Consider the following 144,179-nt stretch of genomic DNA (forward strand, 5'->3'; position numbering starts at 1 on the left):
TATGAAGCAAGAGTTCGAGAGAAAGAACTTAGAGCTTGAGAAAAGGATAGCAAAGCTTGAAGAAGAAAAGATATACTTGAGCTTAGACGTCGACGTTCAAAAGATGGAGGTCGAGAAAGAGAGGAAAAAAAAGACAAAGATCGAGATGATTTGAAAGAGCATTACAAAAAGGCACAAGTATCCTTGAAGAGAGTGAGAATAGGGGGTCTTCAGATCAGTTGCAGAAAGAGGTCCAAGAGGAAAAAGCTAAAGCCGAGTATTGAGAGAGGAAGTTCCAAGAGATACAGTCGCATAATTTAGCATTAGAGGAAGAAAATAAAGGGTTGAAGACCAAGGTAACTAAGCTTGGAAGATCCCTTCGTTGGCATCAAAATCATGATCCTACGGTCGAGTTAAAAGAGCTAAAAAGTAAGGTGGAAGATTTGGAAGTGGCATTGCATGATGGTGAACTTTGGATTGAGCAGCTCGAAGTGTGAGAAGATTATCTAAAAGGAGAGCTTCATCAGTCTAGAGGACAGGTTAGAGAAAGGGATCACGTCATTGGTGAAGCCGTAGCCCAGATTCGAGAGGTTGTTGAATATGTATAAGATTTGGCAATATGAGCTGATGTATTGAGTCTAATGTACGGATCGTCGTCGGATATAGGAGGAGAGTTAGCCCTTTTATTAGATAGAGTTAAAACTTTGGGCATTAGGGCGAAAGCGTATTTGTAATCTGTTTATATGTAAAGATATTCTTTTTCTAAATAAAGTTTTCTAAATGAGATTGAATCGAGATCGATACCTTTTGCATTCATTTGCATCTTATAGCATTTCATTGCATCATTTGCATTCAAAATTATAAAAAGACCCTAATTAGTTAAAGTTATTAAAAAGAGAAAAAAGAGAGAGAGAGAGAGAAGAGGGTCACGGCTGAGTGAAAAAGAAGTTGAATGGGAATTAACGACGTTCCCTTACATATCCCCGACTTTTGTGTCAGGAGGGATAGCTTACCCGGAGAAGGGGGTGTTTGGAAATGAAAACCATCCCATCAATGTCATACATGAGGAAGGAACTGAATAAAGAAACCTTGAGAGCATTCGCCCTTACGAACAGGGAAGTTCTTTAAACAATTGGACTGCAGAAGAACTTCCTGTAATCTTTAGGAATTTTACGGAGTAATATTCAGAATACTCTTGTTGCTCTAAAGCCTAGGAGTAATGAGATTTCTTTTGAGAAGTGGGCTCATGTTCAGACATTTTTATTTTCAATAAAACATATTTTTATTATTTATCTAAGTAAATATTATTTCATTCTGATTCTTTTGACCTTTGACATTCTTTATAAATTTTCATTTTATATAAATAGTCATTCTTGAATTCCTTGTATATTCTTTTGTGTGCCTATCATAGATCCCTAGATATCAATGACACGGGCAACAATACTACAGATTCAGAGTTCCTTTTGAGTGCGATATGTGTTTATAGGAATCTCAGTACTTTGAAGGTGACAAAAATTGTGACTTGTTTCTGAATTTGTTGAAAATGGCTTTTACCCCATGAAGTGGTGGTAGGAAATATAGCCTTAGAGGAAGGAAAGATTGCGAAATTGGAATTAGCTGAGGAGACAAAATAAGACCTTGTTAAGACTATTATGGGAATTCAAAAATGTGGTCCAACGATGCATGCAGGAGGATTTGCAATTGCCAGGATAAACATGAGGTTTTGGGGCACTATTGGTCCACCATGGAAAGGGATTGCATCAGTTGTACAATGAATGCCAAATTTAAAGGAGTCAAGACTTATGGGGCATGTATGTTATGGGCCCAAGCTTATCAAAAGTTTCAAGCTGAAAATGACTCATCTTTGTGGACGTCAACTACTCCATTAAGAGGGGGAGATAGCTTCATATGCCAATATTACAAAGTCAAAAGTCATCCATTTCCAAAAAAAAAAAAGATTATATATAACTGCACAATACCAAAAGTTTGCAGTCTTTTCAAAGATAATGCAACATACCACAGTACAACAAAGGTTGCCAAAAGAAAAGAAAAAGAAGAAAAAACAAATTACAGAAGATGACCGAGACTGGTAAAAATTGGCATAAGAAATTACCGTCCACTCTCTATGCTTACGCTGGGGCAAACACCTTCAATTCCAGTTGTTTCAAAGGTTCCAACCATCATCCTTAGAATGGGTGCATTGTTTGGCTTTCCTGAGCAGTCTGATGTGCCATCAACAGCTGTGATGATTAGCTCCAAGCGGTGGCCATTGATTTCCAGCTATGGGGCATCAGGCCGTACACAGTCCCTGAAGCTTAAAATGATAGATTCTTTCTTCAAAATTAGTTTCTGACAAAGTGGATGACGGTATCATGAAGGAAGCTCTCTTAGACTTCTATACAAGTTCAGGGAAGAGGAAACCTGATCAAATCATTATTTTCAGGGATGGAGTTAGCGAGTCTTAATTCAAACAAGTTTTGATCAAGTTATTGAGGCTTGCAAGTTCCTTGACGAGAAGTGGAACCCTAAAGATTGTGGTTATTATTGTACGAAAAACCATCATACCAAGTTTTTTCAGCAAGGATCTCCTGACAATGTGCTACATGGTACTATCATTGACAACAAAGTATGTCATCCAAAGAACAATGATTTTTACCTTGGTACCCATGCTGGAATGATTAAAATCACAAGACAGACCCACTATCATGTTCTCTTAGACCAGGCTGGGTTTTCGGCTGATGATCTGCAAGAGTTTGTTCATTCTCTATCCTATATGTATCAAAGGAGCACCACAGCCATATTTGTTGTGGCTCCTATTTGCTACGCTAATTTGGCAGCTTCACAGTTGGGGGCAATTTATGAAAATTAGGGATGCTTCAGAAACATCATCGAGTCATGGTGGGATGTATGTTCCGGAGTAATCCTGCACCTCGACTTTCGAGTTGAAGGATAAAGTCAAGAACTTCATTCTTATCTGCGAGAATCATTGAACCATCTTTTGTAGGGTTTGACAAACAACAGCCAGGATTGCTGCTGGGGCAATCCCTTTCTCATGGGTTTATGAATCAAGATTTTTCCTCCAAGCTTTGATGGAGTCAATAATTGAATACCTCCAGTAAACTTAACTTGAAAGTATTCATCCTAAGCAAATGTACCAAGAATGGATGACACAGACTTATGACAAAGAAGGTTCGTCCAAAAGAATTTCATAAAGGAAACCTTGTGCTGAAAGAGATCCTTCCCATGCAAAAGGATGCTGAATTAGGAAGGGCCATATGTTGCGAAGAGGGCTTTCTCTAGAGGTGCACTGATTTTGACAAGAAATGAATAGGAAGAATTTATCTGATCTAGTGAATTCGGACTCAGTCAAGGAGTACTTTGTCTGAAGGAAAAGGGAAGCCAAGGTGAAAACCCGCAAAGGGCACTTTGAGACTTCTATTTCAAAAAAAAAGGAACAAAGAAAAGAAAAAGAAAAAATAATAATAAAAATAAAAAAGAGAAAAAAGAAAAATGGAGAGGCCAAGGTGAGGGTTTTGAGTTGAAATCCCGAAAGGGCAGCTCAAATTTGGAAAGTCATGCAGTGACCTTGCTATACCAGATTCGAAGAGAAGTGAAGTATATCGAGGCATCAACGAATTACTTTGGATCTTTTAAACACATGTTGAACTTAAGAAAGTCTTCATGGAGCTGGTGTATAGACGCTCAAGCGGCGATATCTGGGGCATTTGATTTCTGTCCTATTTACTATCTTTGGATTCTTTTTCTTCGCAAAGATATGTTCTCAAGTTAATCTTTTTGTATTCCTTCCAATAATTTGTCCAAATCTAATTATCCTCAGGATCAATTTATTTGTCTCCCATTATTCATAAAGCATGTTGCATTGAAATAATGATAGATGAACTAAAATATCTTCACAAATGAAGTTTTGCATATTACTCTGGAAATTTCTAGATAATACAAGAAACTGAAACAAGACAATTGTTTAAGGAATTCCCATATGTGAGGGTCGGATGTACTCGGGGAAACTGAAATTTCTTCTTCAGTCTAAATGATGATTGAACAAATCAAACGATTCGATCCTAGGAGAGGATCATCTTACAGACATTTTCAGCGGGTCATAGCATTTGAAGAATGGTACAAACCCACAAGTTGAGTTGGAATGAGTGATAAACTTCGATGAAGGAATGAGTGATCCGAAATAGGAATCATTTTCATAACGTTTTACATTATAACATGTCTAATTAGGAGAATTTGACTCACTTCAATCATAGCATCCTAATTATTAGGCATGAACTCATATGCATTCTACAGGTTATGTCTTTTATGGGACAATGTAGATCAAAGAAACAAGATTTGGCACCCCTGTGTTTATAGGGAACAGATCGAAGATAGCAGATCTGACATTCCTGTGCTTACAGCGAAGCAGATCGAAGATTTCAGCATGGCATCCTTGTGTTTATAGGGAACAAGTTGAAGATAGCAGATTTGGCATCCCTGTGTTTATAAGGAACAGATCGAAGATAATAGATCTGACACTCCTATGCTTACAGCAAAGCTGATCGAGGATTTCAGCATGGCATCCCTGTGTTTATAGGGAACAAGTTGAAGATAGTAGATTTGGCATCTCTGTGCTTATAGGGAACAGATCGAAGATAACAGATCTGACACTCCTATGCTTACAGCGAAGCAGATCGAGGATTTCAGCATGGCATCCTTGTGTTTATAGGGAACAAGTTGAAGATAGCAGATTTGGCATCTCTGTATTGTCAGAGAGCAGATCGAAGATACCAGATTTGGCATCTCTGTATTGGCGGAGAGCAGATCGAAGACATAGCTGATTTGGCTTTCACGTGTTTACGTTGAAGCAAATCTAAGATGATTTGGCATCTTTGTATTGTCAGAGAACAAATCGAAGTCTGCCATCTCCACTTCGACGGAGGGCAGACACATAGCAGATCCAACCTTCAGATGTTTATACTGAAGTAGATCTAAGATGGTTTGGCATCCTTGTGCTTACAAGGAGCAAATCGAAGACATAGCTGATTTGGCTTTCATGTGCTTACGTTGAAACAAATCTAAGATGATTTGGCATCTCTGTATTGTCAGAGAACAAATCGAAGTCTGGCATCTCTTTGACGGAGTGCAGACACATAGCAGATCCAAACTTCAAATGTTTATACTGAAGTAGATCCAAGATGGTTTGGCATCCTTGTGCTTACAAGGAGCAAATCGAAGACATAGCTGATTTGGCTTTCACGTGCGTACGTTGAAGCAAATCTAAGATGATTTGGCATCTCTGTATTGTCAGAGAACAAATCGAAGTCTGGCATCTCCACTTCGACGGAGGGCAGACACATAGCAGATCCAACCTTCAGATGTTTATACTGAAGCAGATCCAAGATAATTTGGCATCCTTGTGCTTACAAGGAGCAAATCGAAGACATAGCTGATTTGGCTTTCACGTGCTTACGTTAAAGCAAATCTATGATGATTTGGCATCTCTGTATTGCCAGGGAACAAATCGAAAAAGCAGATTTGGCGTCTTTGTGTTCGACGGAGAGCAGATCGAAGATATCAACATGACAGTTATGAGTTTGCAAGGAGTAGATTGAAGAAGCAAATTTAGCGTCCCTGTATTAGACGGGGAGCAGATAAAAGATAACAGATTTGACGTCTCTGTATTAGACGGGGAGCAGATCAAAGATAGCAGATATCGCCTTCCTGAGTTGCATTGAAGCAGATTGAAGCCGTCAAGAGGCCATTTAAAGAAGATCAAGGATCAAGAACTCAAGACTTCGGCGAGCCCGGCAAAATTGGTCTTTATAGTCTTTGCTCTATTCTGTTACAACAATGAGCAAAGAGGGCAAATATGAGACACTCAATTTTGCCCGGCCCATTTCAATATTTAAAATAATAAACCCCAAAAAAATAAAAATAAAACAAAGTCCAAGTCCAGTACAAAATTACAAACATATAATTTGGCCCAATCGGAATGGCCCATTACTTGAAAAGATTTAAGGTCCATCTGTAAGCTTGACTCATATGGAAATATAATCTTTAAGGATATGCAATCTTAGATATGATTTGTAATCTTAGATATGATATGATATGATATGCAATCTTGAAGATATGATTTTGTAATCTTGGAGGTTTAAGTTGTAGATATCCTTTAATCTTAACCGTTGATGTAATTGATTTGTACCGTTGGATTTGGGGAGGCTCAACTATAAATAGAGGCCTCTCCCTTCATTGTAAATCACTTGAGTTTTGGGAAGCAATAAGAATTCTTGAGAGCATTCACTCAAATTTCTCTCCCTCTTGCGTTCTTACTCTCTGTGGTTTGTTCTTATTTTATTCTTCGTCTATCATAGTTTTTCAACCTTTTTTATATTTTAATTTCTTCATTTTTCAAATATGTATATTTATTCCTATCTTTTATACATTTGATTATGTATTTTATATATTATAATATTTAACCTTTTTATATAGTTTATTTTCAAATATATATTTTCTATGCATGTATATATATTATATTATCATTTCATGTATTTTGAACTATTGCATTATATTTTTATAATTTGTAAATATTATATTTATTCATTTTTTAGTGTATGTCATTTATCTTATTTGTGCATAGTTTCATTTTTTTATATGCTATGTTTAATTATTTCTTTTATGTGCTATTTTATGATATATATATTGTTGTATAATTTTTGCATGTATTATGTTTTTCTTTTAGTTTACTCATGTTTTTATTTGTTTATTATCTTATATTTACCCTAGTATTTTTTTCCCATTAAACGTATGTTCATGTTATTTAGTTTTGTCTTAATGATATTATTTATGTTTGTATGGAAATGTTAGAATATTTTGTACATCTATGCTTCATGATGCATTAATATGTCATCCTAAAACGTCATTTAAAATAATATTCCAAGGTTTTTTTTAAAAAAATAAAAAATAAAAGGCAATGCTTGATGTTTGGAAACTTCGAGAAAGGAAGTGCCCTAACTTACTGGGTTGCGACTTTTCTCGTTGGATTTGAATAGTCAAGCACCCTTCTAAGTGATTGTTAGTTTTCAAAACTTAAACAATTATTTCGAGATTTCAAAACATAGTGTCCTAACTTACTGGATATGGCGTTTTGTTGTTTCGAGATAAAAATTTTCGAAAGATGAGCTTAGTTTCGAAGGTTTTAAAATGTTGCGTCCTAACTTACTGGATGTGATGATTTGACTCGTTTGAAATAAGTGAGCCTTAATTTTCAAAATTGAGACATTCTAATTAAAAGAGGTTTGCATATTAAAACTTTCAAATTTTCGACATTAAAGACACTTGATAATCAATTAGGTACCAATTTTTGGGCGTTACGAGGGTGCTAACCCTTCCTCGTACGTAACCGACTCCCGAATCCGTTTTCTCGACTTTCGTAGACCAAAATTAATGTTTTAAAACAAAACATTTTATAAGGTGATCCAGTCACACCTAAAAAGATTGGTGGCAACTCTCGTTTTTGTTTTTCTTAAAGTCGATTCCCATTGTCTAAAACTCGATTTAAAAATGGTCTCGACATGAACATGAGTAGGACCTAAACTGGAGCCTAGGTCATGCAATCGAGGTATTGATGTTGTGAGTCCAAGGCCTTTTGTTAGAAAAAATATGGTTCGAAAATAGTTTTCTTGCACAACGGAAATTTAAAAATTTGAAAACCGAGCCGATTTGTGATATTTATATCAAAAAATGTTTTACCGAAATCGCACTTGTGTTTTTTCTAGACGAATTCTTGTCATTCTCGACTTTCAATCGAATGACCTTCTTCGTTATTCCCATACCACGAACTGCTTCGAGTGTGGGCTTGAACGGATTCGAATCAAACATAAAATAGAAAATAATTTTCTTACATCAGTAGGAAAGTAAATCTCTCTCTATTATAGAAATCGGTAGAATTGTTATTCCGAAAAATAAAATTTATACTTAAAAATAAATTCTCACTATTTTCGGATAGAATAACAATATCTCAATATAGTGAAAAACTTATTGTGTTTTTAGCCTTACCGATGCCATCTATTTATAAGGAGAAGAAGTGAAACTCTTATTGAATTAGTAGAAGTTTATTTAATAGAAAAATAACTTCCTATTTGAACTAGGAGAGAGAGGAGCTAATAGGGTGTGCTTCATATCATATGTATTATGATAGGGAATCGAACCTCACTTGTATTGGGTCCAATTATATGTGTTTTCTAGACTTGTAACTTAATACTTTATAATTTAATTCAACCCAATACATGTTTCTCTATTTTCTAAATTTAACATAATTAATTAATTTTAATTAATTAATTAATTTTTAATTAAATAATTTTCTCAACCCGATTCTAATTTTGTTAAAATCATGACAACTTTATCGTAAAAAATCTAGAAGAAAATATATTTATTTTTTTATATTCGACGGATTCATTATGACCAATTAATTTAATTCTATTTTTGAACTTCAATTAATTAATTAATTAATTAATAATTCAAAAACCATAAATTAATTAATTAATAATTCAAAAACCATAAATTAATTCTCAAGTCATTACCATACTTAGTGAGAAATCACATTCATTTCCGAATGTTACCCTTTTCATTAACTTTATCATTTCTATTCATTTCTGTTCATTTGATTCAACATGCAATTCATTTTTGCTTTCAACAAGCTAGCGAAAGGATCGATTGGACATATGTAATTCGGGCTCAAATGATTTATAATTAAGCTCTAACTTTTCGCCTATTAATTATAAACTCGTTTAGTTACGAAGTCATTTCACTATAGTATCGTGACTGAGCGCTCCTTAAAGACATGCCATTACGAAAGCAACTCGACCAATGCTTGTCCAATGGCATTGTCATAAGTGTTTAACCCTCATAAGATATCCTTAACCTCTTTGAGATACATCCGTTCTCTCAATATGAACTTATTTTATCTTATAATAACCATTACATCTTATATTTCATGGAAAGTCAATTACTATCAGATAGAAATCAAGTCATTCATCACAAAGACGAATGACCCGTGACAACATTTACTTTTCATTTATCATGTAATGCCAATAAGAGGATATAATTTACCCATATCTCGGGCTATGACTTCCATTATTGTGAATGACGTTGTATACTGCAAAAGTCATATACCCAACGCACCAGCTTTTGGTTCCTTATTTATTTGAATTTAGGCTTTTACGTACATCAAAATATACGAATTATGCAAACATATTCCATCATCCACTCAAGATTAAGGTATGCCACACTATGAATGTCATAAGTGGATAAATTCATAAACGGATTCAGGATCTATTCTCTTTGGATCCAATTCGATGTACTGTCAGTCCAGTCAGTTACTTCTATGTCTCTATCTTCTGAGAGTCATCCGCTCCGATGTCCAAGATAAGACATCTCCTTGATTGAACTTGATATACGACATATTAGTCTTTCAATCAATTTTCTGATTTCCTATTAAACTAAGAATATATTTAAATTCATCTATTAGTATTTTGTTCATTAATTAGGGATATCCATCATTCGTTTGACCACTAGAAAAGTGACAAGTGTTATACATGCACGGTGGGCTTTTATAGAAAATGAAAATCTTCAATTTTGAGTGAAAAAAATCAATTTTATTTAGGTCGCAACACTAAATTTGCTAAATTCATTTAAATTCTTTTCTATAAGAAATAGTAATACAATGTCTTTTTTAAATGATAATTCTTTTTTTAACAAACATGTAAATCTTTTATCGGTATTTTATAAAATAAATTTTCATATTAAAATTTAATTTTTTAAAAATCATAATAAAAGATCATTTTATAAACATTGATAATTCCTCTTTACAAATTCATAAACCTTTTTCCATTTTATAAAATAACACTTTAATTGATCCATAAGAAACCCATAAATTAGTATATATACATTATATATGTTTAATTGAGTTTAGGTTAAGTAACACCGAAAATTTTATAAAATTAAATATATTATTAATAATAAATATAAAATTCAAAATATATTCATATTTTATAATTTTAATAAAATATATTTGTAAAATTCATGATAAAAATAAGGGTAAACTACATGGATAGTCACCAAATTATAATTTTTATTTTATTTTAGGCACTCGAAATAAAAATTTGCAATTTAAACACCCACGTTACATAGCTCAATTGTTGGGGTCATTTATGTTAAAATAAAATTTGACAAGCAGACATGGCAATTTAAAAGTCTATATAATAAAAATTCTTCAACTTTTACATATTATATCAATTTAATCAAAATTTTAAAATTAACCTCAAAATTTACAAACGATCTCAATTTGATTCTAATTCTAAAAAATATAAAATACATAAATATTTTCAAAAATATAATAATGAATTTGAGAAATATATAAAACAAAATTATTTAAAAAACATAATAAAAATTTAAATTTAAATTTAAATAATATTAAATAAAATAAAACTCCATCTCCTCTAACAAAGATTTCTTGTCCTCAAATTCTGTTTTGAAGGTTTTGAACGTTGAAGTTAATTCTCGTGTCTTAAGTTGGTTGGTGATATCATATGGGAAATTGAAAATGTCCCAAGATGCTTTACAAGTTTTTGAGTCGACGAGAGTTCATGGCAGTGTCCCAAAAATCTACAAGATTTGGGAATTTACATGTTCATCCAAACAGAGGGACAATGGTGGGGAGAAGAGCAACGGGAGAGAGGGAGAGGGAGACCATTTTTTATTTTATTTACTATTAATATAAATATTAAATTTATTATTATGTTTTTTAAAATGAGAGCGATTGATTTACATTAGTGAACCACTTAAGGTATTTTATACTTTTTCCTAATGTTTTTATGATTAATAGTTTAATAATTTAATCATCATATTTCATGATTTATTCATATAGATCATGCATGTTTATTTTGGCACAAACTAAAAATTTTAATATTTCATTTTGTGTAAAAAATTTCAACCGTTAAATATATATTAATACATACAATATTTTAGATCAATATAATATTCGATCGAATAAAAATTTTCATGCATGGCAAGTGCGACTATCTTGATAAATTCGACAATTGAATTATTAAAATATTAATCGTATAAAAAGTTAAGAGAGTTGGTTTTACACCGATATAAGTGAGTCCTTCCTTTTTGAAAACATTTATTTATTTTTAATTTTATATATTATTATTTTTAGTCAACAATATTTTTTTATTTTTATATATTTTAAATTTATTATTATATATATTTGAAAATATTTATGTATTGTTATATATTTCTTTGAATTTTTAGAATTAAGATCAAATTGAGATCATTTATAAGTTTTGAGGATTAATTTTTAAAATTATGACTAAATTGATATAATATGTAAAAGTTGAGGGCTAAATTTATTATTATATCAATTTTTTTAACTGCCACGTCAATTTAGTATTTGTGATTTTAATGGGAGTGACCAAAATGACCAAACAATATAACATGAGTGTTTAAATTGATTTTTTATTTTAACTGATTTTTAATAATTAATAAATAATAACATTTCATAACCCAGCTGCATATTTTTGTGTATGGGATTAAAGGCTCCTCTATATAGGGTTTTGGGCTAATTTGTGAACCGAAACGGTTGGGCTTTCGCTTTTCCAAGAACTTCAACAGCTCAAGTATAAAAATAAAACATTAATATATTTTTTATTTCAATAGTAAACTATTCAAATTCATATAAACATTCAAAAATTTATTTTGGGTTTTTCTGAAAAAATAATTTTAATTAATAAAATAAATAAATGTTTATTATTCTACCAATTGAACTAATTTAAACGGATTGTTAACATGTATACTGCGTTTGGTGGAAATATTATTTTTCTCGTGTTTTAGAACATGAGTTAATAATAAATTAATTATAATTTGTGATATTTAATTACTCATATAACTTATTTGTGATATCTTTATTATTCTTTCTTAATAATGAGAAATAACTTGAAAGAAGCATACGGGTGTTTTAGTCAAAAATTAGATAATTAAATTTGTCGCGTCGTAATAAAAAAATAAATAAATAAATAAAATGATTTTAACATGTGACATCAAAATCTATAAATTTATTGTGAAATTTATTTTGATGAGTTAGTTTAATTAGTGTTGATTAGGGTGGTTAATGAATTATAAATTGATTAGGGACGTAGAGAAAGTTAAAATTTTGAGACGAGAATGGTGCATGCCTTTGTGTTTAATTTAAGGCTAAACAAAAGTTTACTCATTTTATATTTTCTTATTCTGATGATTGAATTTTTATAAATTATAATATCATCATTGATTACTAAGTTATTAACTATAATTAATAGTGTGATTATAAGTTGACGTCACACTTTAATATCTTTATTTTCGACTTAAATTTTAGGTTAAATTGTAATATTAATCTCCTTATATTTTTAACAATTTAATTCTTTTTATTTTATTTTATTTCAAGTTTCATTTTTCTTTTTTTTTGAGCTGTTAATTATCGATAGAGGTCGTAAATATGTATATATATATATATATATATATTATAATGTGTTTAATTGAATTGATGTCGTCCATTAATTAGGTTCAAACACAATTATAAAATTATCAAAACTCATTCTTCTATAGAGCAATAAATATGTTTTTCTTTTTATAATCTTGATAAATTAATGCATTCACAAAATAGAAATAGTGGGATTTAAATCCAAAACATCATAATTTCACTAGGGATAATGTACCATTTAGTTCTTAAACTTGATAACTTGTCTCATTTTATTCCTTACAATTTTTTGGTCCAAATTAGTCCTTAAAATTGGCAACATTTCCTAATTTTGGTTTATGTGATAATTTGATATTGTGTCACATTATTAGCTAATTTTTTATAAAAAAAAATCATAATTTTTTAAATGTTGACGTGACACAATCACTGTTATCCAAACTAGGCAATTAGAGGTGACGTACTGGTACCGACACAGTTTGATATGGATTTCGATACTAAACACAGATCATAATATTCTACAAAAATCAACGGACACGCTGATGAGTAAATTGAGAAGAAAAAACTAATAGGAAGAGAGAAAAAAGAGAGGAGGAGGATACATGGCGGAGGGTGCAATCATTGACGACTTCAGACAAAGTGAATGCTGGTGGAGAAAAAGGAAATGAAATCTGATAGGCAACATAGAGAAGAAGAGAATGTTGTGAGTTTTAGTTGATAGGGTTCTTTTAATTAGTTTTTTCTTTGGTCTAGACCAGCCCATTACTTTATAAATTCACAAAAAAAGCACCTTTAAAAATCGAAACCAATGGTTGAAACACCTCATAAATTAGGTTATAATATAAATTTATAGAATTGATGCTTCATTCCTTTCGCGGTCCAATATATAAATAATGCACTTGAAAAGTGTGAGACGTGGCGTCCCATTATCGTGTCCGGTTTTTAGAAACTGTCCAATTGCTCGTGTCCAAATTTAGACAATGTCCTGTGTTCAAAATTTTGAGTATTACTGTAGGTCTAATTCATTTGGATGAAATATAGTTGTAATAGAATAATTATTTTCTAAGAATGAAATAAGATGGTAATGAAATTGAATAAATAAAATAGTGATTTAGTTAGATGGAACAGAATGAGTATTGTTATAGTACTTATGCATGAATTTAGTTGACACGAATGTAAAAAAAAAAAATTGAAATGATGAATATGCCCATTAATAAATTAAATTATGTTTTTATTTTGTGCAAATCATTAAAAGAAACCAGAAGCGTTAAATGTTGAAATAATAAATATACTCTTTAAATTTTTTTAACATCTAATTCAATTATATTTTGGGATACTTTATTGTATACTATTATTTTTGTATTTGCACACAACCTTATGTTTTGTAAATTGAAGATCCAATTATACCACTTAAATACGTTTACCAAATATCCAACATTATATTCCATTATAGTAACATTATATTTTTTTCTTAAAAACATCGCTAGTTTTGTTAAAGAGTGTTACTATCAAAATAAAAATATTGTTAAAGAAGTAGCACCAACATAATCCAACAATCATTTTAGCATCCATCTTAACATAACAAACCATGATTAGCTTTTAAGAGTTCATGTTGGATGTATTAAGTGGAGAATATAGATCCAAAGACAATATTGAATTAAACAGTGGATTTTGAAGCACGGGTGATGCTTTCCAAAGAGAAATATTTGCTCCCATATAAAGTTGCTAGAGGGTTAAGACAAAAGTCCTCCTAGGATACAACGAAACTTTTGAATTTCCTTTGATTAGCAAAATCGAGGAATTCCCTAACTCTTACTCTATTTTCTGAAAATAACATTGATTGTAATAAGTTTTGTGAGTACCATAGACCCTTTATTTATATGCACTCAATGGATCTTATTTTGAAGAGTCACAACCCTTCATGTTGGATATGCTTCTTAGAAGAAATATGTCTCATGGAAATGTATCTATTGAATGATAAATCATCACTTTTTAAATTTGAATAAGTGCTCATCAATAAATAAATTTGCAATCTACAATTTCCAACAATCCCCCACTAGCTAATTCCAGAAAATAAGTACACAACAATTATGCATAAAGAAGGGTGTCCTCAGATTGAATCTTTCTTTAGTGGAAACTCTCAAAGTATCAACCAAGTGAATGGTGGCTAGTTGCTTGAACCATCACTCTTAATGTAACAGCCCATTTTTCAATGAAATCGGAACAGTAGTTTCGGGACCACAAATATGACCCAAAAATAAGGTTTATTTTTATTTCATTATATGGTCCATATTATAATAGACATGTCGTGTGAAAATTTTGAAACAAAAATTTTATCGATTTAGTGCTTAATTACGAGGACTAAATCGCATAAAATGTGAAAGTTGAATTCTAGTAGCTATAAGGATTAAATAGCTATGGAATTTAAAACTTAAGGTCCTTATATGGTAATTAGACCATTAAGAAAAGTATGTAGGTTTTTCTTGATGACTCATCCATGGAAATATAGAAAAAGGGCAAAGATTAAATTGGAAATAGCAAAATACTTAATTAATTAAAAAGATGATAAAAGAAATCATCTTATTTTATGTCATCTTCAACCTAAAAACACATGGAAACCATAGGTGAGAGAAGAGAAACTTTCAAGGCCTAATTGGGTAAGTTTCCTTGTCCCGTTTTTAGTAATTTTGGTATTTTTGAAATCGAGATAGCTTAATCTCTCTATTTGAGGGATTAATTTGAAAAGTTATCAAAGTATGAATATAGCACCCAAAACCCGGCCCAGACGTTATGGCCGAATCCGACATGCCACATCGAAGCATTCAAAACATTTCCAATCTAGAAAGAAAACTTACTGAGTGTTTTAAAACATGATTTCATTATAGGTTAAAGTGAATGGAAGCTGTGCACCAGGTAGGAAACCGGAAAAGAGGAGGTGAGTCCATCGGACTGCTTAAGTACCAAACTCCCTTCGGATCCAATCCTAGACATGTAAACCGCCATTGCCATACCTTAACGTCATGTATATTTCTAGGAAACCGATTTGATTAAGTCCTTTTTAGGAAAAGTGATTAATTTTGGAAAATATCTTCATTGCGGAAGCTTTGCTTGTTTTCATGTTATTTTGAAATCAATTACTGTTTTTGAAAACGCGTCTTAAAGCTATCCAATTTCAACAGTTAAATATAAATATTACCTATCTTAATAAAATATATAAAAACCATCAAAAATAAATAAGCGACCTTATTACATTTAAAAGCCCAAAACCTCAAACGTAATTAAAAGGATGTCCAGTTCACCAGAAGAAAATCAAACTTTTAGAATGGGTGGCCACTCCGAATTCCCTCACAGCTCCAAGCCCACTATGGTTGGGGATTTCCTGCGTGGATGAAAATAAAAGGGGTGAGTTTGGGGAAACTCAGTGTGTAAGGAAAACCCATTCAAAGCCCAAGTCAGCTCAAGCCTATTGGGCCTAAGCCCATTCAGGTAACAATGGTACTGGACCAGAGCCCTTTTCAGATTACAATAAACTGGGCCTTAGCCCCTTATTCAGATAACAGTATGGCCCATAGGCCCATTTCAAAATATATGCAACATCAATAACATATGCAAACCCATTTGGGGAGACTACTCAACCCACCAACCACTACACTCCACCCGTACCAGCCCTACACTCCATGTGGGGAATAGCTCAACCCACCCAAATTTAACACTCCACAGATTGCGGCCTTGTCGCTCAGCTTATCAAATAACTTGAGGCAAAGCCTCCAAGACGTGGACAAGCCACTTTCAGTACTTCCTCCGTCAATATCCCAATCCCATGCATTAGATAATAACAACATGGCATGCAGTAAATAACAACAGTCAAACATGCATTTAGGTCAATTTAACCCTAGGGGTATTTCGGTAATTTATCTACTAGGGGTAAAACTGTAAATTTTCCACTTTTAAAGGTATTTCAGTAATTTATCTATTTTAGGATTTTTCATGCAAATTCCTACTTTTCACGTACTAACAGAATCACGTACCGAGGGTTCTTACCGAATTGGGCCCGTTGGCCCATCATTCCAATTTTGGCCCATTAAGCCTAAAAATATCTAGGGCACAGAAATCATGCACTTTGCAGTCCAAATTTTGCAGCTTACCAAAAACATTAATCGATTTATCTCACGAGCATTGCACACTCGCAACAAAATACCGATTTTTGGCATTTCGGCTTTTCGACTTTTGCCGATTCAGACTAAGAAAGAGGGTGTTAGTTACACACTTGCTTGCGATTTATATCGTGATGAGATCCACACACTAACGCCTACAATTGGATTACTAACACGTTAATCTAACTATTCAAATATGAACTACGTATTAACCCCTTACAATATTCGGCCAACCACACCTACAGATCATAGCAAGCTTATAAGAAATCAATAAGCAACTCATTAACAATTTTTTTGTCAATGTTTACCACATAATCAAAATTTCACTGCAAGCTATCTTCCTGAACAACAGTCACTAAATCATTTATAACTGGAGCTACAAAACTCCAAATCAACTGCCGTTAATTTTACCTGAAAATAGACTCATATATCTTCTATCCATAAAATTTTCAGAATTTTTGGTTTAGCCAATCAATACCAGATTTTTCTTAAAGTTTCCCATGTTTCACTGTCTGACTAATCTGACCACTCTTCATTACGAATCAAATTTCTCATTGTACAGAATTCAAAATATGTTCTCGTTTATTTCATTTGAAAATAGACTCATTAATTAAATTATTTATTCAGCTTCTAATTCATCTCCCACAATTTATGGTGATTTTCCAAATTCACGTTCTATCTTCTTTGTCCCAAGTAGATTTATTACCAAATCACTCTTTCACACATAACTTGCATGCATGTTTTTTTTTAAACATGTATATCACCAATCAATCATCACATATCTATGATTTTACCTAAGTATAATCTCCATTTCATCATTTTAAAGCACAACATATTAGCCGATATTTCCCCTTAGCATCTAAGCACATGCATGCTCATTTGTTTGGCTCAACTTCACATATCTTCCATTTTTCATCAAAAGAACATGAAACAACAACCATTTCCTTCATTTTAATTCATGACCAAATGGTCACAACACAACCAAAAACCAAAATATGCTTCAAGAGTTAAGGTAGAATCAAGAAGAACTCATGAACATCAAGATAGAAGCAAACTACCATGAACTTACCTTCAATTTTCTTCCCCAAGTGACCGAACATTCAAGAGCTTTCTCCTCTCCTTTCTCTTCTCTAACTTTCGGCTATGATGAACAAAGATGGACAAAAATTTGTTCTTTTCACCTCTTTTTTTTTTAATAAAATTTCATATTTCATCCATTTAATTCTTTAATACAAAAGACATAAAATTCCCATCATGGAACATTTACCTAACCCATTATCATGGAACATTTACCTAACCCATTATTATGGAACATTTACCTAACCCATTATCAATTTGTATCAATTTGTACCATAAATTATGGATATCAAGTGCACATTTTGTCTACAACAACATGATGGCTGGCCACTTCATGTAAAATGGGAGGTTTGTCATGCAAATCCTCCTATTTTGCACTCCTATTTATTTGGCCACTTCAATTTAGCCTATAGCATTTTCAAACATTTTCATATAGGTCCTATTTCATAATTTCACCCCCTTTTTCTTATGGAACAAAAAAATTAACTAAAATTGCCGGGTTCTATCTTAAGCTTGGGCCTTCTAGAGGCCCACTAACATAATTAAACCTATGCCAACATTCACAGAATTCCCGAAAATTGGGGCGTTACAATGAAAATGGGTCATGGATGTATATGTTGTAAATTAGAAATTTATGGTATAAAATAAAAAGATAATGATAGATAAACAACTTTTACAAAGTGATTTTTGATGAAAACATGATTTAAGGACTAAAATGAAAAGTTGTAAAATTTGATCAAAAAATCCTAAAATTTTATGAATACATGTGCTGGAAAATTTGTAATGGGGCTTTGGTTAGGCTTGGAATAGGGAGTAATTTACACAAGTTTCATTTTCTGAGCCTAGAGACAAAATCGGAATTTATGGAAAAGTTAGGGGCAAAATGTTAATTTTACCTAGGATGTAAATTGAGTCCATTTGAATATGAAATGTGTGAAATTGATGGTTAAATTCATTTATATAGATCCAGAAAACACTAATTCGAGGTTAGATCAAGGAAAATAAAAGGTTACAGATTAGTAGACTTTTTACGCGAACAAGTGTCAAGGTAAGTTCGTGTAACTTAATCGGGTATGTAAATGTGTTTAATTGAATGTTGTGTTGTATGGAATGTGATTTATATTGATGTACATTACTTGAATGTTATCATGAGAAATTTAATACATGCTTGAAATGATGAAAAAGGGGTTAAGTTCCGATTGAATATTGAATTTCGATGATTATATACGCTTTTCGAAACTAATGGGGTCTTGCATTTGTTGCGAAAGGGATTTAACTCGGATGAGTAATCCTAACGTCCTTGTTATAGAAAATATTTAGCCCGGGCGGGTAATCCCAATATAATACCTCTCGAGCAATTAGGGTTTAGCCTGGACTGGTAATCCTAATCGAGCTATTCTGAGGTTACATTATATAAAGGATTTAGCCTGGACTGGTAATCCTGTTATACAATATGTGACTCAAGAGAGTGTTTCTTGGTTAAGTGCCCTAATGGGTACCCTTGAATAAGAAATTGACGGATTATTGAATCGTACACTTTGAGTGTACTACTTAAGTATCCATCGGAATTCAATGATTCAATGGATGTATAACTCTTGACATGACATGAAAATCTTGAGATGATGTGATAATGACTTGAAAGAATATTGTTTGATGAGCTCATCTATGTACTTGATTGATATGAAGATTTTGTGACTAACATGTTTGCTTGAATGTATGTGATTAGGCAATTTAGCCAAATGGATGGAAACATAACATTGTATGCCTAGATTTAATAAGCAAGATTGGTAAGTTTAGTTCCGTTATACGAACTTACTAAGCATGTAATGCTTACTCCTTTTTATTTTCCCCTGTTTTATAGTGCCCGGAAGCTCGCGGGGTTCGGAGATCACTAGTGCATCGTCACACTATCAACTAGTCCTTTTGGGTATACTTAGTAAAATTATTTTGGTATAATGGCATGTGTAGGACAATTTGGGCAATAGTGGCTTGGAATGTTATTTTGTAACCTAGCCATTGGAATGACTAGTAATGGTTCATTTTGGTATGACAAATTAGATTATTATGATATATATTTGTACATGTGTTATGTTAAGTATATGTGGTCAATGTTGTGAATGCCTAAGTTATTCTAAGGTAAGTTTATAAACACATATGCATGTAGTGATATGCCTTGTTGAATGATGGAAATATCCCAATTTGAATGCTTGAATTGGTTGGTTTTGGATGAGTGTTTCAAGTGCAGGTCTTAAGTGAAATTTTGGGTGAGAAATGAAGCTAGAAATGGCTTCATTTTGTCCACACGGACAGACACACGGGTGTGTGTCTAGACCATGTGTGACAGATTGCCTGGTAACATGGGCATGTGGTTAGGCCGTGTGTCCCCTGCACCTTAATTTTGAGAAACAAAATGCTTAGAATTGGGTACACGGACAGAGACACGGGCATGTCTCAGCCGTGTGTGCCACACGACCTAGAACACAGGCGTATGTCCTGGCCGTGTGAAACCTATACCTAATTTTGAATTGGATTAATTAAACATACGGCGTAGCACACGGGGCTGTGGCATGGCTGTGTGTGCAAGTTAGAGAGTTACACGGGGTTAAACATGGCCTCCAACACGGGCGTGTGAGCCCTGTACCTTAGAAAAATTTTGTAATTTCGTGAAAAATTCTTAGAGGTCCCAATTAAGTCCTGATTCGATTCTAATATTCGTATTGGGCCTCGAGGGCCCGATCAAGGGACGTTTTGGATGATTTCGGTAAATGAATAATAATTTACATAAGTTATTTATAAATGTTTCTAAATGTTTTGGTAATACTCTGAAATCCTGTTTCGACAACGAATACGGGTTAAGGGTGTTACATTTAGTGGTATCAGAGCTACGGTTTAGCCGATTCTCAGATTTGACGTAGCAAACATGAGTTTAGCAAAATCGAGGAATTCCCTAACTGTTACTCTAATTTCTGAAAATAAGACTGATTGTAATAATTTTTGTGAGCACCATAGACCTTCTATTTATATGCACTCATTAGATCCTATTTTGAAGAGTCACAACCCTTCATGTTAGAATATTTCTTAGAAGAAATATGTCTCATGGAAATCTATCCATTGAATGATAAATCATCACTTTCTAAATTTGAATAAGTGGTCATCAATAATTAAAATTGCAATCTACAATATCCAACAATTTAATTATAGTAGAAAACTCATTTACAGATGCAAAAGGTGACAATAATTACTAAAACCAGAAAGTTGAAACAATTTTCTTACTAAAAAGATAAAGAGTAGCAAAGATGCCACTATAATCGAGTAGAAACAACCACAATGCTAAAAGCTTCCAAAGCAAACCAATAATAAAGATGAAACAAATTTTAATCGATTGAAGCAGATTTAAATCGATAGCAGTATATTCTAATCGAATGAAACAGTTGTTGATATTTTTCATAGTTCTTGTTGCATTTTTCTATTTTTTTTATGTTCTATGTTCTTTTTGGCTTAAAAACGCCAATATTTTACCTTTAACTAGACAAATGAATCATGAATGTAGGTGTTATTAGTTAAGATTTTAAAATTATATAAGTGATATCCACTGGAATCAAATTCCACTATAAGCAGAGAGAAATGTAAAAAAGATAATAATGTTAAAAATAACTGTTAAACTTAGCCTGAAAGAAACAATTTTAAAGCTAGAGAATGGAAATTTTTTCTCGCAGGAGCTAAAAAGCCTAGATCTAAATACCTAATACTTTTTAAATACTAATCATTTAAAACATATAAAAAAATTGGGGATGGTTCTGAGTGGATGAATAAACTAGTTTAAGCAAAAGAGAAAATTGGGAGAATTTAAAGAGAAATTTACAAAGAGGGAACCAAGAGGGAGAATTGAGATTTTACTTTCTAAGATTTACTTGTAAATTTGTAAATCGAATAAGATTTTCTTGGTTGCCTTTTTAGATTTTGCTTATAAATTCTCTTTTTCCCTTACTAGTAATTAAAAGAACTACCACAATAGGAAAGTAAATTAAACAATGAGAAAGAAATCAAAACATACATAAACTTTCAAAGTTGAATGATAAAGATATCTACAACCTCCAAACCAAGACTGGAATTGAATGAGATTGATGGGTTTGAGATTTGCTAGTTAGGGAAGAAGCTCGTGAATAAATGAAGGGATAGATGGAATAAAATATTTTTTCTCTATTCATTATAGTATTGAATTAAGATTCAAAAGGGGACTAAGGAATGGCTATTCAGGTCCCAACTATAATATAGTGTTAAACAACCTCGCTTGTAATTCATAATTCATCCAAACCAAATATTTGTTTTGGAGCATTTTAATGTAGAAATTAGAATCAAGCCCGGATGGAATAGCCATTCAGCTAACCAAACATACTGTTATTGTGGCTAGCGTTTGGATCCTTACTCTCTCTGGCACTTATGTCCTATTAATATAGGGCATAATATACAAGGACTATATTATCAATGAATCAAAATTAAGAAAAATGTTATGTTTCAAAATTAAGGTAGATAAAAAAATTAAAAATTAAATTGGACAAATTTACTAAGGTCAACGATTAAATGTTGCTTTTTTTTTTCAGTTAACTTAACAATATAAATCATTAATCGCTTCAAGATGGTATGTAATATTTAAATGTATTATATGGTGTTTATTATATTATTTCGATTTTTTAAAAACTAATCCTTTTTCGAGTTTGTGATTGTCCCTCTTACCATATTGTGTCAAAGGTTTGAATCCGAGTATTTTTTTTAGGAATGCAATATGTTTTACCATTGCACCAAACACTTGTTAGTATTGTATTATTATCGCTGAAAGCAATGTATTAATATCAAATTTTTTCTTGATACCAAGAAGTATTAGATGCAATGGTAAGACATATTATACTCTTAAAGGAGAACATAAGTTAAAACCTTAAAATAACATTATTAGAAAGAACAACCTCCAACCTCAAATATAGACATGAAACGAACATGAAAAATATTAATTTATATATATATATATATATATATTAATCACCTTTAAATTTAGAATTGAAACCATCATTTATTAAAACTGCCTATATGAATCAAATAGATAAATTAAGTAGAGGGTGGATAAATTTTACAATCTTATATTAATTCAAAGATGGTCTCAGTGTCACTAATAAAATATTGATGGTAAGTTCAACCCGCATGAAGCATTAGGAGAGGAGATGAGGTAGGTGGCATCATCAACTCCCAAATTAACGTGTATTTCAAATTTAAAAGGTTTTTAATAAACTGATTAATCAACGCATGCTGTTTCTTATTATAGTCCATAGAACGAAAGGCATAGCATATTTAAGTCGAATGAATGAATATTCCGGTGTTGGAACTTGGAATTTGGAATCTTATCGACTCCATTCAAAATCATTAATATAAAAATCCTGGGAATTTTCCCATTAAATTATTTATAAAAATTATTCAATAAAAATATTTTTTCTAGTATTGATTTTCAAATCATGTTTTTAGAAAATAACCTCGATTTTCATATAAAATTTTACTTCAATATTTAAAATATGAATAGTATAAAATAAATAAATATTTAAAATTATATTTTATAATATAAAATATGAATAGTTTAATAATATAAATATGAGTACTTTTTAAATCATACTTAGTTTCTTTTACCCCATTCTACTCTAATATGTCACTATTTATTCTTATGTATATAAAATATTTAACTTCAAATTAAGTTTTGATTAAGCATAAGTTACTATTAATTATTACAAAATATTATCCTATTATAAAATCAATTTCAATTATAAAAAAATGCTTCTATAATTTTTTCTAAAAAATATAATTATATTGTGTTTGTTTAATTGAAAACAATTTTTAAAAATATTTCAAGAAAATTATCAAATAATATAAAATATTTTACGTAAAATCATCCGAACACTAGAAAGTATTAATTTTTCAAAACAATAATTAATCTTCCAAAAATCATTTTTGAGAATTATTTTGATGAAACACATACACAACCTAATTTTTATATTCTTTTATACTTCTCTGAATTTTCAAGCACACAAAAGTCTTTGATAAAATTTTGAATAAAGTAGTTTTATGTGATTGAATTCGATCAGATCCACATATATAAATATTAACTGTTAAAACCATAAAATAAGATCTGGTATAAAACTTAACAAACTCGGATTTGTTATGTTAGGTCATTAAGAACAAAACTGTATGCAAAAGCATACCTGAATTTGTTGTTGAAGACTACACAAAAGGTTTTGATCTTCCAAGAAAATAGTTTTTCTCTTTGTATAACTTTCTGATGGGGATGAAAAAGATATACGAGATAACTTTATTTCTTGGGGATCACTACCTCTTTAAATAATTGATTCTTAAATCAGTTTTTGGTATTTATAATTTGGGCCCTCATTATAAATACAACTTATGGTATGTACATGCTATTTTCGTGAAACTTTAATTCCTATGACACTTATAACATAATTGGCCATTTAATTTTGTATCACACTTTATAATAGCATTATGCATTATACATTATACATTAAACATATGTGCCTATAATTGAGGATTTTAATCCAACAATCTCCCACTTGGGCAACATATGTTTCTTGATAAACATACAAACTTATAAGCTCAAAATTTGCAATCATATAACAGGTATTCTATAACAATCTCGTCCATCAACTATATCCATAAAGGATCAAAGCAATCTTTGTCATATTAATCATGACTAAACTCATCAATGGTCACATATACAAATATGGTCAAATGACATAGATCAATCATGGATGATTACCATGGAAATTACATGCAATGTGAACTAAAACATGCCTATTTCCAACTGGTCCTCCTTAAACTTAAGTTAGGTCAGTATCAAAATAACAAAACAGAATGAATAAACTAAATACTTCATTTATGATAAGAAAATAACCAAATACATAAATGTTTGAAAATAGACATAAAGGAAATAAAATACAAGCTCCCACTAAACCATGATTTCCTCAAATAATATAACATCTATATGAGTTGTGTGCTCATGAAAAACCTTAGGTGGTAAACCTTTTGTAAATGGATCCGTTATCATGGAGTTTGTCCCAATGTGCTTTATGGATATTTTTCCACATTGCACTCTTTTTTTCACGACTAGGAACTTTATGTCAATATGCTTTGACTTAAATGACCTCCTGTTGTTGTTGGAATATAGCACCGTTAATTTGAGTAGTCTTTCTACATTTTCCAAAATGCGCAGCCTAGTGACAAAGTTCTGCAACCATATTCCATGGTTTGATGCCTCATAGCATGCTACAAACTCTGTTGCCATACTGGAAAAAGCTACAAGTGCCTGTTTGACACTTTTCTAGGATATAGCTATTCCAACTAAAAGGTAAATATAGCCTGATGTAAATCTCCTAATATCTTGGCACCTAATGAAATCAGAATCAGAATACCCTACAACCTCCAAATGATTTAATCTCTTGCTAGTGATCATGTAATCTATTGTTCTCTAAAGATACCTTATAACCCTCTTGCCTGCTATCAATGGTCCATACCAAGGATGCTTAAACATCTTCCTAACATCCTAACAATGCACATAATATCTGGACGCGTGCATACTTGAGCATATATTAGACTCTCAACATCCGATGCATAGGGAATCTTTTGCATTTCCTAAATTTCAAGGTTACTTTTAGGGCATTGAGCAAGATTAAATTTTTCTCCTTTAGCAAAATGGGTGTCATCTAGTCTATAGCCTTGAATGTCAAACCTTTTAAGTATTGTATCGGTATAGCTCTTTTGTGAAAATACAAGAATACCTCGAGATCGATCTCGATGTATCGAAATTCTTAAAACAAAAGAGGCATATCCAAGATCTTTCATCTCAAAATGCTTAGATAAAAACCTCTTGTTTCGTGCAATAAGCTTATATCATTAGTGGAAAGCAAAATGTCATTGAAATATAGAACCAGGAATATATACTTACTCCCACTAAATTTGTGATACACACAATCATCGACAATATTCATCTCAAAATCGAACAAGACAATTACTTGATGAAACTTGTGGTACCATTGACGGGAAGCTTGTTTGAGTCCATAGATGCATTTAGTTAATTTGCAAACCATATTTTTTGGGTCTCTCGACTCAGCTTTCTAGTTTCACCATATAAATTATTTTTTCAATGTTGCCATTGAGAAACACAGTCTTAACATCCATCTGATGTAGCTCAAGATCAAAATGAGCAACAAGTGCCATGATTGTCCTGAAAGAGTCTTTCGATGAAATTGGAAAGAAAGTCTCTATAAATCAATGTCTTCTTTCTGAGTATATCCTTTAGCTACAATACATACCTTATACCTCTCCACATTACCATTTGCATCCTTCTTGGTTTTAAATATCCATTTATAACCAATTGGTTACGCCTTTAGGTAATGGAACAAATTCCCAAACTTTATTGTCTTACATAGACTTGTACTCTTCTTACATGACATTAATCCACTTTTGAGAATTAGAACTTTTCATAGCCTGAGGAAAGTTGACTGGATCATCTTTCATCATTCCATTGGCATCCTCATGTTTTTGGAGAAATACAAAATAATCATTTGAAATAGCGTTTCTCCCCGCTCTCATAAACCTCCTTAATAGCACTTGTTTTTTTGAGGTTGTTGATTTGTTCTTCTAGAATAATTACCTTATCTTGAATAGGGAATTGTTCCACAATATCTTGTTGAATGTCTGGATTCATTTCTTGATCAATGATAAATACGATAACATAAACATAGTTAAAAGTGATAGCAAGAACTAAGTTAGAATCCAATTCCTCCTCAAAATAATTTTCTCTTAACTTATTTCTCCCTCCAAACTCAACATCCTCAAAAAATGTTGCAGTTCCCGTATAAAAACTATTCCTAATTGTGGGGTCATAAAGTTATAGCCCCTAAATCGCTCAGAAGAACTAATAAAGCAGCTGCTCGCTGTTTTGGAATCCAATTTCTTTTCATGTGGTCTATAAAACCTTACCTTAGTTAGACATCCCCAAATGTGAAAGTACTTTAGAATAGGCTTTCGACCTGACATGGTGTACTGTTGGACAATACCGCATTCCTCTAGGAATTTCACAAATGGTCCTAGATGTTGTTCACTTAAGCCGTTATATCTACCGTAGTACTCATCACCATGATCAGATTTAACGTTCTTAATCATTTTGTGGAGTTAGTTCTCAACTTTAGCTTTATAAGCTATGAACATGTCCAGAGACTGAGATTTCCCATAAATGAGATATAGGTACCCATAACGTGAGTAGTCATCTATGAATGTTATGAAATATTGTTGACCATTCCAGGATTTCGTAAGGAATGACCCATAAATATCAGTATGAATTAATTCTAAGACATCTGAAGATATATTGGCGCCCAATCTATTTGTTTTGATATGTTTTCTTTCGATACAATCGACATAGACATCAAAGTCTGTGAAGTCAGGGGACTCTAAAATGCCATTAGACACAAGGCGCTCAACTTTACCTTTTGAGATATGACCTAAGCGTTTATTCCATAATGATGCCAAATTTTCCTTATTTAACTTGCGTTTAATACCACATGATTTACATACAAGGTTTAATTATAGGATGCAACTATTTCTAGCAAATAAAGGTTGTCATAAGAATTGAAATAACTAGTTCCAACAATATTTGAATTAAAATACAAACTAAACTGATTTTTTCTAAATGAAAAAAAATATCCACATTTATCTAACAAAGAAACATAAACTAAATTCCATCTAAAAGATGGTAGAACAAAAGTGTCTTTTAAATCCAAATAAAAACTAGTTCCTAATAACAACCTAAAATTCCCAATTACTTCCACTTTCATTGATTTTCCGTCACCCACGAAGATATATCTTTCTGTAGCACCCCAAACCCGGCCCAGACGTTAAGGCCGAATCCGACATGCCACTTTGAAGTCAAAAACCCATGTTCCCTTTTTAGTGTTTTAAAAAAGCCGAATTTTGTCAAACTAACCAAGTGAATGGAAGCGGGCACCGGTAGGTATCCATAACAGAGGAGGTGAGCCATAAAGGTCGCTAAGTACCAAGCTCTCGATTGGATCCAATCCTAGACATGTCCACATCCATTGCCACACTTGGTTATAATAAGTTGAAATTTCTTTGAGTGGTTATCTTTGGTAAATTGAATATTCGTGTCATCGTGTTATTTAAAAAATATCGTTTTGAAATCGTGCCCTAAGTCTAGCCCATTTGAATTATTATTATCCATCAATTTAAAGTTGTTTAAAATAATATAATCTCAGAAAATCAAAGAAGAAAATAAAGTTAAAATGGCCTTATTACAACCCAAAACTTAAATAGTAATTAAAAATAACTTAAGAAAACCAGTCTCTTTTTCAAACCCAAAAGTGTTCACAATGGCCACTCTGAATCCCCTCCGGCTCCAAGTCACCCACATCAAGACTCACCTGCAAGGTTAAAGAAGGGTGAGTTTGGGAAACTCAGTGTGTAAGGAAAACCCATTCAAAGCCCAAGTCACTCAAGCCCATTGGGCCTAAGCCCATTCAAGTAATGAGTGGTACTGGCTAGAGCCCTTTTCATTACAATAAACCGGGCCTTAGCCCTTATTCAGATAATGAAGATGGCCCATAGGCCCATTTCAAAATACATGCAACATCAAGAAACATATGCAAGCCCATTTGGGGAGACTATTCAACCCACCAACCACTACACTCCACCCGTACCAGCCATACACTCCATGTGGGAATAGCTCAACCCACCCACCCAACACTCCACATTCTTGCCTTGTTTGCTCGCTTAACAATAATTGAGGCAAACCCTCCAAGACGTGGACAAGCCACTTTCAAGACTTCCTCCGTCAATATCCCAGGTCCATGCATCGATAATAACAATATGGCATGCAAGAAATAACAACAATCAAACATGCATTTAGGTCAATTTAACCCTAGGGGTATTTCGGTAATTTATCTCCTAGGGTAAAACGTAAAATTTCCACTTTTAAAGGTATTTCAGTAATTTATCTATTTTAGGGTTTTCATCCATATTCCTACCTTTCACGTATAATGTAATCACTATCGAGGGTTCTTATCGAATTGGGCTGCTGGCCCATCATTCCAATTTTGGCCCATTAAGCCCAAAAATATCGAGGGCACGTAAATCATGCACTTTGCGGTCCAAACATTGCAGCTTACCAAAAACATTAATCGATTTACCTCACGACATTCGCACATCAAGAATCTACAAAATACCGATTTTCGATTTCGCTTTTCGCTTTTGCCAATCTAGACTAAGAAAGAGGGTGTTAGTTACACACTGCTTTGCGACGATATGTTGACGAGATCCACACACGAACCGCCTACAATTGGATTACTAACACGTTAATCTAACTATTCAAATACAAATTACATATTAACCCCTTACAATATTCGGCCAACCACACATACAGATCATAGTGAGCTTATAAGAAATTAATAAGCAACTCATTAACAAATTTTTGTCAATGTTTACCTCATAATCATAATTTCACTGCAAGCTGTCTTCCTGAGCAACAGTCACTAAATCATTTATAACTGGAGCTACAAAACTCCAAATAAAGTTCCGTTAATTTTCCCTGAAAATAGACTCATATATCTTCTATCCATAAAATTTTCAGAATTTTTGGTTTAGCCAATAAATACCAGATTTTTCTCAAAGTTTCCCATGTTTCACTGTTTGACTAATCTGACCACTCTTCATTTCGAATCAAATTTCTCATTGTACAGAATTCAAAATATGTTCTAGTTTATTTCATTTGAAACTAGACTCATTAATCTTTAATTACATAATTTATTCAGCTTCTAATTCATCTCCCACAATTTATGGTGATTTTCCAAAGTCACGTTACTGCTGCTGTCCCAAGCAGATTTATTACCAAATCACTCTTTCACACCTAACTTGCATGCTTGTTATTTAAACATGTATATCACCAATCAATCATCACATATCTATGATTTTACTTAAGTATAATCTCCATTTCATCATTTTAAAGCACAACATGTTAGCCGATTTTTCCTTTAGCATCTAAGGCACATGCATGCTCATTTGTTTGGCTCAACTTCACCTATCTTCCATTTTTCATCAAAAGAACATGAAACAACAACCAAAAACTAAAATATGCTTCATGAGTTAGGGTAGAATCAAGAAGAACTCATGAACATCAAGATAGAAGCAAAGTACCAAGAACTTACCTTCAATTTTTCCTCCTCCTAGTGACCGAATATTCAAGGGTTTCCTCCCCTATTTGCTCTCTCTCAAATTCAGCTATGGAGAACAAAGAATGAACAACAACCTTCCTTTACTTCCTTTTGTTATTCTTATCACTCAACATTTTATGACACATAAATGATATACTAATATTTGTGCCATACTCATGCCATAATTCCAATAAAAATATGCCCATAATGCTTATCATGCCCATCATCCATTAACTATTAAAATGCTAATGCCCATCATTCATTAACTATTAAAATGCTAATGCCCGTCATCCATTAACTATTAAAATGATAAAATGCATACATTATCAACTATCCATCACCTTGGCTGGCCACTACATTAAAAGTGGGGAATTTGACATGCAAATCCTCCTATTTTGCGATCCTATTTATTTGGCCACTACAAATTAGCCTATAGCATTTTCAAACATTTTCACATAGGTCCTATTTCATAATTTCACTCCTTTTTCTTATGGAACAAAAATTAACTAAAATTACGGGTTCTATCTTAAGCTTGGGCCTTCTAGAGGCCCACTAACATAATTAAACCTATGCCAACATTCACGAATTCCGAAAATTGGGCGTTACAACTCTACCCCTTAAAGAAATTTCGCCTCGAAATTTACCCGATCCAAATAGTTGAGGGTATTGTTGACGATAGTCTCTTCGATTCCCAAGTAGCTTCTTCCTCCCATGATTACGCCACAAGATTTTTACCAACGGAACCGACTTCCTTCTTAGAACTTTAACCTCTCGATCTAAAATTTGTATGGGTTCTTCCTTAAAGGTCAAATCGGTCTTTACTTCAATCTCCTCCACGGCACAACATGTGAGGGATCCGATCGATATCGTCTTAACATAGACACATGAAAAACGTCATGGATTCTGTCTAACTCGTGGTAACTCTAATCGATACGCCATCGGCCCTACCCGCTTAAGAACTCGATAAGGCCCTATAAATCTGGGACTCAATTTGCCTTTCTTGCAATCTCAAGATCTTCTTCCAAGGTGAAACCTTTAAGAAAACCATATCCCCAACCGCTAACTCTATCTCTTTGCGCTTTAGGTCCGTGATACGACTTCGCTCATCGATGCCTCTTTAATCGATCTCTTATCAACTTAACCTTACTTTCAAGATCTACCACCAACTCCGGTCCAAGCACTTGTTGTTCACCCAACTCGTCCAACACGTAGGCGCACGACATCTCCGCCCATAAAGTGCCTCATATGGAGCCATCTGAATACTTGCTTGGTAGTCATTATTGTATGCAAACTCCGCCAATGGCAAGTAGTCCTCCCAAATCCCACAAAATCGATGATACAACCCCTTAACATATCCTCCAAAATCAATAACCCTCTCCGATCGTCCATCCATGCAGTAGGTGAAAGGCGATCGAAATCCAAACGTGTAGGCAATGCCTCCTGCAACTTCTTCCAGAACCGAGATGTAAACCTAGGGTCTCGGTCGAAAATAATCGACACTGGCACTCCATGTAGTCGCACTATCTCTGCCACATACAACCTAGCCAACTTTTGCAGGGAGTAATCAGTACGAACTGGTATGAAATGGGCAGATTTTGTTAATCCATCTACCACTACCCACACAGAATCTTTCTTTGTGGGTGTCAAAGGTAGCCCACTCACAAAGTCTATAGTGACTCTCTCCCACTTCCACAATGGAATTTTCACCGGTTGCAGTAATCCAGAAGGAAATTGATGTTCAGCTTTCACTTGCGGCATGTCGACATTTCCCACGAACTCACATTTTCTCGTTTAAGCCTGTGCCACCAAGACAGCTTCTCGCAAGTCGTGATACAACTTATTCCCTCCAGGATGCATGGCACAAAGTCCTCCATGAACTTCCTTCAATATTGACTGTCTCAAGTCAGAGTCTTTCGAAACACAAATTCTTCCTCGGAAGCATAAAACTCCTTCAGTATTCAGTCCAAAATCCTCATTCTCACCCTTCTCAACTTGCTGAAACCGAAGAATCAACGAGTTATCCTTCAACTGTTTTTCTTTAATTTGTTCAGTCTAAATAGGCCTCACTTGTAATTCTGCTAACAGACTTCCATCATCAAACAGACTCAAACGTGCAAACAAGGCTCTCAAATCAGAAACAACCCTTCGACTCAACGCATCAGCGATCACGTTAGCCTTACCTGGGTCGTACTCAATCGAACAGTTGTAATCCTTAAGCAACTCTACCCATCTTCGTTGCCTAAGGTTTAACTCCTTCTGAGTTAACAGATACTTTAGGCTCTTATGGTCCGTGTATATGATACACTTTTCTCTATATAAATAATGTCTCTAGATTTTCAACGCGAATATCACTGCTGCTAGCTCTAAGTCATACGTAGGGTAGTTCGCTTCATGAGACTTAAGCTGTCGGGAAGCATAAGCAATCACCTTACCCTCTTGCATCAGTACACATCCTAACCCCACATGTGACGATCATTGTACACAGTGAAGTCCTTCCTGACTCGGTTGAATCAACACTGGTGCTTCACCAATACCTTTTTCAAATGGTCAAAAGCTTTTTGTCGACTCTCGGTCCAGACAAATGCTACCCTTTCCTTAATGAGTTTATTCAATGGTGCAAAGAATCGAGAAAATCCTTCTACGAACCTTCGGTAATAGCTTTGCCAAACCCGTAAAACTCCGAATTTCCGACATCGATTTTGGTGGCTTCCATCCCAGAACTGCCTCAATTTTTCGAGGATCCACTCTAATTCCTTCAGTAGAAACCACATGACCTAGAAAAGCCACTTCTCGCAATCAAAATTCACACTTACTAAACTTTGCATATAGTTCATTCTCTCTCAGCACTTGCAGCACAATACGTAGATGCTCCTCATGTTTCTCCTCGGTTTCCGAGTATACCAGAATATCATCGATAAAAACTACCACGAATCGGTCCAAGTAAGGTTGGAACACTCGATTCATTAGATCCATGAAAGCGGCAGGTGCATTCGTCAACCCAAACGGCATAATCAGGAACTCGTAATGACCATATCGAGTCTTGAATGCTGTCTTATGAATATCCACTTCCATTACCCTTAACTGATGGTATCCAGATCGAAGGTCAATCTTGGAAAATACCGAAGCTCCTCTAAGTTGGTCAAATAAATCATCAATCCTTGGCAGAGGGTATTTGTTCTTTATCGTCAGTTTGTTCAACTGGCGGTAATCGATGCACATGCGCATTGTCTCGTCCTTTTTCTTCACAAATAGCACTGGTGCTCCCCATGGAGACACGCTTGGCCTAATGAAGCCCCTATCCAACAACTCTTGAATTTGAGCCTTTAACTCCACTAACTCCTTCGGTGCCATCCTATACGGTGCGATGGACATAGGCGCCGTTCCAGGCAACAAATCTATTCCAAACACAACTTCTCGGTTCGGAGGCAATCCTGGAAGCTTCTCCGGAAAAACATCTTGGAACTCCTTTACGGTCCTAACCTTATCCACTATCGGTCCCTCCTCTTCTGACTGACTTACAAATGCCAAATAGACCTCACAACCTTTTCGAATCCACTTTTCGGCTCTTAATATCGACACCATATTGGATAAATAATCCCTTCGCTCACCTATCACCATAACCTCCTCATCCTTTGTGGTCCTTAACACCATTCGTTTAGCGACAATCCGAGTCGCTTTATGCTTAACAAGCCACCCATTCCCAAAATGAGATCAAACTCTCCGAATGGTAACTCCATCAGATCTCCAGGGAAAATCTTACCTTGAGTTTCTAAGGGTACATCCATATACAGTTTGTCTACCCTAATCGAGTGACCCAAAGGACTTAGTACAGATACCCCACTCACAATCTCCTCAAAGTACACACCCAACGACCCAGATATGGCACATGCAACATAGGAATGAGTAGATCCAACATCCACCAAGGCAATATACGGCATGCTAAAAATAAAAAACGTACCAGTTATGAAGTCAGGTGCGTCACCCTCCTCGCAGCGACGAGCAGCATATACCAAAGCTGGCTGACGAGCCTCAGTGTTAATAGTACCCTTGCTAGGTGCCCCACGTCCATGGCCATTGCCACCGCGACCTCGGCCATGACCTCTCAACGGCGACGGTCCACCTCGCGCTGTTTGCACGGGTTGCACAGCCCTTTGTTCAACCACTTGAGCCTGAGCTGGCCTCTTAGGACAATCCCTGATCTTATGTTCCTTTGATCCACAACGAAGACAAGCCCCAGAACATTTCCAACATTCCCTCAGATGCATTCTACCACAATCTCCACAAGCTTGTGGTCTAACAAGATTCACCGGAACCGCCGAATCGGTTCTTCCATCCTAGCTCTCTTAACATTCCGGTTTGCGACCAGTTGGTCCAGCATCTCTCTGAATCAATTTCGATCCTCATCACGGTTCCTCGTTCACTTGCTTCACCTCTTCTACTATCTTAGCCTTTTCTATCAGTCAAGAAAATCGCGTTCTCTTTATGAGCTATGAGCACCCTTAGCTCATCCACGAGGCCATCCTCAAAGCGAACACTGCGCTCGTATTCGGTAGAGACAATACCATTAGCATACCGGCTCAATCACAGAAACTCTACCTCATATTCAGCAACGGCCTTACCACCCTGGGTCAGGTTCAGGAATTTCTTCCTTCGCGCATCCACATAGCTAGCTCCGACATACTTCGCCTTGAAAGAAGGCTTAAACAACTCCCAGGTTACCCTCTCAGCTGGGGTACCCTCTTTCACAGTGATCCACCACTGATACGCCTCATCCCGTAGTAAGGATACTGCTCCTTTTAACTTTTTCTCTCGAAAGGTCCAAGTCATCCATAATCCGCTCCGTGGCTTCCAGCCAGTACTCAGCCACATTTGGGGCTACTCCAGATACACCCCTAAAAACTTTCGCTCCGTTGGCTCAGAGTCGCTCAGAAATGGACCCCCTATTCATGGGCCCGATATTAGCTCCAGCCACCCTTTCCAAAACTCTTAACATGGCCTGGGACAGAGCGTCATCCCCCGCGGCCCGATCATACGGCTCATTCTCATCCACCGGTGGTGGTTGTGCTACTCCAGTGGGTATGTGTTCAGAAGACGAAGATCCGGCTTGAGTACTACCTTGGCCTCGACCATGGCCTCGACCACGGCCTCGACCACGGCCTCTTCCCCGAGTAGCTCTCGTACTCATATCGATTTATCTGATTACGAATTTTATGCAGTTAGTTTACTGTTTCCACTGTTTATTACAGAATATCTTATGAACAGATAAGGTTTCAGGGTTGTTCTCGCGTAACCATAATTTAGCTACTGTCTCAGTTTCCTAGGGCTTAGTTTACCCTACAGTCTCAGTTTCGTAGCCTTTACGCTATATTATCTATAGTACTATCTCTAAGGTTTAGTACTAACTACAAGACAGATTCAAGATATAAAATGCAAATGTACTTACAACCTTGGTGCCGGGATTCAAGTGTGCCACCTCATCGGTTTCAGATAAACTCAAAAGATTTAGACTTTTGAAATCCATTTTCCAAACATTTGTTTTAAAAATAAGTTCGAGATTATCTCCTTTAAATGTAAAATTTTATTTTCAAAAGTCGTTTTTCCAAAATACCTCTATTTTTTTTGGCATAAAGTTTTGAAAACCCTTTTGGACCCGATCCACAGTGAGTTGTTGCAACCTAGGCTCGATACCACTAAATGTAGCACCCCAAACCCGCCCAGACGTTAAGGCCAAATCCGACATGCCACTTTGAAGTCAAAACCCGTGTTCCTTTTTAGTGTTTTAAAAAAAGCGAATTTTGTCAAACTAACCAAGTGAATGGAAGTCGGGCACCGGTAGGTATTCATAACAGAGGAGGTGAGCCATGAAGGTCGCTAAGTACCAAGCTCTCGATTGGATCCAATCTTAGACATGTCCACATCCATTGCCACACTTGGTTATAACAAGTTGAAATTTCTTTGAGTGGTTATCTTTGGTAAATTGAATATTCGTGTCATCGTGTTATTTAAAAAATATCGTTTTGAAATCGTGCCCTAAGTCTAGCCCATTTGAATTATTATTATCCATCAATTTAAAGTTGTTTAAAATAATATAATTTCAGAAAATCAAAGAAGAAAATAAAGTTAAAATGGCCTTATTACAACCCAAAATTTAAATAGTAATTAAAAATAACTTAAGAAAACCAGTCTCTTTTTCAAACCCAAAAGTGTTCACAATGGCCACTCTGAATCCCCTCCGGCTCCAAGTCACCCACATCAAGACTCACCTGCAAGGTTAAAGAAGGGGTGAGTTTGGGGAAACTCAGTGTGTAAGGAAAACCCATTCAAAGCCCAAGTCAGCTCAAGCCCATTGGGCCTAAGCCCATTCAAGTAATGAGTGGTCTTGGGCTAGAGCCCTTTTCAGACATAATAACCGGGCCTTAGCCCTTATTCAGATAATGATGGGCCCATAGGCCCATTTCAAAATACATGCAACATCAAGAAACATATGCAAGCCCATTTGGGAGACTACTCAACCCACCAACCACTACACTCCACCCGTACCACCATACACTCCATGTGGGAATAGCTCAACCCACCCAAATTTAACACTCCACAGATTGCGTACCTTGCTTTGCTCGCTTAACAATAGAATTGAGGCAAAGCCTCCAAGATCGTGGACAAGCCACTTTCAGATTTCCTCCGTCAATATCCCAAATCCCATGCATCGATAATAACAACATGGCATGCAAGAAATAACAACAATCAAACATGCATTTAGGTCAATTTAACCCTAGGGGTATTTCGGTAATTTATCTCCTAGGGGTAAAACTGTAAAATTTCCACTTTTAAAGGTATTTCAGTAATTTATCTATTTTAGGGTTTTCATCCATATTCCTACCTTTCACGTATTAACAGAATCACTATCGAGGGTTCTTATCGAATTGGGCCCATTGGCCCATCATTCCAATTTTGGCCCATTAAGCCCAAAAATATCGAGGGCACAGAAATCATGCACTTTGCAGTCCAAACATTGCAGCTTACCAAAAACATTAATCGATTTACCTCACAGACATTCGCTTTTCATCAAAATCTACAAAATACCGATTTTCGGCATTTTGGCTTTTCGGCTTTTGCCGATCTAGACTAAGAAAGAGGGTGTTAGTTACACACCTGTTTGCGATGATATGTTGACGAGATCCACACACGAACCGCCTACAATTGGATTACTAACACGTTAATCTAACTATTTAAATACAAATTACATATTAACCCCTTACAATATTCGGCCAACCACACCTACAGATCATAGTGAGCTTATAAGAAATTAATAAGCAACTCATTAACAAATTTTTGTCAATGTTTACCACATAATCATAATTTCACTGCCAGCTGTCTTCCTGAGCAACAGTCACTAAATCATTTATAACTGGAGCTACAAAACTCCAAATAAAGTTCCGTTAATTTTCCCTGAAAATAGACTCATATATCTTCTATCCATAAAATTTTCAGAATTTTTGGTTTAGCCAATAAATACCAGATTTTTCTCAAAGTTTCCCATGTTTCACTGTTTGACTAATCTGACCACTTTTCATTTCGAATCAAATTTCTCATTGTACAGAATTCAAAATATGTTCTAGTTTATTTCATTTGAAACTAGACTCATTAATCTTTAATTACATAATTTATTCAGCTTCTAATTCATCTCCCACAATTTATGGTGATTTTCCAAAGTCACGTTACTGCTGCTGTCCCAAGCAGATTTATTACCAAATCACTCTTTCACACCTAACTTGCATGCTTGTTATTTAAACATGTATATCACCAATCAATCATCACATATCTATGATTTTACTTAAGTATAATCTCCATTTCATCATTTTAAAGCACAACATGTTAGCCGATTTTTCCTTTAGCATCTAAGGCACATGCATGCTCATTTGTTTGGCTCAACTTCACCTATCTTCCATTTTTCATCAAAAGAACATGAAACAACAACCAAAAACTAAAATATGCTTCATGAGTTAGGGTAGAATCAAGAAGAACTCATGAACATCAAGATAGAAGCAAAGTACCAAGAACTTACCTTCAATTTTTCCTCCTCCTAGTGACCGAATATTCAAGGGTTTCCTCCCCTATTTGCTCTCTCTCAAATTCAGCTATGGAGAACAAAGAATGAACAACAACCTTCCTTTACTTCCTTTTGTTATTCTTATCACTCAACATTTTATGACACATAAATGATATACTAATATTTGTGCCATACTCATGCCATAATTCCAATAAAAATATGCCCATAATGCTTATCATGCCCATCATCCATTAACTATTAAAATGCTAATGCCCATCATTCATTAACTATTAAAATGCTAATGCCCATCATCCATTAACTATTAAAATGCTAAAATGCATACATTATCCACTATCCATCACCTTGGCTGGCCACTACATTAAAAGTGGGGAATTTGACATGCAAATCATCCTATTTTGCACTCCTATTTATTTGGCCACTACAAATTAGCCTATAGCATTTTCAAACATTTTCACATAGGTCCTATTTCATAATTTCACTCCCTTTTTCTTATGGAACAAAAATTAACTAAAATTACCGGGTTCTATCTTAAGCTTGGGCCTTCTAGAGGCCCACCAACATAATTAAACCTATGCCAACATTCACAGAATTCCCGAAAATTGGGGCGTTACACTTTCACCATCACTTGGCTTTCGGTAGCTCAGGCAACCTTGCATAGAAACACTTATGTGAGTAATAGAACCAGAATCTATCCACTAAATGTTTCTAGGTACTAAAGCTAAATTAACTTTAGACAAACTAAAGTAAGAATTATAACTTTCTTTGCAAGCCAGGCGTGATATTTGACACATTCTTTCTTCACGTGTCCAAACTTGTTACAAAAGAAACATTCCTCTATAACCTAGTTTTGTTTCTTTTGTGTTGGATCCTAAGCAGCTTCATTATGATATTTTCTTTTCTTGCCTTTGTTTTTAGAGACACTAGCCAAATGAACACTTTCAGACTTATCATGTTTCAATCTTTCTTCCTCTTGCATACAATGAGAAATGAGTTCATTTAGAGTCCATTTCTCCTTTTGAAAGTTGTAACTTATTTTAAATGGTTAAACTGTGTAGGAAGTAATACAACAACCATAAAAACAAACAATTTCTCAGAAAGCTTGATCCTAAATGCCTTAAGTCTTGAAGCAACATGGAACATCTCCATAATGTACTCCCTCATGGTTCCTTGACCCTTATACTTCATAGACATCAAAGGAGTCATAAGTGATGTCTTCTCAACCTTATCGTTTTTGACAAAATGTTTCTTAATTTCGTCAAGGAAACTCTTAACCTAAGTAATCTCTTCAAATTTTGTGCCCCTAAAGGCTTCTGGCATGTTGTGTTTCATAATCATTAGACCCATGCGGTTTGAACGATCCCACTTTTCAAAATCTCTTTTAGTTTCAGTGGTGCTTTGTAACAACTCATTTTTCAGTGGTATCCGAAACAGTAGTTTTAGGGCAAAAACTTTGACGAGTAAGTTTGTAAATATTATTATTTAATATTTACGAGTCAAATATGGTATTAAAATAAATTTTGAATTGGCAATTTATAGTATTTGAATGAATAATTAAGTTTAAGTGGTATGACCCTAAAGTTAAGTGGTTTTAAAAAATAAGGTATCGGGACCTCGTTTCCATAAACCAAGGCATAAATATTTAATAAAATATTTATGAAGTGTTATTAAGGTTGTATTAAAATTTGGTTAAGAAATTTGAACGTTTAGATAGTTAATTAAGTAAAAAGGACTAAATCGTAAAAGCTGCAAAAGTTGATCGCTATAGGTTATTTGTATTAAATGGTTATAAAAGTATGAAATGAAGGTTTTAAAATGTGATTAGACCTTAATTATTATAATGGCCGGTTAGTGGATTGAAATATATGAAATTATATTATTAAAATGTTTTGTTTTTAAAATTAAATATATGTTATAATATTATTAAAAGATAAAAGACAAAATAAAGAAACACAAGTATCATCTTCCTCCTTTTCTTTATGTCTTAACCGAAAATCCATAACCAAATAAACAAAACCTTCGGCCAAGCTTTAATCTGGTGCATGCATGTAATTTTATTATTTATTTCTTGTAAATTTTATGTTTTTAAGATCGTTGCAATTAAGTCTAGGGGTTAATTTGTAAAACCGTTAAATGTTTTAGATTATGCCATGAATGGATTAGATATTTTTTGAAGTTTTATGATTTAAGTTTAGTTGTTAAATAGATATGTTTTATTAAGTAAATTTTGATGGTTTTAAAGTATAAGGACTTATTTATGAAAATAGTAGAATTAAAGGAAAATATTGAAAATGGATGATAATTATAGGATGTTATAAAAATAATTAAAATTGGTTTGCATGAATTTTATTTAGAATGATGAAATTGCAAGTTTCGGGTTTAGGGACTAAATTGCAAAAATGGTAAATTTTGAGGGTAATTTTGTAAATTATTATTATTATGAGTTATAAGATAAATTAATTATTCTAAATGCTGGAATGGGATTAATTTCATAAAAATGGTTAATTTGCATGTTTTGAACTTAGGGACTAAATTGTATAAAAAGTAAAATGTCGGGGGCAATTTTGTAAAAATGTCAAAAAGACCTAATTGCATAAAATGAATTGATTTTTATGTTGGAATAATGAATTTAATAGAATTAATAAATTAGATCAAGAACGAGTGGAAAATTGAAGAGAATATAAAATTACCAAATAGCCCCTAAACTTAATTATTATTGCAATTTAGTCAGGTAAGTTCATACGAACTATAACCGCTTTTTATACTAGTTAAATTGAATGATCATTATGTTGATTTGGTATAAACAAACCTATTTATATACATGTATCAAAGCTATGATGAATTGGTGGTTATCGAATCTCGGTTGAACCTTAGGAATTCTTATGATACAAATGACATGTTATTAGAGATTTCATGTTTCGGGTGCTAGTCTTGAATGTCCTACTGATGGCTGAGGTCCTGCATTTGTTGCGGATTCTCCACAACTCATGTGAGCAGCATCATGTAGCTTACATTCCAACCCACAGCTCGTGTGAGCATTCATGTAAAGGTAAGGTTACAATTATATATAAAGGCACACTTTGTGTGAGTTTTCCTGAGTATCTGATGTAATTCTAGATGGTTCAACAGGTAAGAAAAGGAAAAGAAATGGTAAGTTCACAATTGAGATGTAACATGATGTTATAAAAATATTTATGAATTAAATAATGTATTTATATATGAGAAATCTACTTGTGTTGTGGATGGACTCATTTATATTATGGACAAGTGCACTAACTTGTGATTTGATGATGTCGATGTTTAGGCTTATACTAAGCATTTGGAAATAGTAAGTAAGCAAATGGAATGAAACATGATCGTATGGTAACGATGATGAATTGAAGGTTATGTTTATATATATATGGTTGATTTCATATGTATCATGAACAAGTATTCCAACTTGTGAGTTTGATGGTGATATAAAGGCTTTATTAATCTTATGGCATTGGTAAAGGTTTATACTTTTTTTATAAAGTTCATTATAGAAATAGTATATTATGTTTAAAGTTTATATGAGCTTGCTAAGCATCCATTGCTTATGTAGTTATTTTCCTTTACTTTACAGATTATCAGAAGCTCAATCGGTTAGAAGTTCATCGGAGATTTATCACACTATCTAGTGGACAATTTGGTAGTTTTTGAGTAATTTGATTAGGGTTTATAATGACATGTATAGGGTGCTTTGTGATGGTATTATAGTGTATGTGTTAATAGTGTTTTAGCATGTATAAGCTTTGGAAAGCTAGGTTGGTTTGGTACATTTTGATGCCGTACCAAGTTATATGATATTTGTTACTTTGATGTGCTTATTTTTAAGGTTATCTTGGAATGTTGATAATGACTTGAAAATGATTACTTGAGACATGGTTAAGTTCATTTATGAGATAAATTATCATGTACGGAAATGGAAATATTATCATGTATAGGTCTATTGTATTGATGACTCATGGTAGTATTAATGGTCAATGTATAATGCTTGTTAAGTAAAGTCATCTTAACCATTTTTAGTTATTGAAAGGTTTAGACTTTTGATAAGCTTGTAATAGTTGAGAATGGATAAATTGAGTTATGTTTTGGTAAGGAATTAAGTTAGATTATGATACTTGAAATAAGGTAATGTTGACTTATGTTGGCATGTTATGTTTTGGTATGCTTGTGGTGCCTTTGAATGACATATTGGTTAAGTAAATTAGGATGCTTGAAATGGTATGTTATACAAGTTTGAATGGTGATTGAGCCCCTTGATTGTGTGCACAAATGGTTTATATAGTTATGCATGAAATGGTCTTTGAAATGGTTTGATTTTAGGTAAACTTGGGTCCACACGACCTGAGAAACGGGCGTGTGACTTAGCCATGTGAGACACACAACTATGTGCCATCTAATGATTTCTTTAAGGTGCAAGTTAGTGAGCTACATGGCGTGTGACACGGCCATGTGACCCTACTCAGAGAGTTACATGGGTGAGGACACAGGCTAGGACACAGCCGTGTGTCCCTAGTTTGAAGGTTACATAGCTTGAGATACAAGTGTGTGTCTCAGCCGTGTGAGGCACACAGCTTGACCACACGACCGTGTGACCCCTGTTTCAAAATTTTGCAACTTTTCCCTAAACTTTCCAAACTATTTCAAATTAGTCCCGATTTGCTTCTAAGCTATTTTTAAGGACCCGAGGGCTCTATTTAAGGACAGTATGCATGTGTATGAATAATTTATGGTATCATTTAAATTGTTGAATGTTAAAATGTTTAAATGTTTTTTATTGTACGGTAATGCTCTGTTACCCTAATCCGGTGACAAAGACAGGTTAGGGATGTTACATGCTTGCCACAATGAGAGGTATAGGTTGTTCTTCCCTTAGTGAAAAGTCTATGTCCATACAACCAAGTAGTATAAGTAATTGCCTTTTCCATTCCTTTGAATTGGTCCCACTAAGCATAAGTATAGAATTGATATTAGCAAATATTGTGGAAGTAGAAGATGAACTAGCTGAATATAGAACAAAAATAAATAAAAACAAGCTCACATAAATATTCACAAGGAAATAATAAATTCAAAATAATGGCTTATTTCATCTCAAGATACCAAACAGAACATTAATATCAAGTCTCTGGACAATAATATTAACAGTAAGCGATACTCTTGTTGTAGCAATTAAATATTGATAATAAATTATGTCAAACAATAAATTAATTTTTGGACTAACATATTGCTCACATTGAGTATCTTATAATTTTTATACATTTATTACCACAGATGTCGTTGAAATTCTGCCAAATATTAACTTACCTTTGGGTCAGTTAATAAACACATGAATCACAAATACATATAATCATCTTGATAGTTTAAATAAACTAATCTATGGAAAAGAGGTCACTTTGGTGTCATTTTATTTCAAGTAATCTATTTAAAATATTAAACATCCTTAATTAAAACCCAAAGTCAAAATTTGAATTCATTTGTTGCAAAATATTTCTCTTAATTTCATCTTTCAAATTTAAAAATATAATAATATATTCATAAAATAAAAATAAATAATATTCACATTAAACTATTAAATCTAAATCATGCAAATTATCAAAAATATACTAAAAATTCTTGTAAAATTTGCAAGGTAACTTAATGAATAAGAAACATTCAATCTCAAAGAATATTCAACTATATATATTGAATTCAATCAGCTTTGATTGAATGGAAATAAAATGAGTGATTCAATCGCTATATAAAGAATTTAAAAAACAAAAATCAAAGCATCATCTCCTACCTTTAATCTCATAAAAGAATATTAATGGCTAACTTGGCTTGCATTCTTTGTAAAAAAATAGAATGTCAGTAATGACAATATATTACAAAGAAAAGAGAAATAAAAATAAAGAACACATAGATTTTTACGTGGAAACCCTTTCAGGAAAAAACCACGGGCAGAGGAGAAGAAAATTCACTATGTCAAATTCGAATGATTACAAGAGAAGAAGACTATGTCTATTTATAGGCTTGTAAAAACATATTCTAATAAGAGTGTATTGAAACACCTTGTTCTAATCAATATCAAATAGATGAAGTTTAATAAAGTTTAAAAAATCTTATTCTAAAATAAAATAAAAGAAGTGTAGTTCTATATGGATTTTACTTTTATTTTATATTACCATTGTATTTTATTTAAATAAGGATTTGGGTTAATTATAACAATCTCCACCTTGACACGAATTCTCAATGAACAAGTTCTTCATTGCGAAATCTTAACAAATAAGTTCTCCACCTCTTTCATAAAACCCCTTAAGGGTTTAACTTCAACAATGAACACCAACCAAGTCTAAGCAATGCTCAAATTTGGTTATAGGACTTAGTTATCATATTTACTGGATTTTCATGAGTATTAATTTTGCTCATAACAATATCACCGCGAGCAATAATATCACGAACAAAATGATACCGAACATTAATGTATTTTGCTATCTCATGAAACATTTGATCTTTTGTAAGGAAGATGACACTCTGTCTGTCACAAAATACTATATTGATTTGAAGGTCTTCATTGAGTTCACTAAAGAGTCCCTTCAACCAAATGACTTCTTTACAAGCCTCAGTAATCGTCATGTACTCAACTTCAGTGGTAGACAAAGCGACTATAGTTTGCAAAGCGGCTTTCCAACTGATTGCACACCTCCGATTGTAAAGACATAACCTGTGAGAGATCTTCTTCCATCTTTAGTTCTTCCAAATTATAAGCAAACATCAATAGTACCTTGTAAGTATCTTAAAATCCGCTGAACTGCTTTCCAATGTTCTTCACCGGGATTTGACATATATCTGCTAACTGCAGTGACTGTATATGATAAATCTGGATGTGAACAAACCATAGCATACATGAGAGATCCCACTGCACTAGAGTATGAAACATGTGACATGTACTCAATCTTATCATCTGATTGTAGAGACAAAGCCGATGAAAGTCTGAAATGGGTTGCTAAAGGAGTACTAACAGGCTTAGCACTCTGCATATTGAACCTGCAAAGAACTTTCTCAATATACCCCTTCTGACTTAGGTTCAATTTACTTGCTTTTCTATCTCTAAGAATCTCCATACCAAGTATCTTCTTTATTGGTCCCAAATCTTTCATCTCAAATTCTTCATTTAGTTGGGCTTTAACCTTTCTTATCTCTCCTTTATCTTTTGCTGCTATCATCATGTCATCAATATAAAGGAGTAGATACACAAAAGAACCATCACTATTTTTCTTAAAGTAAACACAACTGTCAAAGCTACTTCTTTTGAAATCATGAGACGTCATAAAGGAATCAAACCTCTTGTACCACAATCTTAGTGATTATTTGAAACCATAAAGGGACTTTTTCAGCAAGCAAACATAGTCCCCTTTTTCTGATACTGTAAAACCCTCTGGTTGTTGCATGTAAATATACTCCTCAAGTTCTACACGAAAAAATGTAGTTTTTACATCTAATAGCTTAAGCTCCAAATCATGCATGGCCACAATACCAAGAGAAGCTCGAATTGAACTATGCTTCACAACTGGGGAGAACACATCTGTGAAATCCACTCTTGGAATTTGATTGTAACCCTTTGCAACAAGTCTTGCTTTATATCTGGGTTCTTCAACTCCTAGAGTTCCTTTTTCTTTTTAAACACACATTTACAACGAGCAACCTTTTTACCTTTAGGAAGTTTCACAAGATCTCATGTTTTATTTTTATGGAGTGATTTCATCTCCTCTTGCATAGCAAACATCTATTTTTCTAAGTCTTCATAGCCACCTCAGAATAATTAGATGGCTCTTGGTTTGCATCTATATCTTCAGCCACATTTAAAGCATAAGTTACTAGATTAGCCTTGGCATACTTCTTTGGAGGTTTAATTTCTCTTCTAATTTTGTCTTTGGCGATATAGTAGTGTGGTGAAGAAGCAACTTTATTCTGAATTTTTGTACTGGCTTAAGGAGTCAAATCTGTCATAGATTCTAGATTAATCTGATGCTCCACCTGCTTTTGATTTTCTTTATTAGAAGGGTCTTTAAGAGATAAGTTAGGTAGCATAGTAGTTTCATCAAAATAATATCTATTCTAATCACAACATTTCTATTTTCAGGACAACATAACTTATACCTTTTTACACTAGTTTTATAACCAAGAAAACACATTTAATGGATCTCAGTTCCAATTTTCCATTATCAACATGAGCATACATAGGACACCCAAAGATCTTTAAATTAGAATAGTCAGTAGGATCACTAGACCATACCTCTTATGGAGTTTTTTTCTCAATGGCAACAGATGGAGGTTGGTTGATCAAAAAACATGCAGTAGAGGCTGCTTCGGCCCAAAATACCTTTTGTAAGTTGGAATTTGACAACATACATCGAACCTTCTCCATGATTTTTCTGTTCATTCGTTCTGTAACACCGTTTTGCCGTGGAGTATGACAAACTGTCATGTGTCTCACGATCCTTTCTGACTTGCACAATTTATTAAACTCATCAGAACAGAACTCTAAGCCATTGTCTGTATGGAGGTATTTTATTTGTTTTCCCGTCTATTTTTCAATCATAGTTTTCCAAGACTTAAATGTAGAAAACACATCACTTTTCTGTTTCAAAAAGAACGCCCAAACTTTTTTGGAAAAATTATCAATAAAAGTTAGCACATAATTAGCTCCACCTCTTGAGGGCACTCTGAATATCCGCCACATATTAGAATGAATATACTCTAACATTCCCTTCGTGTTATGAATTCCTCTAGTGAATCGAACTCTCTTTTGTTTCCCAAAAATGCAGTGCTCAAAGAACTTCAGTTTGCAAATTCCTTGCCCTTCAATAAGTCTTCTTTTGTTTAATTCTGCAAGGCCATTCTCACTCATATGCCCTAGGTGCATATGCCAAAGTTTAGTAATATCATCATCTGACAAGTAAGAGGAAGCGACATATGCATCACCAGTAACAGTAGAACACTACAAAACATATAACTTGGTAGTCTTTCTCTGCTCATTCATCACAACGAGGGAACCTTTAGAAATATTCACAACCCCACTTTAGTTGTGTATTTGTACCCTTTTGAATCAAGGGAACTTAACGAAATTAAATTCTCTTCAATTTTGGAACATGTTGTACGTCACTAAGTGTTTTGACAACTCCATCAAACATCTTAACTTTAATTGTTCCAACACCTGCGATTTTACACAAAGCATTATTTCCCATCAAAACAACACCTTCAGACACAGTTTTGTAAGTTGTAAACCAATCCTGATTGGGACTCATGTGGAAGGTGCAGCTCGAATCAAGGATCCACTCCTCGCTCACTTTAGAATTGTTGACAGAAGCGACTAAAAGTTCACCATCGCTATAGCCTTCTACAACATCAGCTTCACCGGAATTCTCTGGTTGTTTTTCCTTTTGATTCACAGACTCTATTTTGATTTTGTTCTGTAGCTTATAGCACTCAGATTTAATATGCCCTTTCTTCTTGTAGAAGTTACAAGTTTTACTTCTATTTTAAGACTTCGATCTACCCTTAGATTTACCGCAAGGATTCTATTCCTGTGTCCTTCCATGATCATCATCAGTATTCTGATCTTGTCTCCCACGAACAATGAGACCCTCTCCCTGAGAGTCGGTTTTAACCACAAGATGCTTCATCTTATCATACGAGGTCAAAGAATCATAAACCTCATCAACTGTGAGAGACTTGCGGCTATATAAGATCGTGTCTTTAAATGTTGAATAAGAAGGGGAAAACGAATAAAGTAGAATCAACCCTAGATCTTCCTTATCATACTAAACCTCTATGGCCACCAACTTTGAGAGAATTTCTTTAAACACTGTTAAGTGTTCATGCGCAGGCACACCTTCCTCCAAACGATGAGCATAAAGACACTGCTTCATATGTAGCTTGCTGGTTAGAGTTTTCGACATACATATTTGTTCCAACCTTTTTCATAATCCAGCGGTGGTCTTCTCCTTCATGACATCCTGCAAAATTTCGTTAGACAAATGTATATATAACTGTGTTAACGCCTTTCGATCCTTGCGCTTCTTCTCTTTCTCCATCAATGTCAAAGGCATCTTATCTACTCCTAGTAGGGCTTCCTCTAAGTCCATCTGTGCAAGAACTGCCTGCATCTTTTTCTACCACAACATGAATCTGGTGTTGCGATCCAACAGTAGAATTTTATACTTCAAAGACGCCATTATCGTGATTGAGATGAACAACCCGGAAGCTCTAATACCAATTTGTAAAAAAAAATAGAATGTTGGCAATGACAATATATCATAAAGAAAAGAGAAATAAAAATAAAGAGTACATAGATTTTTACGTGGAAACCCTTTTGAAAAAAAACCACGGGCAGAGGAGAAGAAAATTTACTATGTCGAATTCGAATGATTACAAGAGAAGAAGACTATGTCTATTTATAGGCTTTTAAAACTATATTCTAATAGGAGTGTAGTAAGATTGAAACACCTTATTCTAATCAATATCAAATAGATGGAGTTTAATAAGGTTTAAAAACCTTATTCTAAAATAAAATAAAAGAAGTGTAGTTCTATATGGATTTTATTTTTAATTTATTTTACCACTGTATTTTATTTAAATAAGGATTGGGTCACTTAATTCTAACATTCTTTAATTTTTTATTGAACATAATCAAGAGCAAATAATAAAAGCATAAACCCATGACCCTTCTTTCTATTTATCAATTAATCAAATAACTTTTTATAACCAACAACAACAACATATATAGTTTAGGTTTTATAACCAAAAGTGAAAAGTCGTAGAAATTAAATTAAAAAATAATCGAAACAAGATTGAATCATAATTAATCAAACCTAAAAAAATTATCAAGAATTTCAAAGATTTAACATGGTATGTAATTAAAATATCAGATTTATAAAATGTGAAAAATGAATTAGTCCAAAAGAATAGAGAATCAATTCATTCCAAAAAGAATAGAAACTTAATCAATTTCCAATGATTTAATATGATGAGGCTCGGATACCATTTATTAAAACCGCAAAATAAAATTTGGTATAAAACTTAACAAACTAGGATCTATCATGTCAGATCATTAAGAACAAAACTATATGCGAAAGCGTACCTGAATCCATTATTGAAGATTACACAAAAGGTTTTGATCTTCCAAGAAAATAATTTTTATCTTTGAATAATTCTCTGGGATGGAGAAAATATACGAGATAACCTTATTTCTTGGGGACAACTACCTCTTTAAATAACTGATTATTAAATCAACTTTGGGTATATACAATTTGGTTCCTCATCAAATTAAAAATACAACTTTAGTATTACTCATGAGATAAACAAAGAAAATGAAAATGAATTTATAAATTTTAGATACTAAATATATGCTAATTTGTTGGGATTTTAATTTTGTTCAAAGTTACGTGAAAAGAAATTAAAGAGAAAAGGAAGTTGTAGCAGTTTTTACATGTTCCGATGGCCAATACAATTAAGTAATGTCACATTAACATGTTCCAAGCACTTAGAAGTTTTCTTTAAGCAAAATCACCATTTAATTTAATTAATTTAGTAAAATCCATTGGAAAACTTGCAACACATTTTAAAATAATTTGAAATCATTTTTTTATTGTTAGGACATGGAAAATAGATAAAATGGATCTTTGGATAACTCAAAACAACTAAAAATTCACATTATGTAAATGTAAAAGGGCATGTATTGAGACATTAGCTTCAAACTTTCAAGTCACAAGAATATGGGCCTCTAGAAAAAGAATTGAACCTTTGAACTTGTTTGTCTCAAGACATAAGTGATGTGTTTCCAGACTTGGGTGCAAGGAACCAAAACTTAGCCCCTAAAACACATTTAAACCATTTCAAAACACACCTAAACATTACCAACATATGACACAACATTTCTAAGGCATTAAAGACCTTTGAAAAATCACCCATTCACTTGAAATACCACATATTCAAGGCTTATAATCAATAATGCCACATCAATGAACCAAAATTATACCAAATAGTTATAGAACATGCATGCATCTCAAAGTTAATTGATCATTCAATCACCACTTCAAGGTCAAAACACATGTAACCATTCAAAATATAGTTTCAAAATCAAGCATCAATAACCTCCAACATCAAGACATTCAAGTAATATGAAACTAACACAAGTACAACTTAAATGAACCCTTAAGTACATGCCACTAGAGGCAACAATACACTACTTTCATACTCTTAGAGTCTCATAATGGTGTGGTGAAGATGTGATCCAAAAGTTGAGTCGACTTTTGATCTGCCACAATTCGTTGTGGCAAGTTAGAATTTTTTCGGCACTTAAGGAGCTTGTTTATGAGTCATTTTGTGTTATTTGGTTATGTTTTCTATTTCTATTATCTTTGGTTTAATTTTAGTAAAATTCGAGTTTTTACACATATTTGTTTTGATGTAATGACCAATTGGGCCAATATGGGCCAAGGAACACTAGGGACGACTCCAACGTTGTAACACCAACATACAACGTCACAACATTGCATTACAAAGCTAAAGAAGTTCTCTGCAAATTTCAGTGTCGCGACACCGGTGTGACGGAAAGTAATTAACCCAAAGGTGTTTTTATCTGCACAATGCAACTTATTCAACCTAATGACTTGTATTTGACCTAATTAGGGTAGAAACGATTGCTATATATATATATATATTAATACTGAGGTTAACTTAATGAGAGTTTTTTAGAGTTGTTTTAGAGTAGATTTTAGGATTTTATTTTAGTTTTAAGTTTATTTCAATTTAGTCTATTTTAAAACACAAAATTTTCTCTATTGTTTAAACTTGGATTCAATTAGACTCCAAGCTTTTATTCCTTTAGTAATTCATAGTTTCTATTTGGTCTTCAATTGCAATTGGTATTATCTTGACAATTGTTAGGAAGTGCGAACTCTTTGTAAGGCGATCCACAATCACCCATATTGCATCTTTCTTTGTTGAAGTTAGGGGTAAGCCAAAAACAAAGCCCATGGTGATCTTTTCCCACTTTCACCCTAGAATTTTGAGTGGTTGTAACAATCCTGAGGGAAATTGATCCTCTGCTTTCACCATTTGTTAGACCAAGCACTTTTCCACAAATTTTGTGACATCTCTCTTCAACCCAGGCCATCAATACAGTTCACGGAGGTCACGATACATCTTATTGCTTCCTAGGTGCATTGTGTAAGGGTTGTTATGAGCTTTAGTAATGATCACCTATCTAAGCTCTTTGTCACAGGGCACACAGAGTTTTCTATGAAAATAGAGAATCCTTGATTGGGCACAGTTAAATATCGAACGAATTATAAGTATAGTATGTTGTACATATAATGAAAAATATGGTTAAATTAATATACTAATTTGATTCTTATAAAATTTAACTAAAAATAATTTATTGAAATCCTTGTTATAATTATTGTAATTATAATTTAGGATCAAATATTATTATAATTATTCTAATTGTAATTTTTGGTCAAACATTATTATAATTATGGTAATTATAATTATTATATTCAATTAATTATTATGATTTGATTTATAAAAAAATATCAATTATTCTTGAATTAGGATATATAGGGTTTTTAAGAAAAACCTAAGATACCCTATGATAAACCGTAATTTATACATATTTTTATCCCATGCTAAGCACATTTATGGATGATTTCTCCTTAAATTTGGTGAATTCGATGCTCCTAATCCTTTAATTTCATGTTTTATACTTAGGTGAGCATAGGAGAGTAAAAAGAGCGAGAAACGGGCCAAAAACGGAGAAAATGGGTCGAGGTGAGAAATCAACACGGCCTGGACTTCCTCACATGGGTAGTTCACACGCCCGTGTATATTTAACAGATTGCAACACGGCCTAAGCCATCTCACACGGGCATGTCCCTGTCGAGCCCAAGTCTAGTCTTATTCGGAAAAGGCCACTCTTGAGGGTTTTGAAGCATTCTAAAGCATATATAAACATTCCAGGAGGTACCTAGACGACACATACGAAGTAGGAGGCAAGGAATTACTCGAAGAAAGCCGATTGATCCATCTCAGAAGCCGAATTCACCTTTAAGACTGAAGATCTGCCTTAATTCCCTTCAAGAGTTCTTAGGTTTTCTTTATGTTTTGTTATCATTATTCTTTTGAGATGTTTTCTTTCATAAATATGAACTAAACCCCCTAAATACCTAAGGGGAATGAAACCTAAGACGAATCTTGTTATTATTATATGAATTACATGATAAATATTTGACTTGTTCTTAATTATGAGTTCTTAATTCTTGCTTTAATATTCCAGGATATTGATTCAAGTATTGATGTGCTTATTCAGAGGAGCAAAGTCCCTGTCTAAGAGTAGATCTAACATAATTAAGTGGAGTTGATTGCACGCCTAGAGATAGGGTGACATAATTTTGCTGGATTAGGGTGAAACCTAATAAGGGAATCTAGAGATCGAGTTAATGCAACACTAGGGGTTTTAATTAGAAAGAGATTTCAATTAATCAACCTAGGGTTAGATGTTGTTAGTCTCGAGAGAGATAATAATATAACTTAGGGATTTCTACGGATTAAGTCAAGTGAATAAATCATCTGATTTAGAGTCAATAACAAGTGAAGTCTAGGTGGACGTTTCCCTTAGGTATTGTCCAAATCATTCAATTTTACCAAAAGTTATTTACCCAATTTACTTTCTGTGCATTCTTAGTTTAGTAATTAGTTTAGATAAAACAAACCCTTTTATTTTTAGGCTAAATAATAAAAAGAAAGTTAATACTAGTACTTTTAGTTCCTTTGGGTTCGACATCCCGGTCTTGCCATAAGCTATACTATTGTTCGATAAGGTGCGCTTGCCTTTGTCGTGATAGTAGTTAGTTTTCAAGAACAAACATTCATAAATTATAAAACTTATCACGATTCACATCATATCACCCTAAATAAGGTGTGTGTGAGCTCTAGCAGTCGTTAAGAGATTTTTCTCTCTCGAAAAAAGTTTTAGAGAGTGCTTATCGTTGGTTGTCACACCGGGTGGATTATGTAGAGATCGAAACGTTTTGTAACTGCTTGGAATCGACATACAATTGTGTAAGCTGTTTCTTTAATTTTTCAGACAATTAAAGGTAATCATTCATACCCTTTTCACCATAATTCATTCCTTGCACATGGATCCCTAGATGTGATTGTCAGACTTAATTTTTTTACTGCGCCATAGAGTGTACCGATGATCCAGCACCCATGTTAATGAGGCAATCAACCTTTTGCCTTTCATGGTGATGTCTACAAATATAAACCATTTTCTCTTACTACCTTTCTTGGTTTCAATAGAACTCAAGATCATACCAAGCTTCATCGTTGCTTTATCTGGCTTATCATCCCATTTGATGGTTGGAAATGCAAATTTTTTTGGACAATCCTTACCATATGCAGACCATCACAAAGGAAGCGCTTCACTGGGCCCTTTTCATTATTCTTCTCCCACTGTTTGTTAGGTTTAACCCTCTAGATAGTCTAGAACTTACCATTATCATTCTTGGTTGGCTTGTCTTTGTCTCCGCCAGTAGTACCTTTGGGTTTGAATTTGGTCTTGAAAGACTCAAAATTATCTGACTTTTTACCCCTAAACTTACAAAATGCCTCAACCTCTACCATGGCTATGGTAAGTTCAATGATGCCCTATTGGCACAACTTTTATTTTTCCCACGTCTTTAACCCATCCTCAAACCAGTAGAATATTTTTTTCTCACTCAAGTTAGAAATTTGAAGCATCAACTCACTAAACTCTAGCACATACTCCCGAATAGTGCTTTGTTGCATAAGACAGTGCAACTTAGCCCAAGCCTCCTTCTTAGCATACTGTGGATAAAACTACTTCTTGAACTCCATTTAGAACTCCTCCCAAGTTCCTATTGCGCTCTCACCTCGTTTCTTAGCTGTGGCCCTACGACACCACCACAAGTGAGCGCTATTAGTAAAATAGATAGCATCAATGTTTACCTTAGTGGCATCATCCTTGATGCCCATTGCACAGAAGTATTGCTCTATCCCCTAAAGAAAATTGTCCATATATCTTGCGGACCTCGTCCTGTTAAACTTTTCTGGCTTGGGGACATCCATTCTAGGATGCTTTAGAGTCGAAGCCAACATTCTATTACCTAGAGCAACTTTACAGATAGTGAGCTCGCCCTTGAGCTCCACAACCTGTTCTTTCAAAGTCGTTACCATGGCTTCAAGAGCATCATTTTTCTCTGTCTGATCACCCTTGGTGCCATTGAGGGCCTCTTTCATAACATCTCAATTGGCACTAAGATCCTCCGTTACATAGTCCCTAAGTTTCTCTTTTATCAAGTCCAACTCATTGGTGCATCTCTTGACTATCTCAAAGGTCTCCCTCACATCCCCTATGGAGCCTTCAAGTTTGGCAACCCTACCTTCCAAAGCTAACATCATATATCTCGAGTTTCTAGCTTTATTGCTCCTCCCACGGGTTTCTATCGTCTCAACTTGTTCTTCTACTCCTTTCAACATCCCAATAAGGTCCTTCAAACACTGGCTCAGATACCAACTATCGTGAAGCTAGAACTTTAGTTTGACAAATCGCATGATCTTAGGAGATTTCTTGGGTTCAAATCTTGCCTAAGTCAGCCTACTCTCGAAAGATGAGAATTCTCTCTAAGGCATCAAAGCAAAGCTAAAGCAAACTCGAAACGGAAAAGCAAATAATGAACAAAAAAGCCAAAGAAAAATATCCATTACAGGAATTTACGGTTTTAGCGGTGTTTTTAGTGGCATTTGAACGGAAAATGCTACAAATATTATACGTTAGTGGCGCTAACAAAAAAATGCCATAATAGGTAAAGCAGTAGTGGCATTTTTCTCATAAACGCCGCAAAAGGTTAAGCATTAGCAGTACTATGAGAAAAATGCCGCAAAAGTTCAAGCATTAGCGGTGCTATAAGTAAAACACCGTAAAATATCATTTTTTTAACAAGGTAAAATATCATTTTATTTTAAATGAAGCGGTGTTGTTTTGGTCTGCTCAATTTTATCCCCAACTCATCCCCAAAATCCCTTATTTTTTTCCCTAAAAATTTTCCCCAAATCAAAATCCCTAAATCTTTCCCCGACCATCTGCTGCATCACCGTCAACTATCCCTTCTGTTGTATCACATTCAACACTCCTCTGTTGTATCGCCCTGTAAGTTTTTACTCTTTGTTTCTCGAGAAAAATCACCAGTTGGAAGAAGTTCAACGGAGTTTGAATTCTAGAATCATCACCGAGGGTTTTACTTTTACCTATATTTCACTTCAGTCTGAACAAGATTAGTCTTCAACCGGACTAGTATCTTTAACTGTAAAACAGACAAAGACATTTTTTATTAAACCAAAAAACGAAATCAAAATTAAAAGATTTTAGAGCATGAAAACTTAAAAAGTCTTTCTATGGTAGAATCTTTGTTTCGAAGTCATTTTTATTTGTGTTAGTTAAAAAGGGTAGGGTGGGTGTTGCTACTTGAATTAGTTTTGCAATTTTTGGTACTTTATTTCACGTGTAAGCCTATGTTTCTTTTCCCAGAAAGTTTGATTTTCCATTATTGTTTTTGAACCATTTGTTTCTTCAATTTTCCCTTTACATGCCTACCAAACACGGCTGAGGTTACTTTGTTATACATTTATTTTCTGTCCAATTTACTGCACTTAACTATATAGGCATGTTTTACCATCATTTTTAATGGTTCTAAAAGCAAAACATATTGACCTATTGGCGTTAATTCACATGCTAAATTTTTCCTTAAAATTTGTAAGATCATCAAGATATTTATATTCTATTGTTGTGGTATTAAACGATAGATCAAGTTTAAGTTGTTATCGTAGCATAAAATTATTTTATTAACATATTAAAGAACATAATTCCTGGATGATTGAATTGTGTGTGTTCTTGTTAAAAAAAGAAGAAACCATATACATTAAAGTTCATAACATGACATGAAAATTAGTGGGTTGCATGCCAAGGTGTCACTAGTTCATTGAGTTCTTTTTTATTTATTTTTATTTATCATAATATGATTTATGGAAAGTGTGATGAGAAATGGGTGCATTTATGATGTTGTTAGGAAACTCTTTCTTTTCTCCATTTTTGGATCTTGCCAGATTAGGAAACTATTGCTTTCTCTTCGCTTGGCTTTTATGTGTTCTGTAAGCTAATGATATGTACTTAGCGATGTCTATTATATTAAGATATTGGATATTTGATGCTTTAAAATATTGCAATATGCTAAATACAACACATTTTCTCTGGTAGATACTTTGAGAATGAAGTTGAATTTCAATAGGCTGTTTAGTTGTAAACCTTTTTGCATGCTTTGTCATTTCATGAAATTATAAAAAAGGATATTGCTTGGCTCATCTCTGTATAGATGATCCCTTTTTTTTGTCCATGAATTTAATTCTTTCCCTTAATGATCATTTGACCCAGTATAATGTTTTTGCAGCCAACTGCATTAGAAAGTAGCCTTTTCGATCATTTGATAAACTGCTGGGAATTCAATCCTGGAGCAATCCCAAGAACTTTCAGCCTTCACTTCCTTATGGACTTTAAGTTCCAGTCACCACTCGGCAGGTAATGTCCCAATAGGCCTTTGTAGGATTGCTCTATTAACAAACTTAGGTACTTACCAAAGATAAAAGAATATCTACTATTAACTATTATCTCTTACAACCTGAAGTTATATAAATTAACAAATTGGTTTATTCTATTTGAACTCGTAATTTTGCTATTTATACTCTTTTATTTTTCATTTATTTTATTATTTTCGCTATTATGGAGTTTCTTTTTATTCTTCTTGTAGCATCTCAAAAGTTTTGGGCGTGTTTTGCTCACCACAATACTAATTGCTGGAATCAACTCTACCATCCAATTTACAATTTCTAAGAGGTGTGTATATTTAATTTGTTAAATTTAAATTGCACACAATATCATTAAATTATTGACCCTTGCTTCCAATAATAATTTAGTTACTTAAAGTTATGTTTCTCTCCATTGCAACTGTTATTGTATATTTTATGTGCAAAAAAGTATGAAAGTGCCTTATGTTTATATGTTAGTTAAGCAGATTATAGATAGAACCTGGCAAATTTCATTTTGTGAAGTTTCCAATAGTGATTTCATTGAAATATCCAGAGTTTGATTGCTACTTTTCAAATTAAGATGAAGGTGCATACATGTGAATGTTCTCTCTTCAAAACTTGGAACCAGAAAATAAAGTAAACTGACTTTATTAATTCTTCCTAATGAAAACTTTAAAGGCATTTTCCATATATAGAGTGATTGGTTTTGACTTTATTCCGATAATTGAATAGTATTTTATATGCATGTTGAAGGTGGACTTTCTATGTTCATCTTGCTCAAAAGTTGCCCAAGTCTGCCTGTAGTAGGATCAACTAGTTAGTTGATAAAAAACTACACCAAGTTTTGTAATCGTCTACTTGCATATTTGCATACTTAATAATAATCTCGTGTCAACTAATTATTCTATTTTTTATTTAATTCTTTTGTTTTCAACATTTTATTTTTATTTGAGTTGAAAGAAGAAAAACACGAACTGAAATTTTGAATTAGAAAAGAGAATATTCATTAGCAGCCCAAATTGATCAATTTAAATAATCGTTTGGTACGTCTCTTCGTTAAGTTTTGATATTAAGTAAAATTGTTTATTCGGTAATATCATTTATATGGTTAATTTTAGTATTGACAAAATAAACAAAATGAAAAGAAGTAAACAAAATAAATAACAAATCTTTAATGTCTTTAATAAAAAACAGAATAATCAATTTAAATAATCAATGTTGATATTTCACATGGGAATGGATATTCAAATCTTATATTTTACATGGTTATGATTTAAGTCCTTAATTCATTTAAGTAACTTTATTATAATATCTTATTTTATTAATATCTTTATATTTAATCCAATTTTATTATTTATTTTAGTTTTAATTCTAAATTTTTATTTTTATTTTAAAATCTAAGATAACTTGAGTTCTAACTTTTGGATTTTAATTGGTTATTAATTTATTATTTTAAATTCTAAATTTAAATTCATTAATTTTTATAATTAGTTTTAAAGTTAAAATTTTCATAGAAAATTTAATTTAAATAATATTTTTATTTATACTTAATTTAAATAATATTTTTTATTTATACTTAAAAGTATATAGTTTAAATTTCAAATTTCAAAATAAAACATAATATAATATTTATCACAGAATAAATATTATTTAATTAAAATAAATTTTTAAAGGAAAATAATATTTATCTTAATGTAAAAATTATTTTAATATTTTTCATAAATATTATCATAAAAATAAATTGATCGATTTTAATGTGTAGTATAAAGTTAAAGAAATCATCGAAATTTAATTTAAATATTAACTCAAAATAGATGAAAATTTAACAAATATTAACTTTATTAACATATGATTATTAATTTGTTAATTTTTGTCTTTTAAGTATAGTAAACATAAAGGTGATAAAAACACAAATTTATAAATTAAAGAGTATAATTAAAGGGTTAAAATTTAAAGTTAAAATTTAAAGATGATAATCATAACTTACATAAACATTTAAAGAATAAAAAAACTTTGGATCATAACTTACATAACTTATATAACTTACATAACTTACATAATACATAAATATATATATCATATCATAACTTACATAAAACTTTGGATCAAAATATATAAAATCATAGAAATTTGGGCAACACTATTGTTTTTCCCTACTCTTAATTATACTTATAAATAAACAGCTTACTTGAATTAGTTTACACCCATTAGATACTTGATACTTGATATTTATTATCTATTTTAGTATAATGGCATGATTTAAATCAATTTAGAACACTTAAGTAACCATAATTTATTGTCAACTTTAGACTCCAAGAACTATGAAATGGATAAGAGTTGGATGAATTTGTCAAGGGTAAGCAATGACTATCGAAATGAAGTACAAACTTTTCTAAGTTTTGCATTTCAAAATGCAAGCCAAGAGAATATGATTCTTTGCTAGTGTAAGAAGTGTGACAACATCAATTGGCATATTCGTCAACTTGTCTACGAATATCTAATTGTTGATGGCTTTATTCGGGGGTATAAAAAATAGATTTTCCATGGAGAGTGTACATCTCGTAGAACCTTTTCAACGATTAATCCAGCTTATCCTCATAATGCTTGTCATCAGTCTGTTAGAGAATATGACATGGAAGGTATGTTGCAGGATGCATTTAATATGCGCAGTCATGGTTTGCAATCGTTTCCACCTAAAATTATTGCATCTGATGATTGTGGTATTGGTGGAAATGCTTTTACCGAAACAGGAAGAAGTGTACCTGATAAAGAGCCAAATGGAGAAGCGGTGAAGTTCTACAAGTTACTTAATGATATAAATGAAGAACTTTATGAGGGATCAAAATTTTCAAAACTATCCTTCTACATTCGTCTTTTTCACTTAAAATGTTTGGGAGGGTGGACCGAAAACTCTTTTACACTGTTGTTAGAGTTTTTGAAAGATATGTTTCCATTTGTAAAAATCTCTCATTCATACAAAGATATGAAGAAACTGATAAAAGATTTAGGCATTGGGTATGACAAAATTCATAGTTGCCCAAATGACTACATGTTGTATTGGGGTGATCAGAAAAACCAACAGTCTTGTCATGTTTGTAGTAAATCTCATTGGATGAATAGGAATACGAAGATGTGAATGAGGATGAAGGTGAGACACAGTCAAGAAAGAAGCCAATAAAGATTTTACGATATTTTCCACTAATACCAAGGCTTCAAAGGCTTTTCATGTCGTCAAAGATAGCTGAGTCCATGAGGTGGCATCACGATCAACGAACCGATGATGGATTATTAAGGCATCCTACGGATTCTTTAGCTTGGAAATCATTTGACACTAAATTTCCAAGCTTTGCAAGCAATCCTCGGAATGTGAGGCTTGGGTTAGCATCTGATGCTTTTAAAATCATGAGTACTTCGTACAGTACTTGGCCTATAGTGCTTGTTCCTTACAATTTGTCTCTATGGATTTGCATGAAACAATCTTCTGTTATTTTATCTATGATTGTCCCTGGAGAGAAAGGTCTTGAAAATGATATTGACATTTATATGCCGCCAGTTATTGAAGAGTTAAAACAGTTATGGCCAGGTGTTGAAACATATGATGTCTTGAGAAAGGAGAACTTTTATTTACGTGTAGCTTTGTTGTGGACTATTAATTATTTCCCAGCTTATGGCAATTTACCTGGTTAGAATACCAAAGGACGTTATGCTTGTCCTTGTTGTGCGACGTAAACATGTTCGAAGTGGATATATAATGGGAAGAAGTTATCTTATATGGGGCATCGTCGGTCGTTAGATAGAAATCATAGATTTAGATTTCAGAGGACTGTATTTGATGGTACTGAAGAATTTAGAGAAGCTCCTGAGTAGACTATTGGATCTGAAATCTTGTTCATATTAAAAGATATCAATTTCAGTTATGGGAAGATGAATTAACCACCCAACACGCAAAAAAAAAGATAATACCGAGGGAGGCGTATGTTGGCGATGTTGACCGGCAGATTGATGATAAATCTGATGAATAGAATGGTCCTAATAAGGCAGACTTGTGGAAAAAAAGAAGAAGTATTTTTTTAGTTTCCTTATTGAGAGCATAGCATTTTGCAACATAATCTTGATGTCATGCATCTTGAAAAGAATGTTTACAAGAACATTATTGGGACAATTCTGAATGTCGATAGAAAATTGAAAGATAATTTTCAGGGTCGACTTGATCTAGTTGACATGGAAATTTGACGTGATCTTCATCCCTAATTACTTCCGAATGGAAAATCTCAAGTGCCGCCTTCTATTTTTGCAATGTCGAAGAAAGAAAAAGAAGTGTTCTGTACGGTGTTGAAGGATATAAAGGTCCCAGATGCATATGCATCAAATATATCTCGATGTGTGAATCTTTGTAACAGTCCGGTTTAGACCCTAGTCGGAATAGTGGTTTCAGGACCACATATTCAAGTCAGAAAAATAGTTAAATATTATTTTCTATGTTTATGATGTGTGAATTAGTATGTGTGTAAGTTTCGTATGAAAATTTAATCGTTTGTGTGCTTAATTTGATAAAAGGACCTAATCGTGAAAATGTAAAAGTTGTTTGCTATATGTTAAAAGTGCCTATTTGATTTGGCTTATTAATTGTGAGGTCCTTATGTGGTTATTTGACCATTAGAAGTTTGAATAGACATTAATAACCATCCATTAGGTGATTTTATAATGGTTATTAAAAAGGTAAATTAGTAAATTGTTTATTAAATGAATTAAAATAAAACAAAGGCATGAAAATATGGTCATTTTGTGTTCATAATCAATCGAAAATCATAGTAAAAGAAAAGAAAAAGAGAGTTAGGGTTTTGAAACACATAAGGCTTAATTCAAGGTTCATTTTTGATTCATTTTCGATAATTTCTACGTTTTTGTGATCGTTGCTTTGTGTTTTACTAAACCCATGCCTCAATTTCTGATTTTTATGATGAATTTGAAATGTACCATGGATAAATTCATGAGTTTTACGTTGTTATATGATGAAATATGAAAGTTTGATGTTGGGTTTATATGTTTTGTCTTTGGATTTTTGATGATTTTGAGTAAAATGGGCTAAATTGTGAAATCTGTAAATTGAGGGACTAAAATGTCAAATAAATGAAATGTTTGGACTTGTATGAGAGCTATGAAAGTTTGGCTAAGCTTGTGTACAAGCAAACTTTGTGTATTTTGTGATTTTGTGAATTAGGGACTAAAGTGTCAAAAATGTGAAAATGTGAAGGCTAGTTTGTAATATGCCTTAATTGTGTGTATATGGATTGGTTTGAATGATTTAGTGAATAAAAGGGTTAATTTTGAATACATATAGATCAAGAAAAGAGGAATTTAGATTTAGACCGAGGGAAGTCGAAGGTTATTGAGTAAACAATCCGAGTCGACAACTCCGAGTACGAGGTAAGTTCGTACGTAAAACATGATGTTATAAGTATGTTTTGATGCTTTGTTTATACATAGATTGTATATACATTTAGTTTGGATGAATGCGATGAGAAATCAATGGTATTTGTCACTAAATGTGCGATTTAAACGAGCTTCGGCTATATGAGGCACTAAGTGTGCGATACCGAGATAGCTTTGGTTTATTGAGAAAGCACTTAGTGTGCGAAATTATTATAGCTTCAGCTAATCTTTAAAGCATTAAGTGTGCAGATGTTTAAAGCATTAGTAATCTTGGGAAAGTCATAAAATCCGAACAAGAGGTGAGAATGAAAATGAATGCATATGGGAATGTTCAAGTAAGTTTAATATCTATGTGGTAGATGGTATTATGCATATAAAGTTTATTGTATTGGTGTAAATATATTGATGATGTTGGCATGAAATTGATAGATGAGTAGAGAATTTATAAGTACTTATGTGTTGTTGTTTCATATTTTATATATTGTTGTTGATTTTGGTACGAACTTACTAAGCTTTTGAAAGCTTACTTTGTGTGTGTGTGTTTGCATTGTTTTATAGATATCGAACTACTGTGAGTTGGGGATCGTCAAGGATCATCACCACACTATCGAACCTCATTTTGGTACTTTGAAAATGTATATATTAAAGTATGGCATGTATAAGCTAGAAGTGTTTAGATTATGTTTTGTGATTGTATATATTTAGCCATGTGATATGGCTTAGTATGAATGTGATTATGATATGGTTTTGGTATATGAATTATGAGGCAATATGATATATTTAGTGTGTTTGAGTATGAATATAAGAAATGGTAAGATATGTAAGCTTTTGGCATGTGTTAGCTATGGTAATTGATAAGGTTTGGTCATGAAGTTGAAACTTATGTTTGGTATGATTTTATTTTAGATTTGTTATGATTTGGTTGATGTATTGAGATGGAAATTTGGTTGGCAATGATATGTCATGAATGGCTTATGTTTTGGTTGTGAATTGGTCATAAAATGTTGTGAAAATATGCTTGGTTTGGTGCTTGTAGGTTTGACCCAATTGGGGTGGAAAGTTGGCTATTCAAATGGCCTATTTTTGTCCAAACGGGCAGGGACACGGGCATGTGTCTCAACCGTATGCTACACACGACTATGTTGCATGGTCGTGTGTCCCCTAGGGTACCCTACAATTATAAGTCAGGCTCAAGGACAGCCAAGGCACACGGGCGTGTGGCTAGCCGTGTGGCCCAAGTCAAATTCGACCATGGCCAAAGCACACGCGTGTGTCTTGTGGCCGTGTGGGCAAGTCAGTATGTATGCCCTGTTTTGTCATGGCCTAGACACACAGGCGTGTCTAATGTCGTGTAAGGCACACGGCCTATTCACACAGGCGTGTGACCTGTACTTGTTTGAAAAATGTTTAAATTTTGGAGAAATTTTGTATGTGTTTGGTTTAGTCCTGACCCCTTTCTAATACATGTTTAAGGTCTCGATGACTTATATAAGAGACTCTATATTGATGACTGATCTTTAATGCTTTGATGCTTATGAAATGAATGTTAATATTCTGATTTTGTCCGGTAATACCTTTAACCCTAGTTTGGCAACAAATACGGGTTAGGGGTGTTACAGTCTTAAAGATCAAAAACTATATTCCCTAGATTACATAATTATCACATCTTGATATAAATTTTACTGTCAGTTGCTTTAAGGTGTTGTATGTCAAAAAAGGTGACGTCTTGTATAATTGAACTAACCAATATAATGAAAGCTATTTGTGGAAAAGTTTCGATTGTTGAAGAACTTGAGAAAGTACAAGATCGAGCCACCTTGACTTTATGCAATTTGGAGAAGATCTTTCCACCTTCCTTCTTCACTATTATGGTGCACTTGCTAATCTATCTCTCTCATGAAGCAAAACTTGGTGGACCGATTTTCTATCAGTGGATGTATCCTATAGAGAAGTGTTAATTTATTTGTAAAGTTTTCATTCATTCATGAATATACCTTTAGTTACAACTTTTGATAATGTTGTATATTATGTTTAGGTTCTTATACAAATTGAAGTTTTATTGTTGTAATAAACATTATCCAGAAGGAGCAATTGCTGAAGGTTACTTGGCAGAGGAGTGTATGACTTTCTGCTTTAGATATTTAGAAGATGATGAATCAAGACTGAATAGACCAAGTAGAAATGCTGGGCTCACTAATTATAACTTAGTTGAAACTTATCTATTTCAAAGTTATGGAGAACCAATCAGTAAAGTTAAAATTGCATACTCAAATGATAGATCTTGGGTACAAGCACATCGATATGTTTTTTTTCACCACGATTCAACTGAACCATTCGCAAGTAAATTTTAGAATTTGATAAATATTCATCTTTTTAATTTGTTTATCTTCGAACCAAGTAATCTACTTTTTAAATAGTGAGTACAAACAAGTCTTGAGATCTCGTTCACTCTCCTGAAGATTACAACATCGAGAGATTCATAAGTTATTCACAGAATCTTTTTTTTTTTGAATAGTTAGGCAAACGGTATGCAACTAAAGCTTTCATTGACAAATAATAATGTTTTTGTATAACATTTATAATTAATCAATTTACTTTCGATTCAATAGGTTTGGAGTGGAAAAGACGTCAATGACGAAGTTAAATGGCTTTCCCAAGGTCTGAAGAGAGTAGTAAAAAGAAATATTGCCTTTCTCATTAACAGATTCAAGTTTCATACAAAATTTCACGAAAGATTGAGGAGGACTCAAAATTGTGGAATAGTTGTTAATTCTTCAATTACAAGTTATGCTAGTGCTAGGGACAGTAATCCTGTTGAGGGAAATGTAGAGTATTACGGACTTCTTACTAACATTATTGAGTTGGATTACTATGGCAAACAGAAGGTTGTCTTATTTTGATATGATTGGGCTGATGTTAATACTGCTCGCGGAATTAAAAAAAGACCAATTTGGTTTTACAATGGTGAACTTCTCTCAATTAATTCACATGGACAACAATTGATAGATGAGCAGTATGTATTTTCTTCTCAAGTCAAACAAGTTTTTTACTCGAAAGATCCAACTGATGAGGGTTGGTACATTGTACTCCGTAACACCCCTAGAGGCTTGTTTGACATGGGTAATGGAAGTAGAGATGCCATCGATGAAAGATCAGAAACTTTGTCTTTTCCAGAACAAAACTTAAATGAAACTATCCCTAGTACTAGTACATAATTTCAATGGGTTCGCCAGGATGTGGACAAAGATATTTACGAATCATGATGTAGTAAGATTTTACGATTTTTTAATTATATTTAATATTATAATTTAAATCTTAATCTTGTTAAATATTTCAACTATTGTATATGTACTATTATTGTTGTAATTAGTTACTAATATTTCAACTATTTTATGTGTATTGCAGATAAAATGCCTAGAAGGAGATTACAAGATCTCAGTATTATTCAAAATCCTCCAAATTCAGAAGAAACAAATAATGAGTAACAGATTGCTATTGAATCTTCGAATGTTCCAAATACAACTGACGAACCTGCAAAAATTCAAAGTAATGTTAACTTTAATTTATATGAATGTTGACTTTTATTATTGATTTTTGTTTCAAATTCTTATATTATAATATACCATTTTTTTAGCTGAAAGTGGTGGGAGGCGCAAAACTCGAGAACGTACTCTATTAAAATATTTATATGGGTTAAATTCTGTTGAGCATGTCAAAGTAGCTAGAAACAATCTTAGTCAGCCTATTGGATCAAAAGCTCGCCTTTTAGCAAGATACTTGGGCATTATAGCACGGAATGTCAATCTGTTGCCTATCAACTACGAGTCCTGGCATCATATGCCTGATAGTAACAAAAATCAAGCTCTCGATAATATTAAGGTAATAACGTGAATGTAATTTATAATACTTTGGTTTAAGTTTTATTTATATTTACTTTCTAAACTTGTGTTATTTGCAGGAGAGATTTGCTTTAAAGATCTCGAATAATTATGTGAAGTAGGCATTAGGAAACAAATGGAGAGACCATAAAAGTGCTTTAAAGAAGAAATATTATAAGAAAAATATAAGCCTCGAACAAAAATTGCGAAATGTCCTACCGGGATTGCTGAGGTACCAATAGGAAGATGCAATTAAATTTTGGAATTCAAAGAAATGTGAGGTATTATGTACTTCCAAACTCTTATAAATATTTTGGTTTATAGTATTTACTATATACGTAATAATAATTTTATAATGTAGGATCGTGAGCGAGTTGGAACTACAAGTAGGCAAAAACAAAAATTCATGCACACAATTGGGTCGAAAAGTTTTGCTTGTGTAGCTGATGAAGAGGTATTTTGAATTTATTAATTATGTCAAATATCAATTACTTTCTACTAAATAATATTTTTCCTACTATATTGTAGGAACTGTCGTCTGGTCAAAAAGTTGGATGCCTTCAGCTTTTTAATATTACATATACAAAGAAAGATATATCTCTTATGACTACTGAAGCTGCAAAAATTATGGTATATTTACTTAATAAAATTTGAATTATTTTAAATATTTATCATGTTTAATTATAATGGTTTAATTCGTCGTTTGTAATGCAAATAACGTTAAGTTATGTTGCATTTATTTTGATTATATATTTCATTTCTAACTCTTTGATTGATTTATTAGAAGAAAATAAAGGATAAAAGGGTGGAGTATGAAGCGATCGCTTCAAGTGGTAGTTCTGTTAATCTTCACGACATTGATAACCGAATTATTACTGAAGTTTTGGGTCCTGAAAGGTATGGTCAGGTTTGATTTCAAGGATCTTTTGTTAACCCAACCCAATATTTTGGATCCAGCTCGCAACAATAAATGCCTTCGGGGAATTAGGCTTAAAGAAAATATGAAAAACTCCAGCTACAACTTAAAGCGGAGGCAGCAGCGAGGGAAGTAGAGGCAAGCAAAAAATATGACAAACTCCAGCTACAGCTTCAAAATATGATGAAGATGTTTCAGTAATAGCAGAATCCGCCATTTTAGACGTCTGTTTTCTTATTGTGAGAGTATTTTAACAATATAACTTTTTAATATAATTTATTTTGTGATTTCATTTATCAATTTAGATCACATACATATTTCTTTCGTTGGATTTGAAGTATCATTTAGATTTGCAATTTTTGGTTGAATTTGATGTTACAGGAAATTATGTTGACAATTCGGGTTCTATATGAATGAAAATGGGTTGGTAAAAATCTGCTAAAGTTAGTGGCGTTCGTGAGGAAAGCACCGATAAAGGTTATGTTCTATAGCAGCGTTTTTCCACATAAATGCCACAAAATTTAGCAGCATTATTTATAGTGGCATTTTTTGCCGCGCTTATCAAAACACCGTAAATTGTTTTAGCGGCGCATACCCAAAAAAATGCTACTAAAAACCTGTTTTGCTGTAGTGATCGTGCACCAAGTATTTAAGTAAATACTCTCAATGTATTATTTAACTCAAGAAAGGAATGATTACAAATGAAAGGGGAAAACTCTATTTATAGTTGAGCTTTCCTAACTCTGACGATATAGATCAAATTATAACAATGATTGAAATTAGTTCTCATCTGCAATAAGAGATTCCTCAAGGATTTAAATTCTATACATTTTTATCCTTTAAGATTTACAATAATTTCCTTGGTAAAATACAATGTTTACTATTTAACCAAGATTGAAGAAGATGGGCCTTGGGTCTCTTCCAACCAATGGGCCAATCTTGTCGGGCCGCATGACCCCTAATCAACAAGAGGGAACATCATAGTGTGCCTTGGTCATGAGCTTCTTTGTGTGGCCTGTGACATTAACACACACAAAAACCTATTTCAACACGATAAGTTAGAATGAATATTTTTTAAAAAAAATTTGGCCTTAACATTTTAACCATAATAACTAAGGTTGTCAATTATTTTGACATATTAATGATATTATGTAGAGGAACTAAATCCTATCAAATTATAGTTTAGATAATAAATCCTAAATTCAAACATAGTAGAGGGACCATTACCATAATTTGATCTAAAATAGTCTATGCCTACTGCAATCATTTGTTATTTGATTTAATAGAAAATTGATTTTTTTCAAAGATTATTTTTAATTTAATCTGTACTATTATAATGTGCTTGGCTAAGTTGCTGACATCCATCAATCAAACTCTAACTCAATTATGAAATTATCAAAAATCCATTCATTTTATAAAGCAACAATTAATATTTTAAGGGTATTTAGAAAAAAGTACCATGAAGGGCCTTGTACTAGGAGTCAGATTGTATTTTTGTCCACTAATAGGCAAATTAGTCATTGTATGTTAAATCAAAAAGCAAATTGGTAATTTTTGTTAATATTTTCATATATTTGTACTGTTAAAAACTGACGTAGTTGACGGAATATTCAGATAGTGACACGTGGCATGTCATATGTACCTCATGCTGATGTAAGGACTAGTCTTTAACAGTTAAATTGGATGAATTTTTTAATAGAAAGATCAATTTGCTCTTTGATCTAATGTGTAGGAACTAATTTACCTATTTTTTTAGTAGAGAGTGCAAAATGCCATTTAGTTTTTAGTATAGTAGCCTCTATGATACTTTTAACAGTATTAATTTTTTAATATTTTGTTAAATTTAAAAAAAATATATATATATATATATATAAATATAAATATTACAAGAATCATGAGATATGAACCTATAAGTACATCATAATTTTTACCATATCAATTTTACTCTTTCAATTAAAGTCATATTTCTTGTTATATTGAAAATTTTATAAATTTATTATATAAAATTTTTAATCATAATCGCTATAATCTAATTTAATTTAATTGATATAAGTAATTATATATTTACTATTAAAAGAAAAAAATACGATGAATGATTTTTATATGTGAGAACCATGGATAACGAAGCAGAAAAAAGAAATCCTTAGGATAATATTTGTTGTTGTAAATAAAATCCAATTATTTATTGTTAAAATGATTTAATTTGCCGACCAACGGACAATAAGCCCATTTATTAACAACTACAAATACCTCCACATAGTTGGCGCCTGTTCTCGCAACTTGTCTGCTTAACACAATTTGTAATTCATCTTTCTGTTTCAATGGATTCCACTTCCAGTTCTGCTTCGCTCATAATTCCCAGCTTCAGGTGCTTCGACGCTACCAATCACCGCCGCTACTACTCCACCTTGCCTTCTTGTTCCCCAACTCCCAGGGGCGGTGCTGGTGGCTCTGCCAGCATCCATGTTATGGGCAATTCAACGACTATCGCCGACCCCAAAATCGTCACCGGCGACTGTGGCTACCTTCTCGATGATGTTCCTCACTTGTCTGATTATATTCAAGACCTCCCTGTAATTATATTATTAAAAAAAATCGTTAAGCATTCAAAAAAGTATGCTATGTTAATGTTTCTCACTTTGTTTTACTTTTTTAACTGGAGCAGACATATTCGAATCCATTGCAAGACAATCCTGCATATTCAGTTGTGAAGTAAGTAGTTTTTTTTTTTAATGGAATTTCTTTTAAACCTCTTTAGAACTTGACAAAAATTGTTCTGTTTCACCAGGCAGTACTTCGTTGATGTTGATGATACTGTTGCCGATAAGGTAAAAACCTCTTGTTATGTTTACTTTTCTGCATTACAATCGGACTCAGCCCGCGGACCGTATCGTGAGAATATAATTCGGAATTGTACTCTTTGAGCCAAGGGGCATGGGTCAGGTTGTGACAAATACTATGATACATAATTTTCATTTTCTGACACTTTTTTTTTTTTTTTAAACATTGATTGATTCATAAAATATAAGATGTTGCTTGTAATAAACATGGGAATCAAGCTATTTGGTAGTCCACAAAATGAACTCAATGTTTCTGAATCTGAATATGGTTTGCTGCTTCATATGCATAGATTGTTGTTTCAAAAGAGAGTCCGAGAGGAACTCATTTTAGGCGAGCAGGGCCCCGCCAGAAGGTTTGCAAATCAAATCCTTGTTTGAGGTTCAATTCATTTCAGAAATTGTAATTGTTCACTGAACAGTGATTTTACGGTTTCAGGTTTACTTTGAATCTGATGAAGTTCGTGCATGTATTGTAACATGTGGGGTCTATGCCCTGGTATAAACACTGTGATTAGGGAAATTGTTTGTGGATTATACCACATGTATGGTGTTACTGGAGTCCTTGGGATCGAAGTAAGTGTATGCAAAACCAGAAACATCATTTTGTTTTCAGATGATTGATTGGTTTGATTAACTGTTGATGCTAATTTGTTATTCCAGGGAGGATACAAAGGTTTTTATGCTCGAAACACAATCCCTTTAACGCCCAAAGTTGTAAATGACATTCATAAACGTGTTGGTACCATCCTCGGAACATCAAGAGGAGGACATGATACTTCAAAGATTGTTGATAGCATTCAAGATCGTGGTATTAATCAGGTATATATATATATACTTCCTTTTCCTTTGCCTATGAATTCCATATGCGGATTTGAGCATTGAAACTCAATATATCTCAGGTATACATAATCGGGGGAGATGGAACTCAGAAAGGGGCTTCTGTGATTTTTGAGGTGATTGATCTGGATTTTGTTATTGAAGATTCAACTTGGAATAAATAGGCTGTGATTCATGCTTATGGAAAATAGTTGTCAGATTTGATTAGTTGGTAAATTCCGACCTTAAATGTAGGAGATTAGAAGGCGTGGCCTGAAGGTTGCAGTCGTGGGAATTCCGAAGACCATCGATAATGATATCCCGGTACATATCTAGCATGCACAATTGGCAGATACCATCATATTTTGATGCATACTCGTACATGATTTTTTATTACAAAAGGAAGTCCTATTCACTAATTGTTCGAGTTCTTTTGTAACAGGTTATAGACAAATCCTTTGGTTTTGACACTGCTGTTGAAGAGGCACAGCGAGCAATTAGTGCAGCGCATGTTGAATCAGAAAGTATTGAGAATGGTATTGGTCTTGTGAAGCTAATGGGCCGCCACAGCGGTAAATTTACACCTCTATGCGAATTATTTCAAGTAGATGATTTGAAAGATTGGTTTTGAAGATTTCCATAAGATTTGATATTGAAGAGTGTTTGTTGAAAAGACAGATGAAGATTGCATTCATTTTGTAGCAAATTGATAACCTAGATTGCATTCCCTGGGATTGTCATTGTTTCTTCAGGTCCTTTATATTGTTTCTATGTTTTACTGATTTGTTAGATTTAGGAATTCGTGTTTCCAGTTTGGAATCATTTCACAACTTAGACTGTTTCTAATAGAATAGTTCTTGCTAAACGATATTAAACATAGGGTTTATAGCAATGTATGCTACTTTGGCAAGCAGAGATGTTGACTGCTGCTTGATCCCCGAGTCACCGTTTTATCTCGAAGGACCTGGTGGACTGTTTGAATACATTGGAAAAAGACTAAATGAAAATGCGCACATGGTTATTGTAGTAGCTGAAGGTGCAGGACAAGAGTTACTTTCCGGAAACACCTGCACCATGGACAACATAGATGCTTCGGGAAACAAGCAGCTTCAAGATGTTGGATTTTGGATATCCCAGAAAATAAAGGTAAAGATGTTCTTGAACAACTTGTTGGCGTTAAACAAGTTTTGCATGTCTTATGTTTAACTCGAGTTGGTTTCAATAAAAAATTCGTTAACTTGGAAGTAAGACCATGTTAGGTTGATCTGGTGTTCATCTTCATTTGCCATTCATCAGCAATCCATCCATTTTTTTTTCTTATCGAAAGGCAGCAGCATATATGGGATGTTTTCATGCTTCAATGTCCATTCGACAAAACATTGATAATTTCTGAAATACTGCTGCTTCATCTATTCTTATTTTTCTCTACTATGTTGCAGGACCACTTCAGTAAGAAGCAAAAGTTGACTATAAATCTCAAATATATAGGTTAGTTTGTTGGTGAATATATGCATAAATACTCACATCCATTGCTCTCTGTTGAGAATTTTCTTTGATCCATTTCAAACAATTAACCAATCATCGCTTTGATTTTCGGAAGATCCTACTTATATGATCTGCGCTGTACCGAGTAATGCTTCTGATAATGTGTACTGCACACTCCTTGCTCACAGTGCAATTCATGGTGCAATGGCTAGGTACACAGGTTTCACAGTTGGCCCTGTTATTGGCAAACATAGTTGCATACCATTCCAAGTAAATTATAAGCCCGCCTTCGTTTTTTTTGGTCTGATCCATACAAACTGCTTAAGGACTCAGTTTTTGTGTATATAATGAATCTTGGGTAACATGCAGCGGATTACTGAAAGACAAAACAAGGTAGTAATCACAGACAGGATGTGGGCAAGGTGCCTGTCATCAACCAATCAACCAAGCTTCTTTAGCGCAAAGCAGCCGTTTGAAAAGATTGGAGACGAAAAACATGGGGATAATCATGTTGAGGACTTAGCAATCAAGTAAAGAAACCTTTTGACTAAATTGTTCATTGTGGTACCGGAGAATTTCAGAGTTTTGATCTTCTGTTTTTCCATAGATCCATACTGGTTGCCTGCAATACGTTTTTCTTTTTCTTTTTTTATTTTATTTATGTAACTTGATTCCGATTGTATTCTATTGAAAAATGGGTTTCTCTTGCAATGCGTTTAAGGACTCCTTTAATAGTAGTAGGGATTCTGTTTCTCTTACAAAATGGGTTATTGGTATTACCTCGTTTCATACTTGTCTTTTTCCTTGTTTTTCGTTATTCTGAGGTAGACCGAATGCTTTTATATTATCCACAAGTGACTAATATTAGCATATCTAAATTATTTTTGCCTTTGCCATTGTATGTATCTAACACCAATTTATCATTTTGTTTTAAAATTTTGAGATTCTATGATCTTGCTTTATCTGGGATTCCTAAATACTATGATAGAAATTAAACGTTGTTAAGCTATGGTGTTAAGAGAAAATATAGATATTAGGCCATTTTTCATGAAATTTGGGGTGGTGGTTGCTCTCTCTTTCGCTGGCTTTCTTTATCATCGACTTAAAACTCGAAAGATCAAACCATATTTGCCTCCTCCGCCATTGCTGCATGTTTGGGGTTTGCATTTTTAGCCTTTCTTTAATTCCTCAATATATATATATATATATTATTAACTAAATGGGTTTTTAAAACTTGGTTGTTATTTTGATTTATATAGATTGTTTGGTTGAGATTGATTCCAGAGGAAATGATCGGCATAAAGAGATATTACCAACATCTGAGCCTGTAAGTTTGCTTGGATGAATGAGATTGTAAAATTATGGTGTTAAGTTTGGTGAACATGATAAAATGGTTTCTCTGACAGGAAGAAATGTCCATGCAACGAACAAGTGTTGATGCGTCGGTTGATCTTTCTCCAAGCAATAAACATGGGGAAGATGTGTTTCTGTTACCAGAGTTTTCAGACAATGTAGGGACATCCCTTAAGCTCCAAACTGAAACAGCAAGGTTAGAGTTAGACACTTCAACAACATCTAGAAGTGCAGAAAAGGATGATTATGAACAAGAAATCAAGTACCTGAGAAACATGGTGAGGATGCTTAGTGAAAGAGAGAGGAATCTTGAGCTCCAGCTGCTGGAATATTATGGGCTTAAAGAACAAGAAGCAGCAGTTTTCGAGCTCCAAAACCAACTGAAGATCAACAAAATGGAGGCTAAGCGTTTTAATCATAAGATTGAGTCATTGCAATCGGAAAACCAGAGATTAGAGGCCCAAGTGGTTGATCATGCAAGAGTCATGGCTGAGCTTGAAACTGCTAAATCCAAAATTAAGCTTTTCAAGAAGAAACTTAAGCAAGAAGCTGAGCAGAATAGAGAGCAGATTTTAAGCCTTCAAAAGAAGGTTGCTAGATTTCAAGAACAAGAACTCAAGGCCTCTGCAAATAATCAGGATGCTGAATCCAACTTGCAAAGGGTAAAAGCTTTGGAAATTGAGGGTGATGAGTTGAGGAAATCTAATATGAGATTGCAGATGGAAAACTCTGAACTCTCTCACAAGTTACAGTCTACCCAAATCCTTGCAAATTCTGTTTTCGATCATTCTGAGGTATCTGCTTCTCCTTGGTTGTAATATTATAGTTGTATTTGGATTTATAATATGTAACTTGTGGTTGCAGGTAGAAGCTTTAAATGAAATGAGCAACCATTTAAGGGAAGAAAACCAGGAATTGACAAAGCACATAGAACAGCTGAGAGCAGAAAAATTTACAGACGTAGAAGAGCTGGTGTATCTGCGTTGGATCAATGCATGCTTGCGATATGAGCTGAAGAATTATCAACCCCTTGCTGGGAGAACTGTGGCCAGAGATTTAAGCAAAGGCCTAAGCCCCCGGTCTGAAGAGAAAGCCAAAAAACTCGTACTCGAATACGCCAAAGCCGATGGAGGAATTGGGGATAAAGGGATCATCAATCACATGGATTTCGATTGCGATCAATGGTTCCACTCCTCCTCCCAAACTTCATTCGCCACCGATGATTCTTCATGCGACAATTCTTCATCCGCTTCCAAACCCACCAATAAAATCAAGTTCTTCAAGAAACTCAGGAGATTACTACGGGGAAAAGACAACACCAGCAAAGCCGAAGAAGACGCCGATTCCCCCACCTCCAATTGTTCATCCGTGGATATCCCCCGATGGAGGAGCTTGAATCTGGATCAAACAAAAGAAGCGGAAAAATTCCGAAGAAACAGTGATTTCAGTTCATACGGATTTAAAAGACTGATATCAGGGAAGGATGATGGTTTGGATTCACCGGTTGAACCCTCAAGATTGTATCAAGATGCCGATTCCGTCCTCAAGTTTGCCGAAGTTTTGAAACAACCAATACCCGCCAAAGGGAAGATTCCCAAGAAAGCCGCAAGCATCATGTAAATTCTTCTTTTTTTTTTTTTTCTTTTTTTTTTATTTACTTTGATGTAAATAACTTGATAAGAAGACACTCTCTATGTTTCAATATTATTGTACTAACGGGTTTTTAGTCTAGTTAGCATTTATGTCAGTAGTGGAGCATCTGGCTTTTTATGTAATAATATAATAAAAAATTATATACCAAATTGGTATATCAGTTAGATTATATATAAAAATGGTATACCAAAGTATATAAGTGACATCATCTTCTTCATTTTTTTAATTATTTCTTTAATGTTAAAAAAATAATTTTATATTAACAATGCCTTATTGGTAGGCGACACAACAAAAAAAAATGTTGGTTTCGAGTTTTAACCTGGTATCAAAGTACGCATAGGACAAAGAGAGAGGTGGTGCCACATTCACTAGTGACACCAGTCACGCCTCCCTGACAGGTGACACTGGTGCCAGCGACCCATCCCGTTCGTCACTGCGCAGTGTACTACAAATGCAGTGTTTAGTCCCGTCGAAGCACAGGAAGAAAGAGAGAGGAGCAGAAGAGGGACCTTATAATCATGGTCCAGGAAATTCTCTATATTAAATTCTGAATTATCTTCAAATTCATCTTCTACAATCCAATTTGAAAATTCTTCAGGATCTTTTTCCTCTTCAATCTTTATAACGGGTATTGAATTTATAAATTCTTTTAGTAATTTCCTAACAACTAATTTATCTATCCATGGCATGTCAAAGACATTTTACTTCCCAGTAAACTTTCGTGAACTTACACTTTTTCTCACTATTTTCCTTACTCCATAAGAGATTATAAACTTCACGAAGTATATAACTATATTCTAATAGGTTCGTGGTACCAATGTCTTCTAAAATTGGTCTAAAATGATTTGATGCTCCCGTTCTATTAATGTCCCTCTAAAGGTCAAGTATTATACTTTATTCTTTCTAATCAGTTCATGACTCCTCCATAACTTATTACATCTTTTTGTTTACGGTAATAAGGTGTTGAATGATGTCATTTTTGTAACGCCCCAAATTTTCGTAGTTTCGCCTTTTGTAAGTGTTGGGCTTGGAAGTGTCTGAATCTGTGTTTCGAGTTATTTTTGGTTATTTTTATTATTATTAGTGAATAAAGCTTGACTTGAGGTTACTGGGCTTAAAATGAATTATGGGTAAAAATTTAACAGAATGGGCCTACTGGTCTAGTGGTTAAGTGGCAAGGGAATACGCTTAGGGTCAGGGGTTCGATTCCTTACAGTGGCGATGGATTATTTTTGCTGCAAGTTGCAATTAAGAGTTGGGTTTTATTAAAATTCTAAGTTGTGAGCTTTAGGGAAGAATTAGGGTTTTCTTATTTTCTTGTGGTTGACAAAATAGTTTCTCTGTCGTTTCTTCCTCTTCCAAACCCTTGCTGCCGAAGTTCTTTTCTTTTCTTTCTTTTTCCTTCTTCTCCGTTTTTCTTCTCCTTTAATTTCCTGTTCTCTTCCGTTTAGCTGTGATATTTGCTAGTGGTTCTGACGATTCGGTAAATAACATTTAAACTAAGTTACGAGATTTCAGTTGGAGATTATTTAAAAGGATTTTGGTTGTTGTTTAGGGATTAATCAAGGTTCGGTAGATCAATAATTGAATTCTTAGCAGTGAGGAAACACCGTTCTTCGTCGAAGGTAAATAGATCTCTCGTTTTGATATTTGTCTATTCTTACGTAAGTTGATTTAAGTGATTGATATGGGCTCGGTATTGTCAATCTTAGGCTTTAGAGTGATAGTGGTTGGATTAGCAGCGAAAACGAATCAGGTGTGTACTCCGATCGCGTAGAAAATGAGTTTCAGCAAAAGCTGAAAAGTGACCTGTCGATGCCACACGGGCGTGTGGTAGCTTGCGACGCGAGACACGAGCGTGTGACTGACTAGCCAGGCCATGCGCGCGCTACACGAGTGTGACAGACACAGGCATGTGAGGCTGGCGAGGCCGTGTGTGAGGCACAGGCTCGACCAATTGGGCCGTGTAGGCCCATGGGCATGTGGGTGAGCCACACGGGCATGTGGGACTTTTGGCCAGGCCGTGTGATCCACACGGGCAAAGCCAAGTTGAGCCATGTGGGCTCACATGGGCAGGGCAAGCGGACGTGTGAGCCCAATTAATTTGAAATGTTCTCTAAGGTTGCACAGGTTGCCTAAGTCAACTGTGACCTGATTGTAGGGGTGGTAAGCATTACTTAGACCCCATACTCTGATTGATTACTGAATTGTGTGCAAAAGCATGTTATTATTAGCATGTGTATCTGTTTGACTCCGTAAATCCGTTCTGCCATGATTTTGATGAAATCTGATATCTGCATATAAGCATGTCATGGTATATAGGTTGCATTGCATTGGGTTGGGATTGTTGTGAAGAGAAGGAAGTCTAAGAGGCGATTAGCCTATTATCTGGCAGTTACGCTGCATATATCCATTATGTACTATTTTACGGTACCTTTTGGTGTGTAGGGTTGGATAGGTTGATTATATCTCCATACTTGGTATGTAGGGTTGGGTGGGTCAATTCTATCCCCACATGGTATGTTGGGTTGGTCGGAGATGGTGTTCAGCGTTGGTGGGCATGTTTTCTGATATCTGATTTGTTATGCATGCGATACCTGTATGGCTAATCTATCTGTATTCTGTTATCTGTTTGTATGCATATTGTTTGTGGGGATGTACACACTGAGTTTGTGAAAACTCACCCCTTTGTTTATTTGTCTATTAGGTAATCCTCAGCAGTAGATGGATCGGTGCGACGGAGGGCTTGATGGTGACTACTGTTGGACATTTATGGATTTTTGAGTAACATTCTATTTGTCTGCTTTATTTTAAATATTTATTTTTGGGATTAAAATGTCTTTAAGCTTAAACTATTTTTAAGTTTATTTTGGGATTTTAAACTATTAAGCTATTGATTAATGAATTAATGATATTTTAGCTTCCGCGATAATGAGATGTGTTCACCTAATAATCAGTTTAGAGATTTCACGACTTAAGTAACGACAATGAACTGAACAATTTTTAACTTGCTAAAATTTTCTAAAAAAACTCTCATGTGACGCTGCCAAATTTGGCCATAACGTATAGGCCAAGTTTGGGGTGTTACATTTAGTGGTATCAGATCCAGGTTTGCAAAAACTTGGCTGTGGATTTGGGCAGTAAAAAGAATGGGTTTGGAAAGTGTAACACCCCAAACCCGGCCCAGAAGTTATGGCCGGATCCGGCATGCCACATCAAAAACGTAAAAAAAAAATTCCATTCTAAGTCCAGAAAATCGTACTTGATGTTCAAAAGATTAATTCATTAAAGGTTAAAGTGAATGGAAGTCATGCACCGGTAAGAAACCGGAAAAGAGGTGGTGAGTCCATCGGATTGCTTAATACCAAGCTCCTTCGGATCCAATCCTAGACATGCATACCGCCATTACCACACCTTAACGTCATGGATATTTCTAGGAAACCGATTTGATTAAGTCATTTTAGGAAAAGTGATTAATTTTGGAAAATACTTTCATTGCGGAAGCTTTGCTTGTTGTCGTGTTATTTTGAAATCAATTGTTGTTTTTGAAAACGCGCCCTAAAGCTATCCAATTTCAATAGTTAAAATAAGTATTACCTATCTTAGTAATACATATTAAAACCATCAAAAATAATTAAGCGGCCTTATTATATTTAAAAGCCCAAAACTTCAAACGTAAATAAAAGGATGTCCAGTTCACGGAAGAAAATCAAACTTTCGAGCGGGTGGCCACTCGAATTCCCTCACGACTCCAAGCCCACTATGGTTGGGGATTTCTGCGTGGATGAAAATAAAAGGGTGAGTTTGGGGAAACTCAGTGTGTAAGGAAAACCCATTCAAAGCCCAAGTCGGTTCAAGCCCATTGGGCCTAAGCCCATTCAGTAATGATGGTCTTGGACCGAGCCCTTTTCAGACACAATAAATTGGGCCTTAGCCCTTATTCAGATAACAAGATGGCCCATAGGCCCATTTGGAAATACATGCAACATCAATAACATATGCAAGCCCATTTGGGAGACTACTCAACCCACCAACCACTACACTCCACCCGTACCAGCCATACACTCCATGTGGGAATAGCTCAACCCACCCAAATTAACACTCCACAGCTCTTGCCCTTGCTGCTCGATTATCAGATAAATTGAGGCAAAGCCTCCAAGATGTGGACAAGCCACTTTCAGTACTTCCTCCGTCAATATCCCAATCCCATGCATCGATAATAACAACATGGCATGCGATAAATAACAACAATCAAACATGCATTTAGGTCAATTTAACCTAGGGGTATTTGGTAATTTATCTACTAGGGTAAAAGCGTAAATTTTCCACTTTTAAAGGTATTTCAGTAATTTATCTATTTTAGGGTTTTTCATGCAAATTCCTACCTTTCACGTACTACAGAATCACGTATCCAGGGTTCTTACCGAATTGGGCCCGTTGGCCCATCATTCCAATTTTGGCCCATTAAGCCTATACATATCAAGGGCACAGAAATCATGCACTTTGCAGTCCAAATTTTGCAGCTTACCAAAAACATTAATCGATTTACCTCACGAGCATTCACACACTCGCAAATCTACAAAATACCGGTTTCGACATTTCGGCTTTTCGGCTTTTGCCGATCTAGACTAAGAAAGAGGGTGTTAGTTACACACCTGTTTGCGACGATATGTTGACGAGATCCACACACGAACTGCCTACAATTGGATTACTAACACATTAATCTAACTATTCAAATACGAACTACGTATTAACCCCTTACAATATTCAGCCAATCACACCTACAGATCATAGTAAGCTTATAAGAAAACAATAAGCAACTCATTAACAATTTTTTTGCCAATGTTTACCACATAATCATAATTTCACTGCAAGCTGTCTTCCTGAGCAAAAGTCACTAAATTATTTATAACTGGAGCTACGAAACTCCAAATCAAGTGCCGTTAATTTTCTCTGAAAATAGACTCATATATCTTCTATCCATAAAATTTTCAGAATTTTTGGTTTGGCCAATAAATACCAGATTTTTTTGAAAGTTTCCCATGTTTTACTGTTTGACTAATCTGACCACTCTTCATTACGAATCAAATTTCTCATTGTACAGAATTCAAAATATGTTCTAGTTTATTTTATTTGAAACTAGACTCATTAAGCTTTAATTACATAGTTTATGCAGCTTCTAACTCATCTCCCACAATTTATGGTGATTTTCCAAAGTCACATTACTGCTGCTGTCCCAAGCAGATTTATTACCAAATCACTCTTTCACACCTAACTTGCATGCTTGTTATTTAAACATGTATATCACCAATCAATCATCACATATCTATGATTTTACTTAAGTATAATCTCCATTTCATCATTTTAAAGCACAACATGTTAGCCGAATTTTCCCCTTAGCATCTAAGGCACATGCATGCTTATTTGTTTGGCTCAACTTCACCTATCTTCCATTTTTCATCAAAAGAACATGAAACAACAACCATTTCCTTCATTTTAATTCATGACTAAATGCTCACAACACAACTAAAAACCAAAATATGCTTCAAGAGTTAAGGTAGAATCAAGAAGAGCTCATGAACATCAAGATAGAAGCAAACTACCATGAACTTACCTTCAATTTTCTTCCCCAAGTGACCGAACATTCAAGAGCTTTCTCCTCTCCTTTCTCTTCTCTAACTTTAGGCTATGATGAACAAAGATGGACAAAACTTTGTTCTTTTCACCCCTTTTTCTTTTAATAAAACTTCATATTTCATCCATTTAATTCTTTAATACAAAAGACATGAAATTCTTATCATGAAATATTTACCTAACCCATTATCATGAAACATTTACCTAACCCATTATCATGGAACATTTACCTAACCTATTATCATGGAACATTTACCTAACCTATTACCAATTTGTATCAATTTGTACCATAAATTATGGATATCAAGTGCACATTTTGTCTACAACAACATGATGGCTGGCCTCTTCATGTAAAATGGGAGGTTTGTCATACAAATCCTCCTATTTTGCACTCCTATTTATTTGGCCACTTCAATTTAGCCTATAGCATTTTCAAACATTTTCACATAGGTCCTATTTCATAATTTCACTCCCTTTTTCTTATGGAACAAAAATTAACTAAAATTACCGGGTTCTATCTTAAGAAGGCCCACTAACATAATTAAACCTATGCCAACATTCACAGGATTCCCGAAAATTGAGGCGTTACAGAAAGTAAGCGGTAAAGTAATTTGAAATATTTTTGATAAATAAGTGGTTCACCGAGTTTTCAGCGCCGATCCTGTAAGTTTTTTGAAACTCTGATATGTACTGTTTGAAAGCATGCTTATACTGAAATTATTTGTCTCTTTTTGAAATATTATGTCTGTATTGTGAGACTCTATAGGTAGTACTTTATTAAAAAACTTTAGGTAGCATAAACTAGAAACCATAGTGAGCCTATTACTCACGATAATTGATTCTGAAACTCTGATACGGCTCTGTATAAAATATCTGCTAATGATTATCGGAATTGTAAATTGATGTGCATAAATTTTTTAAATACAGATTAATTCAATAGCTACAATGAGTATGCGTGGTACTCGTGGACGGGGTACTAGAGGCCGAAGTAGAGGTCGTAGAGGGATTCAAGCTGAGTCATTCTCATCTGATACGATCCCTAATTTTGACACTAGCGTGACGCCGGTGTCACCTGTTACTGAGACTGGTGCTGAGTCTCAAGACCGTGCAGCTAGGGATGACGCACTGTCCCAGGCTATGCTGCAAATTTTGAAGATGGTCTTAGGGCTAATGTTAGATCTGGAGGCCATAGGTCGGTTACGGAACGACTCCGGTCGAATGGGGCTGAGATATTTAGAGGCATCGCTAGAGTTGCTCCGAGTGTGGCCGAGTATTGGATGGAAGCCATAGAGCACATAATGGATGATTTGGATTTTACTGATGAACAGAAGCTCAAGAGGACTGTGTCTTTGCTTCGCGATGAGGCATACCAGTGGTGGTTGACCGTTAAGGAGGGTACTTAGCCTGATAAGTTGACTTGGGATTTGTTTAAGACCACTTATCAGAGTAAGTATGTGGGAGATAGCTGCACTGATGCTAGGCGATGTGAGTTTCTGAATCTTACTTAGGGAGACCGTTCAGTGGCCGAGTATGAGGCTGAATTTCTGAGGCTGAGTCGCTATGCGAGGGGCATGGTGACGAATGAGTACGAGCGTTATGTTCGATTTGAAGATGGTCTTCGTGATAGTCTACGAGTTCTGATAGCTCCTCAGAGGGAGCGAGATTTCTCAGTCTTGGTCGGGAAGGCTAAGATAGCCAAGGAGGTGAAGCGCTCTGAGCGCCAAAACCATGAGAAATGGAAAGTTAAGAGGGATTCTGAGTCTACTGGTTCTGGGATGAGGCCTAAGAAAAAGGCCAAGGCTAACGGGTCCATTAGAGTTAGGCCTACTGTTGCACCTGCTAGGGTGGCGATCTATCAGCTATGTAATAGACGCCATCCAGGCAAGTGTTGAAGATCTACTGGCGCTTGTTTGAGGTGTGGATTGATTGAGCATCGAGTTAAAGATTGTCCACTGAGGGGTAATCAGGTGCAAGCTCTGGTTTTTAAAACTGCACAACCGCCGAGAGGAGTACAACAGCCACCTAGGGGCCGAGGATAGGCTAGGGGTGGTAACGGTATGGGTCAAGGTCAAGGAGCACTTGACAGGGGTGCTGGGCCGACTGAGGCAAGGCATCCTACACTTGTCTATGCTGCACGTCGTCGTGAGGATGGAGATGCTCCAGAAGTCAACACGGGTACGTTTTTTATTCTTAATGTACTTTATGTAGCACTGATAGATGTAGGCTCTACGCATTCTTATGTTGCATGTTTTGTGTCTGAGACCTTGGGGATTTCGCATGAGAGTACTTCTAGTGAGATTTATGTGGTGAGTCCGTTGGGGCAGACCATTAGGGTTAGTAAGCTGTTCAGAGACGTTCCGTTGGAAGTCTAAGGGACAATATTTTTGGCTGATTTAATGGACCTTCTGTTTGGGTAGTTTGACTTAATTCTTGGTATGGATTGGTTGGTGAAGCATCGTGTAAGTTTGGATTATGCTAAAAAGAGGGTGGTTCTGAAGACCGAAGAGGATAATGAGGTTGTCGTGATTGGAGAACGATGGAATTATCTAAGTAATGTGGTATCTATGTTGGCAGAGAAGCTGGTGAGGAAAGGATGTGAGGCATACTTGGCCTACATCAGTGTTTCTGATTCTATGGACTCTTCGGTTAAGGACATCCGTACTGTGAAGGATTTTCTAGATGTTTTTCCAGAGGAATTACCAGGATTGCCTCCGAGTCGTGAGGTAGATTTTGGGATAGAATTGATTTTCGATACAGCTCCGGTGTCAATCACCCCTTATCGAATGGCACCGAAAGAGCTGGCAGAACTGAAGGCTCAAGTTCAGGAGCTGTTAGATCGTGGATTTATTCATCCTAGTATGTCTCTATGGAAAGCACTGATTTTGTTCATAAAGAAGAAGGACGGTACGATGAGGATGTGCATCGACTATCGTCAGTTGAATAAGTTGACAATTAAGAATAAATACCCACTTCCGAGGATAGACGATTTATTCGATTAGTTCAGAGGGGCTTCTGTGTTCTCTAAAATTGATCTACGATTAGGATATCATCAGTTGAGAGTAAAGAAGGTTGATGTGCATAAGACGGCATTAAGGATTCGATATTGACATTACGAGTTCTTAGTTATGCCTTTTGGGTTGACTAATGCACCAGCAGTGTTCATGGATTTGATGAATCGAGTGTTCTAGCCCTACTTAGATCAATTTATGGTAGTGTTCATCGACAACATCTTGGTATACTCTAGGACGGAGGATGAGCACGATAGGCATCTGCGGGTGGTTCTCCAGATTCTTTGGGAGAAACAGCTATGTGAGAAGTTTAGTAAGTGTGAATTCTGGCTTCGAGAGGTGACATTTCTGGGACATATAGTTTCTGCAGATGGGATTAGAGTGGATCTTCGTAAGGTTGAGGTTGTGTTGGATTAGAAACAGACGAAGAGTGTGTCGAAGGTTCGCAGTTTTTTAGGTCTGGCAGGTTATTACTAATGCTTCATAGAAGGGTTCTCGTTGATCGCAGCGCCGTTGACTAAGTTACTGCGTAAGGGAGCTCCCTTTGTTTGGAAGGACGCTTAGCAGGAGAGCTTTGAGAAGCTCAAGACAGTCTTGACTCAGGCTCCAGTTCTGATACAACCTGAGTTTGGCAAGGATTTCGTGGTTTACAATGATGCATCACATATGGGTTTGGGTTGTTTCTTGACGCGGGATGGTAAAGTGGTCGCGTATGCATCTCGTCAACTCAAGACTCACGAGGCTAATTATCCGACGCATGATTTGGAGTTGGCAGCGGTGGTTTTTGCTCTTAATATTTGGAGGCATTACGTGTACGGTGAAAAGTGTATCATCTACACTGATCACAAAAGCTTCAAGCATTTCTTCACTCAGAAGGAGTTAAATCTTAGACAGCATCGCTGAGTGGAGCTACTTAAGGATTATGACTACGTTATCGAGTACCATCCGAGTAAAGCCAATGTGGTGACGGATACGTTAAGTCGTAGGGTGATGACTGACTTGAGGGTGATGTTTGCTCGACCGAGTCTTTATGATGATGGGAGTCTTCTGGCTGAGTTGCAGGTTAAACCGACGTGGTTGGATCAGATTAAGGATAAGCAATTGGGAGATAAGTCTCTTGAGTTGCGATTCTGTCAGGTTGAGGCTGGAACAACCACTGATTTTAGGATTGACAGTGATGGGGTGTTGCATTTCCGAGATAGGATCTGTGCACCTAATGATGAGAATTTGAGGTTGTCGATTCTGAAGAAGGAACATAGTAGCCCTTACGCTATGCATCCTGGGGGCAACAAAATGTATAGGGATCTTCGAGAGTTGTACTGGTGGCCAGGGTTGAAACGTGAGGTGACATACTTTGTTGCTTGTTGTTTGACTTGCTAGCAGGTTAAGGCTGAACATCAGTTACCTTCAGGTTTGCTTCAGCCAGTAAGGACACCAATGTGGAAATGGGAGCGAGTAACGATGGACTTCATTAGTAGGTTGCCTCTAACACCCACTAAGAAGGATTTTGTGTAGGTTGTCGTGGATCGATTGACCAAGTCTGCACATTTTATTCCTGTTAGGTTGGACTTCTCCTTGCAAAAGCTGGCTAAGCTCTATATTTCCAAGATAGCAAGGTTACATAGGGTTCCTGTTTCGATCATCTCTGATAGGGATCCTCGTTTTACATCTTGATTTTGGCAGAAACTTCATGAAGCTCTGGGTTCTCGTCTAGATTTTAGTACTGCTTTTCATCCTCAGACAAATGGTCAGTCAGAGAGGGTGATTCAGATATTGGAGGATATGTTGAGGCTTTGTGTCATGGATTTCTGTGGTAGTTGGGAGGAGTATATGCCCTTGGCAGAGTTTGCTTACAATAACAGCTATCAATCTAGTATTCAGATGGCACCGTACAAGGCACTTTATGGTCGTAAATGTCACACTCCTTTGTACTGGACTAAGTTAGGTGAATGACGTATTCTGGGTCCGGAGTTAGTATCAGAGACTGAGGATAAGGTCCACGTGATTCGTGATCGACTGAAAGCGGCTTTTGATGGACAGAAGTCCTATGCAGATTTGAAAAGAAAGGAAATCGAGTATTCTGTGAGAGAAATGGTTTTTTTTAAGGTCTCGCCATGGAAGAAGGTTCTGAGGTTCAGTCGTAAGGGCAAGTTGAGTCCTCGATTTATTGTGTCGTATCAGATTCTAAAGCAAGTGGGACCAATCGCATATTAGTTGGAGCTTCCTCCAGAGTTGAATCGTATACATGACGTATTTCACATGTCGATGTTGAGATGCTATAGCTCCGATCCTCCTCACATTGTGCTTGTGGAGGAGATTGAGGTTCGACCAGATCTGACATTTGAGGAGGAGCCAGTTTAGATTTTAGATCGCGACGTTAAGATTCTGCGTAGGAAATCTATTCCCTTGGTGAAGGTGTTGTTGTAACGCCCCAATTTTCGGGAATTCTGTGAATGTTGGCAAAATTTCATGCTTTGATTTTGTCATTTGTGAGTGAAATTATGAAATAGGACCTATGTGAAAATGTTTGAAAATGCTATAGGCTAATTTGTAGTGGCCAAATAAATAGTAGTGCAAAATAGGAGGATTTGCATGTCAAACCTCCCATTTTACAAGAAGTGGCCGGCCATCATGTTGTTGAAGACAATATGTGCACTTGATATCCATAATTTATGGTACAAATTGATAAAAAATTGATAATGGGTTAGGTAAATGTTCCATGATGGGCATGATAAGCATTATGGGCATTTTTTTTATTGACATTATGGCATAGGTATGGCACAAATAATATAGGTTATTTTGTGTCATAAAATGTTGGGTAATAAAATAACAAAAGGATGAAAAGAACAAAGTTTTCTCCATCTTTATTCATCATAGCCGAAAGTTAGAAAAGAGAAAGGAAAGGAGAAAGCTCTTGAGTATTCGGTCACTAGGAGGAGGAAAATTGAAGGTAAGTTCTTGGTACCTTGCTTCTATTTTGAGGTTCATGAGTTCTTCTTGATTCTACCTTAACTCTTGAAGCATATTTTGGTTTTTAGTTGTGTTGTGGGCATTTAGTCATGAATTAAAATGAAGGAAATGGTTGTTGTTTCATGTTCTTTTGATGAAAAATGGAAGATAGGTGAAGTTAAGCCAAACAAATGAGCATGCATGTGCCTTAGATGTTAAAGGAAAAAATCGGCTAACTTGTTGTGCTTTAAAATGATGAAATGGAGATTACACTTAAGTAAAATCATAGATATGTGATGATTGATTGGTGATATACATGTTTAAATAACATGCATGCAAGGTATGTGTGAAAGAGTGATTTGGTAATAAATCTGCTTGGGACAGCAGCAGTAACATGACTTTGGAAAATCACCATAAATTGTGGAAGATGAATTAGAAGCTTAATAAATTATGTAATTAAATCTTATTGAGTCTAGTTTCAAATGAAATAAACAAGAACATATTTTGAATTCTGTACAATGAGAAATTTGATTCGTAATGAAGAGTGGTCAGATTAGTCAAACAGTGAAACATGGAAAATTTTGAGAAAAATCTAATATTGATTGGCTAAACCAAAAATTTTGAAAATTTTATGGATAAACGATATATGAGTCTATTTTTAGGGAAAATTAACGGAACTTGATTTGGAGTTTCGTAGCTCCAGTTATAAATGATTTAGTGACTGTTGCTCAGGAAGACAGCTTGCAGTGAAATTATGATTATGTGGTAAACACTGACAAAAATTTGTTAATGAGTTGCTTATTGATTTCTTATAAGCTTACTCTGATCTGTAGGTGTGGTTGGCCGAATATTGTAAGGGGTTAACACGTAGTTCGTATTTGAATAGTTAGATTAACGTGTTAGTAATCCAATTGTAGGCGGTTCGTGTGTGGATCTCGTCAGCTTATCATCGCAAACAGGTGTGTAACTGACACCCTCTTATAGACTAGATTGGCACAAGCCGAAAAGCCCAAATGCCGAAAAGCCAGCATTTTGAGATCTTGCGAGTGTGTGAATGCTCATGAGATTAATAGTTTGATGTATATGGTAAATTAAAGTGATAAGACTGCAGAGTGTGCGATTCTGTGCATTTCGATATTTTTGGGTGTAATGGGCCAAAAACGGGATAATGGGCCAACGGGCCCAAATTGGTAAGAAAACGCGGTAAGTGTTTCTGATCGTACGTAAATGGCTATGTTATGTATGAAAACCTTAAGAATAGTTAAATTACTTGAATACCCCTATGTATGCAAAATTACCATTATACCCCTAGGGTTACTTTTGACTGAAAAGCATGACGACCTGATTCTGTATGATGTATGCCATGATTATATATCTGTTGCATGGGGACTTGGGTTATACTATGGAGGAAGCGTCCTGGTGGCTATGCCACAATTATCTGATCTGGTGGCTCTGCCACATATATCTGTCCTAGTGGCTATGCCACAATTATCTGATCTGGTGGCTCTGCCACATATATCTGTTCTAGTGGCTCTGCTACAATATCTGTATCTGGTGACTTCGTCACAATATCTGGCAGCCTCACTGCGATTTTTGTGGTGTGTAGCGGTTGGGTGGGCCGAGTAGTCTCCCCACATGGTGTAAGGCTGGTACAGGGGTGTTATGGATGAATCTGGGTTGGGTTTCTGCATAAACATGTAATATCTATTCTGTTCTGTTATGGGCCTATGGGCTTTATTCTGAATTCTTTTCTGGGCTAACGCCAACTTATTCTATTTCTGTGGTTTGAGCTGATATAGGCTATGGTTGGGTTAATTTACACATTGAGTTTCCCCAAACTCACCCCTTTTATTTTCATCCACGCAGGTAATCCCCAACCATAGTGGGCTTGGAGCTGTGAGGGAATTCAAGTGGCCACCCGTTCGAAAGTTTGATTTTCTTACGTGAACTGGACATCCTTTTATTTACGTTTGAAGTTTTGGGTTTTAAATGTAATAAGGTCGCTTAATTATTTTGATGGTTTTAATATGTATTACTAAGATAGGTATTACTTGTTTTAACTGTTGAAATTGGATAGCTTTAGGGCACGTTTTCAAAAACAACAATTGATTTCAAAATAACACGATAACAAACAAAGCTTCCGCAATGAAAGTATTTTCCAAAATTAATCACTTTTCTTAAAAATGACTTAATCAAATCGGTTTCCTAGAAATATCCATGACGTTAAGGTGTGGCAATGGCGGTATACATGTCTAAGATTGGATCCGAAGGAGCTTGGTATAGCGATCCGATGGACTCACCACCCTTTTCCGGTTTCCTACCGGTGCATGACTTCCATTCACTTTAACCTATAATGAAATTATCTTTTAAAACACTAAGTAAGTTTTTTCTGGATCAACAGTATAAAAAGTTTTGAACGCTTCGATGTGGCATGTCGGATCTGGTCATAACGTCTGGGTCGGGTTTAGGGTGTTACATTTAGTGGTATCAGAGCCTAGGTTGTAACAACTCGACTGTGCAATGGATTTACAAAAACAAAGATTTTCGAAAGCGAAAATTTTATAAAGAATGCGAAAAACTCGATTTTCAAAATTTAGATTTTTAGAAGGTGGCATTCTGAATCTCCGGCTAAAGTCTATAAGTATTCTGAATTTTTCTGAATATTTTCTTGAATTATCTGTCTGTACTGAAACCCTACTAGGACACTCTAGATAGGATGATACTGAAACCATAGGAATGTGACATCCCTAAATTGACCCTAGTCGGAAAGTGGTTTCGGGACCACTAAACCGAGTCATAATAATAATTAACCATCATAATTGATGCTCATTATATGTATATATGCATGTGTGAAAATTTCATGTTTGGATTTTGTTAATTGTAAGTGAATTTTTATCAAATAGGACTTATGTGAGAAAATTTAGAAATGTGCTAGGCAAATGTAAGGTGGCCTATTAATACATGTGGGAAAGTGTTGTCCTTGCATGTCAAATTAGCCAAAATGAAGCATGATGGCCGGCCATACTATGGGTGGAAACATGTCTCCAACATGTTAGACTAGTGATGCATGTAGGAAACAATAAATTAAGAAAGTTAGCATTAAAGAAATGGAAAAAGAAAATGATGATAACAAAAAAAAAAAGAGTGTGGATGCTTTCCCCTTGCAGTACATGAGAGAAACAAAACAAAGAAAGAAAGAAAAAAAATGTTCATTCTCTCATTTTCTCCTTGCTTGGCGAATGTACTAAGAAGAAAGGGGGAAGCTTGAGAAAATCAGCCATGGGAGTTTGCTAGACTAAGGTATGTTGATGTTATCCATGAGATTTATGCATGTTTTAGTTGATAGTTTGAGTTCCACCTAACCCATGGTCTAAACCTTTACCATGAAATGGGGATGATATTCGGCCATGGGTGTTGTCTTCTTGGTATCATTGATGTTTGATGTTTGATGTTGTGGTGGTGAGGCATGAAGATGAGTTAAGGTTCAACTAAGGTGGATTTGTGGATGTTATTTGCATGCTAAAGGTAAAGCTTGTAATGATGCATGGTACGGTGTTGTATGGCATTTGGCCATGGTAGGGAATAAAAGGAAACTATGTTCGTTGTTCATGTCATTTGAATGAGAAGTGCTAGTAAGGTGAAGTACAAATGTTAGTGTTTGATTTACTAGTGTATATATGCATACTAGCCTAGTTGTGAACTTGAATCAAATTGGTGTTAAGTCGATACAAGCGACCTTACTTGTTGAATGTATCAAGTGTGGAAATCGGCCTTAACATGAATGTGTATGTTCGCCACATGAACGAATACATATGTTGATGTGTATATTCGGCCTTAGGTAGCCTATTGAGGGCCTTAGCTTTTCCTTGATGCTTGAATGAATTGTATTGAATTGCTTGATGTAATATAAAATGTGCATGACCAATGTGTATCCAAGCAAAAGGGTGGCCATATGACCATTTAAACTCCTTGTCATATTCGGCCATAAGCTAGCATAATGAGGTTTTAATAAGTTAAATTTGTGTGAACTAGCTCAAGAACTCAAAGGATCAAAGTTGGACAAGGGGAAAGACAAAGTAATTGAATAGCTATTGAAAACGTGCGACAACATCCGAGGTAAGTCATTAAGCATATATTTGGTATTGATTTAAATGATCATAATATATATGCAATTGTGTTTAATGAATTGATGTGTAAATGAAAATGTATGTGTATGGAATGATGCCATTGTTGAATGTATAAAGGCAGCAAAATGCATAAGGTATTGGTCACGGCACTAAGTGTGCGGGTATAAATGGACACGGTGACAAGATTGGCACTAAGTGTGCGGGTTTAAAATTGTACAGCACTAAGTGTGCGAGTTTGATTCTATAGCACTAAGTGTGCGAGCTGAAAATATATAGCACTAAGTGTGCGGATTCACTATATGCTCTTGTATTACAATTGGCACTGAGTGTGCGACATTATCGAGTTAATCCCGGACAGCGAATCGGGTAAGTACCTTGAGCTCATGACGAATAGGCAATATGTTCATGCTCGGGGTTGAGCTTGGTAAGCTTTAAATCTATGTGATGATTGCAATTGTGTGATTGTGGTGAAAATGAGTTAGTGTGTGAAAATGCCTCAAATATCTTATCGTATAAATATGAAATGTGGATGTATGGCTTGGTATGAGATTGAACCGAAAGGTCCGAGGAATTATGGTATAGTTCCGATATGGATGAAGTACCTAGCCTTGTTTCATTGTTTCACTTTGTGATGAATTTAGCTAATGGATAATTGTAAAGTGCTTATGACTTATTGAGTTATAAACTCACTCGGTGTTTTCTTGTCACCCATTTTAGGTCTCTTGGACTCGTATTGTTGCGTGCTCGGAACCGTCGTTGAAGTCATCACACCGCTGAAATATTTTGGTATTGTCTTCGTTGTTGAAGAACATTTGGCATGTATAGGCTATTATATTTTGTTGAACTGTGGGTTGTAAACTTTAAGCCATGTGAAAATGGCCTATGTGGTCGTCGAGTGGGATGCTAGAACCTATAGCCACGAGTCTTAGAAACTTTAATTTTGATAAGGTGGCCATAATTTGTGTCATGTTTGATGGATGATTAAGGCCAAGGAAAGATTCATGAAATTGGCATAGTCTACTGCAGTAACTGTTGCGGACAGCAGCAGTGAGGTGAGATTGAAAAATCACTAAAAATAGTAGAAGTATAATTAAATAGTGAATAAATTATGAAATTGAACCTTGATGAATCTAGTTTAATATGGATGGAACGAAACGACCATATGAGCAGTATATTGAGATATATTTAAGTTCTCGTGAGACAGGGCCAGAACGGTTTCTGGGTCCCCTGTCGTGACTTTGAAAATTTACTATAAATTATCCAGAAAGAATTAGAAGTCATGCCTTATATGTGCAGATTCCATTCTGAGTCTAGTTTCATTAGAAACAAACGGCACCAGTATTAAAGCCCTGTACAGAGATATATTCAAGTTTTAACGCGCGAAGGTCAGTGTAGTCGACTTCTGTAACATTGGTGACTTTAACTAATAAACTGTACCAATTGGCCCAACCAAAAATTCTAGAAATAAATCCATGGATAGATATATGAGTCTAAATTCAGGGAAAATTTACGGAATCAGTTTTCAAGTTTCGAAACTTGAGATATGATTTTTATGGCGACAGTGACGCAGTTTTCCAGCCTGTCTGGAAATGCCAAATTGGTTGGTACCTTGAGAAGATTTGGCCCATTAACCCCTCGTGTCCGACACCGGCGACGGTCACGGGTTCGGGGTGTTACATTTCATTGGTATCAGAGCTATGGTTTAGTCGGTTCTAGGACTACCATAGCGCGTGTGAGTCTAACTATACATGCCAAATTGTTAGTGCTTAATAATGTGATGACTTCTGACGGTTGAAATTTTTTGTTTTGATTAGCAATGGAACCCGGGGTAGAGAGACCCTTGGCGGATGACGTTGAAAGTGTAGCGGCTGCTCCTGCGCAAGGGACACCGCCGTTGAGCCTCGATCATCCGCGAATAATCAAAATGAAGGGCGAAACAAGCCTTCTTCACCATGATGAATGAGTGGGTCGCGAATATGCCCGAACCAACCCGGCTGTCCAACCATTCTCAATTTAAATACTCCACCCAAGAGCCCGCAATGCCTCCGATTCATCGATCCCGTGAGGCTGAGTAAACCACCGTGGACTTGATTAGGAAGCGTGGGGCTGAGGAGTTCAAGGCCATAGTTCTTGATGATGCCGAAAAGGCCGAAGTTCGGGTCGATAACACCATTAGAGTGTTAGATGAATCATGCACACCGATGAATGTCATAAGTGTGCTATATCCTTGTTAAGAGACTCGACTTACTATTGGTGGAGGACTTTAATTTCCATAGTCCCAAATGAACGAGTTACTTGGGATTTCTTTCAATCCAATTTCGAAAGAAATACATTAGTCAACAGTTCATCGATCGAAGCGTAAGGAATTCTTGGAACTCAAGCAAGGCGGATGATCAGATCTGAATACGAACATGAGTTCGTAAGACTTAGTCGGTATGCTCGGAGTGTGTGGCTGATGAGGTTGCGATGTGCAAAAGATTTGAAGAAGGATTGAATGAAGAGTTAAAGTTACTAGTGGGAATTTTGGAGATAAAGGAGTTCGTGACACTAGTCGAACGAGCACGCAAGGCGGAAGAACTTGGGAAGGAGAAGAAGAAGGCTGAATTTGAAGCAAGAGATTACCGTAAAAGATCGACGAGTAAAGCTCCGTTCTCGGCTGTAAAGAGGTTTAGGAGGACACCAAGAAGTCGAGGACGATCATGGGAATTTCCATTAGAGCCCGACCATTGACGGACTCGAGCTACTTCAGTAGCTAGTGTGGGCAATAATCGTCAAGAGAGACCTGAATGCCCCCAATATGGAAGACGACACCTAGGTGAATGTTGGGGTAAGTCTCATTAATAGGGCTGTTATGGATGCGGTTCAAGGACCACTTCATTAGAGATTGCACGGAGTTAGATGAGAGGAATAAGACGCAAGGTGCAAGACCTAGTGGAACGACGGTGGAGGTAGGCCCCGAGAATCTCTGGAGGTAGGGGTGGTAATCGAGAGGAGCCTCTAATCTGGCTGTCCGATTCGAGACCCGTGCTCTGCTAGAGCATATGCCATCCAGCGCACGAGAGGAGGCATCCTCCCCGACGTTATCACCGGTACTTTTACTCTCTTTGATACTATTGTGATTGCATTGATTGACCCGCTCTACTCACTCATATGTATGTGAAACCTTAGCATCCAAAGAAGACTCTACCGTTGAATCTCTGAGTTCGTAATTGAGTGTCAAACCCTTTGGGTCAATCGTGCTCGTTGATAAAGTGTGCAAGAGATGCCCCTAATAATTCGAGAATCTTGTTTTCCGCCGATCCGATGCTTCTACCATTTCATGAATTCGATGTTATTCTTGGTATGGATTGGTGACCGTACATGATGCAAGCAGGTGGATCGCAAAAGGAAAACCATTGATTTGAGGAGTGCAAATAATGAGGTAGTCCGAGTCGAGTCTCTTCGATTTAAAAGGAGCGCCAATGATAATATCTTCTATGACCGCTTGGAGGTATGTGAAAAGGGGTGAAACATACCTTGCGTATGTGTTTGGAAGTAAAGAGACGGAAAGGAAACTCGAATCGGTACCGATGGTTTGTGAGTATTCGGATGTTTTTCCGAGGAGTTACCGGATTGCCACCGGTTCGAGAAGTGGAATTCGACATCGGTTGTACCGGTACTACGCCGATTTCAATAGCCCGTGTCGTATGGCATTAACGGAATTAAAGGAATTGAAGGTTCAATTGCAAGAATTGACGGATAGAGGTTTCGCTCGACCGAGTTTTTCTCCATGGGCGCTTTGTATTGTTTGTGAAGAAGAAGGACGGAACCATGAGGTTGTGCATCGACTATCGTCAACTCAATAAAGTGACGATAAAGAATAAATATCCATTGCCACGAATTGACGATTTGTTTGATCAATTAAAGGGAGCCTCGGTGTTTTCAAAGATAGATTTGAGGTCGGGTACTATCGGTTGAGGGTCCGAGAATCGGACATACCAAAACCGCTTTTAGAACGAGGTACGGTCACTACGAATTCTTGGTGATGCCGTTTGGGCTCACTAATGCCCTGCGGTGTTTATGGATTTAATGAATAGAATTTTCAGCCATACTTGGATCGGTTCGTAGTTGTATTTATCGATGACATTTTGGTCTATTCGAGAGATGAAATCGAACATCTTGAACACCGAGGCTAGTGTTGCAAATCTTACGAGATAAGCATTATCGCAAAGTTCAATAAATGTGAATTTTGGTTGAAAGAGGTTAGCTTTTTGGGGCACGTGGTGTCCGCGACGGTGTCGTGGTGGACCCGAACAAAATTCGCCATAGTCGATTGGAAACCACCAAGGAATGTTACCGAAGTTAGGAGCTTTTGGGGCTTGCGGTTATTACCGACGATTTGTAAAAGGTTTCTCGACGATAGCCACGCCAATGACGGCTTACTCCAAAAGGATGTTAAGTTCGAATGGACGGAGAAATGTCGAAAAGTTTCGATCAACTGAAAGCTTATTTGATGAAGCCCCAATTCTAGTGCAACCCGAATCGGGCAAAGAGTTTGTCATTTATAGTGACGCATCCCTACTTGGGTTGGGTTGCGTATTGATGCAAGAAGGGCGAGTTGTGGCCTATCGTCGAGACAATTAAAGCCACATGAGAAAAATTATCCGACCCATGATCTCGAATTGGTCGCCATCGTATTCGCCTTAAAGATATGGCGACATTACTTATTTGGTGAGAAGTGCCATGTGTATTCGGATCACAAAAGTCTCAAATATTTGATGACCCAAAGAGACTTAAATCTGCGACAAAGGCGATGGCTCGAGTTGTTAAAAGATTATGAGCTCGTCATTGATTATCACCCGGAAGGGTGATGTGGTTGCGGATGCCTTAAGCCGGAAATCACTGCTTGCTTTATGAAGCGATGAATGTACACTTGTCTATCCTACCCGACAATGTGTTAGTAGCTGAATTGAAAGCCAAACCATTATTGATACGTCAAATTCGTGAAGCTCGAAAAGTCGACGATGAGTTGGTTGCAAAACGGGATGAGTGTGTTCGAACAAGGACTCGAATTTCAAATCGATGATGACGATTGTTTGAGGTTCGAAGTCGTCATGTGTTCCAAAGAATTGAACTTATTCCAATAATTTTGAACGAAGCCCATTGTAGCCGAATGGCAATCCACCCGGAGTAATGAAGATGTACAACGATTTGAAACGTCGGTTTTGGTGGCATGGTATGAAACGAGACATCTCGATTTTGTTTGAGATGTTTAATATGTCAACAAGTGAAAGCGGAACATCAAGTGCCTTGAGGATTACTTCACCGATCACGATACCCGAGTGGAAATGGGATCGAGTCACAATGGACTTTGTATCCGGACCGCCATTGTCGTTGAGTAAGAAGGATGCGATTTGGGTCGTTGTCGATAGACCGACTAAGTCGGCTCACTTTATCCCGACGTCGGATTTTTCAATGGACAAACTAGCCGAATTGTACGTTTCTCGATTGTGAGATTACACGGGTGCCTATTTCCATCGTGTCGGATAGAGATCCGAGATTTACCTCGCGATTTTGGAAGAAGTTGCAAGAAGCTTTGGGTACCAAGTTGCATTTCAAAGACCGCCTTTCACCCCCAAACCGATGGTCAATCCGAACGGATAATTCAAATACTCGAGGATATGTTGAGATGTTGTATCCTTGAGTTTAGTGGTTCATGGGAACGGTATCGCCTTTGATTGAATTCGCTACAACAATAGCTTTCAATCAAGTATTAAGATGGCGCCTTACGAGGCTTTATACGATCGTAAATGCCGTACCCATTATTCGGACCGAACTTAGTGAAGGTAAATTCTTGAGGTTGATTTGGTTAAGGATGCCGAGCAAAGAGTTCGAGTAATTCGTGAAAGTTTGAAAGTCGCCGGATCGCCAAAAGTCGTATCCGGTTTGAAAAGAAAAGATATTGAATATCGGGTTGGAGACAAGGTCTTTCTCAAAGTTTCACCTTGGAAGAAGGTGCTTAGATTTGGTCGTAAGGGCAAATTGAGTCCGAGGTTCATCGGGCCATATGAAGTATCCGAACGAGTTGGGCGATCGCATATCGATTAATTTTGCCCCGAGCTCGAAAGGATTCTAGCGTTTTCATGTCTCGATGCTTGACGATATAGGTCCGATCCATCGCACGTAATTGCTCCATCGAGATTGAGATTCACCTAATTTGAGCTATGAAGAGGAACCGTTCGCATTATGAGGCGTGAAGTAAAAGAGTTGCGCAATAGGAAAATCCCGTTAGTGAAGGTGTTGTGGCATAAACACGGAATGGAAGAAGCCACTTGGGAACTTGAGGACTCTATGAAAGAGCGATACGAACCTATTTACGGTAAGATTTTCGGGACGAAAATTTCTTAAGTGGGGAGAGTTGTGACATCCCTAAATTGACCCTAGTCGGAAAGTGGTTTCGGGACCACTAAACCGAGTCATAATAATAATTAACCATCATAATTGATGCTCATTATATGTATATATGCATGTGTGAAAATTTCATGTTTGGATTTTGTTAATTGTAAGTGAATTTTTATCAAATAGGACTTATGTGAGAAAATTTAGAAATGTGCTAGGCAAATGTAAGGTGGCCTATTAATACATGTGGGAAAGTGTTGTCCTTGCATGTCAAATTAGCCAAAATGAAGCATGATGGCCGCCATACTATGGGTGGAAACATGTCTCCAACATGTTAGACTAGTGATGCATGTAGGAAACAATAAATTAAGAAAGTTAGCATTAAAGAAATGGAAAAAGAAAATGATGATAACAAAAAAAGAGTGTGGATGCTTTCCCCCTTGCCGTACATGAGAGAAACAAAAACAAAGAAAGAAAGAAAAAAATGTTCATTCTCTCATTTTCTCCTTGCTTGGCCGAATGTACTAAGAAGAAAGGGGGAAGCTTGAGAAAATCAGCCATGGGAGTTTGCTAGACTAAGGTATGTTGATGTTATCCATGAGATTTATGCATGTTTTAGTTGATAGTTTGAGTTCCACCTAACCCATGGTCTAAACCTTTACCATGAAATGGGGATGATATTCGGCCATGGGTGTTGTCTTCTTGGTATCATTGATGTTTGATGTTTGATGTTGTGGTGGTGAGGCATGAAGATGAGTTAAGGTTCAACTAAGGTGGATTTGTGGATGTTATTTGCATGCTAAAGGTAAAGCTTGTAATGATGCATGGTACGGTGTTGTATGGCATTTGGCCATGGTAGGGAATAAAAGGAAACTATGTTCGTTGTTCATGTCATTTGAATGAGAAGTGCTAGTAAGGTGAAGTACAAATGTTAGTGTTTGATTTACTAGTGTATATATGCATACTAGCCTAGTTGTGAACTTGAATCAAATTGGTGTTAAGTCGATACAAGCGACCTTACTTGTTGAATGTATCAAGTGTGGAAATCGGCCTTAACATGAATGTGTATGTTCGGCCACATGAGCGAATACATATGTTGATGTGTATATTCGCCTTAGGTAGCCTATTGAGGGCCTTAGCTTTTCCTTGATGCTTGAATGAATTGTATTGAATTGCTTGATGTAATATAAAATGTGCATGACCAATGTGTATCCAAGCAAAAGGGTGGCCATATGACCATTTAAACTCCTTGTCATATTCGGCCATAAGCTAGCATAATGAGGTTTTAATAAGTTAAATTTGTGTGAACTAGCTCAAGAACTCAAAGGATCAAAGTTGGACAAGGGGAAAGACAAAGTAATTGAATAGCCATTGAAAACGTGCGACAACATTCGAGGTAAGTCATTAAGCATGTATTTGGTATTGATTTAAATGATCATAATATATATGCAATTGTGTTTAATGAATTGATGTGTAAATGAAAATGTATGTGTATGGAATGATGCCATTGTTGAATGTATAAAGGCAGCAAAATGCATAAGGTATTGGTCACGGCACTAAGTGTGCGGGTATAAATGGACACGGTGACAAGATTGGCACTAAGTGTGCGGGTTTAAAATTGTACAACACTAAGTGTGCGAGTTTGATTCTATAGCACTAAGTGTGCGAGCTGAAAATATATAGCACTAAGTGTGCGGATTCACTATATGTTCTTGTATTACAATTGGCACTGAGTGTGCGACATTATCGAGTTAATCCCGGACAGCGAATCGGGTAAGTACCTTGAGCTCATGACGAATAGGCAATATGTTCATGCTTGGGGTTGAGCTTGGTAAGCTTTAAATCTATGTGATGATTGCAATTGTGTGATTGTGGTGAAAATGAGTTAGTGTGTGAAAATGCCTCAAATATCTTATCGTATAAATATGAAATGTGGATGTATGGCTTGGTATGAGATTGAACCGAAAGGTCCGAGGAATTATGGTATAGTTCCGATATGGATGAAGTACCTAGCCTTGTTTCATTGTTTCACTTTGTGATGAATTTAGCTAATGGATAATTGTAAAGTGCTTATGACTTACTGAGTTATAAACTCACTCGGTGTTTTCTTGTCACCCATTTTAGGTCTCTTGGACTCGTATTGTTGCGTGCTCGGAACCGTCGTTGAAGTCATCACACCGGCTGAAATATTTTGGTATTGTCTTCGTTGTTGAAGAACATTTGGCATGTATAGGCTATTATATTTTGTTGAACTGTGGGTTGTAAACTTTAAGCCATGTGAAAATGGCCTATGTGGTCGTCGAGTGGGATGCTAGAACCTATAGCCACGAGTCTTAGAAACTTTAATTTTGATAAGGTGGCCATAATTTGTGTCATGTTTGATGGATGATTAAGGCCAAGGAAAGATTCATGAAATTGGCATAGTCTACTGCAGTAACTGTGACAGCAGCAGTGAGGTGAGATTGAAAAATCACTAAAAATAGTAGAAGTAGAATTAAATAGTGAATAAATTATGAAATTGAACCTTGATGAATCTAGTTTAATATGGATGGAACGAAACGATCATATGAGCAGTATATTGAGAGATATTAAAGTTCTCGTGAGACAGGGCCAGAACGGTTTCTGGGTCCCCTGTCGTGACTTTGAAAATTTACTATAAATTATCCAGAAATAATTAGAAGTCATGCCTTATATGTGCAGATTCCATTCTGAGTCTAGTTTCATTAGAAATAAACGGCACCAGTATTAAAGCCCTGTACAGAGAGATATTCAAGTTTTAACGTGCGAAGGTCGGTGTAGTCGACTTCTGTAACATTGGTGACTTTAACTAATAAACTGTACCAATTGGCCCAACCAAAAATTCTAGAAATAAATCCATGGATAGATATATGAGTCTAAATTCAGGGAAAATTTACGGAATCAGTTTCCGAGTTTCGAAACTCGAGATATGATTTTTATGGCAACAGTGACGCAGTTTTCCAGCCTGTCTGGAAATGCCAAATTGGTTGGTACCTTGAGAAGATTTGGCCCATTAACCCCTCGTGTCCGACACCGGCGACGGTCACGGGTTCGGGGTGTTACAAGGAAAATCTAATAATAGATTGAAACTGTAGCTAGACTTCGATTCTGCGAAAACAAACTTTGAATTACTGTCTGATTCATAAAACATCTGTAATAATCACTGGATTACTAAGTTAATGCATAAAATTTGTAAACAGATAATACGATATGAGTACAAGAGCTACTCGTGGAAGAAGCCGTGGACGTGGCCGAGGAAGGGCTCGAGCGGTATCTTCGTCTTCGGGACATATGCCGGCGGCAGATGCACCGGTACCATCGGTAAAAGAAGTGGAGTCTCATGATCGTGGTGCCAGAGATGACGCTCTGTCGCAGGCAATGCTTCGTGTTCTGGAAAGGGTTGCCGGGACAAGTTCGGGCAACGAAATTCGAGGATCGATTTCTGAACGACTCCGGGCCAACGGAGCGGAGATCTTTAGGGGTGTGTCTGGTATCACCTCGAATGTGGCAGAATATTGGTTAGAGGCCACAGAACGAATTATGGATGACTTGGATTGCTCGTGGAGCGAAGTGAAGGAGCCGTGTCGTTGCTACGGGACGAGGCTTACCAGTGGTGGCTCAACGTGAGACAAGGAACCCCAGCTGATAGGGTAACTTGGGAACTGTTTAAGACGGCCTTTAAAGGGAAGTATGTTGGAGCGAGTTATGTGGACGCCCGCAGGAAGGAATTCCTGAATCTGGTGTAAGAAGGTAAAACAGTTGCCAAGTACGATACCGAGTTTCTGAGGTTGAGCCGGTATGCCGTGGGCATAGTTGCTACGGAGTATGAGCGAAGTGTGCGCTTCGAGGATGGTCTTAGAGATGACCTTAGGGTGTTGATCGCTCCGCAGAGGGAGCGAGACTTCGCAGTCTTGGTGGAGAAGGCAAGGGCCGCTGAGGAGGTTAAGCGTGCTGAAAAGAAAAATCGGGAGAAGGATCGGAACCGTTTTCAGAGGGATTCAGGACCCTCGGGTGGTGCAAATAGGATTATTAAGAGAGCAAGAGTGGAGGAACCAGTTCGAGTAGTGTCGATGAATGTGGTCAGACCATCAATTTGCGGAGACTGTGGTAAGGTACATTTGGGTGAGTGTAGGAAACGCTCTGGTGCTTATTTCCAATGTGGATCTATGGAGCATAGAGTACGGGATTGCCCTCAGAAAGCTGATCAGGTTCAAGTTGCTGAACAGAGGATTGCTCAACCCATAAGGGGTAGACCCCAACCACCGAGAGGACGTGGACAAGGTAGGGGTGGAAATGGAAATGGTCGAGGTCGGGGGGCACTTGGCAGGGGTGTCGAAAATCTTTGCTCGACGGCCCGACTTTGGTGTATGCAAAATCGTCGAGAGGAGGCGGCCGACCGACGTCATAACTAATACGTTCTTAGTTTCTAGCATGCCATATACTGCTTTGGTGGATATTGGATCTACTCATTCCTATGTTGCATGTGCCATATCTGGGTTGTTGGGTGTGCACTCTGAGAAGATGGTGAGTGGGGTATCTGTGTTAAGTCCTTTAGGTCATTCGGTTAGGGTAGACAAATTATATAGGGACGTACCCTCAGAAACTCAAGGCAAGGTTTTCCCTAGAGATCTGATGGAGTTACCGTTCGGAGAGTTTGACCTCATTCTGGGAATGGACTGGCTTGTTAAGCATAGGGCGACTTTGGATTGTGCTACAAAATGAATGGTGTTAAGAACCACGGAGGGTGAGGAGGTTATGATGATAGGCGAGCGAAGGGATTATTTGTCCAATGTGGTGTCAGCATTAAGAGTCGAAAAGTGGATTCGGAAAGGTTATGAGACCTATTTGGCATTTGTAAGTCAGTCGGAAGGGGAGGGATTGTCAGTGGATAAGGTTAGAACTGTAAAGGAGTTCCAAGATGTTTTTCTAGAGGAGCTTTCAGGATTGCCTCCGAACCGAGAAGTGGAGTTTGGAATCGACTTATTGCCTGGAACGGCACCAGTGTCTATCCACCGTATAGAATAGCACCGAAGGAGTTGGTGGAGCTAAAGGCACAAATTCAAGAGTTGTTGGATAGGGGCTTCATTAGGCCAAGCGTGTCTCCATGGGGAGCACCGGTGTTGTTCGTGAAGAAGAAGGATGGTACAATGCGGATGTGCATTGATTATCGCCAGTTGAACAAACTGACAATTAAAAATAAGTATCCACTGCCAATGATTGACTATCTGTTTGACCAGCTTAGAGGGGCTTCTGTATTTTCTAAGATCGACCTCCGATCTAGATATCATCAGTTAAGGGTCAAGGAGGCGGATATCCATAAGACGGCATTCAGGACTCGGTATGGTCATTACGAGTTTTGGTTATGCCATTTGGACCGATTTAACGCCTCTGCAGCTTTCATGGATCGATGAATCGGTGTTCCAACCATTCTTGGATCGATTCATAGTCGCCTTCATTGATGATATCCTGGTATATTCTAAAACTGAAGCGAAACATGATGAGCATCTCCGTATAGTGCTCTGAGTGTTAAGGGAAAAGGAACTCTTTGCGAAGTTCAGCAAGTGTGAATTTTGGTTGAGGGTTCTTAGGACATGTGGTCTCTTCCGAAGGGATTAAGGTAGACCTTCGAAAGATTGAAGCAATTTTGGAGTAGAAGCCACCTAGGACGGTGTCAGAAATTTGAAGTTTCCTAGGGTTCGCAAGATACTACAGAAGGTTTGTGGAAGGTTTTTCTGTGATGGCAGCACCTCTGACAAAACTCATAAGGAAAGGAGTACCGTTTGTATGGACTGAGAAGCTGCAGAAAGCTTTTGAGAAGTTGAAGAAAGTTCTGACTGAAGCACCTGTGTTGATTCAAATGAGTCCGAGAAGGATTTTCTTGTCTGATGACGCATCACACGTGGGTTTGGGCTGCGTGTTAATGCAAAAGGGTAAGGTGGTTGTATATGCATCACGATAGCTTAAGCTTCATAAGGGGAACTATCCGACTCATGATTTGGAGTTGGCGCGATGATATTCGCACTTAAGATTTGGAGACATTACTTGTGCGGAGAAAGGTGTATTATATACACCGACCATAAGAGTCTTAAGTATTTGTTGACTCGAAGGAGCTGAACCTTAGGCAAAGGAGATGGATTGAGTTGCTTAAGGATTATGACTGCTTGATCGAGTATCACCGTGCAAGGCTAATATGGTAGCCGATGCTCTAATTAAATAGAATCAGACGATCCGAGAGCAATGTTTGCTCGTCTGAGTCTCAGATGATGATGGAGGTCTGCTGGTGAGTTGCAAGTGAGGCCAACTCAGGTGGATCAGATTAAGGAAAAGTAGTTGAACGATGAGTCTTTGGTCACTCGTTTCCAACAAGTTAAGGAAGGGGAAACTTCTGAGTTTGGGTTAGATGGCGAAGGAGTTCTGTGTTTCCGAGGAAGAATTTATATTCCGAAGGACTCTGATTTGAGGCAGATAATATTGAAAGAAGCTCATGGAGGACTTTGTGCCATGCATCTTGGAGGGAACAAGTTGTATCACGACTTGCGAGAATTGTACTGGTGGCCTGGACTTAAACTAGAAGTAACGGAGTTTGTAGGAAATGTCGACATGCCGCAAGTGAAAGTGAGCATCAATTACCTTCCGGATCATTACGGCCAAAGAAGATACCACTTTGGAAGTGGGAGAGGCTAACCATGGACTTTGTGAGTGGGCTGCCCTTAACACCATCGAAGAAAGACTCGGTGTGGGTGATTGTGGATAGGTTGACCAAATTGGCCCATTTCATACTTGTTCGTACTGACTTTTCACTTCAAAAGTTAGCCAAGTTGTATGTGGCGGAGATTGTGCGACTTCATGGAGTCCCAGTTTCAATTATTTCTGATCGGGATCCCAGATTTACATATCGGTTTTGGCAAAAGTTGCATGAGGCGTTGGGGACGCGATTGAATTTTAGTACGGCTTTCCATTCCCAGACTAATGGTCAATCGGAAAGGGTTATTCAGATTTGGGAGGACATGTTGAGGGGATGCGTGATTGATTTTCGAGATAGTTAGGAGGATTACTTGCTGTTGGCAGAATTTGCGTACAATAACAGTTACCAAACGAGTATTCGAATGGCACCGTATAAAGCACTGTATGGACGAAGGTGTCGTACACCTAGTTGTTGGACTGAACTAGGAGAGCGACAAATTCTTGGACCAGAGTTGGTAGGCGTCATCGAGGATAAGGTCGAAATAATTAGGGACCGTTTAAAGAAGCATCGATAGGCAAAATTGTATGCTGATTTGAAGCGTAAGGAGATTGAGTACTCAGTAGGTGATATGGTCTTCTTAAAAGTTTCTCCTTGGAAGAAGATATTAAGGTTCGGTAAGAAGGGCAAGTTGAGTCCGCGATTCATTGGGCCTTATCGGGTTTTGAAGCGAGTAGGCCCAGTAGATTATCAGTTGGAATTGCTTTCAGAATTAGACAGGATTCACGATGTTTTTCACGTTTCCATGTTAAGGCGTTATCATTCTGACCCTGCTCATGTCCTGCCAGTTGCAGAAATTGAAGTTCAGACTGATTTGACCTCTGAGGAGGAGCCTGTGCAAATATTGGCTCGAGATGTTAAGGTTCTCAGAAGGAAATCTGTCCCGTTAGTGAAAGTGCTTTGGTGTAATCATGGAAGGGAAGAAGCTACTTGGGAATCAGAAGAGACTATGCATCAACAATACCCTCAACTATTTGGATCAGGTAAATTTCGAGGCTGAAATTTCTTTAAGGGGGTAGAGTTGTAACGCCCAATTTTCGAATTCGTGAATGTTGGCAAAATTTCATGCTTTGATTTTGTCATTTGTGAGTGAAATTATGAAATAGGACCTATGTGAAAATGTTTGAAAATGCTATAGGCTAATTTGTAGTGGCCAAATAAATAGTAGTGCAAAATAAGAGGATTTACATGTCAAACCTCCCATTTTACAAGAAGTGGCTAGCCATCATGTTGTTGAAGACAATATGTCCACTTGATATCCATAATTTATGGTACAAATTGATAAAAAATTGATAATGAGTTAGGTAAATGTTCCATGATGGGCATGATAAGCATTATAGACATTTTTTTTATTGACATTATAGCATAGGTATGGCACAAATAATATAGGTTATTTTGTGTCATAAAATGTTGGGTAATAAAATAACAAAAGGATGAAAAGAACAAAGTTTTGTCCATCTTTGTTCATCATAGCCGAAAGTTAGAGAAGAGAAAGGAAAGGAGAAAGCTCTTGAGTATTCAGTCACTAAGAGGAGGAAAATTGAAGGTAAGTTCTTGGTACCTTGCTTCTATTTTGAGGTTTATGAGTTCTTCGTGATTCTACCTTAACTCTTGAAGCATATTTTGGTTTTTAGTTGTGTTGTGAGCATTTAGTCATGAATTAAAATGAAGGAAATGGTTGTTGTTTCATGTTCTTTTGATGAAAAATGGAAGATAGGTGAAGTTGAGCCAAACAAATGAGCATGCATGTGCCTTAGATGTTAAAGGGAAAAATCGGCTAACATGTTGTGCTTTAAAATGATGAAATGGAGATTATACTTAAGTAAAATCATTGATATGTGATGATTTATTGGTGATATACATGTTTAAATAACATGCATGCAAGGTATGTGTCAAAGAGTGATTTGGTAATAAATCTGCTTGGGACAGCAGCAGTAACGTGACTTTGGAAAATCACCATAAATTGTGGGAGATGAATTAGAAGCTTAATAAATTATGTAATTAAATCTTATTAAGTCTAGTTTCAAAATGAAATAAACAAGAACTAGTTTGAATTCTGTACAATGAGAAATTTGATTCGTAATGAAGAGTGGTCAGATTAGTCAAACAGTAAAACATGGGAAACTTTGAGAAAAATCTGGTATTGATTGGCTAAACCAAAAATTCTGAAAATTTTATGGATAAAAGATATATGAGTCTATTTTCAGGGAATATTAACGGCACTTGATTTGGAGTTTCGTAGCTCCAGTTATAAATGATTTAGTGACTGTTGCTCAGGAAGACAGCTTGCAGTGAAATTATGATTATGTGGTAAACACTGACAAAAATTTGTTAATGAGTTGCTTATTGATTTCTTATAAGCTTACTCTGATCTGTAGGTGTGGTTGGCCAAATATTGTAAGGGATTAATACGTAGTTCGTATTTGAATAGTTAGATTAACGTGTTAGTAATCTAATTGTAGGCGGTTCGTGTGTGGATCTCGTTAGCATATCGTCGCAAACAGGTGTGTAATTAACACCCTCTTATAGACTAGATCGGCACAAGCCGAAAAGCCGGTATTTTGAGATCTTGCAAGTGTGTGAATGCTTATGAGATTAATAATTTGATGTATATTGTATATTAAAGTGATAAGACTGCAGAGTGCGCGATTCTGTGCATTTCGATATTTTTGGGTTTAATGGGCCAAAAACGGGATAATGGGCCAACGGGCCCAAATTGGTAAGAAAACGCGGTAAGTGTTTCTGATCGTACATAAATGGCTATGTTATGTATGAAAACCTTAAGAATAGTTAAATTACTTGAATACCCCTATGTATGCAAAATTACCATTATACCCCTAGGGTTACTTTTGACTGAAAAGCATGACGACCTGATTCTGTATGATGTATGCCATGATTATATATCTGTTGCATGGGGACTTGGGTTATACTATGGAGGAAGCGTCCTGGTGGCTATGCCACAATTATCTGATCTTGTGGCTCTGCCACATATATCTGTCCTGGTGGCTATGCCACAGTTATCTGATCTGGTGGCTCTGCCACATATATCTGTTCTGATGGATCTGCCACAATATTTGTATCTGGTGACTTCGTCAAAATATCTGGCAGCCTCGCTGCGATTTCTGTGGTGTGTAGCGGCCGAGTAGTCTCCCTACATGGTGTAAGGCTGGTACGGGAGTGTTATGGATGAATCTGGGTTGGGTTTCGGCATAAACATGTAATATCTATTCTGTTCTGTTATGGGCCTATGGGCTTTATTTTGAATTTTGTTATGGGCTAAGGCCAACTTATTCTATTTCTGTGGTTTGAGCTGATATAGGCTATGGTTGGGTTAATTTACACACTGAGTTTCCCCAAACTCACCCCTTTTATTTTCATCCACGCAGGTAATCCCCAACCATAGTGGGCTTGGAGCTGTGAGGGAATTGAGTGGCCACCCGCTCGAAAGTTTGATTTTCTTCGGTGAACTGGAAATCCTTTTATTTACGTTTGAAGTTTTGGGTTTTAAATGTAATAAGGCCGCTTAATTATTTTGATGGTTTTAATATGTATTACTAAGATAGGTATTACTTATTTTAACTGTTGAAATTGGATAGCTTTAGGACGCGTTTTCAAAAACAACAATTGATTTCAAAATAACACGACAACAAGCAAAGCTTCACAATGAAAGTATTTTCCAAAATTAATCACTTTTCCTAAAATGACTTAATCAAATCGGTTTCCTAGAAATATCCATGATGTTAAGGTGTGGCAATGGCGGTATGCATGTCTAGGATTGGATCCGAAGGAGCTTGGTACTTAGCAATCAGATGGACTCACCACCCCTTTTCTGTTTCCTACACGTGCATGACTTCCATTCACTTTAACCTATAATGAAATTATCTTTTAAAACACTAAGTAAGTTTTTCGGATCAACAGTATAAAATGTTTTGAACGCTTCGATGTGGCATGTCGGATCCGGTCATAACGTCTGGGCCGGGTTTGGGGTGTTACAGTTGTGGCGGAATCATAGCACTGAGGAGGCTACTTGAGAGCCAAAGGATTCGATGCGTCAGCAGTATCCTCACATTTTCTGATCAGGTAAAATTCAAGGACAAATTTTCTTTAATTGGGGTAGAGTTGTAACGCCCAAATTTTTGTAGTTTCGGCTTTTGTAAGTGTTGGGCTTGACAGTGTATGAATCTGTGTTTTGAGTTGTTTTTGGTTTTTTTATTATTAGTGAATAAAGCTGACTTGAGGTCAGTGGGCTTATAATGAATTATGGGTAAAAACTTAACAGAATGGGCCTACTGGTTTAGTGGTTAAGTGGCAAGGGAATACGCTTAGGGTCAGGGGTTCGATTCCCTGCAGTGGCGATGGGATTATTTTTGCTGCAAGTTGCAATTAAGAGTTGGGTTTTATTAAATTTCTGAGTTGTGGGCTTTAGGGAAGAATTAGGGTTTTCTTATTTTCTTCTAGTTGACAAAATAGTTTCTATGTCGTTTCTTCCTCTTCCAAACCCTTGCTGCCGAAATTAAATTCTTTTCTTTTCTTTCTTTTTCCTTCTTCTCCGTTTTTCTTCTCCTTCGATTTCTGTTCTTTTCCGTTTAACTGTGACAGTTGCTAGTGTAACACCCCAAACCCGGCCCAGAAGTTATGGCCGGATCCAGCATGCCACATCAAAAACGTAAAAAAAAAAATTCCATTCTAAGTCCAGAAAATCGTACTTGATGTTCAAAAGATTAATTCATTAAAGGTTAAAGTGAATGGAAGTCATGCACCGTAGGAAACCGGAAAAGAGGTGGTGAGTCCATCGGATTGCTAAGTACCAAGCTCCTTCGGATCCAATCCTAGACATGCATACCGCCATTGCCATACCTTAACGTCATGGATATTTCTAGGAAACCGATTTGATTAAGTCATTTTTAGGAAAAGTGATTAATTTTGGAAAATACTTTCATTGCGAAGCTTTGCTTGTTGTCATGTTATTTTGAAATCAACTATTGTTTTTGAAAACGCTACTAAAGCTATCCAATTTCAACAGTTAAAATAAGTAATACCTATCTTAGTAATACATATTAAAACCATCAAAAATAATTAAGCGGCCTTATTACATTTAAAACCCAAAACTTCAAACGTAAATAAAAGGATGTCCAGTTCACCGAAGAAAATCAAACTTTCGAGCAGTGGCCACTCAATTCCCTTACGACTCCAAGCCTACTATGGTGAGGATTTCTGCGTGTATGAAAATAAAAGGGTGAGTTTGGGAAACTCAATGTGTAAGGAAAACCTATTCAAAGCCCAAGTCACTCAAGCCTATTGGGCTAAGCCCATTCCTATAATAATGGTCTTGGACCGAGCCCTTTCAGATTACAATAATAAGTGGGCCTTAGCCCTTATTTAGATAACAATATGGCCCATAGGCCTATTTCAAAATACATGCAACATCAAGAAACATATGCAAGCCCATTTGGGTAATAGTGGTCTTGGGCGAGCCCTTTTCAAATTACAATAAACGGGCCTTAGCCCTTATTCAGATAATGTGATGGCCCATAGGCCCATTTCAAAATACATGCAACATCAAGAAACATATGCAAGCCCATTTGGGAGACTACTCAACCCACCAACCACTACACTCCACCCGTACCAGCCATACACTCCATGTGGGAATAGCTCAACCCACCCAAATTTAACACTCCACAGATTGCGACCTTCTCGCTCAGTTAACAATAAATTGAGGCAAAGCCTCCAAGACGTGGACAAGCCACTTTTAGTACTTCCTCCGTCAATATCCCAATCCCATACATCGATAATAACAACATGGCATGCAAGATAAATAACAACAATCAAACATGCATTTAAGTCAATTTAACCCTAGGGTATTTGGTAATTTATCTCCTAGGGGTAAAACTGTAAATTTTCCACTTTTAAAGGTATTTCAGTAATTTATCTATTTTAGGGTTTTTCATGCATATTCCTACCTTTCACATACTACAAAATCACGTATCCAGGGTTCTTACCGAATTGGGCTCGTTGGCCCATCATTCCAATTTTGGCCCATTAAGCCCATACATATCAAGGGCACAGAAATCATTCACTTTGCAGTCCAAATTTTGCAGCTTACCAAAAACATTAATCGATTTACCTCACGAGCATTCGCACACTCACAAATCTACAAAATACCAGTTTTCGGCATTTCGGCTTTTCGGCTTTTGCCGATCTAAACTAAGAAAGAGAGTGCTAGTTACACACCTGTTTGCGACGATATGCTGACGAGATCCACACACGAACCGCCTACAATTGGATTACTAACACGTTAATCTAGCTATTCAAATACAAACTACGTATTAACCCCTTACAATATTCGGCCAACCACACCTACAGATCATAGTAAGCTTATAAGAAATCAATAAGCAACTCATTAACAAATTTTTGTCAATGTTTACCACATAATCATAATTTCACTGCAAGCTGTCTTCCTGAGCAACAGTCACTAAATTATTTATAACTGGAGCTACGAAATTCCAAATCAAGTTCCGTTAATTTTCCCTGAAAATAGACTCATATATCTTCTATCCATTACATTTTCAGAATTTTTGGTTTAGCCAATCAATACCAGATTTTTCTCAAAGTTTCTCATGTTTCACTGTTTGACTAATCTGACCACTCTTCATTACGAATCAAATTTCTCATTGTACAGAATTTAAAATATGTTCTTGTTTATTTCATTAGAAACTAGACTCAATAAGCTTTAATTACATAATTTATTCAGCTTCTAATTCATCTCCCACAATTTATGGTGATTTTCCAAATTCACGTTACTGCTGCTGTCCCAAGCAGATTTATTACTAAATCACTCTTTCACACCTAACTTGCATGCTTGTTATTTAAACATGTATATCACCAATCAATCATCACATATCTATGATTTTACTTAAGTATAATCTCCATTTCATCATTTTAAAGCACAACATGTTAGCCGATTTTTCCCCTTAGCATCTAAGGCACATGCATGCTCATTTGTTTGGCTCAACTTCACCTATCTTCCATTTTTCATCAAAAGAACATGAAACAACAACCATTTCCTTCATTTTAATTATGACTAAATGCTCGCAACACAACTAAAAACTAAAATATGCTTCAAGAGTTAAGGTAGAATCAAGAAGAACTCATGAACATCAAGATAGAAGCCAACTACCATGAACTTACCTTCAATTTCTTCCCCAAGTGACCGAACACTCAAGAGCTTTCTACTCTCCTTTCTCTTCTCTAACTTTCAGCTATGATGAACAAAGATGGACAAAACTTTGTTCTTTTCACCCCTTTTTCTTTTAATAAAACTTCATATTTCATCCATTTAATTCTTTAATACAAAAGACATGAAATTCTTATCATGAAACATTTACCTAACCCATTATCATGAAACATTTACCTAACCCATTATCATGGAACATTTACCTAACCTATTATCATGGAACATTTACCTAACCTATTATCAATTTGTATCAATTTGTACCATAAATTATGGATATCAAGTGTAAATTTTGTCTACAACAACATGATGGCTGGCCACTTCATGTAAAATGAGAGGTTTGTCATGCAAATCCTCCTATTTTGCACTCCTATTTATTTGGCCACTTCAATTTAGCCTATAGCATTTTCAAACATTTTCACATAGGTCCTATTTCATAATTTCACTCCCTTTTTCTTATGGAACAAAAATTGACTAAAATTACCGGGTTCTATCTTAAGCTTAGGCCTTCTAGAGGCCCACTAACATAATTAAACCTATGCCAACATTCACAGGATTCCCGAAAATTGGGGCGTTACAACTCTACCCTCCTTAAAGAAATTTCGTCCTCGAAATTTACCTAATCCAAACAGATGAGGGTATTGTTGTTGCATAGTCTCTTCTGACTCCCAAACTCAGAAGTTTCCCCTTCCTTAACTTGTTGAAAACGAGCGACCAAAGACTCATCGTTCAACTGTTTTTCCTTAATCGATCCACCCAGTTGGCCTTACTTGCAACTCACCAACAAACTTCTATCATCATCTGAGACTCGAGACGAGCAAACATTGCTCTCGGATCGAATCTGATTCTCGACTTAGAGCATCGGCTACCACATTAGCCTTGCACAGGTGATACTCGATCGAGCAGTCATAATCCTTAAGCAACTCAATCCATCTCCTTTGCCTAAGGTTCAGCTCCTTCGAGTCAACAAATACTTAAGACTCTTATGGTCGAGTATATAATACACTTTTCTCCGTACAAGCTCGTCTCCAAATCTTAAGTGCAAATATCACTGCTGCCAACTCTAAATCATGAGTCAAATAGTTTCCCTCATGAGGCTTAAGCTATCGTGATGCATATGCAACCACCTTACCCTCTTGCATTAACACGCAGCCCAAACCCACGTGTGATGCGTCACTGTACACAGTAAAATCATTCCCAGACTCCGGCTAAATTAACACAAGTGCTTCAGTCAGAACTTTCTTCAACTTCTCAAAAGCTTCTTGCTGCTTCTTAGTCCATACAAACGGTACTCCTTTCCTTATGAGTTTTGTCAGAGGTGCTGCCATCACAGAAAAACCTTCTACAAACCTTCTTTAGTATCCTGTCAGTCCTAGGAAACTCCGTATTTCTGACATTGACCTAGGCGGCTTCCACTCCAAAATCGCTTCAATTTTTCGAGGGTCCACCTTAATCCCCTCAACAGAGACCACATGTCCTAAGAAGGTTACCTCCCTCAACCAAAATTCACACTTGCTGAACTTCGCAAAGAGTTCCTTCTCCCTTAATACTTACAGCACTATACGGAGATGCTCATCATGTTTTGTTTCAGCCGAATATACCAGATATCGTCAATAAAGACGACTACTGACTGATCCAAAAATGGTTGGAACACACGATTCATCAGATCCATAAACGCTGTAGGAGCGTTCGTTAGTCCAAATGGCATAACCAGAAACTCGTAATGACCATACCGAGTCCTGAATGTCGTCTTTTGGATATCTGCCTCCTTGACCCTTAACTGATGATATCCAGATCGAAGGTCGATCTTGGAAAATACAGAAGCCCCTCTAAGCTAGTCAAACAGATCGTCAATCCTTGGCAGTGGATACTTATTCTTAATTGTCAGTTTGTTCAACTGGCGATAATCAATGCACATCCGCATTGTACCATCCTTCTTTTTCACGAATAGCACCGGTGCTCCCCATTGAGACACGCTTGGCCTAATGAAGCCCCTATCCAACAACTCTTTAATTTGAGTCTTTAACTCCACTAACTCCTTCGGTGCCATCCTATACGGTGCGATGGACACGGGCGCTGTTCCAGGCAACAAATCTTTTCCAAACTCAACTTCTCGGTTCAGAGGCAATCCTGGAAGCTCCTTTGGAAAAACATCTTGGAACTTATTTACGGTCCTAACCTTATCCACTGTCAGTCCCTCCTCTTCTGACTGACTTACAAATGCCAAATAGGCCTCACAACCTTTCCGAATCCACTTTTCGGCTCTTAAAGTCGACACCACATTGGACAAATAATCCCTTCATTCACCTATCACTATAACCTCCTCATCCTTTGTGGTCCTTAACACCATTCATTTAGCAGCACAATCCAGGGTCACCTTATGCTTAACAAGCCAGTCCATTCCCAAAATGAGATCAAACTCTCCGAACGGTAACTCTATCAGATCTCCAGGGAAAATCCTACCTTGAGTTTCTAAGGGTACATCCCTATACAGTTTGTTTACCCTAACCGAGTGACCCAAAGGACTTAGTACAGATACCCCACTCACAATCTCCTCAGAGCAGTCCAAGTCATCCATAATCTGTTCTGTGGCCTCCAACCAATATTCCACCACATTCAGGGCTATACCAGAGACACCCCTAAAGATCTCCGCTCCGTTAGCCCGAAGTCATTCAGAAATAGATCCCCGAACTCCATTGCCCGTACTTGCCCCGGCAACTCTTTCCAAAACACGAAGCATTGCCTGTGACAGGGCATCATCCCCGGCACCACGGTCATGAGACTCTACCTCTGTTGTCGGTGGTACTGGTGCATCCACCGTCGGCATATGTCCCGAAGACGAAGATCTCGCTCGAGCACTTCCTCGGCTCCGTCCACGGCCTCTTGTACTCATATCGTATTATCTTGATTACGAATTTTTATGCATCAATTAATATTCCGTGTTTATTACGGATGTTTTATGAATCGAATGATGAGTTCGAGTTTGTTTTCGCAGAATCGAAGTCTAGCTACGATTTGATCTCTTATCGATTTTCCAATGGTTTCAGATCATCCTATCTAGAGTATCCTAATAGGGTTTCATGCAGACAGATAATTCAGAAAATATTCAGAAAAGTTCGAGTAATACTTACGAGCTTGGGCGAGATTCGGAATGCCACCTTCTAAAGATCTAAATTTTGAAAATCGAGTTTTTCGCATTCTTTATAAAATTTTCGCTTTCGAAAATCTTTGTTTTTGTAAACCCATTCCACAGCAGAATTGTTGCAACCTAGGCTCTGATATCGATAAATGTAGCACCCCAAACCCGACCCAGAAGTTATGGCCGGATCCGGCATGCCACATCAAAAATGTAAAAAAAAAAATTCCATTCTAAGTCCAGAAAATTGTACTTGATGTTCAAAAGATTAATTCATTAAAGGTTAAAGTGAATGGAAGTCATGCACCGGTAGGAAACAGGAAAAGAGGTGGTGAGTCCATCGATTTGCTTAAGTACCAAGCTCCTTGGATCCAATCCTAGACATGCATACCGCAATTGCCACACCTTAACGTCATGGATATTTCTAGGAAACTGATTTGATTAAGTCATTTTAGGAAAAGTGATTAATTTTGGAAAATACTTTCATTGCGGAAGCTTTGCTTGTTGTCGTGTTATTTTGAAATCAACTATTGTTTTTGAAAACGCATACTAAAGCTATCCAATTTCCACAGTTAAAATAAGTAATACCTATCTTAGTAATACATATTAAAACCATCAAAAATAATTAAGCGGCCTTATTACATTTAAAACCCAAAACTTCCAACGTAAATAAAAGGATGTCCAGTTCACGGAAGAAAATCAAACTTTCGAGCGGTGGCCACTCAATTCCCTCACGACTCCAAGCCTACTATGGTTGGGGATTTCTGCGTGGATGAAAATAAAAGGGTGAGTTTGGGAAACTCGATGTGTAAGGAAAACCCATTCAAAGCCCAAGTCACTCAAGCCTATTGGGCCAAGCCCATTCAGTAACAAGTGGTCTTGGACGAGCCCTTTTCAGATTACAATAAAGCGGGCCTTAGCCCTTATTCAGATAACGATGATGGCCCATAGGCCCATTTCAAAATACATGCAACATCGGTAAACATATGCAAGCCCATTTGGGTAACAGGTGGTCTTGGGCGAGCCCTTTTCAAATTACAATAATCTAGGCCTTAGCCCTTATTCAGATAACAAGATGGCCCATAGGCCCATTTCAAAATACATGCAACATCAAGAAACATATGCAAGCCCATTTGGGAGACTACTCAATCCACCAACCACTACACTCCACCCATACCAGCCATACACTCCATGTGGGGAATAGCTCAACCCACCCATTAACACTCCACATTGCTTGACCTTGCTGCTCGATTAACGATAAATTGAGGCAAAGCCTCGATCGTGGACAAGCCACTTTTAGTACTTCCTCCGTCAATATCCCAATCCCATGCATCGATAATAACAACATGGCATGCAATAAATAACAACGATCAAATATGCATTTAAGTCAATTTAACCTAGGGGTATTTGGTAATTTATCTCCTAGGGGTAAAGCGTAAATTTTCCACTTTTAAAGGTATTTCAGTAATTTATCTATTTTAGGGTTTTTCATGCATATTCCTACCTTTCACGTACTACGTAATCACGTACCCGGGTTCTTACGAATTGGGCAGATTGGCCCATCATTCCAATTTTGGCCCATTAAGCCCATAAATATCAAGGGCACGAAATCATGCACTTTGCGGTCCAAATTTTGTAGCTTACCAAAAACATTAATCGATTTACCTCACGAGCATTCGCTTTTCAAAATCGACAAAATACCGATTTTCGGCATTTCGACTTTTCGCTTTTGCCGATCTAGACTAAGAAAGAGGGTGTTAGTTACACACATTTGCGATGATATCTTGACGAGATCTACACGAACCGCCTACAATTGGATTACTAACACGTTAATCTAACTATTCAAATACAAACTACGTATTAACCCCTTACAATATTCGGCCAACCACACCTACAGATCATAGTAAGCTTATAAGAAATCAATAAGCAACTCATTAACAAATTTTTGTCAATGTTTACCACATAATCATAATTTCACTGCAAGCTGTATTCCTGAGCAACAGTCACTAAATTATTTATAACTGGAGCTACGAAACTCCAAATCAAGTTCCGTTAATTTTCCCTGAAAATAGACTCATATATATTCTATCCATAAAATTTTCAGAATTTTTGGTTTAGCCAATCAATACCAGATTTTTCTCAAAGTTTCCCATGTTTCACTGTTTGACTAATCTGACCACTCTTCATTACAAATCAAATTTCTCATCATACAGAATTCAAAATATGTTCTTGTTTATTTCATTAGAAACTAGACTCAATAAGCTTTAATTACATAATTTATTCAGCTTCTAATTCATCTCTCACAATTTATGGTGATTTTCCAAAGTCACGTTACTGCTGTTGTCCCAAGCAGATTTATTACCAAATCACTCTTTCACACCTAACTTGCATGCTTGTTATTTAAACATGTATATCACCAATCAATCATCACATATCTATGATTTTACTTAAGTATAATCTCCATTTCATCATTTTAAAGCACAACATGTTAGCCAATTTTTCCCCTTAGCATCTAAGGCACATGCATGCTCATTTGTTTGGCTCAACTTCACCTATCTTCCATTTTTCATCAAAAGAACATGAAACAACAACCATTTCCTTCATTTTAATTCATGACTAAATGCTCGCAACACAACTAAAAACTAAAATATGCTTCAAGAGTTAAGGTAGAATCAAGAAGAACTCATGAACATCAAGATAGAAGCCAACTACCATGAACTTACCTTCAATTTCTTCCCCAAGTGACCGAACACTCAAGAGCTTTCTACTCTCCTTTCTCTTCTCTAACTTTCAGCTATGATGAACAAATATGGACAAAACTTTGTTCTTTTCACCCCTTTTTCTTTTAATAAAACTTCATATTTCATCCATTTAATTCTCTAATACAAAAGACATGAAATTCTTATCATGAAACATTTACCTAACCCATTATCATGAAACATTTACCTAACCCATTATCATGGAACATTTACCTAACCTATTATCATGGAACATTTACTTAACCTATTATCAATTTGTATCAATTTGTACCATAAATTATGGATATCAAGTGTACATTTTGTCTACAACAACATGATGGCTGGCCACTTCATGTAAAATGGGAGGTTTGTCATGCAAATCCTCCTATTTTGCACTCCTATTTATTTGGCCACTTCAATTTAGCCTATAGCATTTTCAAACATTTTCACATAGGTCCTATTTCATAATTTCACTCCCTTTTTCTTATGGAACAAAATTAACTAAAATTACTGGGTTCTATCTTAAGCTTGGACCTTCTAGAGGCCCACTAACATAATTAAACCTATGCCAACATTCACAGGATTCCCGAAAATTGAGGCGTTACAGCTAGTGTTTGACGATTTGGTAAGTAACGTTTAAACTAAGTTACGAGATTTTAGTTGTAGATTATTTAAAAGGATTTTGGTCATTGTTTAGGGATTAATCAAGGTTCGGTAGATCAGCAATTGAATTCTTAGTAGTGAGGAAAACACCGTTCTTCGTCGAAGGTAAGTACATCTCGCGTTTTGGGATTTTTCCATTTTTATGTAAGTCGATTTAAGTGACTGATTTGGGCTCGGTATTGTCAATCTTAGGCTTTAGAGTGCTCGTGGTTGGATTAGCAGCGAAAACGAATCAGGTGTGTACTCCGATCGCGTAGAAAATGAGTTTATTGGCCAAAAGTAACTTTGTCGGCGCCACACGTGTGTGTGTGCGCGCGTGTGGTAACTGCGGCGTGAGACACGGGCATGTGACTAACTAGCCGAGCCGTGCAGCAGCCACACGGGCTCGGCAGAACCGCAGGCGTGTGAAATTTGGCGAGGCGATGTCTGAGACACGGGCTCGACTAATTGGGTCGTGTAAGTCGCACGGGCGTGTGGGTGAGCCACACAGGCATGTGGGAGTTTGGGCCAGGCGGTGTGATCCACACAGGCAAAGCCAAGTTGGGCCGTGTGGGCCCATACAGGCAGGGCACGTGGGTGTGTGAGCCCAATTAATTTGAAATGTTCTCTAAGGTTGCATAGGTTGCCTTAGTTGACTGTGACCTGATTGTAGGGGCGGTAAGCGTTACTTAGACCCCATACTCTGATTGATTACTGAATTGTATGCAAAAACATGTTATTATAAGTATGTGTATCTGTCTGACTCCGTATATCCATTTTGCTATGATTTTGATAAGATCTGATATCTGTATATAAGCATGTCATGGTATGTATGTTGCATTGCATTGCGTTGGGATTGTTGTGAAGAGAAGGAAGTCTGAGAGGTGATTAGCTTGTTATCTGGCAGCTATGCTGCATATATCCATTATGTACTGTTTTACGGTACCTTTTGGTGTGTATGGTTGGATGGGTTGATTATATCTCCATACTTGGTGTGTAGGGTTGGGTAGGTCGATTGTATCCCCACATGGTGTGTTGGGTTGGTTGGAGATGGTGTGCAGGGTTGGTGGGCATGTTTTCTGATATCTGATTTGTTATGCATGCGATACTTGTATGGCTAAGACTAAACTATTTGTATTCTATTATCTGTTTGTATGCATGCTGTTTGTGGGGATGTACACACTGAGTTTGCGAAAACTCACCCCTTTGTTTATTTGTCTGTCAGGTAATCCTCAGCAGTAGATGGATCGGTGCGACGGAGGGCTCGATGGTAACCACTGTTGGACATTTATAGATTTTTTAGTAACATTCTATTTGTCTGCTTTATTTTAAATATTTATTTTTGGGATTAAAATGTCTTTGAACTTGAACTATTTTAAAGTTTATTTCGGCATTTTAAACTATTAAGCTATTGATTAATGAATTCATGATGTTTTAACTTCCGCAATAATGAAATGTGTTCACCTAATAATCGGTTTGGAGATTTCACGACTTAAGTAACGACAACGAACTGAACGATTTTTAACTTGCTAAGATTTTCTAAAAACACTCTCATGTGACGTCGCCAGATTCAGCCATAACGTCTAGGCCAGTTTTGGGGTGTTACAAATTTCTTGTTTCATTCTGTAATCTTGCAAGTCTCTCATCATCTTATCAACTTTTTCTCTTTGTACTGAAGTTATTATTTGTACTGAAGTTGTTATTTCATTAGGCAATATTAGATTTATTGTCATTTCTACCAATATCTATGACAAAAAATTTTTTTTTTCGAATTTCAGTATTTATCTATTTTTCTCTGGTGTTATCTTTAACTAAGAATCAATTTATAATAGTTACTAACAAAATAAGTTTAAAATAAATTAAAAATAATAAAAGATTACATTCATAACCTACAAAATCACAATAAACATTAAACTAAACAAACAATTAACCTAATCACAAAATTACTAACAAAATAAATTAAAAATTAATAAAATTTACACTCATAACTTAACAAATCACAATAAACGTTAAACTAAATAAATAATTTATAATAGTTGTCAAAACCGTTTTTTATTGTTTTTGAAAAAACGAAAAAAAAAAGGGATCGACTTTTAAAACAAAGTGTGGAGTCGCCACCAATCTTTTGTTTTGGTGTGATTGGATCACCTTAATAAAATATTTTATTCCATTTAAATCAATTTTGGCCTACGAAATTTGAGAAAACGGGTTCGGGAGCCGGTTACGTATAAGGAAGGATTAGCACCCTCGCTACGCCCAAAATTGGTACCAAATTGATTAAATAATGTCCTTATGTCTAAACAATATTTTGAAATACGATTACTTTTAAAACACTTGAATGACTCAAATTGGACGTCAAGATTCGCTTGTTTCAAAGGAATAGAGTATCACATCCAGTATGTTAGGACACGATCCTTTAAACCCTCGAAACTACGATCAATTCCGATTTCTAAAAGCCCATACACTTGAAAATTACAAAAGGATGTTCGCTTATTTGGTCCAACGAAAAACTGAAACCTGGCACGGTAGAGCACGATTTCTCGAATTTCCAAACATTGAACATTGCCTTATTTTAGAATTTAGAAAATACGGATGAAATTTCAAAGGAATATTTGATTATATTGGACAAACAGAAAATCGAAACCCAGCACGGCAGGGCACGATTCCTCGAGTTCCCAAACATCAATCATTACCTTTGTTTTAGTAAATTTTTAAATAAACAATTGTAGAACTAGCTCAAAACGCATTAATTTAACTTAAAATAAAATGAAATAATTAGTTTAGATTAATAAGTTGAAAATCACAATGAGTCAATTGCGAATGAAAGACAAAATTCTAAACATGAGACAATATGCATGGATAGCGAACTCTATTAATGAATAGAAATAGTATAAAAATAAAAACAAATTGACATCTACAAAATAAAATTAAGCTCACATCCAAACATGTATAATTCGAACAATGAAAACTAGTAATATAATTAATTAAAGGAACGAATAAGCATAAAGACTAAAGTAAGTTTCCAAGCATAGATAAAAAAAGCAACACAAAAGACTAACGGCAATATAAAACTATAATGTATTAACAATATGCAAACCAAAAACCCCACATAATATACCAAATAATATAGACACTAGGAACTAATACGATGCTAAACAATATAAAAACTATGTATAAAAAACTATAAGTGAATAACACATGCAAAATTTGAAATAATTTATATATATAAAAAACTAAGTATATACATAACTTATTATTAAAATAGATATTATAAAAGAGGAAATTTGAGTCAAATAATGTACAAAATATTTTTAAAATGAAATATCTATTTAAAGTTGACCATATACATAATAATAAAAAATAATAATTTAAATAACATATACAATATGAAAGATTTTAAAATGACAAAATGTATAATAAAATATATTATATACACATAAGGTTTAAAAAGTATATAAGTATATTTAAAAGAGATTATGTATGTAGTATATAAGTATATTTAAAAGAGATTATGTATGTAAAGTAACATAGGATTAATAATATATATGGAATAAAAACAAATCTATCATGAGCTACATATGTATAGTAATATATAAGAACTTTTAAGTGAAATATTATACGAAATTTTAAAAACAATAAAATATAAAAAAAGACTTAAAATAAAGATTTTATATATAAAAAGAGGTAAAATTATCATGGTAAATCAAATATATATAAATATAAAAATAAGTATTAAATGAACCTTAAAAAGTAATGAATTATACAAATCGAAAGGACTCAATTAAAAAAGAATTAAACTAAAAAGGATACTTAATAAATAAAATAGACTACTGAAATTAAAAGAAGGACTAAAGCGCAATGCGCGAGAATGCACAGGGACCAAAACTGGAAATATACCAGCTCCTAAAGGGCTGCGTTTAGGCGCGGGTTAAATTGCAATAACGCGCAAATCTCAGGGAAAAATTAAAAAACAAAGAAAATGCACAAAAGGCCCAATCAGATACCATCGCGAATGAGAGGGATCAAACGCGCAATTAGCCCCTTAAAGACCAAAACACGCGAATCCCCATGGGTACGTGTCTGGTCATCGGGTCACGACTCCTAAACGGTGCCGTTTTGAAGCCATTGGAATTGGCTCAAAACGACGTCGTTTCTTCTATATTATAAATATAACATTTAAGAAAACAAATGAGACAAACAACTTTTTTTTTTAAAAGAAACCCTAGCCCCCCCCCATTTTATTCCTCTCAGCTGATCCCTAAATGTTTCTATAGGCGCCGATCCGCCACCATGAACGGCGACCAGCTTGCCCGAGCCTCGGAGTTGCTTTTTCAACCTTAAGACCCCTTCTATACTTTGATTTCGACGAAGAAGAAGGAATTTCATGGTGTACTTTCAAGGTCAGGCCTTATTTTCTTCTTCTTTTCGATTTTTAAATGCTAAAACGAATGACTAAGAAGAAATAATCGGAAGAAAAAAAGAATAAAAAACTCGAGCAATGAATCACCTTTAAGGATTTTAATAGCTTTCTTTGTGTTCAGTGTGCGTAAAAAACAATTAATACATTGTTCACGACTTTATAGCCGAAAAGAAAAATCAAAATATAATTTTTCCTTTTTTTTTGTATTTGCTATTGTTTTTCTCTCTGTTGTGTTGTCCTTTTTGCAGGTACAAGGCCAGATGCAAGTGTAGCATGCTGGTATACGGATGTGGAGGACGTACGGTGGTGGCGTTGGGGGCTGGGGGCTGCGGTGCGCCTAAAGAAACCTTAAGGTTTCTTAGTTTTTAACTTTCGGGCTAGTTGGGCCATGTATTTGTTGGGCTAGGTTTTAGGTTTTGGGTTTAGTTGGGTATTATGTAGTTGGGCTCAGGTTATAATTTTGGGCTGTGTAAATTAGATAGTGGACATTTTATTTTTTGTTTATCTTATGGTTTTGGGCCTGGGCTAAATTGGCCCATTACAGCTATCCTTCTTTGCTCGTTGTCGTGTAACGAGAATGGAGCAAAGACTCTAAAAGGGCCAATTTTGCCAGGTCTCCGAATCTCGACTTCTTTGGCACTCCTCTTATTCAAGTAGCCCTACTGCAACTTCAGGAAAGTGATACTTGTAGCTTTGATTCACTCCATTGTAATTTCAGGGAGAAGAGATTTGTAGCTTCGATCTACTCAGCTGGAATTTAAAGGATATAAGAATCGGTAATTTTGACCTGCTCTACTGTAACTTCAGAGAGATAAGGATTGTGGCTTTGATTTGCTCTACTGCAACTTCAAAGAGATAAGATCTGCCATCTTCAGTCTGCTCCAGTGCAGCTTCAGGGAGATAAGACTTGCTATCTTAGATTTAATTCGACCTACTGCAACTTCAGAGAGATATGATCTATTTATTTATAGCTTCAATATGTTTCACTGCATCTTCAGGGAAATAAGATTCACTAACTTCAGTCTGCTCCACTGCAACTTCAGGGAGATAAGACTTACTACTTCAACCTGCTCCACTGCAACTTTAGGGAGATAAGGTCTTCAATCTTCAGTCTGCTCTACTGCAACTTCAGGGGGATAAGACTTGCTACTTCAACTTGCTCCACTACAACTGCTTCACTGCAACTTTAGGAGGATAAGGTTTGCTATGATCTACTCTACTGCAACTTCAGAGAGATAATATCTATTTATTTATAGCTTCAATCTGTTCCACTGCATCCTCAGGGAAATAAGATTCGCTATCTTCAGTCTGCTCCACTGCAACTTCAGGGAGATAAGGTTTTCAATCTTCAGTCTACTTCCTTGCTACCCCAGGAAGATAAGACTAACGGCTTAAATCTGCTCTATTATTGATATATGGAGATAAGATTTGCCATCTTTGGTTTGCTCTACTACTGCTTAGGGAGACAAGACCTGTGAATTCACTGATATCACTACACTGTCCTCTAGGGACATGATCTGTAAAATCAGTTTCACGTGTCTATGCTTATGCTAAATAATTAGGATGCTATGATTGAAATGAATCAAATGCTCCTAACTAGATGCGTTATGAATGATATATGAATGAAAAAATAAGAATGATCCTTTTTTAAATGCTTAAGGTATCATCGCTCGTTGTTCATCAGGGTATTACCATCGACGTATTACGCTGCCATCTTGTTCGGCTGGTATTCTTGACGAAAAACCCTAAGAAACAATCACATTCTGCTCAGCAAGCTCACCCCGCTGTAATCTCAAAGCCCCTTCCACTGTACCTCCTGGGACATAAAGGTTGTACTTCCCACTGCCACTTCATGGGAGTAACATTTGGTTTCTTCCATCCATCCTGCTGCAACTCAGAGGTATAGGATTTGTATCATCTTCAATCAATTTGATCTGTTACACCATTCTCTGGGTGTAATGACCAGATGTATATGTTTGATATCTGCATAAATACAGAGTATCATTTTCTTTTTCCATAGAATGTTTCCATTGCTCGTTCTTCGTCGGGATTATAACATCGAAGTAATTTCTTTTTGTTCAACCAATATATTTGATAGAAAATCCAAGAAAATAATCTCAATTTGGGCTTAAATATTTCCAACCCTTATGCTTAGTGTATTCTAAACAAAAGTTCCGTTTCAGGTTCTTGTATTATTTAGAAACTTCCAAAGTAATATGCGAAACTCCTTTTGTGAAAGTATTATTAGTCCACTAATCGTTATTTCAATGCGAAATGCTTGAAAAAGATCATAATCAGGGACAGGAAAGGAATTAATTGAGAGCATAGCTTGAAACAAACAAATTAATCAAAGATAGCAAATGCAATTAAGAAGGAAATTTATTAAATGCGTTTTGAAAAGAATAGGGTAATCAAAGACAGAAAATTCAAAAATGGGTAACATGAAAAACTAGGTGCCCTAGATATCGTAGCTTGAGCTTCTCTGTCCGAACTTCTTAAGGACCATTTTGAGCTCAACATGAGTTTAGGGGGTCTGGAGTACTTTGTCGATGCCCCAAGACATAGCATACTTCTTCATTGTTAATTTAGGCATAGCAAGACTACTTTGAACCCCACTTTGATCCAAATTTGAGCCTCCATTTACGGATTTTCAATTCAAATCCCTTTTGGTCTCAAGGTGCCCTTTGCAGGTTTTCGCCTTGACCTCTCCCCTTTTAGATAAAATTCTTTCTTGACTGAATTTTGAATTCCCTGGATTGGGCAAACCCTTTTTGGTCAATATCAATGCTCTTCCAGAACAGGCCTTCTTTACCACATAAGGTCCTTCCCAGCTTTGAAATTCTTTTCTTTGAAGCCCTTTTGTATAGGAAGGATCTTCTTTAATATTAAGCTCCCCTCATGAAATTCTCTAGGATAACCTCTCTGTCATAAGCCCGCATCATTGTGACGGACATCCTTCAAATTCGATCGACCATATCGAGATTGGGTTCATTCTACCCTATCCAACTTCAACTCTAACAAGAATCGGAGAAAAAGAATCTCATCTTCAAAACCGTTTATATCCCATAAACCAATGAGCAATGTGTTGCCCCAAGCGAAGGTCCTAGCCGACATTTGATAAGCATAGAGGGTAAATGGTAACTTATTTATGTCAATATTTACAAGTCTTGGTCCCCTTTCACTATAACCTTTGTTTCATTGTTTTTATTCTTCTTTTTGCTTTTTATTTTTTGTACTTTTGTTTTTCTTTTTGGCTGCCTTCGCTGCATTGTGATATGATGTCTGACCTTTGAACAGACTACAATCTTTTGACATTGTGCAGTTGTATGATCCTTTCTGCCATTCCTGTCGACTTTGTAACATTGGCATATAAGGTGACCTTCACCCTCTTCATGAAGTAATCGAAGAGTGCCGAGGTGAATCGATGTATGAGAATGGCCTTATAACACCCATGCCCCACATAGAGAAAGTTTGTGAAGAGATGAATGAGGCACATAAATCTTGTCTCCTTAAATACAGCCTGACTAATGCAATCCCCTTCCATGGTGGATCAACAATACCTAAACCTCATGATTAGCGTGGCTACCATGAAACCATTTACATGTGTCCTTCTGATACCTGTATAGACATTTTTTAGCATCCACAAATCTCAGCATCCTAGGTATATCTTGACATGGTTATGCAAAAACATTTTTGAATTCTTGAAATAACTCAATGACGATTCGCTTTGTCTTCGCAGTGACTCAGGCTTTGATCTTTGCCTTTTGCTCACCATGTCCACTGACTCTTCGTAGATTAAGCTCTTATTCTACCATCCTTAACAAATCAAGAGATAAGTTACGATCTCTGTCATCTTCAAAGTCTTGAGATCCGCTTAAACACATATCTCAACCCAAAAGGGAGTCAGTTACAGCGTTGCTCATGTCATTGATAACTGAGGGCCTGTTGTAAGTAATAAGGCAAGTTCCAAATGATTCTAAGGATGATTATTTGTATGGTATGATCATGAATGAAAAATGAAAGAATATTCAAAAGAAAATTCAAAGAACAATAGAATCTATAAATAGAAAGAATAAAAGAATATTTGCTCAAAAAGATGCATTTTATTGAAATAAAGATTCTAGAAACAAGCCTATTTCATAAAAGGATTCCTATTAATTCTAGGTTTAAATCAACAAGCGTGTTTTAAATATTACTCTAGATTAGTTCTAAAAATACAGGAATTTGTTCCACAGTCCTATTGTTCAAAATATTCCCAAGTATGCAAGGGTTTGGAAACTTTTACTCCCCGGTTCCCTTTTCGGTTATGTCATTTAGATTCCCCAATATTTCTTCCAGGCTTTTGACTTATTCAAGGCATCGCGACTCTCTTGCCCCTACTTTCAAATATTGCATTTACTTTATTGTCAGAGCAATTAGGTTTTGAAGAATCGTCAAACTTCACAATTCCCATTTCAATGAACCTTTCAACTAACTTTTTAAATGTAGTGCAGTTTTCAATTGAGTGCCCCATTATTCCCACGTGGTACTCACATTGAGCATTCTCATTATACCATTTTGGGAATGGAGGTTGCACAGGTTCCGAATAGAACGAAGACACTACATGCACATAAAAAATATTCTGATACAATTCCTTATACGACATTGGAATGGGTGTAAACCGGAGCCTTTTTGTATGTGACCTCGAGTTGGATTCTTCCCTTGAAGAGTCTGGATAACTAATAGTTACAGCCCCTGGATGGTCTACATTGACAAATTTGGAAGGCATGCTCACAATGTTCACTTCATTTTTCTTGTTCTTCGAGGTTGACCTTTTAGCACATTCTCTCGTATCTATTTGTCCACTTCTTACTGCATTTTCGATCATCTCACCAGACATTACTATATCTGAAAAGCTCAGAGTAGTGCTTCCGAACATATAATTAATGAATGGGGCTTTCAGAGTATTGATGAAAATCATCGCAGTCTCTTTTTCCAAACGAGGCGACTGGACTTGTGTTGCTACCTTTCTCCATCTTTGGGCATATTGCCAGAAGCTCTCATTTTGCTTATTTTCCATATTCTGTAAGGTAATTCTATCGGGTGCCATGTCTGTTACATGGCTATACTGCTTCATAAAAGCTTGTGCTAAGTCCTTTCATGAATTGATTTTAGCACGACTCAATTGACTGTAGCATTTAGTTGCTGACCTGATCAGACTGTCTTGGAAGCAATGGATTAATAGTTGATCATTATTAGCATATCCTGTCATCCTTTGATAGAACATTGTAATGTGAGCTTCAGGACAACTAGTCCCATTGTACTTTTCAAACTCTGGCATTTTGAACTTGAGGGGAAGGACTAAGTCTGAGACCAAACTCAGATCCTTAGCATCAATTCCATGATGGCTATCAACGCTTTCTATTGCTCTGAATTTTTCCTCCAGCCATTTACACCGTTCCTCTAATTGCTTTTGTGATTCCATCCTTGCCTTTTGCTCTTCTGCAACTTCATCTAAATCAGGAACAAGTGGATAATTCGAGTTATTAACAGGGTTAGAGCCTGAGCCAGCTTAGAAATTCATTGGTATTGAAGCTCCGGCCTGAATCTGTTGAGGCCTGATCGTAACAGATGGTCTTTGCAGATTAATCTCAAGTTGTGTCGGTACATGTGTTGGAGTGAAGCTAGGAGGATATTGAGGGTCTTCATTATTTTCCCCAACATTATCCATAGGATCCTTTCCCTTATCCATTCTTCCCATCAGTAATTGGGACAACTGACTCATCATCTCTCTTTGGGACTCCATCATTTGATCTTTCATCTCCTGCTGAATCTTAGCTAGCTGCTCTTGCATATGTGACTGCATTTGTTCTTGCATATCCTTTTGCATTTGCTCTAACTTTTTAAGTCTTTTGTCCATTGACTTGGTCTTTTTCCTTATACCGTAGGGATGCGTAGTCGTTTGAACTTTGTCGGTTTGTAGATTAACTGAAATAATTTTACCTAATTAGGGTCCCTTTTGTAGAAGTTTGACGAAAATGATGCAATGCAATGCAATGCAGATGCGTGGAATGAATGCAAAAGAAAGAAAGGTGTTGATTTTGAATTCAATTCCATTAAAACAACTTTTCTAGAAAACAAATTCCTTTACATAAAATGAATTACATATACGGTCTTGTTTTCGTATTCCAGGCAAAGACACCAATCCTTTTTCTTCGTAAAAGTAAAATCTCGTAAGCTTTCAATAAATGCCTCCACTAGCTCATTTTTACTTGATCCAGACTGCGACTTATTATCCTCACGATGTTGGTTAGCTCCTTTAAGCAAATCGAGACATGACGGCTCTCAAACAATCTTTATCGGCTTTAATCCTCAGGTAAAGTCTTGTTTTCCTCCACAGACCATCAACCTTTTTCCGTTGTGTTTACTTGAACCATATTCGGACAACCGCATTATAATCCACTTTATCAATAAATTCATTTTCTTATGACAAACTGTTCTATTTAGCAATCAAATATGAATCAACACCTCCTTTCTATGATGATGTAATGCAATGCAACCATAAACAAACAAAAACAAAACACGTTAGTACAAAAATAAATAACAAATAAAGTACCTATTCGGATGACCACTAAACTTGGGCAAGGTTTTACCTAAGGTGGACTCTCAAGGTTCACTATATATGGCTCGATTCTAGAGAAAGGGTACCTAAACCTGCAGATTCCTCAATCCTCACCCATTATAGGCTCATATGGCTCGAGTTCAGTTTAGGGGAATACGTTTCCCTATGACCATGCGGAGATGAAAATCTCACGAAATCATAGGTACGGATCTATCCCGGAAGTAATCCACTAGCCCATGCGAAGATGAAAACATCACGAAGGCGTAGTTTCTTACTCTCACTTAGAAGGTGTGACCATAACGGTCATGCAATGCAATGCAAAAGTACACTACAAGACTCGAACAAAAATCATACAAACGAATGCAACAAAGAATCATGATTTTCAAATCAAATTTTAATTTTAGACAAAAGGATAGAAAATAATCAATTTTATGGCTTGACTCTCTTGTTCAGTCCCCAGTGGAGTCGCCAAGCTGTTGAAACCATTTTTTATTGTTTTTGAAAAAATTAAAAAAACGGGGATCGACTTTTAAAACAAAGTGTGGAGTCGCCACCAATCTTTTGTTTTGGTGTGATTGGATCAATTTAATAAAATATTTTATTCCATTTAAATCAATTTTGGCCTACAAAATTTGAGAAAACGGGTTCGGGAGCCGGTTACGTATGAGGAAAGATTAGCACCCTCGCTACGTCCAAAATTGGTACCGAATTGATTAAATAATGTCCTTATGTCTAAAAAATATTTTGAAATACGATTTCTTTTAAAACACTTGAATGACTCAAATTGGACGTCAAGATTCGCTTGTTTCAAAGGAATAGAGTATCACATCCAGCACGTTAGGATACGATCCTTTAAACCTTCGAAACTACGATCAATTCCGATTTCTAAAAGCCCATACACTTGAAAATTACAAAAGGATGTTCGCTTATTTGGTCCAACGAAAAACCGAAACCCGGTACGGTAGGGCATGATTTCTCGAATTTCCAAACATTGAACATTGCCTTATTTTAGAATTTAGAAAATACGGATGAAATTTCAAAGGAATATTTGATTATGTTGGACAAACGGAAAATCGAAACCCAGCACGGTAGGGCACGATTCCTCAAGTTCCCAAATATCAATCATTACCTTTGTTTTAGTAAATTTTTAAATAAAAAATTGTAGAACTAGCTCAAAACGCATTAATTTGACTTAAAATAAAATGGAATAATTAGTTTAGATTAATAAGTTGAAAATCACAATGAGTCAATTGCGAATGAAAGGCAAAATTATAAACATGAGACAGTATGCATGGATAGCGAACTCTATTAATGAATGGAAATAGTATAAAAATAAAAACAAATTGACATCTACAAAATAAAATTAAGCTCAAATCCAAACATGTACAATTCGAACAATAAAAACTAGTAATATAATTAATTAAAGGAACGAATAAGCATAAAGACTAAAGTAAGTTTCCAAGCATAGATAAAAAAAGCAACACAAAAGACTAACGGGCAATATAAAACTATAATGTATTAACAATATGCAAACCAAAAACCCCACATAATATACCAAACAATATAGACACTAGGAACTAATACGATGCGAAACGATATAAAAGCTATGTATAAAAATTATAAGTGAATAACACATGCAAAATTTGAAATAATTTATATATATATAAAAACTAAGTATATACATAACTTATTATTAAAATAGATATTATAAAAGAGGAAATTTGAGTCAAATAATGTACAAAATATTTTTAAAATGAAATATCTATTTAAAGTTGACCATATACATAATAATAAAAAAGAAAAATAATTTAAATAACATATACAATATGAAAGATTTTAAAATGACAAAATGTATAATAAAATATATTATATACACATAAGGTTTAAAAAGTATATAAGTATATTTAAAAGAGATTATGTATGTAAAGTAACATAGGACTAATAATATATATAGAATAAAAACAAACTCTATCATGAGCTACATATGTCTAATAATAAATAAGAACTTTTAAGTGAAATATTATACGAAATTTTAAAAACAATAAAATATAAAAAACGACTTAAAATAAAGATTTTATATATAAAAAGGGGTAAAATTATCGTGGTAAATCACATATATATATATATATAAAATAAGTATTAAATGAACCTTAAAATTAATGAATTATACAAATCGAAAGGACTCAATTAAAAAAGAATTAAACTAAAAAGGATACTTAATAAATAAAATAGACTACTGAAATTAAAAGAAGGACTAAAGCGCAATGCGCGAGAATGCACAGGGACCAAAACTGGAAATATACCAGCTCCTAAAGTGCTGCGTTTAGGTGCGGGTTAAATTGCAATAACGCGCAAATTTCAGGGAAAAATTAAAAAAAACAAAGAAAATGCACAGAAGGCCCAATCAGATACCATCGCGAATGAGAGGGATCAAACGCGCAATTAGCCCCTTAAAGACCAAAACACGCGAATCCCCATGGGTACGGGTCTGGTCATCGGGTCACGGCTCCTAAACGGTGCCGTTTTGAAGCCATTGGAATTGGCTCAAAACGACGTCGTTTCTTCTATATTATAAATATAACATTTAAGAAAACAAATGAGACAAACAACTTTTTTTTTTTAAAAGAAACCCTAGCCCCCCTATTTTATTCCTCTCAGTCGATCCCTAAATGTTCCTATAGGCACCGATCCGCCACCATGAACGGCGACCAGCTCGCCCGAGCCTCAGAGTTGCTTTTTCAGCCTTAAGACCCCTTCTATAGTTCGATTTCGACGAAGAAGAAGGAATTTCATGGCGTACTTTCAAGGTCAAGCCTCATTTTCTTCTTCTTTTCAATTTTTAAATGCTAAAACGAATGACCAAAAAGAAATAATTGGAAGAAAAAAGAAAATAAAAACTCGAGCAAGGAATCACCTTTAAGGATTTTAATAGCTTTCTTTGTATTCAGTGTGCGTAAAAAATGATTAATACATTGTTCACGGCTTTATAGTCGAAAAGAAAAATCAAAATACAATTTTTTCGATTTTTCTCTGTATTTGCTGTTGTTTTTCTCTCTGTTGTGTTGTCCTTTTTGCAGGTACAAGGTCGGATGCAAGCGTGGCATGCTGGTACATGGGCGTGGAGGCCGTACGGTGGTGGCGCTGAGGGCTGGGGGCTACGGCGTGCCTAAAGAAACCCTAGGGTTTCTTAGTTTTTAACTTTCGGGCTAGTTGGGCCATGTATTTGTTGGGCTAGGTTTTAGGTTTTGGGTTTAGTTGGGTATTATGTAGTTGGGCTCCTGTTATGATTTTGGGCTGTATAAATTAAACAGTGGACATTTTATTTTTTGTTTATCTTATGGTTTTGGGCCCGAGCTAAATTGACCCATTACAATAGTTACTAACAAAATGACTTTAAAACAAATTAAAAGCAACATAAAAATAATAATAAACAAACTACACAATACTAACTAAATAATTTATCCTCATCATAATCCATTCTATTTTTAAAAAATACATTATCCTTCATTTTTCTTCTCCTTTCTTTCTTTCTTCTCTTCTGCTATCATTTTTTTTTTTGTTAGACTACTTCTCTTCTTCGTTGGGGACCATTAAAAGGACCCCAAAACTATTTCATAGGTGACGTCTATCAGATAGGAGTCACTGGTACCGCCTGCTGATATGGCACCACCCCTATATACCATTTACGTATTTCTACATAGGCAAATACTAGACCCGAAACCTGTATTTTTTGTGGTGCCGCCTACCAATAAAACACCAGTAATATAAAATTATTTTTTTAACATTAAAGAAATAATTTTCAAAAAAAAAAGGATGGTGTCGCCTATGCACCACCGTCACTGCCTTTGGTGTACCATTTTAATATATAATCTGGCTGACATACTAATTTGGTATATAATTTTTTTATATTATTACTGTAAAAAAGCCGGAGTATGTGGAATGAAAATATTTAAGTATGTTTTATCTTTTATTTAAAGGTTAGATAAGTTATAAATAATATAAAAATTATTTTATATATTATTTAAAATAAATAAAAGAATTGATTGAATTGATATTCTTGTTTGTAGAAGAAAAATTTTGTTCTTAACAAGGTAAAAGACTTAAAAATATGAATAAAACAATAAAGCACAATAATTTTTTTCCATAATTACTGATAGTCACTAAACTAACTATAAATACGACTAAGGCAAGCGTACCTATCGAACAATAGTATTGTTATGATGAGTAGGGAATATCGTATCCACAAGGACTAAAAGTACTAGTAATTACCATTTTTCTATTATTTAGCAGACAAATTTGAGTGATTGTTTTTAATCTAAATTTACTAATCTAATTTAACTAAGAACACAACAGAGAATGAAATAGAAAAATAATCAAAGATAACCAATGAGAAAGAAAATACTCAGGAAAGAATCTACTTAGACTTTACCTATTATTCTGAATCCGAATTAAACAATTTATTCACTTGTGTCTTAATCCGTAGAAATCCTTAAATTATGTTAATATCTTTTTCGAGAGTTAGAACAACTAACTCTAGGTTGATTAATTGAAATCTCTTTCTAATTAAAACCCCTATCATCGCATTAACTTGATCTATGGATTCCCCTATTAGATTTGACTCTAATCCGGTAGATTTATGTCGTCTTATTTCTAGGATTGCATGCAACTTCATTCAATTATGCTAGATCTACTCTTAAACTGGGACTTTTTCTCCTCTGAAATAAGCACATTAAATATGAATTAATATCTTGAAAATATCAAAACATGAAATAAACATACATAATTGAGAACAAGAATCAAGTATTCATCGCATAAAAACAAAAATTAAATAATAAGATTCATCATAAGTTTCATCCTCCCTAGGTATTTAGGGAATTTAGTTCATAATCCTGAATAGAAACATCTCAAAGTTAGGATAACCACAAGACATAAAGAAACTCAATAAAACTTCAAAATAAATTAAATGGAGATCTTCGATCTTGAGGGAGATCCACTTGTAAGTTTATTCCGATGGCGTTCTTTAAGTGTTTTCTTTGATCTTCTTTGATTGCCTCATTGTATCTTCTTCTAATTGGTATTTATAGACTTTAGAATGCTCAAAAAGCCTAAAAATTAGGTTTGTCGGTGTATTTGAGAAGCAGGGTGCGATATTGACATGGGCTGTCACATGGGCATGTGGCCAACTTGTGTAGAAATGCCCAGGTTGTGTGGATCCTGAAAACAACTTTATTTGTACGATTTTGGCTCATTTTTCGCTCCTTTTGTTCCTAAATGCTCTCATAAGTATAAGAACATGAATTTAAAGTATTAGAAGTATCAAATTCACTAATTTACATAATTAATCATCCAAAAACATATTTTGAATGTGATTAAAATATATTACTTTTATAATTTATCAATTACCGATTATGAATAAAAAATTATAATTGACTCACATAACCTAATTTCTAATCATATATAATATTTATTTAATTTAGAAAATTAAAAAGAATGTATAAAATTTTCATTCTTGTATAAAATTTTCATTCTTCCTTTTACGGTTTTCAAAATTTCTTAAAATAACGAAAATCACGTGTAAATATTTTTTCGACAATAATTTAGTAGTTCTCATAATACATACAATAATATAGGATAATCTACAAAAATAGTCACTTTTGTTTGCCCCAGGTTACATTTTAGTCACTTATGTTCGAAATGTTACGTTTTACTCACTTATGTTATTATTTTGTTACGAAGTGATCACTCTACTGTTAACTTCCGTTATCTCTCAAATGGTAATCCTACGTGGCAGTCCAAATAGATTTTAGGTGCCAACTTGGATTTCTAAATAGGATGAAAATAGATTTTTAATTAAAAAAATTTAATTAAATTAAAATTTTTAAACCTAAACCTTAACTAAAAAAACTGTTGATCTCCTCTTTTTTATTTTTCTTCCATCTCTTCTTTTTTTCAATGATTTTTTTTTCATTTGACTGGAAAAACTATTATTAAGATCAAAATGGTTGAAACCAAAATGACCGCTTCATAAAAATGGATTCAATAGAGGGTTCAGGTATGTCTTCTTTGCATTCCTCTATCTCTTTTATTCAATACTGAAAAACAAAAGATTAGATTTTTTATTGTTTAATGAAATCCCTAAATTAAAATTCTTGAAATTAAAAATTGGGTTCTTCTCAACTTTAGGTCACTTTACTGACAATGAAATCAATGTTTAAGCATGAAAATGTTTGGTACTTTTCTCTTATCAAATGTTTTTCTCCAGTTGGATGGCAGGGCTACGATTGAGTTAGAAATTCTTAGATTTTTTGGTAATCCACTTGAATTCCTTCAAAAAATTTAATTTAGGGTTTTTATTAAATAATAAAAAAATCTAATCTTTTGTTTTCCAGTATTGAATAAAAGAGATAGAGGAATGCAAATAAGACATACCTGAACCTTCCAATGAATCCATTTTTATGAAGCAGTCAATTTGATTTCAACTATTTTGAACTTAATAATAGTTTTTCCAGTCAAATGAAAAAAAACCATTGAAAAACAGAATAGATGGAAGAAAAATAAAAAAGAAGAGATGAACTGTTTTTTTAGTTAAGGTTTAGGTTTAAAAATTTTAATTAATTATATTTTTTTAATTAAAAATCTATTTTTATCCCATTTAGAAATCCAAGTTGGCACCTAAAATCTAGTTGGACTGCCATGTAGGATTATCGTTAGAGAGATAACGGAACTTAATGATAGAGTGATCACTTCGTAACAAAATAATAGCATAAGTGACTAAAACGTAACATTTCAAACATAAGTGACTAAAATGTAATCTGGGGCAAACAAAAGTGACTATTTTTGTAGATTACTCAATAATATATTATAAAGTGATTTATAAAAAATAATATATTATTTATATAATCTTAAATTAATTTATACAATGAGTCTTTCTGAAATTATGAAACCTTTTTGTTTTAATCTAATCCTCTGCTTGACAAGTGTCATCAATACTTGGATAACATTTTTGTAGTTCATTCAGGGCGAAACTAGTAAATTTTTTTTGACTGAAATTAAATTGTAATTTTTACGATAATAAATATATAATATCACCATTTTAAATAATAATTTTTAAATGATTAAATAAAAAATTATCATTTTTAAACGGGCCTGTAGAGGCCCAATTTAGCCTGAGCCTAGAAAATAACCAAACAAAAAAATAATAATAAAGTCCAATTTTTTTTACAACCCAAAACAATAACCCAATTACCAGCCCAAATTAAACTAAACATAACCCATCTAAATTAAACCCACTAACCCAAAACTAAACCTACCCAACAGGCCAAACCCAAATTCAGCCTAACCCTAGCCCAATACTTATCAGAAAACCAAAAAAGAAAAAACCTAGCCTAGTTAGCACGCCCTATATTTTTGTCCTCTGACGCCTCGCCACCACCCATCGCCAACTGCTCTATCGCCACTTGCACCTGCAAATGAAGAAAAGACATAAACAATAAAAAAATACTTTGTAAATGACTATATAAGCCTTGCAAATATTTTGTATTTTACGTTCTTTGGACAAGAAAATTGAATACAAAAGAAAGAATAGATTCAAATACTAAAAACATAGCAAGCTGATCAAAAACCAATTCATCATACAAAGGTCTTGTTCTTTTTAGTTTATTTTTTTATCTTTACTTTCTTCCTTCGCATATATATGCATATTTCTTTTATTTTTTCTTTCAAAACACACACACACACATGAAAAAAAATAAAAGTAAAAAAAAATAAAACAAAAAAATAAAATTTTTTTACCTTTCACGGTGGCCGGCGTCGGCGCCGGCGGACGGCGGTCGGGGCGAGGCCGGATTTCCCACCGGAAATCGCCCAGCTCTCCCTCTCTCCCTTTTTTTTTCTGATTTTGGTTACAAATGATTTTTTTTCTGATTTTTGAACTATTTATAGTGCTTAAAAACGGTGCAGTTTTGGCATTAAAACCCAGGGCACAAAACAACGTCGTTTTGCCTTGGGTCGGACCAATCCGACCCGACTTGCCAGGATCCACGTGTTTTTTAAGGAAGGGCTAATTGCTCTTTTAGCCCTTCCGCATTTTCATACTTTTACAATCAAGTACTTTTTTAATTTTTAATTTGGCCCTAAAGTATATATCGCTTCGCGATTTAGTCCCTCTTGCTGTGTTGCATTTTGAGGGGAGGAATAATTGCTTTTTTTAGTCCTCCCTTGTTTTGCGCGCATCCAAATCCATCCCATTTTCCTTTATTTCTTTTTAAAATCACCCCAAAATATTTTTTAATTTAAATTTTATCCTTTTGCACCCTTTTTACGTATTTTATTTTATTTTAATATTATTTATACTATTATATTTTATTAATATCATTATTATATCTATTATCAATATTTTGTTATTATTATTGGTACTAATATTTAGTTTCAATTAGTATTTATATGTATATATATATATATATATATATGAATATATTTATATAGTACTATTAATGGTTATTTTTAATATTATTATTATCATTTTGAATATATATATATTGTATGTGTTTTTCATATATATTATGTATGTATTTTAATATTATTAATTATATATTTTATATATATTATGTATATTTTTAAATATCATACTATTCATATATTTTATGTTATCTCATGTATATATTTTAATATTATTAGTTATATATTTTTATACTATTTTATGTATATATTTTATATTATCCTTATTATTATTGATATTAGTATATGTTTTATTATATATGTATATATCTTTAATATATATATAGGTATATATTATGTAAATATTTTAATATTATATTATATATGCATTTTTATATATATTACGTATATATACCTTTTAATATTGTATTTTATATATATCATGTATATATTTTGAATACTATATTATATATTTTTACATTATCTTATGTATATATTTTTAATAACTATATATTATTTTTGTATTTTAACATTATATTATGTACATATTTTAATACTATGTATATACTTTGTAATACTATTATTATGTTTATATTTTAATATATATGCGTATGTATATAGGTAACATTATTAATGTTTTTAATATCATGTTTCCATCACTTTACTAACTATTATTATATGTATATATATATATATTCATTGTTTTTATTTCAGTATTTAATACTATTATTACGTTTAATATCGCATGCATTGTTATTGTTTTTAATATTATTGTCGTATTTATTATTTGCTTTGATGTATTTCTAACTCTTTTACTTTTGTTCTTACCCATTCATATCGTTTGCTTTTCCTATTATATTATTAGCATATCATTATTTTTATTATTATTTTCTTTTATTGTAAATATTATTTTATTTTTATCCTAATGCTCTTATATTATATGTTAATATTTTTCATTCATTATATCATTGTTTGCACGTTTATTTATTTATGAATTTTTATTTTAAAAAAATATCTAATTCATTTTTATTAATTTCAATAAATAAGGAAACATGCTGATTTAACATTAAGTCATTGATTTCATCGCTATTTTGGGTGAATATCATTGGCTCGTGTTAAAAACAGAACGTCCTTCTCAAAAGAAATTGAAATTATAAAAATTCTCGTGTTTTGATCGGATCATGATTAAATGTTACATTGAACTCGCATTTTCGAAAATTAAGACAAGACATGTTTAACGAGATACCAATTTTGGGCGTCGCGAGGGTGCTAATCTGTAATATCCTGATTTTGGGCCTAGTCGAAATGGTGGTTTCGAGACCACAAATCCGAGATAGAAATAATTATTTTATAATTATTTTGAGGTCTATGATATGATTCCATGATTGTGTGAAAATTTCGTGAAGAAATTCTATGCATAAAGTGCTTAATTTGAAATTAGGGACTAAATTGAATAAATTGCAAAACTTGTGTTTTAGAAGCATTTTGCATAAAATTGAATTAGATTATTAATTAGAGGTCCTTAAAGAGAAATTTTACCAATTTCTAAAAAAATTTTGGAGAAAAATGGGCTTGGAAGGGTAAAAATTTAAAGAATAGTAAAAAGGGCATTTTGGTCATTTAGGGGTAAAATGAATTAAAAGACAAATTTTAAAACCCAAATGTGTCCATCTTCAACCCCATGGCCGAATATAGCAAGGAAAAACCATGGATAGGGTTTTTCAAGCTTCCAAGCTCGATTGTAAGTCCGTTCTAGCCTCGTTTTTAATGTTTTTTATGTTTTTGGAGTCCCGATAACTTGATTTAGCTTATGCTAGCAATAATTTAACCTAGGGTTTATATTTGGAAAAAATACCCATAGGTGAAATTTGTGTATTTTGGTGTTTTATGATAGAATATGAGGTTTTAAATTATGTTAGACAACTTGTGCTACTCGGTTTTAAGTGAAAACGAGCAAAAGGGCTTAATCGGTAAAAATACCTAATAGTCATAAGTACATGTTAGAGTGAGAATTTGATGTTGCCATAGAAGGGAAAAATGATCAGAATGTCATAAAACATAAGAAAATAGGCTGAAGTTTAATTTACAAGCTTTGGGGCAAAAGTGTAAATATGTGAAAGTTTAGGGGCAAAACTGTAATTTTGCAAAAATATGATTTTGGGTCAATTTGAATAATGTGAGTCCTAATTAAACTATATTTTAAATGATAGAGCAAGGAAAACTGAAATTCGGGCTAAAATGGGAAAAATACCAAGTTGTGGACGAAATGGTAAAAGTAGCCATTTTACATCGAGGTAAGTTCATATGTAAATGTTGGTAACATAGTTATTATTTTAAATGTTTTAATGTTATTTAAATGATATGATAATTATTATGAAATATTATACTTGTGATAATTGTTTGATAATATGTCAAATTATGTGATATACTTGGAAAATGTGAAATACTACCGAGTATCGGTATCGGCATTCCGTAGAAGATGGTTGAGACACATGATTGGGAAAAAGGTCCCGTTGAACCTTAGGAATGGATTAGGATACAAGTGACATGTCACTAGGATATTTGGGCATCCGAACTCGTTGAGTTGAGTCCGAGCTCACTTATGGAACTCGTTGAGTTGAGTCCGAGTTCGAGAGATGTAACTAGGCATCCGAGCTCGTTGAGTTGAGTCCGAGTTCACTTATGGATGCGAATGCCCGAGCTCGTTGAGTTGAGTCCGAGTTCACTTATGGGCGGGTTACATGGTAGCTTGGCTACATATATGGCACTTATGTGCAAACTTTCCATGTATCCAAATTATATTCTGAGGTGTTCAACGGGTAAAATTCTACTCAAATGGAGGAATACTCGAGATTAAAGAGACGTATTGGTAAGTTTTGTGAAATGGATACTTTGAACAGGTATGTACTTAACCCTCGGGTTGAAAACTCGATATAACAGCAATATGGTAAGATGATAAATGAAAATGTGATATGAATATCTCGGTGATGATTATGCAAATGATGTTTTATATTTGCTTATATAGTTGTGTTACTTGCTATTTGCATGTGAACTTACTAAGCATTTATGCTTACTCCCTCCTTTTCATTCCTTTAAGTTTTGACAAGCCAGCTCAGAAATCGGGAACGGTCGGAGGCTCGCTCACACTATCCGTGTATCATCTTGGCATAATGGCTTGTATATTTTGAGCATGGCATGTATAGCATTATAATCATTTTGTGTATATGGTCTTATGATATGGTTATTGAGTGGTATGGAAATGCTTGGTAATGATTAGCCATTGGAATGGCTAATCATGATCATATTTGGTGTTATGTATGCTAAATTGCTAGCTAATCCATGGAAACCATGAAATAGGTAAAATTTACCATAAAATAGATTCAGACAGCAGCAGTGACGTGAGTTTGAAAAATCATTAAAAATAGTAGAGATATAATTAGATGATGAATAAAATATGGAATTGAATAATTATAAGTCTATTTTCATATGGATGGAACAAAACAGGTATATGAGTTATATTTTATGAGATGTTTAAATTTTTGTGAAATAGGGCCAGAATGATTTCTAGATCCCCTATTCTGATTTTAAAAATTCATCATAAATTTTAAAAAAATAATTAGAAGTCATTATTTATATGTACAGATTTCTTATTGAGTCTAGTTTTATTAGAAACAAACAACATAGTCATTGAAACTCTGTACAGGGAGATATCTAATTCGTAATACATAGAGGTCAGAGCAGTCAAACCCTGATATAGGGGAGACTTTAACTAATAAAATGTACTAATTTGCTCAACCAAAAATTCTAGAAAAAAATTAGTAAATAGATATATGAGTCTAGTTTCAGGAAACATTTACAGAATTGGATTTTGAGTTTTGGAACTCAAGATATGAATTTTTAAGCAACCGTGACGCAGATTGCTAGCTTGACTGGAAATTTTAAAAATAAATTGTTTGAGCTATTTAAGTAATGAATTAAGTCTGTTAACACCTCGTTTTCGACTCCGGCGACGGTATCGGGTACGGGGTGTTACAAATACCTTCCTCATGTGTAACCGACTCCCGAACCCTATTTTTTCTCTGGCTTTTGACATAGACCTAAATTCGGCCTTCATTTTTGTTCAAGAACAAATTTTCTTTTCTAAAACAGATGATCTATTCGATGTCCGATCACACCTAGAAAAAAGATCGGTGATGACTCCCTTTTTTAAGAAAATCGAAAGTCAATTTTCAAATTTTCAATAAATCATCTCAATTAGCGACCAAAGCAAAATTTTTACGTTGCTACAGTTGGCGACTCCACTAGGGACTTATTTTTTAGAGTCGAGTCGAATTAAACGCGTGTTGTCAAAATTTTCGAATTTCCTTGTTCAAATTAATATTTAGTCGTGATCCTCAAACTTTGTTTTCAAAAAATCATGCATTTGCATCATGTTGTAAATATTTTTTCTAACTTGTTTTCTCCTTTCGCTTTTCAGCTCTAAGTCTTTATAGTTTTAGCTTCTTTTAGTTTTAAATAAAAACAAAAAGGTTTGTGAGTTTCTCCCCACACACCGAGCACTTGCATTTTTGCATAACATGAGCTCTCTACCCGGGCTCCGTCCGCTTAAGTGGAAGTAAACGCTATGCCTTCGTGAGTTAACTTGTCCCTCCGCACAGGCTAGTGAATACTTTCGGGTTACATATGACTTATGCTTTCGTGAGTTAACTTGTCCCTCCGCATAGGCATAAATGAATGTAATCCCTCGAATTGAACTCTTGAGCCTGTGATGGGCTACGACCGAGGCTTCGTACTAGTCTTAGTAGACGATAGTATGAATAATTCGAGTACCTGTCTATAACCGAAACCGCATATAGTGAACCATACGAGCCATCTAACTAGAGCCTTGCCGAACCTCCATCCATTAATAATCACCAAAATAAGCACACGGGAGAAATGCCTATTGTCTTTCATTTCCTTTACATTTACACTGTTTATACAAAAGAATTGAACCGGGTAGCTTAATTTGTTGAAGTTTCCATAGTTTTTCTCAATTTGTTGTAACACCTGTCTGTAACAAACCGAGACCATCGCCGTGTCGGACACGAGGGTTAGCAAGCCAAGTTCACTTGTTTTGCCCATCCATTGGACATTTCAGTCAGGCTGGAAAAACTGCGTCACTGTCGCCTTAAAAATCATATCTCTAGTTTCAAAACTCGGAAACTGGTTTCGTAAATTTTCCTGAATTTAGACTCATATATCCATCCATGGATTTATTTCTAGAATTTTGGTCGGGCCAATTGGTACAGTTTATTAGTTAAAGTCACCCATGTTACAGGGATCGACTGCTCTGACCTTCGCGCGGTATAACTTGAATATCTCTCTGTACAGGGCTTTAATGCTGGTGCCGTTTATTTCTAATGAAACTAGACTCAAAATGGAATCTGTACATATAAGGTATGTCTCCTAATTCTTTCTGGATAATTTATAGTAAATTTTAAAGTTGCGACAGGGAACCCAGAAACCGTTCTGGCCCTGTCTTACAATAGCTTTAATATCTCTTAACATGTAACTCCTATGACCATTTCGTTTCTTCCATATGAAAATAGACTCATCAATGTTCATTTACATAGCTGATTCACTATTTAATACCATTCCTACAAATTTTGGTGATTTTTCACATTCACGTTACTGCAGCTGGCAGCATCTGTTTTAAGGTAGGTCTTACCTATTTTGTAGTCTCCATGAACCAACTAGTCTTGCCTTACATAGGTCCACATATGATCATTTTAACCATGCCAATGGCTGATCATGTGACCAACATTCCCATTTCCAATTCATAGTCACATCATGACACCATATATATATATACAAACCGCAAATAGTTTAAGTTGATACTTCACTATTACGAGCCATTTTCGCATGGCCGTACACATATACATCATAACATATTTAAACCAACAAGGGTAGTCCTATACATGCCATTTCAAGTTCAACCAAGAATTTATACCAAAATGGGGGCTTGATAGTGTGGATGACTTCAACTTCAACGATCCCGAATCCGATTGCTATCGGCGAAATCTAGAAAACGAGAGCCAAAGCGGTGGAGTAAGCATTTTATGCTTAGTAAGTCTCAAGGAATATAATCAACTCTAATTACAGCAATACATTCACATAGTTAAATGCATCATTTCATTAATGCACATTCACATAATCATACTTACTTCACCATCCCAACTCTTATGTTCATACACAAATAACGGCTTCATTAAGGCCGATAACTCGTTCCATCATAGGAGCGGATATTCACACGCTCTTACTCCTAGCGCATAACACACACACGCACTTACCTTGTCATTGGGAAATTTCACAAGTGCATTAGCTGAAATTTTCCAGCAAGCTTATAATTTTCAAATCACATACCTTGAGTTTAACCGGATGTCGCTACTCGATCAATCGCCTTGGGACATAGCCCGGTTATGGTAACCCGCACCAAGGCCTACGGGACTTAACCCGGATATCACGATTTGCACAAATGCCTTGGTCTTAGCCGGATAGAATGACTCGCATACGAATGCCTTGGTCTTAGCCGGATGTAGCCACTAGCACAATTGCCTTCGGGTCTTAACCCGGTTATAATTTCCAGCATAATTGTCTTCGGGGCTTAGCCCGGATATCATTCAATTTCTCATGCACACATACATCAATAATCATTGGACATACATATTTATTTTCGTTACTAAGGCTCAAACACAATTATAATCACTAACATAATCGCCTTCGGGACTTAGCCCGGGTATCATTCGAATACTCATACACACATAAATTAATAATCAATACATCCATATTTCATTCCACATAATTCAAGTAAGGTCACTTCTTGAGGACTTACCTCGGATGTTGTCGAACGGCTTTTACGGCTATTCGATTACTTTTTCCTTCCCCTTGTCCAATTGTGGCCCTCTTAGCTCTTGAGCTAATTCAAACAAATTCAATTTATCAAAACCTCATTGTGCTAGCTTATGGCCGAATATGACAAGGAATTTAA

At 35.4% G+C, this 144,179-nt stretch overlaps 1 protein-coding gene, 1 long non-coding RNA gene and 1 pseudogene across 2 annotated transcripts; 2 read left to right on the forward strand and 1 right to left on the reverse strand.

Annotated features, from left to right (window-relative positions):
• Positions 1–36,082: 36,082 nt before the first annotated feature.
• Positions 36,083–110,260, reverse strand: LOC128286869 (uncharacterized). The gene is made up of 2 exons (XR_008277536.1): positions 110,180–110,260; positions 36,083–36,253 (listed from the first exon to the last, which is right to left on the reverse strand). It is a non-coding gene; the product is annotated as an uncharacterized LOC128286869 (long non-coding RNA).
• On the forward strand, positions 69,174–72,797 carry LOC108465066 (ATP-dependent 6-phosphofructokinase 6-like; annotated as a pseudogene).
• LOC108466409 (protein CHUP1, chloroplastic-like) lies at positions 72,967–75,174 on the forward strand. The gene is made up of 4 exons (XM_017766732.2): positions 72,967–73,245; positions 73,346–73,413; positions 73,493–74,233; positions 74,304–75,174. Exons 1-4 carry the CDS (start codon positions 73,095–73,097, stop codon positions 75,057–75,059), a joined length of 1,716 nt encoding a protein of 571 aa, XP_017622221.2. The 5' UTR covers positions 72,967–73,094; the 3' UTR covers positions 75,060–75,174.
• Positions 110,261–144,179: the final 33,919 nt, after the last annotated feature.

The sequence above is a fragment of the Gossypium arboreum genome, chromosome 2 (genome assembly GCF_025698485.1).
Source record: "Gossypium arboreum isolate Shixiya-1 chromosome 2, ASM2569848v2, whole genome shotgun sequence".
NCBI classification, from domain to species: domain Eukaryota; kingdom Viridiplantae; phylum Streptophyta; class Magnoliopsida; order Malvales; family Malvaceae; genus Gossypium; species Gossypium arboreum.

Coding starts and splice junctions, on each gene's coding strand:
- LOC108466409 (XM_017766732.2), top strand. CDS start 73,095: ATGGTGTTAAGAGAAAATATAGATATTAGGCCATTTTTCATGAAATTT. Junction 73,246..73,345: donor GCCATTGCTGCATGTTTGGG/GTTTGCATTTTT, acceptor TGATTTATATAG/ATTGTTTGGTTGAGATTGAT. Junction 73,414..73,492: donor TATTACCAACATCTGAGCCT/GTAAGTTTGCTT, acceptor TTTCTCTGACAG/GAAGAAATGTCCATGCAACG.